The 144,179-nt window shown below is 44.1% G+C and overlaps 4 protein-coding genes across 6 annotated transcripts in view; 3 read left to right on the top strand and 1 right to left on the bottom strand.

The window, feature by feature from the left end:
- The first annotated feature begins 32,307 nt into the window (after positions 1–32,307).
- LOC130127011 (thyroid hormone receptor alpha) lies at positions 32,308–85,610 on the top strand. Of its 2 annotated transcripts, none has more exons than XM_056296557.1 (8): positions 32,308–32,372; positions 58,011–58,072; positions 65,762–65,862; positions 67,003–67,150; positions 67,735–67,940; positions 78,213–78,359; positions 81,727–81,985; positions 85,360–85,610. In XM_056296557.1, exons 1-8 carry the CDS (start codon positions 32,317–32,319, stop codon positions 85,608–85,610), a joined length of 1,230 nt encoding a protein of 409 aa, XP_056152532.1. In that variant the 5' UTR covers positions 32,308–32,316. The 2 variants fall into 2 exon arrangements, with proteins under 2 accessions (XP_056152532.1, XP_056152531.1); XM_056296556.1 differs by having other exon boundaries at positions 32,317–32,372; positions 65,741–65,862.
- A 19,808-nt stretch (positions 85,611–105,418) lies between these two features.
- Positions 105,419–126,662, top strand: LOC130127008 (ATP-dependent RNA helicase DHX8). 2 transcript variants are annotated; one of them, XM_056296553.1, is made up of 23 exons: positions 105,419–105,550; positions 105,858–105,943; positions 106,066–106,138; positions 106,420–106,511; positions 106,763–106,866; positions 110,275–110,697; positions 112,438–112,582; positions 113,017–113,223; positions 113,327–113,414; positions 113,685–113,782; positions 115,551–115,698; positions 116,324–116,505; positions 116,940–117,134; positions 117,695–117,880; positions 118,064–118,274; positions 118,511–118,692; positions 118,930–119,070; positions 119,309–119,464; positions 120,422–120,559; positions 120,949–121,077; positions 123,170–123,366; positions 124,153–124,332; positions 125,613–126,662. In XM_056296553.1, the coding sequence occupies exons 1-23, from the start codon at positions 105,442–105,444 to the stop codon at positions 125,830–125,832; spliced, it is 3,690 nt and encodes a 1,229-aa protein (XP_056152528.1). In that variant the 5' UTR covers positions 105,419–105,441; the 3' UTR covers positions 125,833–126,662. The 2 variants fall into 2 exon arrangements, with proteins under 2 accessions (XP_056152528.1, XP_056152527.1); XM_056296552.1 differs by having other exon boundaries at positions 106,760–106,866.
- A 466-nt stretch (positions 126,663–127,128) lies between these two features.
- LOC130127009 (ATP-dependent RNA helicase DHX8-like) lies at positions 127,129–140,263 on the top strand. Its single transcript, XM_056296554.1, has 23 exons — positions 127,129–127,248; positions 127,446–127,531; positions 127,645–127,711; positions 127,828–127,919; positions 128,529–128,635; positions 129,937–130,266; positions 130,793–130,937; positions 132,012–132,203; positions 132,340–132,427; positions 132,527–132,624; positions 132,948–133,095; positions 133,828–134,009; positions 134,288–134,482; positions 135,148–135,333; positions 135,470–135,680; positions 135,899–136,080; positions 136,471–136,611; positions 137,130–137,285; positions 137,558–137,695; positions 138,152–138,280; positions 138,625–138,821; positions 139,176–139,355; positions 139,658–140,263. The coding sequence occupies exons 1-23, from the start codon at positions 127,146–127,148 to the stop codon at positions 139,875–139,877; spliced, it is 3,573 nt and encodes a 1,190-aa protein (XP_056152529.1). The 5' UTR covers positions 127,129–127,145; the 3' UTR covers positions 139,878–140,263.
- A 383-nt stretch (positions 140,264–140,646) lies between these two features.
- The window catches only part of etv4 (ETS variant transcription factor 4), a 40,449-nt gene continuing 36,916 nt past the window's right edge, over positions 140,647–144,179 (bottom strand). Inside the window, exons 11-12 of the mRNA XM_056296555.1 lie at positions 141,767–141,868; positions 140,647–141,141 (exon numbers count right to left, since the gene is read on the bottom strand). Coding sequence (XP_056152530.1) covers positions 140,914–141,141; positions 141,767–141,868 — 330 coding nt within the window. The 3' untranslated portion in view covers positions 140,647–140,913. The remainder of the gene's footprint in view (positions 141,142–141,766; positions 141,869–144,179) is intronic.

Raw genomic sequence — 144,179 nt, 5'->3', positions numbered from 1 at the left:
TCGCTGCTCCAGGCTACCACATGCCTCCTCCGATACATGTGGAGTCACCAGCCGCTTCTTTTCATCTGACAGTGAGGAATTTCATCAGGGTGACATAGCGTGTTGGAGGATCATGCTATTCCCCCCAGTTCCCCTCCCCCGTAACAGGCGCCCCGACCGACCAGAGGAGGCGCTAGTGCAGCAACCAGGACACATACCCACATCCAGCTTCCCACCCACAGACACGGCCAATTGTGTGTGTAGGGACGCCCAACCTTGCCGGAGGTAACGGGGATTCAAACTGGCGATCCCCATGTTGGTAGGCAACGGTATAGACGGCTACACTGCCTGGACACCCTTGTGGTGGTTTTAATGTCCTTCCTGTAAAACGGTAACAACACCACCTTCCCGCTCCTCAAGATGAGATTTATGAGTGTATGTTGTTACTGAGTGAACGAGCGATGAACAAAACCAGTTTCGGATGACATTGCTCTGTGATAGGTTGTGAGGACTGTGGGAGGAGGCGGACGTTAGTCTGATTGACATGTCGTCTCTTGTGTTGACGGTGTCCGTTGGGAATACGGTCAGGAATGGGAAGAGGTCGAACAGCAGTGTGATCATACCACAAGCGGGAACTGGTGTGAGCAAAGGTTGCGACAGTCATTGTTGTGGTTAAAGAGGAAGAAGATGGTTCAGGAAGGAACGTGTGAGATGTAAATAGTCAGTCACGTGTGGAGGACAGAACGGCGTGCTGCAAATTAGAAGCAAGCATGCTGTTCCGTCTGCAGGTATGAAGGCAGAAATGTGAAAACTTAGTCCAGAGACATTTTGGCTAATGCTCCATTTTAAGATGTGATTTATACGCAGAGATTTACAACAAGCTCAACCATGCACAGCCTGGCCAGAGTTTTTTTGGGGGGGGGGGATGATCCCAAAACACAACACTCAAAAAAAAAAAAAATCAGATCACTGGTACAAGATTGAATAGTCAGTTAAGTCACTTTGTTCTTGTTCTAGGCTGAAGTGAAGCAACCCCAGGTCGAGACTGGGCCTGGGTGAAATGTTGTATACTATATAATAATAGTATATGTGAAGATGGAAACATTTAACTTAACAGGAAAATTGTTGAAAGAACACCCATATGCTAATCTGATTAGTTTTTCATAATCTTAGGATGGACACAAACACACACATACATACTTGCATGCTAACTCAAGGATTCTCACTCACACACGCACAGAATACTTAGCTGTCCCAGTTGCATTATTTTGGGCAGGTCAATGATTGTGTTAGCATAGCCAATAGAGCCAGTCTTTACTCTGCAAGCCCGCCACTCTGCCGCCTCTAAAGGGCCCGTTCACTCTCAGTTAGAGGATGCGCTGTTTACAACAGAGCTATGCATCCACGCACACATACACACATATAGTATGTATATATATCTACACAAACACATACACACATAAACCACACAACAACAAAAAAACACCCTGCCATATTTTTCATAGGCCTATTTTATACAGCCTGCCATTGCACCCAGTCATTACACAGATTACAAACCACTGCAGTGGCAACAAATAGCAAAGGTGCCCGTGATGGGCCGCTGACAGCTGATTCCACCGAATGCCCCCCCCCGACCCCCCGAGGACATGCTGCAGCTCGACTTCTTAATCCGCTGCCAGATTTAGGACATTTGCTTTCATTCTGGGGCCCTAATGCTAAAAAAAAACTATACTAGTGGTATCTGTCCCATGGCGAGGGAATCAGCAGAAACTTTCCTGTGGCTACCTGGCTAATTTAAGAACCAATTAAGCACCGGCTTTGTCATTGTGGGAAAAATAATCAAGATAAATGCTACCAATTTGAAATGGTCCCGCAAAAAAAGAACTGAAAATACATGTTGGGATCGCCATTACCATGTTTAAATTGCACATGACAAATTTGTCCGTATCTAATTCTAGCCATGAGCAGAATTAGAACAAATACTGGACTGTTGAATAGATTGATTTATAGATATTTAGATAAAGAAAAACTATAGCTAGAAAGATACATAAATACATACATATGTACATACACATATGTACACATCTAGATAGGTAGCTAGTAGTATAGTTAAATTGTATATTTTGTTACTTTTTTAGATACAGATTTAGATAAAGGCACATAAAACTGAATGATAGATAATTTTGCTAATTCACATCAGCCCCTTTTGTATGTCTCTGGCCAGGAGCCATATATTCATGAAGGACATCTGTATAACAAATACATCACCTCAAGTGCTGTATAAAGCAAAGAACAAGACTCAGAGTTAGGCCTCATGTCGCCTCAATGATAGATCGTCAGCACACGCACACACATATACACACACACACAACTGGCCTGGCTCCTGGAGCGAGTATAAGGCATGTGGTTTGTCTCAGTCCAGATCTTATGGGAGTACTCCCTACCTCCCTTCCATCTTTTGCCCCCCTCACATTAGTTGTAATGACAAAGTCCACTCTTTTAGCCAAAGAGCTGGAGGCATATCTCTAGTTACTAGAGATAGAGAGAGAGATTTTTTTTTTTACAAAAATAAATAACACAACAACACAAAACTAGAAAAGTGCACTCAGTAGAGTGCAGAGCCCCACTGGGCATAGCTCCCCTTCTCTGGTGTTCAGACTTGGGCGAAAAACCACCTGAGGAGTTGGCGCTCAATTGCAGTATGAAATAGGTTTTTCAAAGGTTTTGAATCACCGCAACCAAGGGAGGTTCTTCTTCATAACTGTGCAAAAATATTATAAGGCTGACAGGCCCAGCGGTATGGGAGATTAGCAGCGGACAGATACACGCACACACACGGACAGAAAAAATGGTGTTTTTCATGCCATTATAAGACTTTTGCACCCAAGTCGATTGAATGGGAAATATGGGGGGGAAAGTTGTTAATATGCAGCACTCAAGTTAAAAAATACACCTAATAAAAATGTCTTGCCTGTCAGTCTGTGGATGCACAGCCTCCGAGGCGGACCCTCGCATGAATGCGACCAAGTCTGATATGAACTTAAACTTTCCAAAAAGAAAAGGTTTGCTATACAACCATTTTGGTCTAAGCCAAACCCTGTCTTTATTTTCATAATATAATAAAGCTGGGTAAATTGGCGCTCATGCATGCGCAACTCACATCTATGATTGACTCAGATTGGGCAGAGACAAGAATATGGAACACTTCCTGTTTTGACTGCAACCTAACGGAAGTTGTTCTTTTATACCTTTCACTTTTGTTTTGGATTATCAAAATTCTTTTAATAAATTTTGATCATGTCGCTGCCTGATCTCAGTCAACCGTAGATGTGAGTCACGCATGCGCAAGCGTAAATGGTTTACCCTGCTTTATTTATGAAATAAAGACAGGTTATTGTTTTTGGTTCATCCAGTGTTCCTCCAGCTCTGCTGTGCTGAGATCAGCAGTGAATGATTTGCTGACTTATGGAATGCGCTCAACTTCTCGTTTACTTCCAAGACTCATACTCTGAGTCTCACATCTACAGTTGACTCAGATAGGGCAGTGACAGAGAGCAGCGTAGGCTGAGTGAGCTAGAGAGTGAATGAAGAGAGCGAGCGGCAGTAGTGGGAACAAACATTTTTCCAAGGTTTTGAATCACCGCAACCACAAGAGGTTCTTGATCATACAGGCATAACTGTGCACAAGCATTTTTTGGGCTGATAGGTCCAGTAGTATGTGTGATTAGCTGCAGACAGATACATACACACACACGCACGCACGCACGCACGCACGCAAACCTTAACAATATATTGACTGAGGCGACAAGGTCTCAGGCAGACCTGACTGCCCATGGAGGCCAGGCTGTTTTCATTCTGTCCTCAAGGAGAAATGGAAACAGCATCTCACGTCTTACTCCCCCGTGACATATTTAAAAATGACTGAACAAATAAACAAAATATACCCCGTTTTCTTAACGTCACCAGTTCTCAAAAAAACCTTAGTAATGTGGTGCGAAAAGTCATTGTGTTATTCATTCATTTATTATTTATTCATTCCTTCATTCATTCGTTTGTTGTTGTTTTTTTTTTACCTCTTTTTCTCCCCAATTGTACCTGGCCAATTTACCCCACTCTTCTGAGCCGTCCTGGTCGCTGCTCCAACCCCTCTGTTGGGGAGGGCTGCAGAGCAGACTACCACATGCCTCCTCCAATACATGTGGAGTCGCCAACCGCTTCTTTTCACCTGACAGTAAGGAGTTTCGCCAGGGGACGTAGCACGTGGGAGGATTACACCCCCCCCCAGTTCCCCCTCCCCCCAACCGACCAGAGGAGGTCTTGTCAATCCGCATACTGATTTGGGAAAATTTTACGTTGGATGCCCTTCCTGACACAACCACTAGTCCTGTGGACGGGGGCACAGGTAAAGAGCTGGATGCCATCCCAGTATTCATGGACTTGCGCCCATGCCTGTCGCTGCATGAATAGCTCCAAATACCAGTCGATTTTGGCGCAAAACCTTCAGGCATCTGCTAGAAAGCTGAAGGTGAAGAGGAATTTCACCTTTTGGCATGACAACAACACAAAGCATACATCCAAATCAACAAAAGAATGGCTTCACCAGAGGAATCAGGAACACTTGATTTGTCTTTTCATTTCATGTACTTCCATACATGAAATGAAATGAAATATTGTTCCCCCCAGCCCACAGCAGTGCAACACAAAGACAAAAACACATATCCCAAAACTACAAGAACTTCAAGAACACACATACTTACTAACACATATATCTAAACTAATACATATATCCAAACTAAAGAAAATTTTAAAAAAAAATCACTGTCCAAGGGAAAGCATGCCAGCTAAGATGACTGTCAGAACTGCCGATCTGCATGGACTAGCAGTTAGCTTAGCCTGTCAGACCACCATCAGTGTTTCCTCTTCAGGCGCAGCTCAAGGCAGGGGCTGTGGTCCCTGGGCCCACTGGACTCAGCAGACCAGGGTCCCCCGGCCGATGCAATGCCAGCTCTCCCAGCCAGACACCCTCGACACACCTCCCCGCACTCCACACGACAACACCAAAGACACCACAGTCAACGCCAGGCAAGGCCACTGCCAGACCACCCTCGGTGTCATCGGAACCACTGGTCCGCATGGGCTAGCAGTCAGCCCAGCCCAGCCCACTTCCTCATCCTGCCAGCCCACCCTTGGTGTTACCTCCTCGGTCGCAGCTCCAGGCAGGGCCGTGGTCCCTGGGCCCACAAGACGCAGCAGACCAAGCTCTCCCAGCCGATCCGGCGCCAACTCTCTCAGCCATCAAACGAAGACAAAGCTCAAACGCAGACATGGACAAAGATACTGTGTGGCCGGTGCTGGGTGCGGCTGCCGAAAACTTAAATCGCACCGTCACCTTCCCACACTGGTACTGGGTGAGGCCGCTGCAAACGTGAATCTCGCCACCATCTTCCCACACCAGAAGCGGAATAAGATCAATATTTTGGAATGAACCATCCTGAGCCCGGACCTGAATCTGATAGGGAGTCTGTGGGGTGACCTGAGGAAGGCTGTGCACAGGAGATGCCTTCACAATTTGAGTGGGAAAATATTGCCAAGTTGATTAACTCTTACCCCAAACACTGAGTGCTGTAGTAAAATCAAAAGGTGCTTCAACAAAGTATTAGTTTAGGGGTGTGCGCACTTATGCAATCAGGTTATTGTAAGTATTTAGTTTCCCCTTTAAAGTTTGTGATTTTTTTTCACTTGAATTTCATAGTTTGCAATTAAAAAAAAAGGTGGAAAAAGTTATAACATGCTTTATCATGGTTTCATTTCTGACATCACAAAAACCTGCCATTTTAATAGGGGTGTATAGACTTTTTTTTAAACAATGTAGCTAGCTAACAATGTTTGAAATACCTCTCTGAGCTATGATATGAACAGTCTGAAATTAGCCGTCATAAAAATTAATATTATTAAACACTGAAATACTTATCCTCGAGGAACAGTAAGTGAGAGGGAATGTTTGACAGACCTCTTCCCTTGTGTCTGGTGAACAGACCACAGACATAACGACAGATTTAACCAATTTTTGATATTTCAATCGTAAGAACGCACACACCAGATAATTCAGTCAAGACGCAGGACCACACACTTGGCGTTTACACTAAACGACTTCAGAGTGGCGATTCCAGGACTTGGGATCTCACAGAAACTCACGTGATCAAACTGAATCACAGTGTTCGTTGGCCCTCTCCCGTCATAAGAAGACGGCGACATTGGCTGCAGTTTATTTTTTAAACGTATACATTTCAATTACCTTCACTATTGAAAAGAATTTGTGGTACATTTCCCCTCTAATTTAGGTTCAAGGTTAAGGTTCAATGTTATCTTTATTGTCCCACTAGGGGGAATTTGTTATGCAGCCAGGGTTAACAGTGACATAATACAAAGGGACAACAACAACATCAATAATAAATCACACAACTAGTGCAGGGAAATGGAAATTCATACCAAGTACAAATTGTGCACAAAGAGTGCAAATATACAAGTGTATAACTGCGCTAGGGTAGTGCAAGGAATGCAGCCAGAGTGCTAATATCCATTAAGCATATAAATAGCACTTGGGGGGAAAGAGACAGGGAGTCTTTTAGTCCTCCAAATAGGTGCCCTAAAACGATGGCCTAGGGGCAATAGTTCAGACTTCCTGTGGGGTGGATGGTCCTGGCAGTCCAATATAGCATTGGTCCTCCTAAGGACCTGCCTGTTATAGATGTCTAAAAGCTTGGCCTGACTCCTCCATGAGATTTTATCAGTTGAGACACTCTATACAGCTCCTTTTTTTCTGTTCCTGCAGTCTAAGAAAGCCTTTATGTTAAAAGCTCCCTCTGATTGGAATAATTTACCTGTTAATATTCGATCCATATCATCTTTCCACTTGTTTCATGCATTCTGTTCTACACAAGTACGCCACTCCCGATTGGTGACACTTCCCGGCCAGCTCGCTGTCATTGGCGATTGTGTATTTCTGCTAAATATTCCATCGCTGTTCCTTTCACACCTCAGGATTTCAAGTCGCAAATATCAAACATGTTTGATATTTAGATTTTGAAATCGTGGAGACTCCTATACAGTCGGTAACGTTAAGATTATGTCTGCGAACCCCTCACACTGCAGAATCATTTGGGCAGATAATCGGTTCAGACCAGCCTCGAATCGGGAACAGTTGTCGGACCCAAATCTTCCCAATTATCCGCTAGTGTGGGGCCAGCATTACTCATCCCATTTTCAATGGCAAATTCAAAATTCGGGGCAGGCATCCCTCAGTGTTTTGCTTAAGAGTTGAATTAAAATGGCAACGCTTTAACAAGATTACAAAGGGTGAATTCATTTGAGATTTAACTGATGCCTTGGCAATTATTTACAGGGATATGTAAAGATTACCATTTAGGAATCTGTAGGAACCGTGTGTGTGTGTGTGTGTGTCTTTTTGCATGTGGTGTGCGTGTGTATGTGCACACACGTGAGCGTGTGTGTATCTATGTAAGGAACAGTCATGAAAGAAAACAAAGAGAGTGCATGGAAAAATTGAAATGATCGAATTACTGTTTCATTTTATACCTCAGGGCAGTTTGCCATAAAAACTCCTGTCTCCAAGTCTGCAGCCCTGACAGCCCTGGCCCTTCTCATATTCTTCCAATTTCTCCTACTCACTCTCTCTCGCTCGCTCTCTCTCTCTTTCTCACTCACTCACTCTCTCTTTCTCTCACCTCCTCCTCCCACTCATTGTGTCTTTTTCCTCTCCCACTCTCTCTTTCTCCACTTTTACCTCCTGCTTTCTGTTTTTCATCACCATCTCACCTTTATGTGTCTGTTTGACGAAGTCTGTCTTTTTTTATCCACCCTGACAAGGCTTGGAGTGAATCCCTAAAGGGTGTGGGAGTGTGCATGTGTGCACATTTGTGCGTTTGTTGCCACGTGTAAGCATGGTTAAAAGTTGAGTTAACGTATGTAAGCACATACAAAGTCTCTGTGTTTGCATGTGTAACTGTACACATACAGGCATCTGTGTCCCGTGTGTGCTGCATTTGACCGAGGAGTTTAGTCCTAATCGGATCCAGGACCACACAAGCACTAGGGGAGCCAGTGGGAAATGGGGGCCCCTGGCCCTCGGTACACTCACCAGACTCTATGCCAAGAAAATCACTTTCTAACCAGTGTTTCTGTACAACAGGCCCCACCAGGTCCACTACTACCACCGCCTCCACACCTCCCCCCCCCCTTCCACAGGGTTCGCTCCATCCGGTGGGGAATTGGCTGGGGTTTTGTGAGGTGGTGGTGGTGAGGGGGTGGGTGGGTGGGGGGTTGGTTATGGGTCTGGGGCCCCTGTGGGCCTACCTCAGGCCTTACAGGCTTCATTAGAACACCCCTGGGTGGGAGGTCACGTGAAGGGAGGCGTTTGAGAAGGGGAGCGTGTGTGGCGCATGTGAGTATCCATGTCTGCAAGTTGTGTGCATATGCTTGCGTGTTTGTGTGCATGCATGTGTGTGTAGGTGGGTGGGTGGGTAGGGGGGAGGCCTCTGTACAGTATACCTTTTATTGCTCATTACAGAGGTGGCTGAGATGAGGAGATGAATGGAACGGCTGAAGGGCTGAAGAGATGTGGAAGGGGTTTTGTTGTGTGTGTGTGTGTGTGTGTGTGCGCGCGCATGTGTGTTTGTGCGTGTGTGTGTTTGTGTGTGTGAGCAATTTGTGCACGTTTGTGAATGTGCAGACTTGTATCTATAGACTTTTCCCTTCATAAAAGTGATAAACTTAAGTGTATTTATGAGCAACAAGAAAGAGATGTATGTACCAGGCTGTGTGTGTGTGTGTGTGTGTGTGTGTGTTTGACATTTTGTGTATATGCAATATATTTTGTGAAATCAACAGACGACAATGAGATGAAACTGAGGTAAACCACAGACACACAAGTTGTCTAGCTCACCTCTTAGCAGAATAAAAAAAGGTCTGTGATTATTCTGAACTCATTAAAGTTCAGAATAATCACAGGCCTCTGGAATGACCCTGGACAGTTTGCTCACAGAACCAACAGTTCTGTGAAGGATACATCAATGTGGGCCTGCATTTCATCTTACAGCGCCTCACCAGCACAGGGAATATACCAGAATAATATTCGTACACTGAAACTGATTGTTCAACGCCATCTTACCCCATAGCGCCTGCAGGCCAAGCTGTCCTCTGCTGTCTGTGTCTGACCCTGTCTGTCAGTGGATCTCCAGCTTCCTGACAAGACAGGAGATAACATGTAACGCTGGATGAGCACATATCAAATGCACCAGCCTCGGCAGTGGCTTGCACAAGAGCACATGCTCGCTCCCGTGTTCTAATGGCTGTACACAAGAGACTGCTCCATCGAGGACACCCGTGTTGAGACCACACAACACTGATTGGCCTCATACATGACAGCATCAGACTACGTCACATCATCCAGTCAGATCACTGGCTTCAACCTGCCTTCCCTCCAAGATGTCTCTGACTCCAGCTTTGATGGTTTGCCCCCCCTTTTTTGGGGGGATTTTTTTTCTCCCTAGTTGTATTCGGCCAATTACCCCACTCTTCCGAGCCATCCCGGTCACTGCTCTACCCCCTCTGCCAATCCGGGGAGGGCTGCAGACTACACCATGCCTCCTCCGACACATGTGGAGTCACCAGCCGTTGCTTTTTACCTGACAGTGAGGAATTTCGCCAGGGGGACGTAGCATGTGGGAGGATCACGCTATTCCACCCAGTTCCCCCTCCCCCCCAAACAGGCACCCCGACCAGCCAGAGGAGACTCTATTGCAGCAACCAGGACACATACCCATATCCGGCTTCCCATCCGCAGACACGGCCAATTGTGTCTGTAGGGACACCCGCCCAAGCCGGAGGTAACAAGGGGATTTGAACCAGTGATCCCCATGTTGGTAGTTAACGGAATAGACCACCACGCTACCTGGACGCCCCGTTGATTTGCCCTTTTAACATTACGAGTTCTCCCCTCAGGGGAGAGAGACCGCATTAATGTACCGGCAATTAAATCAGCTAAATAATGATTCTTATGTTGATGTATTTATGAGCCAAATGAACAACCAATCCCAAATTTCAAGGCAGAAATCATCCAGACAAAGCTTATGAATAATACGATTTTCAGCTGGTTTGTATATGTGGAAACCCTTCTGTTTCCATATTTTCATTGTTTTTACTGGCTAAAACTGACATTTCTGGCTAATGCAAACTTTCACTCTCTCACACACACGCATGCACACACACTTATTCATACTCGGTTCAGCAGGGAAACCAGACTTTCTATGGGCGTTGTGTCAGCTGTTCCCTCCCTGGAGCCTGGTCTGGCCAGCCTTCATACATAAACCCTCTAAATCTGCTGAGGTGTCACTATTTTGCTTGATAAATTTGCACATATTTATTTATATCGCTTTATTTACGCCGGTGTTTACATGCCTGGCCCACATCTGGTTTGTTTTATCTGGTCTGTCCTGGTTCCAGGACTCCAGCCCTATTTGTAAACCTTGCATTGCAACGATACATTCACACACACGCAAACAATGCAACACATTGCTACAAAACACCATAGTACAAATCCACACAGCAGCAATAGTAGTTTAACGTCCAGTGCAGCAGAGCTGTGCGTGTGTGTGTGTGTGTGTGTGTGTGTGTGTGTGTGTGTGTGTGTGTGTGTGTGTGTGTTTATATATATGTTTGCACGTGTGTACATATTCATAGGAATGCCTGATTTTTGTATTTTCTAATTTACGGCACAATTTCAATACTTGTATCAGTTATGGTTTATTGGCCTGCATAACTTTTTAGCTTCGGTTGTACAGATTTCTGGGACGTGAGACATTAGCGGATATGCTTTTTCATATGAAATGAAATGACATCACAGGAAGCAAAAATACCAACGCAGGCACTTGCAGACAGTTTTTGTTGCAGAGGTCAAAGGGTTAACTCTCTGAATAATGTGTGTCTGTGCATTAGCATGTGCATAAATACATACTGATGGATGATAATGCTGATTATTGTACATTTTTGAGGCGTGCTTGCTGAACAGATTCTCTCGCTCCCTTTCCCTGAACAAGTATTGGCAGCATGTGCCTTAGGCTGTTTGAATTGCAGGAACCACCTCCACCTGTGTGGGAGGAGGAGAGAGATGGCTGGAAGTAAAGAGGGAGGATGCAGAGTGGATAGAGAGATTGCCCAGATTGTTGGCACAGCTGGCCAAGGTTATCTACATCGGCAAAAGCCTTTGTGTGTGTGTGTGTGTGTGTGTGTGTGTGTGTGTGTGTGTGTGTGGGTAGGTGGGTGCGTGCGTGCGTGCGTGCGTGCGTGTGCGTGTACACGTGCTGCAAGATAGTCTCTTGCCAGGACCACACCTCTAGCCTAGTGTCCTTGTATTGCCAGCCCAGTCAGCCTAATAAAGTAAATAACTCCACACACAAACACACACATGCATACAACACACACACACGCTTACAATGGAATTCCCCCCGTGGCTGCTCCAGCTATTAGTATATCCTGTGCAAAATGACACAGATAGGAAAGCACACTCCTACTCACTCTCTCTCGCTCTTTTTCTCTGTTTATCAATTTCTTACACACACACACCCACCACACACACCCACACACACACACAGTTGAATTCCTTTCAAATTTCTTTGTAAACTTGGCTTAACTGTGCTGCCCCAAAACTATGTACCTGCTGTGTGTCTGCCAGCGCACACTCGGAACAAAATCTCCACAAAGGGACTTACACCCACAGCAGGTTTTATAGGCTATTTATCCCGGGAGCTGTAATATTATGTAGGTGTTACTCAAAACAGTCTGTTTCTGCTCACTTCATTTTTTTAAATGCTATGTTTTAATTTTGTGAGACATTTAAATTTACTGCCGATACACGGCAGGTGGGTCGGTCGGCGGTCCCACCGCGTCAGTATTCGGCGGCAGTGCCAACATGTGGACGTGTAGTGGCCGACTGTGACATTCCTGAATGGAGCAGTGAATTTGCAACGTAGCTTCCCTTGAAGGGAAGTGTAACCTGTATGTAACTAGCCGGGTGATGTGTTTACTTCGCCAGCATGGCAGCAGTATGGCTGCTATATAAGCGGGAGGTCCGCTAACGCGTGCCTCGTCAGCTTATGCTAGTGGGAAACTTGAGCTTCAGTCGAGGCCGGCGTGTCAACAAAGATGAGATGCCGAGCTTGGAATATCAGATTTCAAGAAATAAAAAATAAAATGCAGCCAAAATATAGCTTGCTGGGGCCAAACTGCGGTCTTCCCACCCCGCACCCCCCGCCGCCGCCACCCCACACCTGTCGCTGAAGAAAACCGCCAACCCGTGTGAAACAATGTGCGGCATGACCGTGTCAGCGCACACATTGTATGTGCTGTGTGTGTGTGTGTGTGTGTGTGTGTGTGTGTGCGCGTGTGCGTGCATGTGTGTGCGTGCGTGCGTGCACCAACTTTCAGGAGCCCGTGAGAGCTGTGAGAACGATGGGTTAGGGGAGGAGGTTATTAGCATGGGCTAGAAAATACGTCTTGTTCCATCAAGTTGTGAAAGCTTCACAAAAAGCCTGTAGCGAGTTTGATCCCCCCCAAATATCTCCTTTTCTCTTTCCTCTTTTGGGAATAGATGGGGGGGATAAAAGGTAAAAGAGAGTGAGGGGTGCAGCAAAAGATGGCAAGAGTGAAAAAAATAATAAGCAAGCTGGATTTGTTTTTCAAACACAGTCACATTCTTGGCAGCTCCTTGACTCGGCCTTGCCAAAAGAGGATGGAATTAGGTGGGAGAGAGAGAGAGAGAACAAGAGCAACCCCCTCCCCCCCTCCTCCTTTTGCTCTTGTTCAAGTGAGTTAGAAGAAAATATCTTTTCACTTGCTGCTTAATGCGTTATAGTTGATGTTTTAACGGCATGTACATATACTATCAAGTTCAAATTCTGTTTCATTTATAAAGCCCATTTCATACCGAAGGCATCTCAATGCACTTTTACAAAATGCAGAAGAAGAAAAAAAAATAAGAATCTAGCTGATACAAATGTAACACTCAAACAGAAATAGATCAAAGAGAAAAATTGATACAATTTTGTAAGAGCTGTTAAAAAAAAGATTTGTTCAGTGTACATTTGAAAGCGTGAAACCTTGGGAAAGACCTCAGATCAGCAGGCGGGCTGCTCCATAACTTGGCAGCATCATGGCTGAAGGCCATCTCTATGGATTTAGATTTTGTTGCAGGGATCAGTGGCGTACTCAGGCTGTTTTGAGGGGCAGGGGTGAAAAAAAAAGATAAAAGGCACCAGCTGAATGTGGTGGGGCATCAGTGCACAGAAAGTCGTGATGCACTTATGGTCCACTGGAAGGGCACCCATTAATGCAATGGATCATGTTTTTTAGACACCCTAGACGGCACTTTACCATGTTCCTTCTCACTGGAAGCACATCCTAGAGGGCATTTGATCACTTTTTGTACACTGGAAGCACACCCTAGAGGGCGTTTGATCACTTCTTGTCCACTGGAAGGACACCCTAGAGGGCACATTATCATGTTTTGTGCACTGCAAGGGCACCCTAGAGGGCACTTGATCACATTTTGCCCACTGGAATGGCACCTTAGAGGGCACTTTATCACATTTTGTCCACTGGAAGGACACCCTTGAGGACACTTTATCATATTTTGTCCACTGGAAGGGCACCCTTGAGGACACTTTATCATATTTTGTCCACTGGAAGGGCACCCTAGAGGGCACTTGATCACATTTTTTCTACTGAAACGACACCCTAGAGGGCACTATGTCATGTTTTTTGCCACTGGAAAAGCATCCTAGCAAGCACGTGATCGCGTTATTTACACTGGAGGGACACCCTAGATGGCGCTATATCACATTGTCTTGAATAATGGGCCACCCTAAAGGACACTTTATCATGCTTTATCTACCATAGGGGCATCCAAGAGGGCACTGTGGCGATGTTTTTTTTCAAACATGGGAGCACTATACGTAGAATCTTGAAATCTATACTGAAACTAATTGATAACCAGTGGAGATGTTTAAGCACTGCAGTGATGTGATCACATTTTCTTTTTTCGAGTGAGCCATGTTAGGAATCAGGAACACGTTGTCATTTCACTTCATGTACTTGTGCACACGAAATGAAATGCCATTTCCCCCAGCCCATGGCAGTGCAACACAAACAAAAACACATTCAAGAACTACAAGAACACATGTATTCAAACTAACACATATATCCAAACTAAACCAAAAAAAAAAAGTGGCCTGGGAACACCTTGGGATCCCCCAGGAGGAGCTGGAGGGTGTTGCTGGGGAGAGGGACATCTGGAGTGCCCTACTTAGCTTGCTGCCACCGCAACCCTACCCCGGAGAAGCGACTGAAGATGAATGAATGAATATCCGAGGGAACAAACACCAGCCAGGATGACCGTCGGAACCGCCAGTCTGCATGGGCTAGCAGTTAGCCTAGCCTGCCCCAATTACGCGTTCTGTCAGACCGCCCTCCGTGTTTTCTCCTCGGGCGCAGCTCCAGGCAGGGGTGGTGGTCCCGTTAGCAACTGGACAAAGCAGACCAAGCCCTCTCAGCCGATCCAGCGTCAGCTCTCCCAGCCAGACAACCTTGACACACCTCTCCGCACTCCACATAACGACATGAAAAACACCACAGGAAACGCCAGGTGAAGCCGCCGCCAGACCGCCCTCGGTGTTATCGGAATTGCCGATCTGCATGGGCTAGCAGTTAGCTTAGTCTGCCTCGCTTCGGCGTCGTGTCAGACCACCTTCGGTGTTACCTCCTCGGGTGCAGCTCCAGGCAAGGCTGCAGTCCCTGGGCCCACAGCGCAGCAGAGCAAGCTCTCGCAGCCGATCCAGCGCCAGCTCTCCCAGCCCACAAACCAAGACAAAAACTTAGACACAGATGTGGACAAAGACACTGCATTGACGGTACTGGGTGAGGCCACCGCAAATATGAATTCGCACCGCCATCTTCCCACACTGGTACTGGGTGAGGCCGCTGCAAACATGAATTCGTGCCGCCATCTTCCCACACCGGAAGCGGTTATTATATTAGATTATAAGTGATTATACGTTTTAATTGTCTGATGGACTCTTTCGAAAGGACAGAGGTAATAATCCAGTAATCCAGTCTACTTGAAATGAAGGTGTCCCAAAGAAACTGAGTCTAACTGGGAGGGAAAACATCTAACTTTAGAGAGGACTTGAATTTCTTATCTGACCCGGAAACAGCAATATTCCGCCAAATGTGTAAAATTCAGCAAATTCTTCACATGTAGCGATATTAAAAAACTCAGTAGAAATTGGTGGTGGTGGATTTAAAGGATATACCGGTTGTTAAAAAACAGTTTGTGCCTTGTTTTCATCCTCAAACTTTTTTCCACCCCAGTCTGTTTTATCTCGTTGTTGCATCTGTGTAGCTTGTCTTGTAAATGTCAGTAAGGCCGTTGATCTTAGTTTGTACTACTTGTCAGTCCACATGCTTGCCTTGTTATCTGACCCTATGTAAATAAGCCTATATGTCGGTCTGTTGACCCTACGCTGAGACAATTCGCCACGTTCCCTTCTGCCTTGTAAGTCCATCTGCATAGCCTATATTTACCCCGATCAGCGTTCACAGTGACAACAGCCCTGTTTGCCACTCTGCATGCCATTACATATTTCGGCTTGATTAAGTCACCAAAACACAAAAGCAATATTTGATAAAATAAAGTCATTTTTCCCTTTATCGCTTTGTGCCATTCTCTCTCCCTCTCTCACGGGTCATCTGCCTTTGGGACATGTTGTATCTTGGGTATTACTGAGACAATATTGGCACTCTGCTCTGCAGGGGGAGTGAAAATTAAAGAGCTGTCGTAGAGCGACCGGTTTCCCAGGGGCTCGCACTCTGCGGGCCAATCATCAACATTTTTCCAAAGCGAGACACACACACACACACACACACACACACACACACACACACACACACACACACACACACAGTCGAAAAGAGGGGGCTGATAACGAGTCGAGAGCGTCGGCAAAAGAGAAAGGTGAAGACAGCTGGGCAAGTGGTGATGGACAGAGATATTGCAGAGAGAAGAAAGGAAAGGCTGCAGAAAAGAGGTGTTGAAAGAAGGAGCAATAGCATGGGTGAAAGAACAAAAGGGAACAAGGAGATATAAATTAATGAGAAGAGTGGAGAGAGGGAGATAAATTAGGTGAGAGATCATGGAGAAAGTGAGAGATGGGATTTAAATAGATAGATTGGGAGTGGCAGACTGGGAGAAAGATATGATAAAACATATATATATATGTTAACAAACATATAAACCAAAAAATATATAAAAACACACAAAAAACATATACATGCAAACATACATATACATAAATATGCATACATACATACATACATACATACATAATATATATATATAAACAAAAACATAAAAGTATAAACAAAAATATATAAAATATATACATATAAATGTAAAAAATACATACATAAAATAAAACATATATTAAGCGTGTGTGTGTGTGTGTGTGTGTGTGTGTATATATATATATATATATATATATATATACACTACCGTTCAAAAGTTTGGGATCACCCAAGCAATTTTGTGTTTTCCTTGAAAAGTCACATTTATTCACCACCATATGTTGTGAAATGAATAGAAAATAGAGTCAAGACATTGACAAGGTTAGAAATAATGATTTGTATTTGAAATAAGATTTTTTTTACATCAAACTTTGCTTTCGTCAAAGAATCCTCCATTTGCAGCAATTACAGCATTGCAGACCTTTGGCATTCTAGCTGTTAATTTGTTGAGGTAATCTGGAGAAATTGCACCCCACGCTTCCAGAAGCAGCTCCCACAAGTTGGATTGGTTGGATGGGCACTTCTTTGAGCAGATTGCGTTTCTGGAGCATCACATTTGTGGGGTCAATTAAACGCTCAAAATGGCCAGAAAAAGAGAACTTTCATCTGAAACTCGACAGTCTATTCTTGTTCTTAGAAATGAAGGCTATTCCATGCGAGAAATTGCTAAGAAATTGAAGATTTCCTACACCGGTGTGTACTACTCCCTTCAGAGGACAGCACAAACAGGCTCTAACCAGAGTAGAAAAAGAAGTGGGAGGCCGCGTTGCACAACTGAGCAAGAAGATAAGTACATTAGAGTCTCTAGTTTGAGAAACAGACGCCTCACAGGTCCCCAACTGGCATCTTCATTAAATAGTACCTGTTAGAGCCTGTTTGTGCTGTACAAACACACCAGGGAGCATACTGTAATCGGCAGCGTTTACCCTCTGAAGTCAGGGTTGTCCGTTCCCATCTCAGAGAGAGAAGACATAACATATCTGAACATCTGAACAGAAGCACACGCTGCACTAGTTCTTCTTAGAACAAATGCACTGGTGCCTGTACCCCATATGCTGCACCATGCTACTGAGATTACACACACACACACACACACACACACACACACACACACACACAGACACACATACTATTGAGTTTTCATGCTGTGACCTATTAGCATCTGTTAATAATCCCTAGGCAGTAATTAGCCTAGTCAGAGAGAGACGACATGCAACATGAAACATGATAACTATGTAACTTAGGCTATGCTACTCTCGGGGACACCCCATCTCTTCACACACACACACACACACACACACACACACACACACACACACACACACACACACACACCATTAGACCGCACTTCACTGACAACTGGGCTCCGTTCAGCTCCATTACCTAACCCCTAATTGCTGAGGCCGCTCTTGGGAGCTGGGAGGACCGACCCTAAAATCTGTTACCATGGAGTGAATTTTATTTCTCTTATTACTTGTGTGTGTGTGTGTGTGTGTGTGTGTGTGTGTGTGTGTGTGTGTGTGTGTGTGTGTGTGTGTGTGTGTGTGTGTGTGTGTGTGATGGAGTAGCCGTTCTCTCTCTGGTACTGCAGTGTATGACCTCAGGAACAATTTACGGATAGAGTTGGCATTGCCAGGATGAAATGGATTTTTGGACCCTGACGGGTGTGCCAGATGGCTGATATACTCATTCATTCACACACACACACACACACACACACACACACAACCAGACAGTCAGTTAGCCCTCATCTCTGCTCTCAGCCGACAGAAGTCATGCCCAGCAGTAGTAGACCACACTTACAAACTCTCCGAGTCTCCAGACTCGGTTAACCCCGCAGGCTTGCTCTATTAATTTGCACTGAGGGTGCAGCGGAGGAACAGATTGGTGTTTTCAGTGGACAAAAATCAGTCCTAAAGAAACACCGACTGATCACAGTCTAAAACTCGACAGCATGGGAACGCAAGAGGAGCAATCAGATCCCCAGATTTTGTGTCACCGCCAAGTTTTGTTAATAATTCAGCTTATTTCTCCCAATCAGCTCAAAACCCAAACGTCCACGATCTCAACTGTCGCTTCCCACCCCACGAGTCTTGCTCCGTCTGCCCTGTAGAAAAGAACCCATCCACCTTTGTTCTCCTCTAGCTCTCTCCCCTCCTAAAAACAAAACAAAACAAAACAAAACAAGAGAAGTTAGTTGTTTTGGCCTCAGACAGAATAGTGATAAACCATGTTTAATTTATCCTCTGCTCCTCCTAGCGCCAGCACTAGTTATTCTTTTTCATGCATTTTAAAATCCGTGTTTCAGAGCGTGCGATTAGAAGCCCAGTTCACACAAGCCCAATTAAAATGTGAAGACTGGTCGAAAAGGAGGAGAACCGAGGCACATGTGGCTGAACCGTGCTGTTGCCTGCATTTCTGTGTGCGTTTGTGTGTGTGTGTGTTTGCATGTTTGACAGCCTGCTAGTTGATTTGTTTTGTGTGTATTTGTGTGTGTTATTTGTACGTGTAGGTAGGTAAGGGATACTTCTATTTTCCCTGGCAGGTAAGCTGAAAACATATTCTTGGATGGCCACCGTTCTTCTTCAGCAAGTTGAGACTGAGTAGAAGAAACCCCCTCCTGCTTAATGAGCAGAATTGAGTCCAGCGGACACAGTAACTCAGAGATATGCACAACATCTGCACGTGTGAGTGCCTTGTACAAAACACACACAACCAAACAGACACACACACACACACACGGTTTTATGTACACATCACAGCTGCATCAGCTTTACCTCCATGTTCATGCTCTCATAAGAAGATAACGTTACTGTTTTATTTTGCTTTGTCTCATGTTTGGTTGCTCTCGGATATCAAACTTGCAAAATCTTTGACTAAATCTTAAGCTTTCCGTGAGGGGCATAGCTTATGTTAGCAAAGTAAAGGCCAGAGTTTCTTTTTTTCTCCCAATTGTACTTGGCCAATGACCCCACTCTTCGGAGCCGTCCTGCTCCACCCCCTCTGCCGATCTAAGGAGGGCTGCAGACTACCACATGCCTCCTCCGATACATGTGGAGTCACCAGCCGCTTCTTTTCACCCGACAGTGAGGAGTTTCGCCAGGGGGATGTAGCGCATGGGAGGATTATGCTATTCCCCCCAGTCCCCCCCCCGAACAGGCGCCCCGACCGACCAGGGGAGGCGCTAGTGCAGCGACCAGGACGCATGCCCACATCCGGCTTCCCACCCGCAGACACGACCAGTTGTGTCTGTAGGGACGCCCGACCAAGCCAGAGGTAATGTGGGGATTTGAACCGGCGATCCCCATTTTGATAGCTAACAGAACAGACCATCACGCCACCCAGACACCTCAGAGGCCAGATTTTCTGCCGCTTTTTTCCAACAGTTGATTGCTTATGGCAGTAGTGTTTCTCTGGCTCTATTGGGTTTGGGCGTAAATGTGAAGAAGTGCACAGAGCCGAGAGAGACCAGTCAAGAGTTCCGTATGGACGGGACTGGAGAGGGATAGATGACACCGTAACTCTTAACGCCACGTTTAACTGAATGAGATGGAGGGGATTCATCCATGTATTTGATCACACTTCTGAATGGATTTCTGTTTCTTCTTCTACAAAAGGTCTTTATACTCTGCTGTCCTCCTTGTTTTCTCATGCTGGACAACCAGTTGTTTGTTCTGAGGGCAGTTACAGTATCGTTGAGGCTAGTGCCACTTGCAGCGGTCGATGTGATAGAGTGGCCTTTGTTAAAGGCCACTCTATTTGTGATAGGTCTCTGGGGTCTTATGTCATTACTGACCTATTCAGTATCATTGCACAGTTGTCCCTCTGCCGTTAGAGTGGCGGCTGTTATGTTTTGTTTTGTTCATTTATTGTTCCAATGGAGTGTCATTGTTGTTTATTGGAGGCAATATACATGTGCATTTGCCTTTTTGTGTGTGTCGTGTGTGTGTGTGTGTGTGTGTGTGTGTGTGTGTGTGTGTGTGCATGTTTCTATGTGTGCTCTTGAGAGAGTGCCAGTTAATGTGTGCTGCGCAGCGTGTGAAGATGGATAACTTTGAAGTTAATTGAAATAAAACCAGGGCGTCCGGATGGCGCAGCGGTCTATTCTCATGCCTGCCAACACAGGGATCGCTGGTTTGAATCCATGTGTTACCTCCAGCTTGGTCGGGCATCCCTACAGACACAATTGGCTGTGTCTGCGGGTGGGTCGCTGCACTAGTGCCTCCTTAGGTTGGTCGGGGCACCTGTTTGGGGGGAGGGGGAACTAGGGGGGGGATAGCGTGGTCCTCCCACAAGCTACATCCCCCGGGTGAAACTCTTCACTGTCAGGTGAAAAGATGCGGCTGGCAACTCCACGTGTATCAAAGGAGGCATGTGGTAGTCTGCAGCCTTCCCCAGATCGGCAGAGAGGGTGGAGCAGTGACCAGGACGGCTCGGAAGAGTGGGGTAATTGGCTGGATACAGTTGGGGGGGGGGGAGAATTCCCCCCCCCCAAAAAAAAAAAATATGTGTGTGTGTGTATGTATGTATGTATGTATATGTGTGTGTGTGTGTGTGTGTGTGTGTGTATATATGTATGTATGTATATATATATACACTCACCGGCCACTTTATTAGGCACACCTGTCCAACTGCTCGTTAATGCAAATTTCTAATCAGCCAATCACATGGCAGCAACTCAATGCATTTAGGCATGTAGACATGGTCAAGACGATCTGCTGCAGTTCAAACCGAGCATCAGAATGGGGAAGAAAGGTGATTTAAGTGACTTTGAACGTGGTAAGGTTGTTGGTGCCAGACGGGCTGGTCTGAGTATTTCAGAAACTGCTGATCTACTGGGATTTTCACGCACAACCATCTCTAGGGTTTACAGAGAATGGTCCGAAAAAGAGAAAATATCCAGTGAGCGGCAGTTCTGTGGGCGAAAATGCCTTGTTGATGCCAGAGGTCAGAGGAGAATGGCCAGATTGGTTCGAGCTGATAGAAAGGCAACAGTAACTCAAATAACCACTCATTACAACCGAGGTATGCAGAAGAGCATCTCTGAACGCACAACATGTCGAACCTTGAGGCAGATGGGCTACAGCAGCAGAAGACCACACCAGGTGCCACTCCTGTCAGCTAAGAACAGGAAACTGAGGCTACAATTCGCACAGGCTCACCAAAATTGGACAATAGAAGATTGGAAAAACGTTGCCTGGTCTGATGAGTCTCGATTTCTGCTGCGACATTCGGATGGTAGGGTCAGAATTTGGCGTCAACAACATGAAAGTATGGATCCATCCTGCCTTGTATCAACGGTTGAGGCTGGTGGTGGTGGTGTAATGGTGTGTTGGGAATATTTTCTTGGCACACTTTGGGCCCCTTAGTACCAATTGAGCATCGTGTCAACGCCACAGCCTACCTGAGTATTGTTGCTGACCATGTCCATCCCTTTATGACCACAGTGTTCCCATCTTCTGATGGCTACTTCCATCAGGATAACGCGCCATGTCATAAAGCTCGAATCATCTCAGACTGGTTTCTTGAACATGACAATGAGTTCACTGTACTCAAATGGCCTCCACAGTCACCAGATCTCAATCCAATAGAGCACCTTTGGGATGTGGTGGACCGGGAGATTCGCATCATGGATGTGCAGCCGACAAATCTGCAGCAACTGCGTGATGCTATCATGTCAATATGGACCAAACTCTCTTGAGGAATGTTTCCAGTACCTTGTTGAATCTATGCCACGAAGGATTAAGGCAGTTCTGAAGGCAAAAGGGGGTCCAACCCGGTACTAGCAAGGTGTGCCTAATAAAGTGGCCAGTGAGTGTATATGTATGTATATATGCTGAATCTTTATACTTTGTAATTTCTGTTCATCATTATGGCCTCAAAGCCTTTTACATAATTTATTTTTTAGATTGTAGAACATAGTAAGAAAGCAGACGCCGTCATGTCACCCAATATTACTATTGACTCAAATTAGCATTTGTGTTCAGTTTGAAAATGAGTCGGAGTTGTGTTGTCCCAGTGACATGCTTTGCTTAGTTAATTCCTGTAATGCATATATGAAAGCTTTAAATTAAGTTTTCAATCACTCAAAAGACGCTATACTAAGAACCCTGGCTATTATAGATGCCATCTCACGCAGGTCAAACAGATTTTCCTTTGCATTGGTTTGAGGGTTATCCTGACCTTTTTGATCCAAGACTTTGCTCTCGAGGGGACGCCATCTAGAGGATGCTGTCTTGACCGTTTCCTCTTTGCATGAATGGCTCGCGTCCTGTTTTGTGAGTTAGGAAATGGCATTTGGACGCTATAATGGGCGGAGAGCTTCTTTAAGGGGCAAGAGGAGGATTCTTTGAATGCGGCTGAAAATCTGTCTATTAGTAGCAATAGCAGTAATAATATCAGCCATGTCTAAGAACCATTCTCATGCTGCGAATCCCACTGTTTAGGATTAGGAAGGCATTGAACCCGGGGATTAACGGAGGGAGACATAAAGCCGTGTGTGGACAAGCGAGGGCATAGACGTGGGCTAATGGATCAAGACCTAGCTTTTTACACATGCTCGCACAAACATATGCACAGGCACACACACACACTGTCAAAGTCAGCGGCGCATTTTAAAGCTACTTAACCCCCGTAAGAGGTTACATTCTCTAAGCAGTTTCCAGGAACTATCCTGTTGTAACAGCGAGAGGTGAAGGTGAGGAACACGGCCCTTCAACTCCCGACGTTACCTCGGTCGCCGTTAAGTCGCTCTGCGAGGCTTAGGGAGGTCTCCATGCGAATCCCTTGGCTGCTGTGCTCTTGATGAAAAGTTTGGTGGTCATGTGACCAGGGGTCACCCAGTGTTAGCCCCCACGTGACGTTGACTCACATAGGAGTTGACAGAATACAGCGTAGACACAACATATGGTGGACATTCAGAGAAGCTAGTATACAGCCCTTGACACTCTTGTGACCGGGTTGTCTATCTTGGGTTTTATGTGGACAAAGTTGCAGAACTTGTGTGAGCTACAAGAGCCCACTGACATTGATTAGTGATGTGAGGGGGTTGGATTTTTATTGGAGCAATGTCCACTTGACCTATTTTAAGAGCAAGTTAAAACATTCACCAATCTCGGTATTGCACACACAAAACATGTTATCCAATTCAGCAAAATTAGGGGGGGAAAGCCAACACTACTAGAACATAATAAAATAATTTCATCAATATCCAACGTTTGGAAAAATTATGTAGCTAAAAAACAAGACAACTGGTATGCCGCCCATATGGTAGAGACCTATCATGGATGAGTAGGAGTGAAATGAATAAAAGATGTATAAATATGATATGATCAAAGAAAAAAATAATTAAGAATCCAATAAATACTTCAAATAAGTCGGAAAACTCAATCAATGTAATAATTCCATGGAAAGATCTATTTCATATTATCTATAATTCAACCTTAGGTGTATCCATATGTATAATACAAGTACAGTATATCAATTATATACATTTTTTATACATTATACACCCCCCCTTTTCTCCCCAATTGTATCCGGCCAATTACCCTGCTCTTCTGAGCCACCCCAATCGTTGCTCCACCGACGTTGCTGAGCCGGGGAGGGCTGCAGACTACCACATGCTTCCTTCGATACATGTGGAGACACCAGCTGCTTTTCACCTGACAGTGAGGAGTTTCGCCAGGGTAACGTAGTGCATGGGAGGATCATGCTATTCCTCCCAGTTCCCCCTCCCCAGATGCCCCAACTGACCAGAGGAGGCGCTAGTGCAGTGACCAGGACACATACCCACATCCGGCTTCCCACCTGCAGACACGGCCATTTGTGTCTGTAGGGACGCCCGACCAAGCCAAGCCGGAGGTAACATGGGGATTCGAACCGTACCATGGGGATTTGAACCGGCGATCTCCGTGTCGGTAGGTAACCGAATAGACCGCTGCACCACCTGGACGCCCCCATTATATACATTTTTACCCACCAAAAATATGCTATCTGTCTGGGGCCTAGAATAAACTTGCTTGTGTAGGCCTTGCAATAATGACGAGCAATCGATCTTGCAGCTGATATGGTCTTGTCCTGTTGTTGCTTTATTTCTGGACCAAGTCCAAAAGTGGATACTGAACTATAATAAAAAAATATACTATCAATTTACAAGCTGTAATTTTAGAAGACTTAAGTAGTAGCAAATCAGATATCAGTAATATTGTAATCCTGTTTGCAAAGCATTCATAATAAAGTGACAAACGTGTGCTCAGCTTACTAGATCAGATTTCAAAACTTCCAACTTCAGATCTTAAAACACACTGGATGATAGAAAGATAAACTGTGTAAAAGAATACCACAAACCTTCAAATCCCCAAAGGGGTGGGAGCAACTAAGCCTTTGGGAAGGATGGGAATAAACAAAACAAAAAAAAAGAGGCTGGTGTTCTCCTTTCCTGTCCTCTGCATGCGTAGTGCTGCAGACGATAAGGTCATGGAGGACCGGGGGCTGTTAGGAAGTGTAGGTGTTTTGTGCTGCTCGATTGTGTATGCACATGTGCAGATGCAATCTCAGGTATCTCATCATAATCATTATTCTGCTCTCTGCTGTGGAGGGTTGTGGGGTGGGTGGACCGCAGGTGAGCCTATGTGGTCTGTTTTACCCCTCTCCCCCGGTGTTGGTTCTATGACCGGTGGACCTGTCTTGACCCAGTTAGGACCTCATTACCCTGATGATGACTTATTTTATCTAATTATGTATGGCAGTAGGATGCCACTACCTGGGTTCCCCGGCACATAGACACGGACACAGATCGTAAATGACAGCTCAACAGTCCATTTATCAAAGCAACGTTTAAAACACCAAAATTAAAACCATATGAAAAAAACTAGAAACAAACGTTCATTAAAAGTCGTTTCAATAGAGAGAGAGAGAGAGAGAGAGAGAGAGAGAGAGAGAGAGAGAGAGAGAGAGAGAGAGCCCAATTCCCAAACCCCAAACGAAGATGCGTTTGGGGTTTGTGCACAATCCCACTCTGACACATTATATAATTGTATTTTTATTACAACCATTATAACTATTGATATTATTATTCTCATTTGTTTACTTGTTTTGTCCCACTCACCTACCTCTGTACATATTCTGATTTAATGCAACTGTGTGTGTGTGTGTGTGTGTGTGTGTGTGTGTGTGTGTGTGTGTGTGTGTGTGTGTGTTATGTATTATCTATTATTTGTGTGGGTGTGGTGTGTGCATGTAATGTGTATGTGTATATGTTATAGTATTTTTGGAGACCTTTTGAAATTATTTTGGTTGGTTTCATGGTTTACCTTTTTTATTGACTTGTGCCAATCATCACTCGTTCCACTGACTCCCTGCACTCTTTGTGAGAACTGTGTGGACTCAACCCTACAGCTGACTGAGCTAACAGAGCTAACGGCTAACTTGCTTGTTTTATCTCACTTTATCTAACGTTTTTACAGACTTCTTATCTGCCTGTCAGTGGTGATACATGTAAATTGTAAACATGGCTACACGCAGCTACAACAGAACATTCAATGTGTGGAAAACCAAGAAAAATGATCTTGGGATTTTCTACCATTGCGACTGCTCAAGCAAAGCATATTTCATCTTTGGGTGCATCCGGTTGTATGGACCAAAGCACTTCTCTACCACCCACTGTGTCTTCTGTGGTCCATGACTTCAATGTCAAGCTGCCGTGGTCTGGCTCCATAACCTCCAGGGGAGACAGTCTTCCATCCCATGGGCCCCTGGTTCTGTCAGACCACCAATAGCCTACCCTTGCCCAGACTTGCTCTTCTCCGCACCCATGGGAGGGTGCTGGATCTCATTGAAGAACAAACACTGGCAGAGTAAACACTCTCCCCACTCACCATCGCACTGCACTCAGCTAGCTGGCCCACTGCTCCGTAGGAGTTTGGCAAATCAGCCTCACCGATTCGGCTGGACAATCAGGTTGATGCTGGAGGAACCGGAGAGACCGGCTTCAGTGCACCAGGATAGGGGTGTTGCTGTGCCCACTGATTGTTTGTCCCCACTGGTTCCGATTGACAGGTGTCCTGGAGTTGGAGTGCAGAGCGGTCCAGCAGTGCTCTCCCAGGATGATTGCTCTACTCCATGCATGCGGCGTTCGTTGCCATATGCTCTGCTTCCAAGGAGGGTTGAGCAGGCTACAGCTGGAATCATCTCTCCCTTCCACACTGAAACTCCAGGCTCGGAATCCCCTGTGCCAACGATGTTGATCATTGGTGGTTCCATCATCCGGGATGTCTGTGCAAAATTAGCAGAAACGTTTTGCTTCCCTGGAGCTACTGTGAACGATTTGGCTGAAAAAAAATCCTTAGCCTTTTGGAAAACCATCCCACAGCAACAAAATGTATGATTCTTGTCGGTACAAATGACATCAGCCGCCAGCAGTCTAAACTGCTGAAATATGATTTTACTTCTTTTTAACTTGCTGAAAGGCCACCATGGGAAAAGTTTCCTTATCTCCGGTCAAATTCCTACCCTGGGTCGTGGGATTGGCCAGTTCTTTAGACTTCTTAGTTTGCACACATTGCTCCACTCACACTGTTCCACACACAGACTCTTACATAGAAAATGTTAATTTCTTTTGGGAACATTCCTAGTATTTTAGTAAAGATGGACTACACCCGAACCGCCTGTGTTCACGGATGTTAACTGCAAACATTCCCCACAGTGTCTCAGCTTCTCCATGTGAATGACTGATCATTGAAAACACCTGTGTCACTCTGGACACGGATGTGGTCACTTCCCCTCTGCCCACAGCTTCCTCCAGTTCCGACACCTCCTACAGGTCTGGATTGTGTCCCTCAGCAGTTTCAGCTGAAAGACAGTGTTGCCTCAATAGATATTAGTTGTTCATCTCCCAAGATTTTTATTATTATTATTTATCATTATTATTAATTATTTATTTGCTGTTGTGTTTTTTTTATTACTTTTATCATTTTAAGCCTGGTGATGTATATGCTAGTATAAATGTAATTGCCACGAGACCAAATGCACGCCTTCCTCATTTGAAAAACAGATCCAATGGTACTGTTGAGTACATCTTCTATACATCATCACAACTCCCTGAAATTGCTGATAAAAACGTAGTCCATATGTCATTAAAATTAAATATGGCTGTTTTGATAAGCGGTTTGGATAATGGATGGATGGATGGCATTATCCAGCAAGTCATTTTTGACCTTGTTGCTGACAATGAACTAGACTCTATTTCTCACTGAAACTTGGATGGGTGTGGATGCACCGGCAACACTTAAAGAAGCATGTTCTGCAAATTATGTTTTTCTCCCATTTCCATTGAGAAGGTAGGAAAGGTGCGGGAGCAGCTGCAATACTCACTGAACTCTAAAGGGTAAAGGCGTTGGAGCATTTTCTTCTTTTGAGTATAATGTGGTAACCTTGAATTGTCAGCCACCATTGTTAACAGTAACAAGCCAAAAGCATCTTTACTTTTTTGGTTGAGTTCTCATAATTTCTCACATGCATTCATGCCAAATATGATAGTTCAGTTCTAATTGGTTATTTGAATATACATGTTGATAATAAGAGAAATAATAAAAAAACAGCATGTTAATGAGCCAACTCATAACCTAGGTCACACTTTGGACCTGGTAATTTCATATGGGCCGAACATAAATGTTTCTTCTGTTGTTGACTTGGCTCTCTCACACCAACACTGTGTTTGTTTAATGTTTTTACTGTACACTGCCAACTTCTATAGAGCAAGTGGTTAAATAATGCTGTCTTACTCCTGAAGTGACCTCAAACTTCTTAGTACATATTCCCAGAAACCAGATTACATCTACTCCCTCCTCAATTGACAGTCTCCTTAATGCATTTAACAATAAGTAGGCTACAGCCCTTGATGCTGTTGCACCACTTAAAATTAGAAAAATGATTAAAAGGAGGACCATGCCATGAAAGAATTATGAAACTACTAAATTAAAGAGGGGTTGTTGGATCACAGAACACAAATGGTGCAAAACTAAAGTTACATGTGCATAAAGAGATTTTATCAGAAAATGTAAAAATTATAATAAAGACATTCAGGCTGCTAGGCAATTTCATTTTTTTAACCTGATAAAATCTAACACAAGCAACCCTAGAGTGCTTTTTAACACCATTGATCACCTCATTATTCCTGTTACAGACCACAGCAAATACCTTATTGCTTCTAAATGTGATGAGCTTGCGGACTAGAGGACACCCAATATCAGATCTAGTATCTATCAGCTATACAATGCCAAAACAGCTGAAGAAACATCCAGCATACAGTGTGAAGCCCAGCTGGACAAGTCCTACCATGGTTGACACTGAAATGCTAAGGGAAGTGGTAACAACTCTGAAGTCCTCCACATGCACCCTTGACCCAATCCCAACCTCATTTTTTTTAAATGTTTTTAATTCACTATCTGAGGAGGTCCTTACAATTTTTATTCACTCGATGCAATGAAGTGTATTCCCCACAGCATTCAAGACTGCACTTGTACAGCCTCTTTTAAAAAACAGTGGCCTTGATCCCTCAATACCCAGCAACGACAGACCAATCTCCAATCTAACATTTTTAAGTAAAATTTTAGAAAATCCAGTGTGCATTCAGTTAAGTAATTTTATTAACTCAAACAATAAACTGGGAATGTTTCAACCTGATTTTCAGTTTAGTCATAGCACTGAGACAGCCCTAGTAAAAGTAGTCAATGACATAAGGCTAAATGTAGTTGGTAATAAACCTTCAGTGTTGGTGCTAGTTGATCTGCTGCTTTTGATACAGTTGATCACAAAATTCTTTTAAATAGACTCGGGGATTACATTGGACTATCCGGTACTGTTTTTATTTGGTTTTCCTATTATATTTCTGGTGGAGAGTTTGTTGTTGCAATTGATGATAATATCGCCAAAATCTCAAAAATAGTCTATGGCGTTCACCAAGGATCGATTTTAGGGCCACTTCTTTTTAATCTATATATATGTATGTTACCCCTCGGTGATGCCATCAGGAGACATCACATCTCTTTCCATAGTTATACCGATGACACACAACCTTATGTGGCCATGTCTCCTGATGACACAGGACCAGTTGATTCCCTTTTTAAATGTATTTTATATTTTAATGTCTGGATGTCACAAAACTTTCTACAGCTCAACCAGGATAAAAAAAAAATCTGAAACTGGTTGCATAATTAAATTTCGACTCTTCCCAAGTCAACAAGCAGGAACCCTTGGTGTGGTCTTTGACTCAGACCTGTACTTCAAGGCTCATGTGGAGTCTGTCACCACATCTGCTTGTTATCACCTCAAAAATATTACTTGAGTGTGATCATTTCTCTCCCTGAATGACACAGAGAGGCTAATACACGCTGTAATATCAAGCAGGCTGGGCTATTGTAATGCTCTCCTATCTGGTCTGCTCAAAAAAAGTCAGCTACAGCTGATTCAGAACTCTGCGGCTCCAGTGCTGACAAGGACCAGAAGGAGAGAACACATTACACCCGTCTTAAAGTCCTACATTGGTTGCCTGTCAGTTTCCGTGATTTTAAAATTATTTCACTTGTTTTTAAAGAACTTCATGGTCTTGCACCAGCAGATATGTCTCACATGCTTACAATGTATGAACGAATAGATCCCCTCAAGTCCTCTGTCACAAGTCTGTTAGTTGCTCCAAATTGCAGGACTAAAACCTTTGGAGGCAGCTTTTAGCTTTTATGCTCCAAGCCGCTTGAGCGGTCAGCCTGAGGATCTGAGAGCAGCTGGAAGCGTTGAGCTTTCTAAAAGTAAACTTAAAACCTACCTCTTCAGCATGGCTTTTGATTAAAAACTATATTTAGACATTACTTATTATATCTTATTCACTTATTTTATTGTATTTATGTTGTGAAATTGTATTCTGTTTTATCCATCCATCCATCCATCCATCCATTATCCAAACCGCTTATCCCAATTAGGGTCGCGAGATGCTGGAGCCTATCCCAGCAGTCATTGGGCAGCAGGCGGGGAGACACCCTGACAGGATATTCGCATGTATTTTTATCCCTCTATCAATTTTATTTGTCTTTGTTTTATCTCTTTAAACTATTTCATTTGATAATAATAAATAATAATAAATCAAACTTATATAGCGCTTTTCTAACACTCAAAGTCGCTTTACAATAAACAGCGGTGAAACAAGACAACAGATAAACATAACAGACATACAGGGGTGGATGGGAAGGCGGGGCTATGAGAGGGAGAAGCGGCAGCCACACAGGACGCCAGCAGTACTCTCCAACTTAAACAGATACAAAAGGGCAAGAAAAACAACAGCACTGTGGGCGTTGATTTTCTCTAGGGATTTACTCCCGTAGCCTATTCCTCTCCCGAGGTATCCACAAGGCAGTGGCACTATTTAACCCATAGCTGGGGGATATGGGTTTAGTTTTTTCTAGCCTTTATTTAACTATTGTCATTATTCTCAAAAAATTCTGTCTTATTATCTGCTTGTCAGTCGTCTGTGGAGCACTTTAAACTGTATTGACCTGTATGAAAGGTGCTATACAAATAGTTTGATTTGATTTGATTTGATTGGGGGAAATTAGATTGGTTCTTTTGGTTAGGACACGTCAATCCCATGGTGTGTCTAGATTGTTGGCCGGGGGGGTTTGGCCATATATTGTGACCCCCCCCCCAGTATGTATATACTATATATGTTGTATGTGTTATTTGTTTCAATAAATACCATTTATTTTGGGAAAAAAATCCTTAAGCAATCAAAGATTAAAATTGATTGGGTTTTTTTTTTCTCTTAACACTGAATTTATGAGCACATCTGTGGCAGATGTGCTCACAAGACGCCTCAGAATCCTCAGTATAGCAAATGTCAGCTCAGGTGAAGCTATGTTTGACCCATTTTTACATTTACATTTACTCGCTTAGCAAATCTTTTATCCAAAACAACTTAAAAGAGAGTCAGCAATTGGCAGACAAATCAGAATGTGACTAACTCATCATACAGCGCTATACGGTACCATAACCAAGTGTGCATGTCAAGTCGAGTGCAGTCAGTGTAGGTGCCCCTGAGAGCATCAAGAGGTGGAGAATAAGAGGATCAAACTACAAAGTAGATTTACATTGCCATAAATCAGAGAACAGGCAAATTATGCAGTCAAGTGCAAGTGGGAAAGGGTTCAATAGTAGACACCAATGGTAATGGCATGTTAAGTAAGTACGGTCGCAGTAGTAACAGCCGGTGCCAGTTCATATTCATAGTGAAGAGTCACCAGAGACCACTTTAAGGATTAAGGTAGGCCTTGAAGAGGGAAGTGTTAAAGCCTATCTTGAAGGAAGGAAGCAAGTCAGTTGCTCTGATTGAGCCTGGGAATTTGTTCCACCATTGTGGGGCCAGGTGCTCTAGATCTGGTCATTTTAGCTGAGGGGATAGATAGCAGTCTACAAGAGACAGAATGAAGAAGTCGAGCAGGAGTGTACAAGTTAATATGACTTTGCAGGCAAATCAGTGCAATTCCTTGAGCTTCCCGGGATGTCAACAACAACCTGTGAAAAGAATCAGATGCAAAGAATCAAATACTACAGAGTGTATGGTTTACAGTCAAATTTGTTTTTGCTCCTTTTCCAGATTGGATCATGCTCCCCCTCCACATTCCTGAGATCTAGTTCCAGCTCCAGCTCCAGCCCCTGACCAGCTCAAATTTTCCAATCCCGTCACAAGCCCCCAGCTTAGTCCTTATCTGCCTCCGAACTCACAGGGGGTGACTCCCTCTGGAGACCCCCAGACTCCCAGCACGGGACCCTGTCATGTCTCACTGACTGACCCCCCTGATCAGCGAATGACAAGTGTGCATCTGAGGGTGGGGCCCGCCTCAGTCTCGCATGATTGGCTGCTGGATGGAATTAAGGTGAATGGAACACATGCCCAAGGAGCAGGACCCTAACCTATCAGAGGGAGAAGAGAAACGGTGAGTTCCTTCATTAAATCCCACACGCTATTACTGGGCAGTATGGAAATTATTATTACTATTATTATTAGAATAATCATAGGGAATTATGATAAATTATACATGATATCAATATGTATCCTGATATCTGCTGACATATGCAAAAGTGCTATGTTTAAGAATCCAACTGAGATTCATCACATTGAGTTGTTTGGTAATGTAAAGTATAACTTCATCAAAACTAGTTTTCCAAAAATACTCCCTTACCTGTTTCAGACCTTTTTGTGAGAAATTCTAGGTAATAAAATTCTTGTTATCATTAATTATCTCGTTATCATTAATTAGTAGTAGATTAATTGAAACAGCAAATTTGTGGCTCGTGATATAACGGCATCCAAATTTAATGCAGATACAATGCTGTTGAAAGAAGATAATGCGATTGAATTATTACCTAATCCTACCACACCTACTTTCATCAGTCTCAGTTGCTTATGTTCATCTAGTGGAGCGTGACTGAACACACTGTTTATTTATGCCAATTCACACATGGGAAATGCAAGGTACAACTGCAGTTGTCTGTTCTTGACTGCTGAATTGCTCCACTGGAGAAATGTGTGTGTGTGTGTGTGTGTGTGTGTGTGTGTGTGTGTGTGTGTGTGTGTGTGTGTGTGTGTGTGTGTGTGTGTGTGTGTGTGTGAGGCTTGCTCAAAAGAACAGTTGAAAATTGAATGTTTCACCAGTTGGTCACGAGTCTACTCCTCTAACCCTTTTAGGCAACCATTATTTATGCCAAGACAAGTATTAATCATAGAGGTTATGCTGACTTATTTGGGGGGGGGGTGCAGAAGAAGCTTCAATGGGCATGCATTTTTTCCCCAGTTTGATCACTTTATCTTTTTAACTTAAGTCTTTTATGTGGTGTTTTCTCCCTCTTGTTTGTCCTGTTGCCTTTTCATGCCAAGCTGTTGATTCTAGGCCAAGCAAATCCTCCTTGTTGCCCTTAAAAACCGTTTTCCGCCTTTTGCGAGGCTGTCATTATAAATAGCTCATTGTAAGTAGCAGATGTATTCTTTTTTGAAGTGCCTTGGCTTGGTTAGTGTTAGCTAAGGCGAGGGATGGGTACCGAAACCCGGTATCAAATGGCCACCGGTGCTAAATTACTAAAGACCGTAGTATTGATAAGCTGTGGCGTTAATGGTTCCGCTATCGGTCTACTACTACTACTTTCGGCTGCTCCCGTTAGGGGTCGCCACAGCGGATCATCCGTTTCCATTTCTTCCTGTCTTCTGCGTCTTCCTCTGTCACACCAGCCACCTGCATGTCTTCCCTCACCACATCCATAAACCTCCTCTTTGGCCTTCCTCTTCTCCTCTTCCCTGGCAGCTCCATATTCAGCATCCTTCTCCCAATATACTCAGCATCTCTCCTCCACACATGTCCAAGCCATCTCAATCTTGCCTCTCTTGCTTTGTCTCCAAACCGTCCAACCTGAGCGGTCCCTCTAATATAATCGTTCCTAATCCTGTCCTTCTTCGTTACTCCCAGTGAAAATCTTAGCATCTTCAACTCTGCCACCTCCAGCTCCGCCTCCTGTCTTTTCGTCAGTGCCAATGTCTCCAAACCATATAACATAGCTGGTCTCACAACCATCTTGTAAACTTTCCCTTTAACTCTTGCTGGTACCCTTCTGTCGCAAATCACTCCTGACACTCTTCTCCACCCACTCCAACCTGCCTGCACTCTCTTTTTCACCTCTCTACTGCACTCCCCGTTACTTTGGAAAATGGTTCCGCTATCGGTATTGGAGAAATTAAGAAAATTAAATTTCTATTTATATAGGCTACATAAACATTATCTTCAACCTTTTATGTCACCAACTCAGTTTCTAATTTGCAGTAAAATTATTTGTCTATGATGCATTTTCGCGATTCCCAATCCAGAAGAGAGATCTCTCTCTCGGAGCCCGTCATATGTGCGAACCGAGGGACGGGGCCGGCTCTTGTCCTCTCTCTCAGACACGCGCGCGCACACACACACACACACACAGAGCCTGCTCTTAGTGACAATGGTGGAGAATACTAAACGGTCAAAAGTCTGGCGATACTTCACTAGAGTGGATGCTGACAATGCTCATTGCCACAAGTGCAGCAAGTCTCACACACACATAAAACACATACACACACCATCCTCCTTTCTCTCTGAAACTCTCTTCTTTCTGCCTTTCTTTCTGCACAGTATAGTTGTTTTTATTGGGAGGGGGGTTAAATACACAGACCAGTAGGTCTATAATGTCATCCCACCCACCCTCATCCTCTATACATAGACAAACAAACATGCCACCCACACATACACACATGCACCTTTGTATGGTTTTGTTTTTGTTTTGTTTTTTTTGTGTGTGTGTCAGTGATCCTAAGAAGCGGACCGCCCAGCCCCACCCGAGCACATATCAACACAGTTCTGTTTAAGCCCCCTCTAATTAAGGTAAACATAACTTTATTGAAATGGCGCCCCTCTCATGGTACTGCCACAGTAGGTGGACCTCCCAATAGAAGACTAGAGAGGCAACCAGGAAAAGAGCAGTTGTATCCATCGGCCTGTGGTGACCCTTGAAACAGGAGGCACACAGACATTGATCGCGAAAGAATATGTTTAAAGGATTAACTAAATTATACATTATATAAAGTATACATTATACAAAACACTGCATAATAATTTTTGGGAGAAATCTACTCTTGCAGGATATCCCTCAAGATCTGTAAAATAAAAACGCTCCAACCGATAAGTTTGAGAATTTTGACAGATGAAATGTTAAGGTGCCTGTTGTGGTCCTAAAAGTAGCAGCATATAGCTAGATAGATGGACAGATTGACAGGTAGATAGATAGATAAATACATAGATAATCCCCCAGACTACAGGTAGCTATTTTTTTTTACTCATCTGGCTGGTCCTGCGACCTAGATTCCAAAGCGACTTATACAATGTAATTTTGTCGGACAAATACGCTACATTTCAACTAAGGCCACTAGATGGCACTGTTTAACCTTGTGACTCAATTAAAAATACTGTACCCACCATATAAATGCGACTTATACACCAAAGTAACAGATAATATGTTTTGTTTTTTTGTGTTTTTCTCCTCAACGCATTTTTTGCTGAGTGCGACTTATGCTCGGGTGTGACTTGTAGTCCGGGAAATATGATAGATAGATAGATAGATAGATAGATAGATAGATAGATAGATAGATAGATAGATAGATAGATAGATAGATAGATAGATAGATAGATAGATAGATACTTTCCTGGTCTATAAGTCGCTATTTTTTTGTACTCATCTGGCTGGTCCTGCGACTTATATTCCAAAGCAATTTATACAATGCGACTTTGAGTGTTAGAAAAGCGCTATATAAGATTGATTTATTATTATTAATGTAATGTTGTTGGACGAATATACTGCAATTTAACTAAGGCCACTAAATGGCACTGTTTAATCTTGTGACTCAATTGAAAGTGCGGTAGCGCCATATAAATGCGACTTATACGCGGAAGCGACTTTTTTTTTTTCTTCCCTCGCAACAGTGTGTTTTTTGCTGAGTGCGACTTATAGTCCAGGAAATATGGATGGATGGATGGATGGATGGATAGATAGATAGATAGATAGATAGATAGATAGATAGATAGATAGATAGATAGATAGATAGATAGATAGATAGATAGATAGATAGATGGATATGAAGTTAACTGTGTTATGGGGAATGGGACTCTATCTCTGTAGATGTGAGGATCTGCAGTGTAACTTACTTCCATACACACACTTAACCACTATTGACAATGAAAGCATTACATAGCACATGATTTCTGCAAATAGCTCAAGCAGTACAAGCACAAAGTATTCATTATTGTACACACACACACACACACACACACACACACACACACACACACACACACACACACACACACACACACAGAGTCATCGTGATAGTGCTGTTGTCTCCGTAATCCTCATACACGTCTGGCGTGTACTTGGAGGAACTCTGCTCAGTCAGCTGTCTGTCCGTTGTGCATCTTTCTTCATAAAATACAATAAAGGAAGCTCAAGCCCCGGCTTTGAAGTAGGGATTGTGTGAATCTAAGACAGTTAGTCCCGTTATGTGTGCTGTTTTGTTTAACTAAATCAGCTAATAAACTCCAAACATCCCTTAATTCGCCCAAACAACTGCCTGGTTAGACAGCTGCTTGTTAATCGAATTCATTGATTTAATTGAACTAATCACATGGTGTCTTTCCCCGATGCTACCAATTTTGTAAACACAAACACATATTGTAGAGAATAACCAATGTGTTAAGGAAGCTTGTATTAGTGTGTAATGTTGACAGTTTGTTTAGAAAGTGAAGCGAAATAAGGGTAAAACCCTCCAAAAGTTTGATTACTCAAGTATAGATGTGACCCAAAAATGTGTCTGCAGCATTATGAGTTTAAGGTGGAAACCACGCAGCTCTGGCATTTTTCCCTCTCGTCACAGCACTTCTTTAGTTGAAGTGTAACGCCATTAAAAAAGGTTTCCCCGCACAAACAGCTTATTCATGCCTCATTTAGGTATTCTTAAGTGTGTGCTCATGCTCTGATGTCTTCAGTAAGAATGTGTGTGTGTCCGTGCGTGTGCGCGCGCGTGTGTGTGTGTGTGTGTGTGTGTGTGTGTGAGACCATGATCCACTGGCCCCATGGAAAGGGTTGCTGGAATGCAGCATCAAATTCCCCTTCTATCTGCCCCACGCGCTTTATTATCAGCGGTGTAAACAGGACTGAGCCATTTGAGCCTGGTTAGATGCCTCGGCTAACATGTACACCTGTCAGTGGATTAACAACTCTGGAACCTGAGGCACGGACCCAAAGAATGGGTCTAGATGTGTGAGTGGATGCATGGGCGTGTGCGGTTCACTTTACATGGCTTTGTGTGACCGACTACTGCTCTAGGGTGTATTGGTATGTATTCCTGTCTTGATATCTCTCTCTCTCTCTCTCTCTCTCTCTCCCTCTCTCTATTTGTCTCTCTCTCTCTCTCTCTCTCCCGCTCTCTATTTGTCTCTCTCTCTCTCCCTCTCTCTATTTGTCTCTCTCTCTCTCTCTCTCTCTCCCCCAATGTGTGTGTGTGTGTGTGTGTGTGTGCGCGCGCGTGCGTCTTGTGAAGGCGACTACTGCCATGCATTTAGCTGTACTGGTAGTGCACATGTGCATGTGATGCACACATGTAGCCACGTGTGTTTTTTATGTCGAGTGCCGGCTAAATTAAGCCCCTGTGCACTTCAGGGATAATTAAAGGTGTGAGAAATTAAATCCTCCTGACTCCGATTGGCCTGGTTAGTAATCACGATGGTTGCGATTGGTCGCTTTGACAGGAAAGTGGATTTAATTAACCCCCCTCAGCCTGTTTTTTTTCCTCTTTGAACTGATACCACAGTTATTTGTTTGCAGGCGGTGAAGAGAACCCAGTGAGAAGATCATTTTCATCCTTTTTAATCAATGTGCCACATTTCCTTATCTCATCAGCGTCTCATCATTCCTCGACACCAGCTATTACGTTCGGCACATAGACTTGGTAGACGATCGAGCCTGGATTTACTTAAAGGGCGGATACCATGTTTTCCCAATGTTCATTCAAAACTCTTGTCTCCATCAAGAAAATATTTGCACGAGTGTGTTACTTGTAACCATGATGATGACGGCGATGATGTTGAGGATAGCTTTCTGTTGTATGTTGCTTAGCTCAGACCCTGCATCAACACCTCACACCGATTGTGTGCCTATTGCGTCGGCCAGCCTTGTGTTTTCATGTATTCTCGTCTCCACTTGAGGCAACAACAAAAAAAGAAAAAAGCAGAAAGCTAAACTTGAAGTCCTGCTACAGCACACCAAGATGAGCAGGAGTGCACGCTTAACACTAGAACGACCAAGATGGTCATTATGACCGTTCTGGATTTTCAAAGTTTAATAACTTTGTGAAAGAAAGAAAAAAAAGATACAGACCCGCCGCTCCCTGACTGGTCCTAAAATTGCATATATTTGCATTAAATTTAGTTTTAGATGCATTGCATAAAAAAAAGTTACCCAAAACGACCATGAGCGGTCAAAATGTCCGCTTGTAATTTGCGTGTGATCGTGCGCGTCATGTCACTATTTATGACGTGTGTTTGTTGCATCATTTCCTTCACAGAGTTCATTGTTCTGTCCTAGAAACACACTAGCGTTCTCCAGTGCAGAGAAAGAGTCTAAATTTCCACACATCCATTATCCAAACCTCTTATCCTGCTCTCAGGGTCGCGGAGATGCTGGCCATCACAGGGCCAAAAATAGTGAATATAAAATAGTGTTATAGTTGTTAAAATATTCATTTTGGTGTCAGTCGTTTCCTAAATCCAACATGATGCATACTTCTGAGCTCCAAGGACACTGGGATGTAGGATCATTTAACATCATTCTCGTTAGTCTTCTGTTTCTCTTGAGCCCTGTGTGGTGCTTGTTTTGTATCTTTTGCCTATCAAACGTCATCAGTGTTATCTGTTGTACACTGTACATATGTCATGTTATTTGTTTATTGAGAGCTTTTAAAGGATGGATAGGTCCCTCTGGGTATTCTTTTTTGGGGGGGGGGTTATGTTTGCATCACCCCTCCATTTGCATCACTACGGCTGATGTAAGGCTTTTTGCGCTGTATTGCATTCACAATAGTAAATGTTTGCATCACGGCGGCGGGTGGTTTGATAAATGCAGGGCAGTCCCGCTCTCTGTGTTTCTGAAGGGCTATCGGAAAGGCTCGACTTTCCTCCTATGCCGACGGCTGAGAGATTCCAGTCAAACAGGCCAGAGAGGTGGTTCATTTATTCATGCAGAGGTTTGCCAAGATCTCTCCCGGCAACAATCCTGTTGATATCTGTAACTGCGAACTTAATTACCGCAAACGGTTTTTGATCGTTAAATTCCTTATCAAATCACATGCACTCGTTGATAAGGCGGAGAAAATGGGCATGGTGAATCTCGTATTCAGTGAGAGAAACCGAGCCGTAGTGTGCAGCTTCCCTCGTGCTCCACCCCCCCCCCCCCCCCATCATTTCATTGTGAGAAGAGGTATGCTGTGCTCATTTCAATCCCACATTCAACACATAGATAAGCCGCTTTGCCCGGCTGTAACAGGTGAGATCGATGGCAGCATCGCTTCCTGCTGTCATGGAGAGATATATTTCTTAAGCCCGACTCTCGGACCGACTCGGCAAGAGAGACGGTTCGCTGTCACGCCATTGGCGGCACGCGGGCCCGCACGATAATGCAGCCTTGCGATAACGCGTAGGAACCGATGTGTCGTGTAATAAAGTGCAACTTGTCAACACGCCCTGTTCCATGAGAAAATCAAATCCACGGGCCTAGCACAGATCCATGTCCTCAAACACACAATGGCCCTGTTGCCTTTCTACCCAAGACATAAACATCCTTCCCGGCCTCCCCTGTATTTTCTTTACTGCTGATTTTCTCTTACTCGCCGGCAGTCTCGGTGTCTCCATTTTAATCAGATTCTCTGTCCTCCTGAGCTTTGCTATGTGGACAGCATGACTGAGGTCTCTGTGGGGGTAAACAACGTTTGGGCCCATATTGCTTTTCCTTGCCCTTTTTACTTGAGGATATCCTGTCAGGGGGCCAGGCTATAGGCGTTAGCTCTATAACCTCCTGCTGGGATTTTTTGCACACTCTGTGGTCAGATATACATTGTTTACTGGAAGGGAAGAGTCAGGTAAATTGTGACTGTTTGTCTACTAGTACTGTGAATGTGATTTGATTGGCTTTAAATGATTGAAAAGCTGATGAACACACTGCAACATAGAGGATATTAGTATATGTTGTGTGTGTGTGTGTGTGTGTGTGTGTGTGTGTGTGTGTGTGTGTGTGTGTGTGTGTGTGTGTGTGTGTGTGTGTGTAATCGCTCTCATTTCTTTACTCCCTTATTTCAAGGTGTTTGATCGGGTCCGTTGTACTGAAAACAACTTGCTGCAGGCCAGTAAGAACGGTGCTCTTATTTGTTGGTATCAGGGAACAATATGAAGGCTGCTGTTGTTTGCAGGTGCTAACTGTTTCTCTGTGTCAAGGAGTGGCCTCTTGTGGCTGATTTGTGTGATTTGAATGCTGAAAATGCTGCATCTGTTCACAGCCAAGGGTATTATTGCATGTGCACGCGCATGTGTGTGTGTGTGCTTTTTTTGTTTGTGGATTTTACACCTGTTTGTGTATTCATTACGCTGCACTTGTGCTGATCAATACCGTCCACCGAAGCCCTGTATACTTCCCTAGTGCCCTCGTTTTGGCACATGATAAGTCCCCCGATCAGACTCAGCAACATTCTCAACAGCCCCGAGGTTTTTCAGACGAGCCCTTGCGTCAAAATTATGACATTGCTTGGTGAAATGGAAGCAGCAGCTGGTTCCTGCATAGGAAAACAGGCACCTTTAAGCAGCCCTGCTCCAATGCTGCCTACAGGCAGGACTTTTCCATCCATTATCCAAACCGCTTATCCTGCGCAGGGTCGTGGGGATGCTGGAGCCTACCCCAGCAGTCATTGGGCGGCAGGCGGGGAAACACCTCGGACAGTTCGCCAGTCCATCTCAGGGCCGACACATTCACACCTCAGGGACAATTTAGTATGGCGGATTCACCTGACCTACATGTCTTTGGACTGTGGGAGGAAACCGGAGCACCCGGAGGAACCCCACACAGACACGGGGAGAACATGCAAAGTCAACACAGAGGACAACCTGGGACGACCCCCAAGGTTGGACTACCCCCAAGGTTGGACTACCCAGGGGCTCGAACCCAGGACCTTCCTGCTGTGAGGCGACTGCGCTAACCACTGCAACACCATGCCGCCCTAATATTTCAACATAATTTTTAAAACTATTCGATTATCATTATCGTTCAATTATCATTTCTACCAACTATTTAGCCGATGCATTGATAAGCACACCCTGAATCCGGGGAAGGGGCGACTTAGTGTGATCGACTGGTGTCCTGTGTGCAAGGAATGATGAGCTTCACATGAAGTTGAGGAGGTTGATGGTGTCACTGGCAGTGATCTTTTATTCTTTGTTACAGCATGTTTTTATCTCATTGTTCTTTTATGCTCTCATGGCTTTGCATCCCAGTGGACCAGGGTGAGTGTAGTGCAGATGTCTCAGCCGTGACCTGAATTTATTTTTTCTCCTTTGAATATCAATCAATTTTTCCCACGTTTTTTTTTTCGTCTCCCTAGCGACCTATGAACACCTCAGTAGCACGTTTGAAACCCTGATGCAATGGAAGGCTTTCACCACAACATGAAATCTTTGCTGTGTGGGAAAAAAAAAAAGTGACTACTCTCACAAAATGATTGACGGCACAAAATCAGAGCAGATGACTTTTCAAAAGGAAAAAGGATAGCCTAAGTTCTCAGTGAACAAAACCACACCAGCCTGAATCACATGCATTTTTTGACCTTGATCTCTTAGATGATATCAAATGATGTTGTGGTTCTGTGAACATACAGTCCATTATACACTGAACCAAAATATAAACGCAACTTTTGTTTTTGCTCCAATTTTTCATGAGTTGAGATCCAAGACTTTTTCTGTGTACACAAAAGGCCTATTTCTCTCAAATTTTGTTCACAAATTTGTTTAAATCTGTGTCAGTGAGCACTTCTCCTTTGCCGAGATAATCCATCCACCTGACAGGTGTGGCATATCAAGATGCTGATTAGACCGCATGATTATTGCACAGGTGTACCTTAGGCTGGTCACAATAAAAGGCCACTCTAAAATGTGCAGTTTTATCACACAGCACAATGCCACAGATGTCGCAAGTTCTGAGGGAGCGTGCAATTGGCATGCTGACTGCAGGAATGTCCACCAGAGCTGTTGCCCGTGAATTGAATGTTCATTTCTCTCCCATAAGCCGTCTCCAAAGTCGTTTCCGAGAATTTGGCAGTACATCCAACTGGCCTCACAACCGCAGACCACGTGTAACCATGCCAGCCCAGGACCTCCACATCCATCATCTTCACCTGCAAGATCGTCTGAGACCAGCCACCCGGACAGCTGATGCAACAGTTGGTTCGCATAACCAAAGAATTTCTGCACAGACTGTCAGAAACCGTCTCAGGGAAGCTCATCTGCATGCTCGTCATCCTCACCGGGGTCTTGATCTGACTGCAGTTCGCCGTCGTAACCGACTTGAGTGGGCAAATGCTCACCTTCGATGATGTTTGGCACTCTGGAGAAGTGTTCTCTTCATGGATGAATCCCAGTTTTCACAGTACCAAGCAGATGGCAGACAGTGTGTATGGCATCATGTGGGTGAGCAGTTTGCTGATGTCAACATTGTGAATAGAGTGGCCCATGGTGGCGGTGGGGTTATGGTATGGGCAGGCATATGCTATGGACAGTGAACACAGGTGCATTTTATTGATGGCATTTTGAATGCACAGAGATTCCGTGATGAGATCCCGAGGCCCATTGTTGTGCCATTCATCCACCACCATCACCTCATGTTGCAGTATGATAATGCATGGCCCCATATTGCAAGGATCTGTACACAATTCCTGGAAGCTGAAAACATCCCAGTTCTTGCGTGGCCTGCATATTCACCGGACATGTCACCCGTTGAGCATGTTTGTGATGCTCTGGATCGGCGTATACAACAGCGTGTTCCAGTTCCTGCCAATATCCAGCAACTTCGCATAGCCACGGAAGAGGAGTGGACCAACATTCCACAGGCCACAATCAACAACCTCATCAGCTCTATATGAAGGACATGTGTTGCACTGCGTGAGGCAAATGGTGGTCACACCAGATACTGACTGGTTTTCTGACCCCCTGCATATCTGTGAAATCCATAGTTCAGTACCAAATAAATGTCTCTTTTCCAGATAAAACTGCACATTTAGAGTGGCCTTATATTGTGAGCAGCCTAAGGCACACCTGTGCAATAATCATGCGGTCTAATCAGCATCTTGATATGCCACACCTGCCAGGTGGATGGATTATCTCGGCAAAGAAGTGCTCACTAACACAGCTTTAAACAAATTTGTGAACAAAATTTGAGAGAAATAGGCCTTTTGTGTACACAGAAAAAGTCTTACATCTTTGATTTCAGCTCATGAAAAATTGGAGCAAAAACAAAAGTTTTGCATTTATATTTTAGTTCAGATGTCAGCGTAAATAGTTTTATACATGGTGGGAAATAAATAAATAGTGTAACTAAAGTTAATTGTTTATGGAAATCCATGTTTGTAGAAAATTGCTTTTTAGGAGGTTTTCTGCGGAGTTTTTCCTTATCTGAACCAGGAGTCTTAGGATAGGGGGTGCTGTAACTTGCCATTTATTCTGCTTGATCTGTTGGATAATGTAAAGTGATTGTAAAGCCCTCTGAAATGAAACTGTGATATAGGGTTATACAAGTAAATTTGACTTTGAATTATACTTTTGGAGCTCGTTGAATGGCAGACGAGAAAAACTTCTCTGATTATCATAAAATTGAACAGCTGAATACAAGACAAGTTCTTCCAGTGAACAAACCCTTACGAATGGATTCCATTTTCCTGAGACACTCTCATTGCCGTGCTATCAGGCTGTCGATGACCCTACTAAATGGCCAGACCTCTATGGTTGGAGATATATCAGAATGTATTGGTGAAGCCATGCATTTATACAAATAGAAAATTAAAGACTTACAGTTGGTATGGATGCCTAAAATTATGGCATGATTTCATTGAAAGTTTATGTTTTGGGAAGAAAAGTACAGCTAAGCCATTACGAAGGCCATAAGAACATGATGTACAAGACAAGAACAATTGCATTATGCTTCATCTGAAGGCCTAAATGTTAAAGATTGTTTAACACTAATAGGCTCCGCTAAGATTTTTTTTTTTCAAATAGGAAGTGGTAAAAATTAAGCTAATTGCATTTCATTTTATGTTCTGGAGCCTCATTAGCGCAACACAAGAGGTTTCCCTTCAATCTTGTTCATTTCTACGGTTTGTTTTGCAACCACTTCAGTGTTATGAGGCACTTGTGACGTGATCTAAAAATAAGTCTTTACCACTGAGGCCCCTGAGAGTCACATTCAAGAGCACCAAAAACCAGCACACCAAGTGCAAGCCGGAACCATTGTTCACTACAACCTCCTGAGCCCTCTTGTTTGAAATTCCATTTTGCAAATAATGATGCTGCAGCAACAGGTACACCTGCTGCTGAAATTACTACAGTATTCCTTACTGGGTTGCATTTCACCAACACAAGGCCTAGTGATTCAGTCTAAAATGTTTTGTAGATATGTATATTGAAAGTCCACTTTAAATAAGATGGACCTAGAGGCTGCATGTGGAGGTTTGGCCTATAGTGTTAGATGATAGTAATAATAATACACTTTATTTATAGAGTGCTTTTAAGAGTACTCAAAGACACTTTACATAAGTTAAAATGAACATAAAAGTAACACACAAAAAACATTAAACACACAACATAAATCACACATTAAAAGCAATTCTGAAAAGGTGAGTTTTGATTAATGATTTGAGCATGGACAGATTGGTGCAGTCTCTGATGTGTTTGGGGAGGAAGTTCCAGAGGGAGGGAGCAGCTATGTAGAAGGCTCTGTCGCCACAGGTCTGGTGCTTGGTCCTGTGTGGTGGAGACAGGAGGTTAGCATTGGAGGAGCGGAGGCTGTGGGGAGGAGTATGGTAGTAGAGCAGGTCAGTGATGTAAGAGGCTTGGTTATGGAGGGCTTTGGAGTAAGGAGAAGGACTTTGAATTAGATCTGTTGCGAGACAGGGAGCCATGGAGGTTCTGGAGGACAGGTGTGATGTGGTCACAGGAGCAGGTAAGCAGCAGAGTTCTGGATGTACTGGAGTTTGTTTAGGACTTTGGATGATGAGCTGTAGAGAATGCTGTTGAAGTAGTCAGTTTTGGATGTGATGAAGACATGGATCAAAGTTTCGGCAGCAGAGAAGGAGATTGATAGGTGGAGACAAGGTATGTTTTTCTTTAGGTAAAAGGCAATTCTGGGGGCGTCCAGGTCACGGAGCAGTCTGTTCTGTTGTTTGCCAACACGGGCATCGGTGGTTCGAATCCCTGTGTTACCTCCAGCTTGGTCAGGCATCCCTACAGACACAATTGGCTGTGTCTGCGGCTGGCAAGCCGGATGTGGGTATGTGTCCTGTACTAGTGCCTCCTCTGGTCAGCTGGGGTGCCTGTTCAGGGGAACTGGAGGAATAGAGTGATCCTCCCATGTACTACTTCCCCGAGGTGAAACTCCTCACTGTCAGGTGAAAAGAAGCGGCTGGCGACTCCACATGTATTAGAGGAAGCATGTGCTAGTCTGCAGCCCTCCCCAGATTGGTAGATGGGGTGGAGCAGCAACCGAGATGGCTTGGAAGAGTGGGGTAATTGTCCAGGTACGATTGGGAAGAAAAAGGGGGGAAAATCCACAAAAAAAGCAGTTCTGGTGATTTGATTCATGTGGTGTTCAAAGGGGAGTTTGCCGTCGAAAATGATTCTGAGGTTGCAGATGTGTGGGGAGGGAGACAGAGTGGAGTTATCAATGGTGTGGCAGAAATTGTGGGTGGTTTTGGTAAGTGATTTGCGACTGATGAAGATCACGTCAAATTTATCACAATTTAGTTTGAAGAAGTTGACTTGCATCCATGATTTAATGTCAGTGAGGCAGTTGGTCAGAGTGGAGTGTGTTGCAGTGGTGATGGATTTAGTGGAGATGTAGAGCTGGATGTCATCGGCATAGCAGTGGAAATGGAGACCATGACAACATATGATGTTACCAAAGGGGGAGCAAGTAAAGGATGAACAGGAGAGGACCAAGCACCAAACCCTGGGGGGCGCCTCGGGACAGAGGCACAGTGAAGAGAGTGCAGTTGTTGATGCTGATGAACTCTTGTTTGTTTGTGAGATAATAATTTAGCCGGGAGAAGGCAGTACCAGTGATGTTGAGGGAGGGTTCAAGGCAGGGGGTAAGGATGGTGTGGCTTATGGTGTTAAAAGCTATAATCAGGTCAAGGAGGATGGGAATGCGAGCTGGCCAGAGTCTGAGACAGGATGAGGTTGTTGGTGACTTTAAAGAGGGCTGTTTCTGTGCTGTGCTGTGAGCAGAAATCAGATTGAAATGGTTTGAACATGTCGTTTGTTGAAGATGAGGTGAGTTTTGAGTTGGGTGGTGACAAACCATTCCAGTATTTTTGACAGAAAGGGGAGAGGGCAGATGGGCTGGAAGTTGCTCATGATATCAGGGTTGAGTCCAGGAGGATGGCGGTGACAGTAGCCATCTTAAGTGTATGAGGGTCTGAACCAGAGCTGAAGGAGGAGTTAATGATTTCTTTGATGAGTGAGGAGATAGCTGGGAGACAGCCCTTAACAAGATTGGATGTGATGGGATCCAGAAAACAAGTGGAACTTCTCAATCCAACCATAAGGTTGAACAGCTCCATTTGGACACACAGGGGAGGACTTTGACAGGGGCTGAATGATAAGGGGGGAGGGGGCAGGTGCGGAGATGGAGAAGGCAGGGGAGGTGGCCAGGTTGCTGTAGATGGTGTCAATTTTAGTTTGGAAAAATGAAAGGAAAGAATTGCACTTGTTAACTGTGAAGAAATTGAAGCTACTGTCACTGGGTTTGAGATATTTGTTTACTGTGGAAAAGAGAGCCTTGGGGTTGGTGGAGCCAGAGTGTATGTGGTGTGAGTAGTACGTGGACTGGGCTGTAATGAGAACGTCTTTGTATTAATGATGAAGGTACTCTGTGTAGACTTGGAGATGCCTTGTTAAACCAGTTTTCTTGCAGTCTTTTGAGCTAGCGCCTACAGGATTTCATTTGATGCCGTTCAGGAGTATACCAGGGAGCTGAGCATGTGAATGAGACTATTTTGGTTTTGATGGGGGCCAGTTGATGAAGACAGGAGGAGAGTGTGTCATTATAATAATTGATAATTGATAAGATCGGAGGGATTATCAGACAGTGGGGGAGGGGAGGCAGACTGGCAAAAAAGGCAGAAAGAGCAGAGGGGGAGAAATTTCCGAAGGATATTATCAATTTCAAAGTCACAAGACATACTCATTCATAATACACTATACTTGTTATTAGTTGTAAGTAGGTCATTGTACCCTCTGGTCTATTTTGCTAAGGGGAGCGGACCAGCTTTTATCCAGAGGCATGCTATTCCCTCCCAGTTTAGCCTATAATTTAGACAATAGTTGCAGTGTTCCCCATTAATTACCTAGACTAATTTGTCCCGCCACAGCTTCATAATGAATCGAAAATATTTTTACACTTTTCATAATATAAAAGATCTCTGTCATTTTGTTTTGCACCGTTGCTTCAGCAAAGCGTCTCTCACTCCCTGTCAGTCAGCCCCATTCCTAGCTTCATCCAAGACACCAAGGCATTTTGAGGACACAATATCGTTTGAGGTAAGAAGCATTAACTAAACTTACAGTATCTACTTCAGTTATCCACTAGTCCAAACGCAACTTTATCATCACCAATTTATGACAGTAAACAGATAACGTTACTGCAGAAAGTATCATTGATAATCAACGTTGCTATAACGTTAGCTAAGTTAGGTAACGTTAACGTTAGCTAACGAAATTAGTTGTCTTTCCCCTCATTTATGTCGACTGACATATTTGTCTGCTTGTCGGGAAAAATTATAACTTGAATAGCATTATATCTAGCTTGCTAACATTAGCTAATTATATAACTAATGTTAGCTAGCTAGCGTTAATGCTATTTAATGCTATATAACATGTAATGTTATTACCAGCAGCTCTTACCGTGTGTAATTTAAATAATGTAAATTAACATTGCTTTGAAACAAGAACCAAGCCAAAATAATGACCCTGATAGCCAGTGTGTGCGATGAATTGGGACAGATCTACCCAATACTCAGCCATTTGACAGCAATTGCACTTGTCATTCTGGTTTCAAGCGTCAACTATGAGAGAGAGACTTCTCCACAATGAACAGGGTAAGAGCAGAGAGTGTAGCAGTATGACTGAAGTTGCCAAGATGTGTGCCAAATATTTAACCCATTGCACTTACATGATAAACTGCATAATCTTCTGAACTAAAAGAAGAGTACAAACCGTGCTCCAAATGTACCTTTTATTTTCATTTATTTGGCTAATTGTAGTTACCTTCATTTTCAGGTCAAATCAGACCTTCGTAACAGGCTGCGAGGAGAGCACCTGGCTGGCTGCCTTAGGGTCTCCATCAGTGGCTCAAGCTCAGAGTAATTCAACAGCAAAAGGGCATTAGAACTGTTTTTCCTCAAAGCCCAGGATAATTAAATGTCCTAATTCAGGGGGCAAAGTTCACCAATAGAGGTGAAGAGAGACTTGATCAATACCATGTCCTTTACCTAATAGATAATAATTCTGTATTAAAGGCCTCCACGTATGAAATATGGACTTTTCAAGCCAATAAACGATGTCCTTGGATCCCCCATCAATTTCTAGTTTTGTGCAGCCCCAAAAAATATTTTCGGTTTAAATAGGTCTATTTTTAGCTAAAAGTTCATTTATTTCCTGCTTCAAAGTTGAACAGGGAAATGACAATGTGACGTCCTCATCCAGTATTTTTTTTTTCTGAAAAATAAACCATTTCAACACAGGTAACCACTTTTGCTTCATTTCTTTGTGGCTCAAATGTATGCTCTAGTCATTCTAGTGTTTTGACCATTTTTGAACTGTTAAACTCCGTCTCATTTACCATGCTTTGTGGCTGTGACTTTCTTGCCGTTTCATCACAATTCAAATCTATACAACCAATTGTGTTTATGATTAAATTGTTTACTAGACAATAAAATTGTCCACAAGAGCACACAATTGTTTACAAGAGCACAACGTTCTCCATAGATCTAGCCTCTTAATTTTGGTCTCAAAGTGCACCAGATTGATCCATTTAACTTAAAAATGTACAACATTTTCTTCTGGGGGAACAAGCCCCCGGACCCCTCCAGAGCAGTGGTTCTCAAAGTGGGGTCTCCGACCCTCAGGGGACCCATAGCCACGGGGTCTGTAAAGTAATTTGTTATAAATTGTAAAATTGTGCTGTATCATTAAAAAGTGAATATCTAGAGATGGGGACCGTTTGCGTGGATAATACAATTATATTTTGTCCATTACTCCCACCCAGTGGGAGTAAGTGGTGTTATTATGATTCAAATTGACATGTGTTTCTGTTTATCACTGTGAAACAGGTCTGAAGTATTTAGGTTGAAAAGTTTTAGAATGCAAATGGTTTCAATTGGCATCTAAGAGTACAAATGGTAGTAAATGTATGCTTTGTCATTGTTGCTATTATGACAGGGTCATTGGAAAATGTCTCCTCTGTAAGGGGGGTCCCTGGCATGAGAGATTTTTTTTCTTTCCCAACCAACTTTGGGAACGCATGCCTTTGATTGGTTAAGGTCCGGGAACGCCTGCATCCGATTGGTTAAGGTTAGGCTTAGTGTGGGGTTAGGGTTAGCAAATCAGAACTTTCGTCACCCAGAAGTTTGAAAACCCCTGCCCTAGAGGGTCCGAGATCCACCCACCACAGTCTCGTAAAATCCTATGGGAAACACTGAGTTGGGCGTGTGGGGAACAAAGCGGCCATTAGCATTGGGGATGTATGGAATGGAAGGCCTACAGTGTGCATGGCAAACAATAGGCTACTCACTCTAAACATAGAAGTGGGGCCTCAGTCAATGGCTGCCAGGGATATAATTCACTGGACTTGGACTGTTTTAACTGTTTGTATTGTTTTTTTTGTCCTTAGAACGTGTACTTCAAAGCAGACACTTGTCGTTTGTTTTTGTTTTTTTAATTTTTGGCATAATGGTGTTAAATTGATGGGAATTGTCTGTGAGGCCACTTTGTTTTGTTTCCTTGATGTTGACTCTCGTTTTTCCTTGCGGTGGTGGCTCCGCTGCCTTCACTTCACTACTGTGCATCCAAAGCTGTGCTCCCTGCAATCAATAACACTCATGCAGTCTCACCGCTATTAAAATCCTATACCTTGTTAGAAATAGCACAGAGTCTCATATGAGCGCTCTGTAACCTTGTAGCCTGGCAAATATCTGTGAGTCGCCATGTCAACCACACATGTCAGTTGCACTCAAAAGCCTATCTCAAAATCACAGGTGGGGAGGCCAGCTGTCAGCCAATCAGGACAGGCAGGGCGGGACTAGCAGTAGAATGTCAAAGCCCCACAGTTTGGAGCGAGAGGTAGAGAGGGAGAAATGGGTGTGTATATGTGTTGGTCCCAAGCCAAAGAGCTAAACATAGCACAGCTGGTGGAGGTATCAGTGTGTAGTTGACTCAAAGACAGAAAGAGGCAGAGATCGGGCGGATGTAGCAGCCAAACAGTCAGCAAGTACTACAAGTACAACAGCTGCTACTACTAAACCATGCATATTCTGCACCCCCACTGCGTCATCAGGTCAGCACTGTCATTTTTGTCATAAATTTTTGGACTGAGGTTTTTGGTGTCAATGGTACTTGTGATGTGTGTTTATTGCATGGAGTTGTACATACTGCACTAGTAACTTGTGCAATGACAATATTATACAAACAACTGCTAGGTCATTGAAATAAAATTGTTGCCCATTTGGTGGGTCGACTTTAGTGCTACTGTCATGTTTGAATTTGTGTGCATGTGTGTGTGCATGTTTGCGTGTGTGTTTGTGTTTACATCACATGATGGATAACTGTCTTGGTTTGATCTCACAAAGGGAGTTTGCATAGCACGCAGAACATGTACAAAGGTGTCTGTGAATGTTCTCATTCATCCATGTCACGGTTATCCAAAGGAATTGAATCGAGTGCAACTGGACTTGATATACAAAGATGTGTTGCAATATATTTTTGGTCTCCAGTTTTCCAGGCTTAAAAAGAGAGAGCTTTATACCGTGCTTGCACTGCTTGCAGTGGCATACCTCGATCTGCAAAAATATTACTTCCTATCATATCATATTCAGCTATGCATGTGGCTCAGTGGCTCAGTGCTTGCACCGCTGCCTCACAGCAAGAAGGTCCTGAGTTCAATTCCGGCCTGGGGCAGAGTTTGCACTTGGGGAGTTGCATGTCGGTAATGCAGACCTGTCGGCATGCAGTGGCTGTGTGTACTCTGCATGTTCTCCCTGTGCTCACATGGGTTTTCTCCAACATCAGAAAGAACCCCAATAGAAACATGCAGAATGTTCTCCTGCCCTGTCCCTGACTATGACATGGAAATCCACCTGGAATTGGTCCCCTGGCGCAGGAGGAAAGAGCTGCTCACTGCTTCTGGCTGCCCCTGGAGGAAGGACAGCAGGATGGGAAAATGCAGAAAGAAAATTTCTTCAGCCACCACTCCCTGCATGTGTGTGCATGTGTGTGTGTGTGTGTGTGTGTGTGTGTGTGTGTGTGTGTTTGTGTGTGCATGTGTGTGTGCGCGCGTGCGCATGTATGTCAGCTGTAAGACAAATAAAGTCTCTCTTCTCCTCTATGCACGGTGTGTTCATCTGTGAACAAAGTACATACTTGTTTTTGTGCCAAGTGGCGGCATATTCCCTTGACCTTGTTGTGAATTTTAAACCCTTGCCTCCAGTGCTCTTACATGGGATTCCAAATAAAAGGGAGTATTTTGTTTTTCTGCATCAGACAGAGTGCTGCTCTAAATCGTTATAAGTGGATTTTTTTTTTATGGCACATTAAAAAAAAACTACAGAAAATTTAATGCATAATATCAGCCTTATCTCAATACTATGACTGGGCTAGCTCTACCTTAAAGGTCCTCTTTACGATATCAGCACCAGCATCTCCGATAAAACCAAAACAACCCCCCCGCTCCCTTTGCGTTCCTCCCCCCTCCCCCTCCATTTGTGTTCTTGACAGTTATTTCGTTTGGGTTCAGTTGGAATATTTATTTTTACAGTGTACTGTTATTTTATTAACGTTGATGAACATATTCAGCTTGGTAAGGAGCTGTTTCTTCGGTCTGCCAAGTGACCTGAATCCATGTAACGTCATTATTAGCTTGCTAGCTAACCTGCTAACGCTAGCTACCTCACATGCACTAACATGCACGTGGGATGCACTAACATGCATGCGCGGTCAGACCGGCTCCTAAAACAAAGAACAGAGAAGCTCAGATTACAACACACACAGAGGGAGCGTGACTTCATTCTCTGCTCAGGATGCCATTACTCCACCATCTCTTTACATAGCATATAGTTGTTTGCTGCTATATTAATGTTTGAAATCTCGTAAATAGCGCCTTAAAGTGTTTTTTTTTCCTGTGGTTGCTTTGTTATGGCTTTCTCTTGTTACGTTTTGTGTTTTGTAGCTGTCTCTTGACCCTGCAAATGCTCAGGTAGTGTAACCTCTCCAACAGAGCATGAGATAATACATCTTCTCTCAGAGTGGAAGAAAACAAGGGTCTCCTCTCCTCGGCTTGTTCTCTGTTTCTGTCACTCTCTCTCACTTCACCTCGGAGAGGGCAAAGAACAAGTGTCCCCACTTCTGAGCACTCCGCCAAAGGGTATTAGGCTCTTAATCTGAGTCCTTTTGGCTGTGAGAACGCTAGCTTTTTTATTAATGCTATTTTTGGATTGATTGGGCCGTAGAAGAGGGTTAAATTGGTAGTCGAGTTTGAGTCATGGGGACTTGGCTCACTGGCCATCAAAATGTGTGCAATGAGATGGGAACTGAACAATCTAATGAGGGAAAACAAAACTGTCCAGCAGGGAAACTGGTATACCTGGCTGTCATCTTAGGATGTATTCACACTTTGCCTGAATACTTATGTCCAGACCCAGGAACATTCATATTAACCATTTGTGTTTTGATAGGTTTTTTTTTTTGCTCCAAATATCAAGTAGTCATTCTGTCTCACTTCCTGACCGCAACATGCCCCTCCACGCCATTCGAGACACAACATAACGTGACATTTTCAGTCAATCACGTTAGGTAACATCCAGCATTTGGAGCTGATCGCTTTCACAACGGGCACAGACTGTCAAGGCGGGCGCTGGAGTTTGCTTGAAGCAAACCCTAGACCACTATTTTGAGGTGGACCTGAGACCATTTTTCTGGACCACACCCAGGTTTGGAAACAATTTTCACACCTGACCAAACGTACAAAACTATTGGGGGAAATGGATTTGGGTCCAGAAAAAAAAACTCTGATGGGGGGCATCTGGGTGGCGTAGCAGTCTATTCCGTTGCCTACCAACACGGGGCTCGCTGGTTCGAATCCCTGTGTTACCTCTGGCTCGGTCGGGCATCCCTACAGACACAATTGGCTGTGTCTGCGGGTGGGAAGCCGGATGTGGGTACGCGTCATGGCCGCTGCACCAGCACCTCCTCTGGTCAGTCGGAGTGCCTTTTCGGGAGGCGGAACTGGGGGGGAATAGCGTGATCCTCCCACGCGCTACATTCCACTGGTGAAACTCCTTACTCTCAGGTGAAAATAAGCGACTGGCGACTCCACATGTATCGGAGGAGGCATGTGGTAGTCTGCATTCCTTCCCGGATCGGCAGAGGGGGTGGTACAGCAACCGGGATGGCTCAGAAGAGTGGGGTAATTGGCCGGATACAATTGGGGAGAAAAAAGGGGGAAAATTACAAAAAGAAAAAAAAATCTCTGATGGACCGAAGTGGGAAAATACCCTCAGCCTGCTTTGGGGCTGAAGCATATTGCAAGTGATTTGAGATGGCGTAGAGAGATCACAGGACACATAGGGGGAGAGGGAGCAATCAAGGAACAAAGGAGAGAGAGGGATAAAAAGGAGAGAGAGGATAAAAAGTGCATGTTGTGTTGTGTACTATCCGCCCTTGTTTCCATCCGCAGTGTCACCGTGCTGCCACGCAAGTAGTTGAATTGTCACTCAACTGACAGTTTGATTGCTGTTGCCGCCGGCAACATTATGCGACAGCTTTGATGAGAATGCCTGCCTAAAAAGGGAAAGGCATTTGGCTGGCAGTCAACAACAGTCACACCTTGTCATGCCACAGTGACAGCTTCTGTTTTCCTGCTCTGTGCTCTGACGCTCAAAACAGAGTCATTTTCATAGAGTATGTCAGCATTTCCAGGTGTACTTGGTATTGCTGTACCTATCACATTGTGCAAGGCACACAGTGCATTGTACTCAAGTTGTTATCCTCAGGAAGCATCACTTGGTAACATCATAGATGAGCGTAATTGCTCTTTTTCTTACCTTTGGAGAATCGTGTTACGGGAGCTTTTCAAATCTGCACTGTTCACACTGTTGAGCCTAAATTAGATTAATTTATAAGTGTGGGCCCTGGTTTTGAGCTCACTGAGATCAGTTGTTCAGGCATTTTGGTGGTTTGAGTTCATGGGACCATCTTGGTTTCTCAGATCTATTCCTCGTATTTATTCCTACTTCTTAGGAAGAGAAGGAACAGTTTATCCTTGATTTTGGGCCTTTTTTTTTTAATTCCCATGAGATTAATTTGGAGCATCTAACCGGATCCTACCACTGCAACGACTGAGATCTATCAAGATATGACTTGGTCAGTTAGTTAAAATCCTAATTCTTGGCATTATTAAGCCTACTGAGGCATTCTGTAAAAGGCAATGAAGACTATGATTAAAAACAAGCTGGTATTGTAATTGAAACCCTTTGCCAGCGACAAGGGTTGTTTGCTAGCAATAGACATCCATGCTTTTATGTGGAGTGAACCTTTGGGGTATTTAGAAACGTTGATAAGAGATAATAACCTGCCTCTCTTATTTGCAATGGTGATGGACAGGTTGATGGACGAGATTAGGCAGGAGTCTCTGTGGACTATGATGTTTGCGGATGACATTGTGATCTGAAGCGAGAGTAGGGAGCAGATTGAGGAGAGCCTGGAGAGGTGGAGGTATGCACTGGACAGAAAAGGAATGACAGTCAGAAGGAGCCAGACAGAATACCTTTGCGTGAATGAGAGGGAGGACAGTGGAATGCTGAGGATGCAAGGAGTAGAGGTGACGAAGGCATATGAGTTTAAATACTTGGGGTCAACTGTCTAAAGTAATGGGGAGTGCTAAAGAGAGGTGAAGAAGAGAGTGCAGGCAGGGTGGAGTGGGTGGAGAAGAGTGTCAGGAGTGATTTGCGACAAAAGGGTACCAGCAAGAGTTAAAGGGAAGGTTTACAAGATGGCAGTGAGACCAGCTATGCTGTATGGTTTTGAGACAGTGGCACTGACGAAGACAGGAGGCAGAGCTGGAGGTGGCAGAGTTGTTGATGTTACATTGGGAGTGATGCTGAACAACAGGATTAGGAACGAGTATATTAGAGGGACAGCTCAGGTTGGACGGTTTGGAGACAAAGCAAGAGAGGCAAGATTGAGATGGCTTGGACGTGTGTGGAGGAGAGATGCTGGGTATATTGGGAGAAGGATGCTGAATATGGAGCTGCCAGGGAAGAGGAAAACAGGAAGGCCAAAGAGGAGGTTTATGAATGTGGTGAGGGAGGACATGCAGGTAGGTGGCTGGCGTGACAGAGGAAGATGCAGAGGACAGGAAGAGATGGAAATGAATGATCTGCTGTGGCGACCCCTAACGGGAGCAGCCAAAAATAGTAGTAGTAGAAACATTAATAAGAGAAGGTATGTGTGTCATTTTCCATTTAAGCCTTATTCATTAGGAGAATCAAAGTTTAGCTGTCTGTGATGATATGAAAAGGTGGTAGTTAAGGTGTCCAGTGTCCTTGATTAAAGACACCTCAGCAACAGGTAAGAGGGTAGTTCACGTTACCCCTAACCAGGTCTTACCTGAGATTCAAACAGGCGTTCCTCTAGTCACAAGCCCTCTTGACTTGAAGATATTAAATTTAGATTAGGTATAAATGTAGTTTTTACCTACTCTAGCCAAAGAATATACTCTCACTTGGTCACTGAGAAAACGTAAACCTAATATTACGTCTCAGCCGTGCTTTCTTTATGGAGCTATGATGGAGTCCAGCTCCCTCTCCTTGCTGGGGCTCTCAGGAGTGTCTAGGAGCAGGGAGCAGGGCCCCGGGGAATCTACTCACATCTCACAGCAAGAGGAGGGAGCAATTTGCTCTCCTCGCTCATCATCTCTGCCCTCGCTATATCAGTCTCTGTACTTTCTCTGTTCTCTTTACTCTCTCTCTTTCCCTGCTCTCTCTGTCTGTCTATGTATCTATTGGTGCAGAAAAGCTCCCTTTTTCTCCATTTTCAACTCTGTCTCTCTGTCTCTCTCTCTCTCGCTTGCTCTCTCTCTCGTCTTCACTGCTCTCTCTCATCTTCACCGAAGTACAGATGCTCTACACCTTTTATTGTGTGTGTGTGTGTGTGTGTGTGTGTGTGTGTGTGTGTGTGTGTGTGTGTGTGTGTGTGTGTGTGTGTGTGTGTGTGTGTGTGTGTGTGTGAGTGAGTGAGTGAGTGAGTGAGTGAGTGAGTGAGTGAGTGAGTGAGTAGTTGTGCCTCAGATTCAGGTTAGGCAAAAAAGGGATTTGAATTGTGCTTTTGCACAACTTGTCTGCAGGTTTATCCCACCCCTTGCAAACTGCCCCTGAATAAAGCACTGCCTCACTTGTGTTGTTATGGATAGTTCTTTTTCTCTTCTGTCAGAAACTGAAGTGGCAGCTCAATGACGATTCCGAGACACTTAGGGCTCGACGAGGAGTGAGGCATGTTTTTTTTACGGCTGTGGGTTGGGGTAGTTATGTGTTGGCATGTGACTATAGATGGGTCCATGGAGATATATCAACACTCCAGAAATGGCAATATTCCTGGACTGAACTGTGTCAAATGATATTTGCAGTAATTTCTTTGCATTTGTTTCCTTATGGTCAGGCCACATGGCTAGGATGTGCCACGTAGAACTTTACAGGTGCCGGCTTGTCAGATCAGTGTATTAAATCTGTGACAGCTGATTGACAGCTTACCTGTGATCTTAACCATCCTGATGTTATAAAGCTCAACTATCTGGTACCCCAAACATGTAAAAATATCACAATTTATTTATAGCTACTGCATCACCAAGGTCTGATAAAATGTCCTTTTTCAGGGCGTCCAGGTAGTGTAGCGGTCTATTCCGTTGCCTGCCAATACGGGGATTGCCAGTTCGAGTCCCCGTGTTGTGTCTGGCTTGGTGGGGCATCCCTACAGACACAGTTGGCCGTGTCTGCGGGTGGGAAGCCAGATGTGGGTATGTGTCCTAGTTGCTGCACTAGCGCCTCCTGTGGTCGGCCAGGGCGCCTGTTCGGGGGGGGAGGACTGGGGGCGGAATAGCGTGATCCTCCCACGTGCTACGTCCCCCTGGTGAAACTCCTCACTGTCAGGTAAAAAAAGCGGCTGGCGATTCCACATATATCGGAGGAGGCATGTGGTAGTCTGCAGCCCTCCCCGGATCAGCAGAAGGGGTGGGGCAGCGACCGGGACGGCTCAGAAGAGTGGGGTAATTGGCCAGACAAAATTGGGGAGAAAACAGGGGGATTTTTTTTCAATCGTTTTTCTTTTTTTCCTGTCTTACATTTAGACTTACTGATGTCATTATTTCTCCCACTCTCTTGCTCTCTCTGTCTATCTGTCTCTCTCTCCCTCTCCGTGTCTCTTTTACTCTCTGTCTCTCAGGTGGCTCGATGGCCCAAAGAGGAAGAGAAAGAACAGCCAATGTTCGGTGAAGAGTATGACTGGTAAGTACCCACAGTGTGTGTATTGGTTTGAAGTGGCTTGTCTCAACACAAGCAAGCAAATTGGTACTTGCAGTGCCCCACACCTCCAGCCCCTGCCTTCGCACGCACACACACACACACACACACACACACACACACAACCCTCAGAAAAGTAAGTCACTCCACACCCAGACAACGGCTTGTCTTGAAAAAGTTGGTATCTGCTCCTCGTTTGATCGCAAGACTCGACGCCGTTTTCAAGAAAAAGCGTCCACTGTAGCTTTCCGCGCTCACAGCAGTGGGCTGAGTGCAGCACAAAACCCGGCAGCTCGTGGTTCGCCACCTTCTTGTTTACATCGCACTTAATTCATCACCTAAAAAAAGAAAACAGAAACTTGGATGTGTTTTAAGGGAAAGGTTTCTGCTTTGCTCGCTTGTTCCTCCGATAGACCAGTCGGTCTGACTGGCAGTCCCAAGTCCCACGAGTAGAAAGAAGTGAACAAAGAAGGAAACGGTGAGACATAATAGGGACAACAACAACAAAAAAAGACTCTGAAAGATGCTTGGCATGCCATTTGCTCAGTAGCTAAAAAAAGGCCAATGCTTAGAAAGACGATAAATCAGGAAACCCCAAATATCCCCGAAGCCATCCTGCCTGCCTGTTTGACAGTCTGTCTGCCTGCCACCTCGTGTACCGTATTCTACCTACCGTGATCCAACTGAAAAGGGAAAGTATGACAATATGTTGACTGACCACTCAGGAAGCTCCAATATATCCACAATCCTAGTGGAAGCATCCTGCCTGCCAGCGCTTGTACTATTGCTTACTACTACTACCACGGTCCATTTAAATTGGGAAAGTATGACCTTCTACCAGTCTGAGGGGCTGAGTGTAGTTGTCTGAGGTGGAATTACATCAGCCTTGTTGATGTCATCGCATGCTCCTGGGACACTGGACCCTGAACCAGTCTGGATTTTATAGATGCTGCTGCTTTGTCTGTTTGCAGTCTTGCTGAAGACGGCACACGAATCCCATTCTGACACACACCTCATTGGGTTTTTTTGTTTTTTGCTTGTACTAGCTATGTTACGCATAAAACTGTTTCACATAATGCCTGATGTTTGACAAGTAATTTTGCTTTTTTTTCTTTCTGCAAAACATTTACATTTTTCAAATTTTGAAGAATATGCATTTCGTGAGTTGACTGGATTGATCCCAGTTCTGCCATATGCAGTTTTACCTGGTTGTGTAGCTGGTTGATTGCATGAGGAGGAGTAAAAAGTCAAAGCAGAGGCATAGGGAGACTCTCTTTTGCAGCTGTTGTTGCAGGGCCTGTTTCTTCTTTTGTGCCTTTTGTAGCTTTGCCTCTACATGCTCGAACATTTTCCAAAGAACAATTAGCGTGCTTGGTCTATTCTGTTGCATACCAACACGGGGCTCGCCAGTTCGAATCCCTGTGTTACCTCTGGCTTGGTCGGGCGTCCCTACAGACACAATTGGCTGTGTCTGCAGGTGGGAAGCTGGATGTGGGTATGTGGCCTGGTCGCTACACTAGCGCCTCCTTTGGTCAGTCAGGGCACCTGTTCGGGGGGGAGGTGGAACTGGAGGGAATACCATGATCCTCCCACGTGCTACGTCCCCCTGGCGAAACTCCTCACTGTCAGGTGAAAAGAAGCGGCTGGTGACTCCACGTGTATCAGAGGAGGCATGTGGTAGTCTGCAGCCCTCCCTGGATTGGCAGAGGGGGTAGAGCAGCGACCGGGACAGCTCGAAAGAGTGGGGTAATTGGCCGGATACAATTGGGGGGAAAAAGGGGGAAAATAAAAATTGGCTTGCTACTACAGTCCACCAAATGCACATGGATGCGACATACAAATACTCTGGTCATTTCATGGCGCAGAACAAACAGCCAAGTGAATCATTAAGCCTACATAATATTGCCCTATTAAAATAATTCGCATGACAGGCATCACTTCTCAAATCTTATGCAGAATAAGAAAATCGCTCTTCTACTCACCCACGCATGCATACAAACAGACACGTACCCACATACACATGTGCAAATCCACTTTTGTTTTTCTGTGCGAGGACTCACATTAACTACATCCATTCTCCAGCCCCTAACCTTACCATCAGAACTACACGTGTAACCTTAACCCTGACCCTGACCCTAACCTAATGCTGATTTTACCCTTAACTCTAAACACAGGTTCTAACTCTAACGTAGCGTCTTGACACACACACACCCACACACCCCTCCCCTTCCCGGTGGTAGATATGTAGCACTATTGCATGGGCAGTCAAGTGGCGGAGCCAGAACGCTGCAGTAATATTGATTTTGGGGCTCAGCTTCCAAACACACACAGCCTCCGCAGACTGGCATGACATCATGCTGGTACTGCCTGTCTTATCACCCCGATGAGATGAAGTCTTTCCCATATCATCCTCTTTCGTTGTTTTATCACCCCCCCAACACACACACACACACACACACACACACACACACGCAATAAAACACACAGTATATGTTTACATATAGATAAAACACATGTAGGCAGCTCCGGGATCAGCCATAAATGGAAAACATCTTTACGAATCCAAGGAACTGCCAATGGTCATGTCTATGTATATACACGTGTTTCAGACATGGGTGTGTTTGCACATGCGCTTGTGAATCTTCATGTGATGTGCAGTGTACCATCCTCCTCCTCTTTCTCCTCCTCCCTCTCCTAGTTTCCTTGCTATATATCATATTAAATGGCTGGCAGGGAGCTATTTCCTGTGTCTCTGTGTTCACTCCCTCAGTCTCGCTGCTTTTTTCCAGCTCTGTGGAAAAAGAACAAACTGTCCACTGAGTTGGAGGGAAGGGAAGAAGCAAACCGCAGTGAGAGAGGGAGATTTCCAGTTGTCATTAAATGTGTTGGCAGTGTAACACGTAATATTTATGCCAGTGGAGCAAATTGAATTCACTAACTGAATTGAACTGAACAGATTGGAACATAATTGAACTGGGTGGGTGGTGGTGGTGGTAGTTCTGTTATTTAAAGAGTTTCTTCCGAGGTGATCTTAATAGAGTAAAAAAACAAAACAAAACCAAACAATATAGGCAGAAATGACACATCGTAAATTACCAGCTTTTCACTTCCTTGCACCCTATTTGTGGTATGCATTTCTCTTAAAACCGTCACTCAGCCAAACACAAGATGACATTTTTATGCTTAATGATGGTTGAGGTAAAAGAACAGAATTTTTTAGCTTTTGCAGAGGTTGTCATCCAAATCTAACACAAGAAATAGATTTTTTTTTTGAAGCCTGCTGATTCTGTGTTGCTTGTGAGAGGATTTACGTCAGTTTATTTACATACATTTGAGAAGTTTACCCATTTTTATTTTATTTATTTATTTTTTTACCTCAGCTCAAACAGTGTTGAATTATTTGAAGGGGAAAAGCAGAGGTCATAATACAGTGTTTCTCAACCCAGTCCTCAAGGAACCCCTATCCTGCATATTTTCTTTGCAACCCTGAATAGGTACCTGTTTGTAGTTATTCAACCAATCAGCAATGAATTTTGTCAGATGTTGCACACCTTGCATAATTAAGTGCTGCGAGATGATTGGTCGACTAAGTACAAGCAGGGCTACCTATGCAGGTTTACAATGAAAATCTGCAGGATAGGGGTTCCTTGAGGACTGGGTTGAGAAACACTGTCATAATATGTCTCTCTTAAGATCAAATCGCTTGTCTGAGAGCTCATATAGCAACAGAATGACTTGTCTTCCTGCAGCCGAGATGGGTCAGTTAATGATGGCATTGCAACAAATCTTCCTACCAACTTAAAAAGTACAGGGCAGGTCTTTTCCAGTCAAGTGATCGATTTTGCAGGCACAAAGAAACACGGGACATGCTTGTGTATGTTAAACATCTTATTTACCACAAATAAACAAAACAGATAGAACTGACCACAAGACACACAAGGAAAAGGGGAACTAGCTGCATTACAAGAGGATTATGGATGGTGAATCAGTGGCTATTAATGGGGATTATGGGGACTAGGAAAATAATTAAATGAGTGGCAGACAAAGATGGACACCTGAGAAACGGCAAGTCAGATCTATGGCGGAGTATTCTCAAAGCGGTCACTTAGAAATAAATGAGCCAATTGAAGCAGTATACTTTAACGGCATCTGGACTGCGAGCAAATTAATGGGGGGCTGTGGAAATACTAGTGAGGTCTGGTGTCTTACTGACGGCTTGAGGAAGATGAAGAAGAGGAGTGGTGTGGTTCACTGGAACCAGTCTGGATGGGTACAGGAGTGGAGTCAAGTGAATTCGTGGGCTGATTGCTGGACTCTCAGACTCGATCTCATTTCTCAGGTATCAGATTTTATAGGGACTCAAGTTGCCCCGCCCTCGATAGGTGTTCCAGCCAATCGTGTGGATTGCAGCGTACAGGGGGCTTGGTCCCATTCCAAGGCAGGTGGAAGTTAAGAAAAAAGAAAGCCACTTCATTTTTGTCATTGTACAGGTTATGATGAATTTGTTCTCTGCAACTAACTCATCCTATTGTATAGGACAGGCTGGCTAACCATGTGCCATGGAGAGCCATGTGTATGCAGGTTTTCATTCCAGCTGGACTCCACACCAGGTGATTTCACTGATTAGCAACCTTCAACCAAAGAGGAAGAAGAATGTATCAGTGAAATCACCTGGTGTGGTGTCGTGTTGGAATGAAAGCCTGCATAAACATGGCTGTCCATGGCACATGGAGAGTCATGTTTATGTTAGCCACTGCTGGTATAGGAGCAGTGGGCAGCTCCAGATCCGGGGGCCAATTCTGGTTCTTCTTTTCATTGCCTTGCTCAGGGGCACAGGCAGGAGTATTAACCCTAACATGCATGTCTTTTTTTGACGGTGGGAAGAAACCCACACAGACACAGGGAGAACATGCAAACTCCACACAGAAAGGACCTGGGACGGCCTGGGGTTCGAACCCAGGACCCTCTTGCTGTGAGGCAACAGTGCTAACCACTGGGCCACGGTGTTGTCCTTAAGATAGATAAAATACTGTCTCAGCGTTAAACACGATACTTTTGTAGACTTTATAGTGTAAGTTATTGCACATTTTTGATGATTGAGTTGCATAGCGAATGTCAAGGCGAACAGAGTGATACCAAACATGGTGCTGATAGGGCAACCAGATGGCGTGGCGGGCTTTTCCGTTACCTACCAACACGGGGTTCGGCGGTTCGAATCCCCGTGTTACCTCCGGCTTGGTCAGGCATCCCTAGAGACACAATTGACCATGTCTGCGGATGGGAGGCCGGATGTGGGTATGTGTCCTGGTCGCTGTATTAGCACCTCCTCTGGTCGGTCGGGGCTCCTCTTCGGTGGGGGGACTGGGGAGAATAGTGTGATCCTCTGACGCTCTACCTCCCCCTGGCAAAACTCCTCACTGTCAGGTGAAAAGCGGCTGGCGAGTCCACATGTATCGGAGGAGGCATTTGGTAGTCTGCAGCCCTCCCCCGATCGGCAGGTGGCGCAGTGACCAGGATGGCTTGGAAGAGTGGGGTAATTGGCCGGATACAACTGAGGATAAAAAGGGGGGAAAATCAAAAAGTGGGGGGGGGGGATTTTGACCAAGGTGCCTCAATGTCTTTGTGAGGGGGTTGTGGTGACCACTTGCAGCAGCGGTCCACCAGGCGGCTAGAATTGTCTTGACCATTTGTTTGTCTCCTGCTCGAAGAGAGGTTGCCACTGTTCTCCTACATTCTTTGCACCAGGGGTGAATTTTACGGTGTATTAGAGTGCTTGCTGTCTCCCTTGTGACTAGGCTGCTCCACAGGGGGTTTGCTTACTGTGGCAGTCATGAGCATGGTAAAAAATTCTGTTCGGTGGTTCAAAGAGGGGCTTTTCTCCATACAACCTTCGGCAAAAAACGATAATGAGGATTTAAGGAAATGCTGAAAGAATAACAGTGACAGAAATTGATCAGAAGCCTGTTGAATTCCCCCAGGCGCTGCACAGCGGCTACCCGCTGCCCCTAGCTAGCACAGCTAGGATGGGTTACATGCAGAGAAACGATTTCCCCACGGGGATTCATGAAGTAGTAAAAAATGAATAAATAAAATTAATAATAAGAATCCCGTTGAATGGAGTTGCACACAAATATTACTTATTAACTTAAATTTTGACAGTAACCGTGTGCAGAAGAGATTGTATTGGCAAAGGTGTAAGACTTCATGCTCAATTCTGATTTTTTTTTTTTTGCTCAGATTTGCAGTTTTTCTAGACGTTGAATCAGTTGCTCTGCCATCTTTCCACTGACTTCTGTCATTGCTGTCTCCTTGACAAGCCACTTGAACTTGATTATGTCCGACAAAAAGTGATGATGGTGGTGACGTGTCACTGAGAATGACTTAAACTCCACATCCAGATATCGTTCTGATTTGGATTGCATGGCCACATATCAAACCTTTTTTTTTTTTTTTTGGATTTCACCCCCTTTTTCTCCCCAATTGCACTCTTCCAATTACACCACTCTTTCGAGCCATCCCAGTTGCTGTTCCACCCTCTCTGCCGATCCAGGGAGGGCTGCAGACTACCACATGCCTCCTCCGATACATGTGGAGTCACCAGCTGCTTCTTTTCCCCTCACAGTGAGGAGTTTCACCAGGGGGACATGGCGCGTGGGAGGAACACGCTATTCCCCCCAGTCCCCGCTCTCCCCTGAACAGGTGCCCCAACCGACCAGAGGAGGCGCTAGTGCTGCAACCAGGACACACCCACATCCGGCTTCCCACCAGCAGGCACGGCCAATTGTGTCTGTAGGGACGCCCGACCAAGCCGGAGGTAACACGGGGATTCAAACCGCCAATCCCCGTGTTCTTAGGCAATGGAATAGACCGCCATGCTACCCGGACGCCCCCTTGGACAACCTTTTCAAAGTGGCCCAGATGAGAATTTGAAAAGAAGTGTTTCTCTCTCTGCTGCTCTTTACTTTTCTCACTCTTTCGGGGTGAATGTTTGAGCTGGTTTCTCTGGCATTTTTTTCCCCACATGGTTGTAAAAATCTATGTATCACAATCAAGGGAACAAAAACAGAATTGAGCTGGGTTCTATGTGTCACTGAAATGACAAATATAGGACTTTCAAGGAATTGTGACTATCCCTCTATCTCTCATTACAACTGTCCTGGTTCAGATGACATCCCTAATGGTGCCTCGCCTGGTCTCTTTAGTTTCTAAGCACACACGCATGTGAGAATTGCAACAGACATGCAGACCCATACTTACATATGGGAATACATACACTGACAGACAAACAAATAAAGGCAGTACCTTTTATTAGAGCTAATCCAAGTAGCTGCAGCCTTTAAGAACAGGCCATTCTGACTCCCATGTGATGAGACCCTCGGGGCTGAAAGCACATCACAAGGTTATCTTTTCACTGGTTTGTGTGGGTATGCATCTGTTTTGTTATTTATCTGTGACGGTCCTCTGGTGACACATCCATTCATCTGTTGTGCTGTGAAGCATAGCAAATGCATAGGGGACTGTATGTGTTTCTGTCAGAGAGAGAGAGAGGGAGAGTGAGTTGGAAAGGATGGGATAATGCAGTATTTTCATCTGTTGTTTCTCTTTGTCTCTCTCTCACACTCCCTCTCTCTCTCTCTCTCTCTCTCTCTCTCTCTCTCTCGCTCTCTCTCTCAGGGTACATACCCAGCTACCTGGAGAAGGATGAGCCATGTGTGGTGTGTGGGGACAAGGCCACAGGCTACCACTACCGCTGCATCACCTGCGAGGGGTGCAAGGTGAGAACACACATACACCACACACACACACACACACACACACACACACACACACACTGTTAATCAAACCACTGTAGGCACAACGGGTACGTTAGCCTTACATTGTCTACCAGAGCGTCTGAAAGGATGACTCTGTGGTGAGAAATGGCTGGCATGGTTACACACACACATGCATTCTCTCTCTCTCGCTCTCTCTCTCTCTCTCTCTCTCTCTCTCTCTCTCTCTCTCTCTCTCTCTCTCTCTCTCTCTCTCTCTCTCCTCGCTCTCTCTCGCTCTCTTTCTCTCACTCACACACATAATCACATGCATTGTCTTTCTCACACGTACACACACACACACACACACACACACATTGTCTCTCACACACACACATAATCACATGTATTGTCTCACACACGTACACACACACACATGCATTCTGTCTCTCTCTCACACACACAGCTACACATCACTCACACCTCTATACACACATGCAGCATGACTGCGACATGTGTTCTAATGCCAGTCCACTATGTCAGGTTTGTATCATGTACTTTATCATCTGTCTGCCTCTGTCAGACCCCGACATACTCCCTCTGCTTCCAATTCTCACATCTGACTTCTCTACTTCTCCACCCATCTGTCTATCTGTCTCTCTTAATCTCTCTAGCCTTTTGCTGGCTGTCCTGTCTGTCCTGTGTGCTGGGGGTTTTTTTTGTGAGAGGTCAGCCCTCACCTTGCACATCTTTGCAATGAATGGTTGTGCCTTCGTAATGAAGGCACAACCAAAATACATGCATGTGGACACAAGGAAAGGACATACGAGTGATTTACAAATGGCTTCTGTCATCAGACAGAGGAATCACCAGTGCGGGTATAAAACGCCTCTCTGTTTGTCTGTCACACAGCTCTCGTCAGACCATGAAAGGCACCAATGAAATGTGGTAGAGTGTGTTTCCCTCAGGTTCATCTCTCTCTCTCTTTCTCTCTCTCTCTCTCTCTCTCTCTCTCTCTCTCTCTCTCTCTCTCTCTCTCTCTCTCTCTCTCTCTCTCTCTCTCTCTCTCTCTCTATCTGTCTGGCTGTCTCCTTGATATTTTCTCCTTGTTGATTCTATCTATATCTATCTATCCTCCCTTTGTTTCTCTTTCTTTCTTTACAGGGATTCTTCCGTCGAACCATTCAGAAGAACCTCCACCCCTCCTACTCCTGTAAGTATGACGGCTGCTGCATTATTGACAAGATCACCCGCAACCAGTGTCAGCTCTGTCGCTTCAAGAAGTGCATCGCCGTGGGCATGGCCATGGACCGTGAGTGTGTCTCTCTCTCACACACACACACACACACACACACACACACACACACACACACACACACACACACACACACACAGGCAAACCTGTGTAAGCTGTAAAACACGTGCCAAGAGCAAAAATGTCAAACCCTATCTCAAATACAGATGTAGATATAGAAATCCCACTTGATCACATCCTTAATTTCCTTGTTTCTATGAGTTCTTACACTTATGGACCACATTGGAGAAAAGTCTGTTTATCATTAATTCCAAATGCACATACACCCTGGGTAATTGTGTTTCTGCAAATCACCAGACTAAACTCAAAACACTGTTGAGCCCTTGCTTCATGGGCCAGGAGGAATTCTTTAGAGAAGTGGTCATGATGTGGCGGTACTGCTGGAACGATGCCAGTTGTGGAAACATGTACAAAGACCAGCGATTTGGAGGAAATGCAGACCAATTATGCTACATTCTCCTTCCCTCTCCCTCTCTCTCTCTCTCTCCTCTTTTTTCCCCCTTTCTAATTATCTTCATCTCTTTCCTTTTCCTTTCCAATCACCTTTACCCCCCCCCCCCCACACACACACACACGCACAGTGGTTTTGGATGACTCAAAGCGGGTGGCCAAGCGGCGGCTGATCGAGGAGAACCGCGAGCGGCGGAAGAAGGAGGAGATGGTGAAGACACTGCAGAATAGGCCCGAGCCCAGCAGCGCCGAGTGGGAGCTGATCCGTCTGGTGACAGAGGCTCACCGGCACACCAATGCCCAGGGCTCCCACTGGAAACAGAAACGCAAGTTCTTGGTGAGCGATAACACAGGGAGGGGGAATTGGGGAGTGGGGTTGTGGTATACAAGCTTACCTGTGTTCTCCACCTCTGTGAAGTTCAAGAATTTGAATATAGGGGCGTCCGCTTAGCGTAGCCGTCTATTCCGTTGCCTACCAACACAGGGATCGCCAGTTTGAATTCCCGTGTTACCTCTGGCTTGGTCGGGCTTCCCTACAGACACAATTGGCCGTGTCTGCAGGTGGGAAGCTGGATGTGGGTATGTGTCCTGGTTGCTGCACTAGCACCTCTTCTGGTTGGTCAGGGCGCCTGTTTGGGGGGAGGGGGAACTGGGGGGAATAGCGTGATAGTCCCACGCACTACGTCCCCCTGGCGAAACTCCTCACTGTCAGGTGAAAAGAAACGGCTGGTGACTCCACGTGTATCGGAGGAGGCATGCGGTAGTCTGCAGCCCTCCCCAGATCGGCAGAGGGGATGGGGCTGCGACCGGGATGGCTCGGAAGAGTGGGGTAATTGACCAAGTACAATTGGGGAGGAAAAAAAAATCCAAAAGAAAAAAAAAAGAATTTGAATATATAATTCAATGATTTTTTTGTTTGTTTGTTTTTGGGGGTTTTTTGACACAAGATAGTGTGACCTGGTATTGATGCCTATGCTTTGGCATTAGCCTGGTCCGTGAGCCCCGTGACTGGAGATCTGGCCACTTGTCACAGCTTACAGGCAGCTTTTCAGAGAAAAATGAATGGCAGCCATCAATAACATTTTAAACAACAACATAACACAAAAAAAAAAGGTTTTAACCACCCACAACAAAATACAACATCTATCATGTAATATTGTGTTCATTCTTTCCACGGACCGAGATTATAGACCAACCTTGGCACTATTTTGTTTGTCGAAGGCCACCTGTGGATCCCTACTGTAGCTCATACCGGCGTTCTTCAACAAACAAAATAGCTCGGTGATATAACTCAAGTCTGTGAGGAGAAAAAGCATCACAGATGCTTGAAAGACATATTCTGTTAAAGCCTTTTATTGTGTCTCATGTTGTTGCTTGATTAGCTGACACTGCTCGCTGCCATCCAACGTCCCCCGACAAGCTGCTGACTTGCTGCGAGAAGTGGCCAGATTTCCAGACATGGGACTCGCTGACCAAGCTAATGTCCGTGCATCGATATACCTATTTGAAGTCATGTTGTGTCAAAAAATCCAATATATCCCCTTAGGGAAAAGTAATGTCTATATGCATAGGTGACATTAGTTTAAATGTGAACTCTCATATGTACACGCATAACCTATATGCACACACTGATTCCTGGTGAGAGGGGCCACTGGCAGTTTAGCATAGTCAGGAATCAGGAACATTTCTTTGTCATTTCATTCCATGCACTTGTGCACATGAAATGAAACAAAATATAATTTCCCCCCAGCCCACAGCAGTGCAACACAAAGACAAAAACACATCCAGACTACAAGAACACATATATCCAAACTACAAAAAAAAAAAAAAACTACAAAAAACACACACATCTAACATATATAAAAAAAAAGTCACTGTCCAGGAGAGCAAACAGCAGGATGACTGACAGAGTGCCGGTCTGCATCGGCTAGCAGTTAGCTTAGCCTGCCCCGCTTCCGCGTCCTGTCAGACCGCCCTCGGTGTTTCTCCTCGGGCGCAGCTCCAGGCAGGGCCGTGGTCCCTGGGCCCAACGGATGCAGCAGACCAGGCTCCCCCAGCCGATCCAACGCCAGCTCTCCCTGCCAGACACCTTCGACACACCTCCCCGCGCTCCACACGACGATACCAAAGACACAGTCAATGCTAGGCGAGGTCGCCGCTAGACCACCCTCGGTGTTATCGGACTGCTGGTCTACGTGGGCTAGCAGTTAGCTTAGCCTCTCAAATTTTCATTCAACCATGCAGAATGAATAACATATTGTAAGAACACATTCATAATAGTGGTTGCTTTATAGGGAGTCATTGCCGGGGAGGGAGCATAATGTTTGGGGGCTGCATCATAAAGCGCCCCCCCCTTTGATTCTATCTGAATGACAGGAAATTGGGACTCGCTCCACTCACATGACTGTCTCTCTATCAATATGGTTCTTTATTCCAGGGCTTTGTCTCTCCAGCTCGTTAGCTTGCTCTGTGCTTGTGTCGCTTCGCTGTTTTCTCCCTCTCTCTTTCTCCTTCTGTCTCTGAGCTTATATGCTGTCCCCCCCCCCCCTCATATTCCAGGGCTTTATTAGACTTGATCCCTCTGGCTCCAAAGTGGCCCTACTACCCTCACCAGCTTTCCTTCACTCCTCTACTCCCTATTTTCTCTTGAAGCTTTTTCTCTGTTTTGGTTTCATCGCCTCCTCCCATCTCGCTCTCTGTCTCTGTCTCTGTCTCTTTGTTTTTTCCTCACCGTGTCCGTCAATGTGTCACTTTCTCCCCTCATTATTCTGCCATGTGTGTTTTCTGTGAGCTCCCTCCTCATCCTACTGCGGGCCAATCCCCAGCCATGTGCGCTCAGCTCCCAGCTGGCATTGATGGCAGTCAGTCTGTCGGTCTTATTCTCTTCCGGTACTTTCTTTTTCCTCCTCATGCTCAGGTTTAGCCTGGATAGCTTTGACGTTGGGCCCACGTCTGGTGTGAGCCGTCACACACACAACAGCACACACACACACACACACACACACACACACACACACACACACACACACACACACACACACACACACACACACACACACACACACATATAGACTTTTACCGGATGTTGGCAAAGGATTAGCTAAGCCGTTTGCACTGTGTTAGTTGAATACTCATTCACTCAAATTAGGGGGGATTTATTTAAATTTCTGGCCCCGGAACAGGTGATCCAGCTGAGTGAGAGATATGAAGAGATAAGGGGGTTTAGTCTAGAGGGGGCTGAAGGCACCCACAGTGCATGGCAGGTGTTGTGGGGGGGGGGGGTTGCTAGGCAACTGGAAGGAAGTAGTTGGGTGTGATGGAAAAATTGGCCATATGGGAATTGGGTGGAGAGGAGTGAAGCTTCAAGCAAGAGTCATGAGGATCTCTTGAAAGTGAGAGATGAAGCAGACGGCTCTTTTGTGCACATGCATGCATCCACATGCATGCTGATGTAGACAAACATCCATCCATCCATTTGTTATGTACACATTGGTTCTTTGCTTGTGCTTATCATGTTCACCCACCCACTTTGCATGAAGTCAAGTGAAATTAATGATTGTTACGGGTGTCCGGGTAGCATAGCGGTCTATTCCATTGCATACCAACACAGGGATTGCCGGTTCGAATCCTCGTGTTACCTCCAGCTTGGTTGGGCATCCCTACAGACACAATTGGCCGTGTCTGCGGGCGGGAAGCCTGATGCGGGTATGTGCCATGGTCACTGCACTAGCACCTCATCTGGTCGGTCGGGGCGCCTGCTCAGGGGGGAGGGGGAACTGGGGGGAATAGCGTGATCCTCCCACGCGCTACGCCCCCCTGGTGAAACTCCTCACTGTCAGGTGAAAAGAAGTGGCTGGCGACCCCACATGTATCAGAGGAAGCATGTGGCAGTCTGCAGCCCTCCCCAGCTCAGCAGAGGCGTGCAGCAGCAACCAGGTCAGCTCGGAAGCGTGGGGTAATTGACCAAGTACAGTTGAGGAGAAAGGGGGGGGGGGGTAATGATTGTCTAGAAGGTACCTTTGTTTTATTTGTCGCCCAAGAATTGGTCCATAAATACTTTTATTAACCTTGCAAATTCGTCGATAGCCATACCAGACCATAGACTGTGCATTGGGGAGTAGCTGCAGTTGAAAACAAGGTGTGGCAACTTTAACACATTGCCCAGTAGAAAATATTTCTCAGCACCGAGCTAAGTGCCCTGTTTGTTTTTGGTGTAAGTGTTCTTGAAATTAACTCAAATGCTCTCTCGCTCCGTCTCTCTCCCCCTCCATCTCAGAGGGCATGTTGGTCTTGTCCATATGTGTTTGCTTGTACATAGCTATCCTCACCCACTCTCCCTATGTAGCCATGTGGGGCTGTACGATATGAATGTGAGTACAGTGCTGGGCTTCAGATCATGTTGGTATTGGCGGGCCATGCTCAGCCATGCACTGCCAGAGCTGAGTGGACACAAATATGTTTTTAGATGGGTTTAGTGCACTCAGTCTGAAAGCAATTTCTGAAGCTAGATAGACAAGGCATAGGGAGAGACGGACACATCTGAACTGCTATACTTTTCTTTCTGTTCTTCCTACGTTGTCCAGTTCACTCTCTCCCTCCTTCCTGTTCGTCCTTTTCCACTGGAGTCTATCCAGAAGATGGGGAATCCAGCATGGCAGACTGTCGATTCATAATTTCCAGATTGCACTGATAAATATTCTATACTCCCCTATAGGCACACACAGTTGATGTGCTCTACCTTCTTTTTTTGGGGGGGGGGGGCTTTTCCCCCCAATTGTATCTGGCCGATTACCCCACTCTTCTGAGCCATCCCAGTTGCTGCTCCACCCCCTCTGCCGATCCGTGGAGGGCTGCAGACTACCACATGCCAGCTGCTTCTTTTCACCTGATAGTGAGGAGTTTCACCAGGGGGACGTAGCGTGTGGGAGGATCACACTGTTCCCCCCCAGTTCTCAGGCGCCCCGACCAACCAGAGGAGGCGCTAGTGCAACGACTGGGACTCATACACACATCTGTCTTTCCACCTGCAGACATGGCCAATTGTGTCTGTAGAGACAACTGACCAAGCCAGAGGTAACACAAGGATTCGAACCGGCGATCCCCGTGTTCATAGGCAACGGAATAGACCACCACGCCACCCAGACACCCCTGATGTGCTCTATCTATCTATCTATCTTTCAGTCTATCTCTCACTCTCTTGCTTTTTCTTACACTCTTTCTGGCTTTCTCTTTATCAAAATTACATATACAGTAGTATATCATTTTTACTGTGTTGCATGCTCCCCGGTGCACAAACACAAAAATCGAAACATTTTTGATTTCTAACCTATCCTAAGCAGACGGGCCTCTCTGTTCCTAGTCAAGACAGAAACATGGAGTCTTTTTTTTTTTTTACTAAAGCCTGTTCACCCGCAGAGCCACAGTCAATTTGCTTGTTTAAACCCTGAATGTATCCTAACCATTATGAGCAGTATCAAAGACCTGACACCCCAAACCCACTGGACCGAATCAAAGCTGCAACTTTTACCAGCCAGTACACAGCGAGTTTCTCTTTGAGCAGTGCCAGAAGCAGCCAGGAAACCATGTGTATCCAGCCTCTAAGTATAGCTGCATAAAGAACAGTCGGGCTTAGCCCGAGAGGGACGAAAACAAAACCAGAAGTTCATCCCGATGTCAGCCATGTTAACATCTGCATATTTGTCCGTTTCCCCGTCAACGGGATCCTAAATGTGTAAGAAGGAAAAAGCTTTGTCATTTTTACAGCAGTTGGTTATACTCTGCTGGTACCTATGGGTCCTATGTGGGCCTGCAGGACTACGGACCAAAGCTCTTCAGTTCACACAGTCGACCTCGCTGATCAGCGATATCCCAGCTGATCTGTGATATCTCATCAAATCTTAGCGCGATATAGGCCTCGACACTGGGCCCCGTTCAGATGATGTGTGACCACATATGACCTTTAGCATCACAATATATGAAACGCAGAACCCCTCAAGGGAAAGTGAAATTAAAGAGCTTGGATAACTGAGAGTCTGGGCTGTAATCATAAGCCCTCAGTGTAATCAAATGAAACTGGACCTACTTGTTTATGTGTGTACTTTATGTATGCCCGTGTCTGTCCCTCTGTCTGTACATATCCATGTATGTATATGTTTACGTCTTTTAGCCTGTATGTACATATGTCTGTCTGGGTTTGTGTGTGTGTGTGTGTGTGTGTGTCTGTGTCTGTGTCTGTGTGTCTGTGTCTGTGTGTCTTTGTCTTTGGCTTGTGAACATGCTCGGTCTGAGTTATGGTTACACAGTGTTCTCTCACCGCCCTGTGGTAAGGGATCTGGAAACAGCTTTTACGAGGGTGCAGAGCAGCAACCATTTCATGCAGCTGTGTGTGTGTGTGTGTGTGTGTGTGTGTGTGTGTGTGTGTGTGTGTGTGTGTCTTTATTTAACTCCATATGTTATGTGTATATGGGGCGCCAGTGGCTCAGGAGGTAGAGCAGGTCGTCTGGTAACTGGAGGGTTGCTGGTTCGATCCTCGGCATCTTCTCACAAAAAAAAAAAAAAAGAAAAATGTTGAGGCGTCCTTGACCAAGACATCTAACCCCTAACTGCTGCCGATGAGCTGCCGTCAGTGTGTGAATGTGTGTGCTCGCGGGTGAATGTGAGGTATTCATTGATTGTAAAGCACTTTGACTGGCTGTTTCAGCTAGAAAAGCACTGTATAAATGCAATCCATTTACCATTACCATTTACTATGTGTGTGTGTGTGTGTGTGTGTGTGTGTGTGTGTGTATACACGCTTTGCATCATACCTTGTGCAGAAAATGTGCAAAGACAGCACACCGCCAGTGGAAATTTCCACTCGTCTGCTACACATGTTTACATGCGACTTGACAAAATCAGCTACACACAGAACTCTGAAACACTGTGATTCAACACATGGCGGGTGTTTGGAGACACTCGGTGATACCAGGCAAAATATTTTTAGTCTGCAATACATCAGCTGCTATAGTTGTTTGCCCTTCTTCTTTTTTCTTTTTTTTCAAACAAAAAAATTGAGCTGACTTCATCCCGCTACACTTGAGATAGCCCCTCCATGATGAATTTCATAATAGATTTTATAGCTATTCCAGTGATTCTTTGGTAAGTGGGATTGTAGATGCTTGTGGACATTAATGGGATAGGGGGAAGAGGAATGTTTTGAATGGCGCAAGTCTAAGAACGAATCGAGGGTATGTATATGGGTCAATTTCGGGGTAAGGCGAAGCTCTTGTAGCGTTCATGGACCTGCCTTATGCCCGTGATTAGTTAATTATCTTTGGGGTCATGCTCTCTTACCGTTGAGGTGGAGACCACAAGTCTGGAGTTTGGACCATTTCAGTGTAGCAGAAGCTCATTTGTAATGTGGAAGCTTCAGTCAACACAGGTCAGCACAGTTCAGTAAAATGAATGATGGGAGATGCAAAATTTTACCATTTTAAGAAGTCTTCCATGAAAGGATGACTAAGCATAAGATGTGTAGCTATTGTTTTCCGCTGATGCAAATGGATTGGGACAAACTCTTAGCTTGTACTTTAGACTAACAGTACCCCAAGAAGCTATGGAGGACATCTCCTGACTTCTCTGTTCCATTGGATGAAGCAGATAAAACTTGAACTGCAGGCGTCCTGGTAACATAGTGGTCTATTTCATTGCCTACCAGCACGGGGATCGCCGGTTCGAATCCCCGTGTTACCTCCGGCTTGGTCGGGCGTCCCTACAGACACAATTGGCCGTGTCTGCAGGTGGGAAGCCGGATGTGGGTATGTGTCCTGATTGCTGCACCAGCGCCTCCTCTGATCGGTCGGGGCACCTGTTCAGGGGGGAGGGGGAACTGGGGGGGGAATAGCGTGATCTTCCCACGTGCTACGTCCCCCTGGCGAAACGCCTCACTGTCAGGTGAAAAGAAGCAGCTGGTGACTCCAAATGTATTGGAGGAGGCATGTGGTAGTCTGCAGCCCTCCCTGGATCGGCAGAGGGGGCGGAGCAGCAACCAGGATGGCTCGGAAGAGTGGGGTAATGGTCAGATACAATTGGGAGAAATGGGGGGTCCCCCCCCCCAAAAAAAACTTGAACTGCTGCACACCCATGGAGAAAATGAAGCGCTGCAGCAGCTGGGGGGGGGGGGCGACGGTAGAGATAAAAACGTTAATTAAAAAAGGATAAAGATACTTGTGACAAACAAACAAGGCAATGTAAAACAATGCAGCCAGTAGTAACACGGATGTCGACCATTACAGCCTGCAGACTTTCATATTGAATCATATTGAATTCATTATCAAAGCCCCAAGAATATATTGGAAACATGTCGGCCAGAAAATGTTAAATAAAGTGTATGAATGAAGAAGATAATATGAACTGTACGAGAAAAACAATGTTGAAATTACACTGTATAATTGAGTGAAAAACAGTTGCAGATTTGAAGACGCTGTTAACGCATGTGACGTATAATTAAGTACGTGTAACAGGAACAACGGTTGCAGCTCACAAGGCAAACCCATTCAGATACCAATAGCAAAACTTAAATAAAGCCCGCTCCACTCCCGTGAAGCAAACCCCGACAAATCCACTTTAGAAACAGTCAGCGAGGAGGCTGAAGATGTCTCAGATGAGTCGTATCCCATGAGTGAAGAAGCAGAAATTGATGAGAACTGCAGAAAAATCACATTAGTCCACAACAGAGCATGCACCAAATAAATACAGACCATTTCACATGCACACGTGCACACACACACACACACGTTTCCTATTTTATGTATTTACTTTGAAACCGTCATTTCCAGCCAACTAATCATAGACCCCTCCATTTTACAGGCTTACACATTCGTTTTACACCAATTGGGGAAAATGAGTTTCCACTCGGTTTTGCCACCTATACTGTGGGAAGACCAAGAGGATGTGCCGTAAGCCTGCCTTGAGCCGTCTTCATCTTCTATTATCTTGAGTTTAAACTGATTTGAAGTTTTATGTTCTATATGAGTTAAAAGAGTGTGTTCTTTCCCATCGTCTACATCTTGAACCTCTCACAGGCGTGACACACAGCTGAACTCGTGCTGGGTTTGTCTTGTGGTTTGTTTCTAAGCTACTCCACTTGAGAATGTGGCACGCATACAGCAGTGCCGAACCTCAGCTGCTCTTTCTCTCCAAGAGCCATTTTCCTAACCTGGAACGGAAAAATACTGCTGGCCTCTTACAACGAGTCCGACGCTTATTTTGTAGCCCCTTGTGACTAGAGATGTAGTCAATCAAAGCCATTATTACCATTATTCCAATTTTCCATAATTGCCAGCTCTCGGCATGGCACAGAACTGCGTTGAGCTTGCACTGATTCAATCCGCCTCCCGCTGGTTTATAACTACATGACGAGTCCACCCGTAAAGGCCGATCATTCCACTGCTCCCTTCCTCATTTACCGTTGCAGCGCAAGCTGGATAAAATTGCTGCGATCAGTGCTGTGACATACAATTTATTCACTGGACCACGAAAAGATATTATTCTCATTGTTGGCCTTGATTCGCGTAACACACCATCGGTCGGCATGCCATGCCTGCCTGTGACCGCGCTCCCCCGCTGCGGCCCCCCCTAAAGTGGACGCGAGCTGTCCGTGTGCAAGTCGGCGGTTCCTTCATGAAGCATAGCTCAGCGGTTTCAGCCGCCATAATCTGATAAATTAGTTTAAAGGTGTCTGTCGAGTTGTCCGAGGACATTGTTGAATAGAGTAATTCGGTCGTAAAATGAGCTAATGAGCAAGCTAATGAGCGATACTTGCTACTCATCTTTCTAACTCGTGTTGTTCCTTTCTACGGGGGCTGTCATCAACTCGGGTCTCTTCACACCCTGTGTTCTGTTATACTCTGTTCCTCTCTGCTCTTTCATGGATATACTCACCTTCCTACCATACCCTACTTTTCTTCTCGTCTGTTATCTTTTCTCGTCTATTCTCTCTTCTAAACCGATCTTGTTCTCGACTGAGCCCCCCCCCCCTCTACTCAACATTACATTGCTCAGGGGCGTCCGGGTAGCATAGCGGTCTATTCCGTTGCCTACCAACATGGGGATCACCAGTTCGAATCCCCGCGTTACCTATGGCTTGGTCGGGCATCCCTAGACACAATTGGCCGTGTCTGTGGGTGGGAAGCTGGATGTGGGTATGCGTCCTGGTCGCTGCACTAGTGCCTCCTCTGGTCGGTCGAGGTGCCTGTTCGGGGGGGAGGGGTAACTGGGGGGAATAGCTACGTGCCCCCCGGTGAAACTCCTCACTGTCAGGTGAAAAGAAGCGGCTGGCGACTCCACGTGTATCGGAGGAGGTATGTGGTAGTCTGCAGCCCTCCCCGGATTGGCAGAGAGGGTGAAGCAGTGACCAGCGCAGCTCGGAAGAGTGGGGTAGTTGGCCGGGTACAACTGGGGAGAAAAGGGAGGGAAAAAATCAGTAACAAAAAAGCATTACATTGTTCAGTGCTGCTCATATACTCTTGCTGAGTCTTTTCCTGTTCTGCTCTCCACTACCTTTCTGCTGTGTTCAGCTTGACCCCCCGCCCCCCGAATGTATCTAAACCATGTGTATTTTCTTGTTTAGCCGGAGGACATCGGCCAGTCCCCGGTCGCCCCCACATCGGATGGAGACAAGGTGGATCTGGAGGCCTTCAGCGAGTTCACAAAGATCATCACCCCCGCCATCACCCGCGTGGTCGACTTTGCCAAAAAACTGCCCATGTTCTCGGAGGTGAGTGCTTTCCTTGCTTGTTGGTTAGTTGTCTCTTTTTTTTAGGAGCGAAAGGAGGTTGTTGGAGTTTTAACAGAGGACTCTATAGCAAACCAGCAATGAAATATGAGCTCTGTCTGCTGCTGCATGTGTATATATGTGCGCTAGTGTACATTTTAGCATCCCTTGTAATTTAGAATTTTTAAACTTTTTTTGGTGGATAATTCTGTCTTACATCAGATATCTTTCACAGCGGGGGGGGGGGGGGGCACATGTTTTCCAGAAAAGGGCAGAGATCTCCTTGACTTTTTCCTTGACCTTATTCTTTCACCTCTAGTCTCAACCAAACCAAAACACAGGTCAGCTGTCTCTGTAACGTTTGTCAGTCCTGGTTCATCCGAACCCAGATCAGCCCAGGATCATCTTTTTTTGGTACGATAATCACAGAGGCGCACTGTGAAATCCTGGGGCTGGTTTATGTGTTTCTGTTTTCAGTATTCTGCATCTGTTTGCTTTGTCATAATTAGCTACCGGCAATCATATTTCTTGTCTGCACTGCTGGTAATGACCCTGTTTGATGGGCTAATTATCAGGCTGTTGAATTATTGTCTACTGCGACGGCTGCAGTTAAATGTGTGTGTGTGTGTGTGTGTGTGTGTGTGTGTGTGTGTGTGTGTGTGTGTGTGTGTGTGTGTGTGTGTGTGTGTGTGTGTGTGTGAGACTGAGAGAGAGATGCACACTTTCTGTCGCTGTGCTGCAGAGACAGAAGGATTCTGGTAATTATCCGGTTCTTCCTACATTCTTTTTAAGGGAAGGGACGTTTAGGTTGTGAAATCAAAAGACTTTAGGAGGATTTTTCCCGTCCGTAAAAGAGATGGTGTCCGTTTGGAACGAATTGTTCGTGTAATCAGACATCCCAGTGGTTTTGAGGGATGTCAAACTCCAAGGAATCAGAAAAGGATCAGAGGAGGTTATTGAGTTAGCGTGCGACGGTCGATTACATCAGCGATCATGATGTGAAGCTGACAATCGGTCATCTTTAATCACGTTACATTTTCCTTCGGTTACGTCTCATTTCGGACGTGACCTTTGTCGAGACAGAGAGCGGAATAACTGAGATGAGACAACGGTAACCTGAGGTTAGAGGAAACTGTCCTGTGACTGGGCGCTCATCCCCTTTCTCCAACCAATGTGGTTGGAGAAAGGGGATGAGTCTCTCTCAGCAGATAGCATCGCGTTGCCCTTGAGTGTCCAGACAGTCAGCCCACAGCTGCTCCGCTGAAGCTCTGCAGTGGCCGACACGCCGGACGGTTTGTGCTGAGAAGCTCCCGGTGGCCGCCGGTAGAAGAGCTGTGGTTGCCACTGAGCAGTTTAGTGATATGAATGTCAAGCTGTACTGTACCAGAATTTGTGTCCCTGTAGTGGTGAATTAAAGATAAACCCGCGCGGGGACAAAGGGCACAATCCTGTAGAAACACAAAATGACTCCCATTTTTTATTTTCACAAATTGATTTTGTTGAGCAGTGCCGTAACTGCAGTCCAGCCGTTGCAAGAATGCCCTCAAGGTGCAAATCTAGAGAAACCAAATGGTTATGGAAAATTAAAATGCTTTCCCAGTGAATGGCAGTTAAATAAATAACATGCTTTACATACGCTGAGGTGCCAGTCACTTCGCAGCGCCGGGTCTGTAAATTTAAACAACCGGCTGTCAACCCAACTAGTTTAATATCCATGTAAATCAGGGCATACTAGTCGGGCTCTATCTAAGTTCATTGAAGAAAACAACCCCCTCCCCACTTCCAGCTCATCTCACAGTTTCACTCCCGCGGCGTTCTCGATGTTGATGTCGTACATACACATCTGCAATCCCCCACACACACCTGTGTCATACTTTTCCAATTATCATTTCTCATTCCACGTTCGCATTCCTCTCTTTTAAAGCCATCCAATTCTCCCCTCCATATCTCCTACCTCAGTCCCCTCCTTTTTTCCATCTCTGTCCCTGTCTCCTTCTCCTGCATGTTAAAGATCCTATAGTATTTGCATGTTCAGGATCAGAATGTTTGATTTAGGGGCATCCGGGTAGCATGGCGGTCCATTGCCTACCAACCAGGGATCGCCGGTTCGAGTCCCCGTGTTGCCTCCGGCTTGGTCAGGCGTCCCTACAGACACCATAGGCCATGTCTGCGGCTGGGAAGCCGGATGTGGGTATTTGTCGTGGTCGCTGCACTAGCGCCACCTCTGGTCGGTCGGGGCGCCTGTTCGGGGGGGAGGGGGAACTGGGGGGAATAGCGTGATCCTCTCACACGCTATGTCTCCCTGGCAAAACGTCTCACTGTCAGGTGAAGAGAAGCAGCTGGCGACTCCACATGTATCGGAGGAGGCATGTGGTAGTCTGCAGCCCTCCCCAGATCGGCAGAGGGGGTGGAGCAGCGACCGGGACGGCTCGCAAGAGTGGGATGATAGGCCGGATACAACTGGGGGGGGGGGGGGGGGGCAAAATCAAAAAAAAGAAAAAAGCATTCAATGTGTAAGAGGTGACAAGTTTATTCACAAGTCTAGGGGTGCGTTTAATATCGCTGCTGAGTTAATGTATTAAATTTATAGGGGACAGGAAAACACTGTCCCCTCAATGTTTCCCATCAAACCCACGGATTATATCCGTTACAATGTTATTAATTTGTAGAGGCTGGATGGTTGATTTAGATTCAGATTCTTTAATGACCACATAGCCAGGCTGGTGGAATTTCTGTGCCGCATGTAAAGCTAATTTACTGGGCAAAATTTACAGTAGACAGGCAGAGGCGTTGGTCTGTGACATACAGCCATCTGTTCCAGCCCGTCTCAAGAAAGCTAATTAATCACTTTGGTAGTTATGTCTTATTTCATTAAAGCAATCCATTTGCCAGTGTGTGTTGAATTTCTAGAAATGGTCTTGGGCAGCACGGTGGCCCAGTGGTTAGCGCTGCCGCCTCACAGCAAGAAGGTTCCTGGGTTCGAACGTCGGGGTTGTCCAACCTTGGGTGTCATCCCAGGTCATTGTCTGTGTGGAGTTTGCATGTTCTCCCCCGTGTCTGTGTGGGTTTTCTCCGGGTGCTCCGGTCTCCCCCACCATCAAAACGACATGCATGTTAGGGTTAATACTCCTGTCTGTGCCCCTGACCGAGGCATGGCAAGACGAACTGCAGTTGGTCCCCAGGTGCTGCACGGCGGCTGCCCGCTGCTCCTAGCTGCACAGCTATGATGGGTTAAATGCAGAGCATAATTGCCCTATGGGGGATCAATAGAGTATATCAAAATCAAAATCAAAAAAACAATAACTTGCTGAGTGAAAGACTTTTAACGTGACTTGTGTTGAAACTTTTTTCCCCCTTATTTTCTTCCCAGCTGCCTTGTGAAGATCAGATCATCCTGCTGAAGGGCTGCTGCATGGAGATCATGTCGCTGCGTGCCGCCGTGCGCTACGACCCCGAGAGTGAGACGCTCACACTGAGCGGGGAGATGGCAGTGAAGCGAGAGCAGTTGAAGAACGGCGGGCTGGGCGTGGTCTCGGACGCCATCTTTGATCTGGGCAAGAGCCTGGCGCAGTTCAACCTGGACGACACGGAGGTGGCGCTGCTGCAGGCCGTGCTGCTGATGAGCTCAGGTGTGTTGGTGATATTATAAGCTGTGGCAAATTTAGCAGCTCGGTCCCCCGTGTTCATATGTGAGACTATTGCAGGAGGATTCCTTAGCAGTCAGTGGTCTTATTTTTCACACCTACTGTCTGGGGGCTGTGATATGGTTTGAAGGCAGTGGCACTGACGAAAAGACAGGAGGCAGAGCTGGAGGTGGCAGAGTTGAAGATGCTAAGATTTTCACTGGGAGTGACGAAGAAGGACAGGATTAGGATTGAGAATATCAGAGGGCCAGCTCAGGTTGGACGGTTTGGAGACAAAGCAAGACAGGCAAGATTGAGATGGCTTGGACATGTGCGGAGGAGAGATGCTGGGTATATTGGGAGAAGGATGCTGAATATGGAGCTGCCAGGGAAGAGGAAAAGAGGAAGGTCAAAAGGGAGGTTTATGGATGTGGTGAGGGAGGACATGCAGGTGGCTGGTGTGACAGAGGAAGATGCAGAAGACAGGATGAAATGGAAACGGATGATCCGCTGTGGCGACCCCTAACGGGAGCAGCCGAAAGTCGTAGTAGTAGTAGTAGACTGTCTGGGGTCTGTGGCGTTGACCCTTGCACATTTAACTGTGCTTCTCTAGGAATGTTGAGCAGATTTTAATTAAATAAGGATAAAACCATCTGCAGAAAGCCTAATGGAAATGGTTTGTTTTGCATCCGTAGAGACATTTGTTTGGTAGCAATGTTCCTAGTTATATTACCTATGACTTGATATATTATGTAGCATTTATGGCAGACTGTGGGCCTGAAGTCTCAGGAATGAGCTGTGTGGTTCATGGTGTATAATGAGTATATGAGGTTTTCAAAGGTCACATTACATATTCAGGGCCACAGGGAGGAAATCCACGGCTCTCGGCACAAGTGTGGTTTAAAAGCCAATACTCCATTGGTCTACTCATTGCACACAATACAAACTGAGTTGTTTTGGGTTAGGCTTTCACCAGGGATATTTTAAGTAGACTCAAATGTCAGATTATATATTTAGGATTTCAGAGTGAATATGAGTCCTGTGCAATAATTCATCCCTCCAGCTTTCCTGGCTGTTTTCTTTTTTCAGTACTTTTGTCTCATTTGATGGAAAAAGACTTGACTCTGTTCCTGACTCACAGTCTGGGGTGCATTTGTCTTGTTTTTCACGACTCGGTGTAGCGTTGAGCGGATAAATGGATGTGGCTTTGAGATGGCAAAAACTAAGTCATTTTTCACTCTTCTTTTAGTATTATTGCATACTGGCTCAGAAGGCACTGTAGGGAACAAGCAATATCCATTATTGATCACCACATTCCATAAGGGGAAGAAGCACTATGCAGGTGTTTAAGATGGCGCCATAGGCTATTTTTCTTCTGTGTCTCTGTCGCGTACACTTTTTCATGAATCTCAGGGTGGGTCAAAACCTGATGTTGCACTACGTTACACATGATCAGGTGTACAGTAAGCCCATCCCAACTCGCAGTATGCCAGTTTCAGCTGGCTATGGTCTCTAGCTGTTTAAAGCACATTCAATACAAAAATATAAAATTACCAGGACACCATAAAGCATGACGAGGAAAGAGTCAGATGTGGTCAAATTGGATTGGAGATACACTCGAAGGCTACAAGTTACGTTGCATCTTCCCTGCTTTTACTCAAACCCACAGTGGCGCATAACACTGAGAATAAAATAATTTAAATGGATGATGCAGGGGATCAGACCCACATCCTGTAGCCAGTCTTAATTGAGCTATTTCAATGTTGCTGCAGGACAGGATATGAAATAATAAATGTCCACCACATTTTTCCTATCAAAAGAGCTTCTGTGCCCTGTTAGCTTCCGGTTAACCTGGACCTGGTTTATGTAGCTGTTCTCACTGGTTGTTCTTCCAAATCCACAAAGCATGGCTATCCCAGCGATTGAGCTAAGCAGTAATTCAGGCCTATTGAGACGATTTTATATCAATCTGGATTAAGATAATACTATGATGTAGTCTCGGATATGCATGGTGTCCTTTGCAGGCCTGAGTATTAGATTTTATTGTGTAGCATTAAGAACTTTGTTTTTAGGTTGTTGTTATAATTTAATACTGTTGTTTTTATGATTTAAGCCTATAGGGTTTTTCTATTGGCACTTTTAGCTGCGCTGAGTCAAACCATGCCGCGTTGATTTGCGTTTCCATTACCAGTTTGAACACACCGAGTTGCGCCCGAGATGGACCATCTCCAGTCGGGTCAAAGCGTGCCAGACTCGCCTCCAAGCAGGTTGTGGTGACAGCACATGTGCTTTGTCAGATGGGCTTCGCCTCGTCTAGATCTATTTTGTCATCCCGTCTCCATTTTTCAAGCAATAAGCGGTAGATGTCAAGCAAAACCATAACTACTGCCTGAAAATCCATGATGATGAGTAGCTGGCGACCAACAATCGTTGCACAGTTCAATAGTAAAACAGCGCCAACGAGGACGCTGCTTTTAAACGTCATCGACTCAAGACAAGCACATCATCAGTTAAAGACACACCCTTAGTCCAGGTAGCACAGTGGTCTATTGTGTTGCCTACCAACATGGGGATCGCCTGTTTGAATCCCTGTGTTATCTCCGGTTTGGTCGGGCGTCCCTACAGACACAATTGGCCGTGTCTGTGGATGGGAAGCCGGATGTGGGTGTGTGTCTTGGTCGCTGTGCGCCTCCTCTGGTCGGTCGGGGCACCTGTTTGGGGGGAAGGGAGAACTGGGTGGAATGATGTGATCCTCCCACGCCCTACGTCCCCCTGGCGAAACTCCTCACTGTCAGGTGAAAAGCGGCTGGCGACTCCACATGTATCGGAGGAAGCGTGTGGTAGTCTGCAAGCCCTCCCCGGATCAGAGGGGGTGGAGCAGCGACCGGGACGACTTGGAAAATAGGGTAATTGGCCAAGTACAATTAGGGAGAAAAAGGGGGAAAAACCAAAAATTTAAAAAGACACACCTTCAAGCTGGTAGCCCTGTTGTAACAGAAATGCAAATCCCAGACGCACTGGGCTGATGCCCCAAGTCAAGCCGAGTCAACCCAAGCCACCACGTGTAGTATGGAAAATTGGCTCAGGGCTCTATCGCCGCAAATCCCCCTGCTTGAAAGACATGTATTGCAAAACCACACTATCTGTAATGCTGTAGATTCTCTGTTAAATGTCATAGGGTTGTCTTTAAGGTTGTTTTACCTTCTTTCAAGCCAACTCTCTCGTTCTTTCTCTTTCTCTTGCTCTCACTTACACCACACCCTACCCCACCATCTTTCTCCCACCCTTCCCATTGACCACCATTCATCCCATCTCCCCCTTCTGTTTTTCCCCACTGTCTCTCCCCCCCCCACCCCCTTCGCTCCTTTCTGTTACCGCAGACCGCTCAGGCCTGACGTGCGTGGACAAGATCGAGAAGTGCCAGGAGACGTACCTGCTGGCGTTCGAGCACTACATCAACTATCGCAAGCACAACATTAGCCACTTCTGGCCCAAGCTTCTGATGAAGGTGACGGACCTGCGCATGATCGGGGCGTGCCACGCTAGTCGCTTCCTCCACATGAAGGTGGAGTGTCCCAACGAACTCTTCCCCCCACTCTTCCTGGAGGTCTTCGAGGACCAGGAAGTGTGAAACGCTGCCGCCCCCCTCCCCCCAACCATGCCGAAAAAGAGGACGCTGGAAGGGGGGAGTGAGGGTGATGAAGTGGGAAGAAGTGATGAGGGGCATCGTTGTCTTGATGGTGAGAGGGGGTGGGGGTCTCCTTGGCGAGATTCGGAACCAACATTTACACGGCTTAAAACCTGGAAATGACAGTGACAATTAAAACAGCAACACACCAGCAAACAGGGGAATCGAGCAAACAAAGGATTTTGTTTGTTTTTGAACACCCCCGCCCCCAACTCCTTCTTCTCCTGACCCGCTTTTTAAAATCCGTGTGGGGGCCCTTCTGTCTGACCATGATGTGTTATCTAGTGAGAGTTGGAGCCTATTGCCAAGACACATTCACACAGACACACACACACACACACTCACATAGGCATGAAAAAGAAACGCAAAACCACACACACGCACAGCCACAACCACCTCAGCTCCTCAGAGCAACAACATGCCTGGGCCTCTGTGGATAGGGGGCCTTTTTTTCTCTGGTTCTCTTTGTAGCACCATCGTCTGACCTGACAGTGGTCACTGCTCACAGCTTTACACCTGTTTATAAGCCCCTGTTAGCAGGCCTGGGGGCCAGTCAGCACCTCGCAGTGTTAACCTCTGAATTAGTGTTAGACAGCGATTCGAGAAGACAGCCAGACCACGGAAGATGCTCACAGACGTGGAGGTGAGTGCACACGATAGGCGTTGCTGCACGTTTTGTTTTTTTTTAAGTTTGAGCAGATGCTTAAAGCATTACTCTGGTGTCTCAGAACCACAGTAAAGCCATGCTGCCAGACCTAACAATAATCAATCTCCTCAACTCAAACTGAGCCGTTATAACTGTTTTGGAGCCTTTTTGTTTCTTTTTAGATCCTAGTCAAAACCCGGTGCTATATTTTTATGGCTACTCAAGTTACATGAAACTGTGTTGTCTAGCTATTAAAAAAAAATCAACATAAAAAAAAAACAAAAAAAAAAAACCTGCAAGACGATGGCTCCATATTTACCTTCTACCTATCTGTCATTGGACCGGGCTCCTGTGACACACACACACACACCTAGACATACATACACTAGGCAGACTTGCCTTGTCATTGCTTCTGTTGCCGGTGCCAGCGGCAGACGCTCTCATGAATGACAATTGAGCCCTTCTCTCTTTCTCCAAGGAGAGTCGCTGCAGTGAAGAAAAGAATGGGTTGGGAGGGGGGGGGGTGGCTAATAAGAAAGGGTTGAGGAGAGGAGGGGAGGAGCAGAAAGACGGAAAAGAGTGGAGAGCGGGCAAGGAAATAAGATTTAATAGCTTGACAGTAGATTCAGAAAGAGGAGCCAGGAGTAAATCTGCACTGACTCCCACACACCCAGCCTCCAAGGAGGGTTTGAATAGCAGCAACCATGACCAAGGCAGGGAAGCTCGTTTTACACACACACACACACACACACACACACACACACACACACACACACACACACACACACACACACATTCTTTCTCGCTCTCTCTCTCTCCTTTCTCTTTTCCTTCTTTCCTACGCACATTCTCTGCCTCCCTGTAACACACCCTTTCTGGGACTAACACACCTGCAAATTCTCTCTCTCCGACAGACACACAAACACACACACTTACACACATAATCACCTCAAAGTAACTTGAATGCCTCATTTTACTGTATGCACTGTGCTGCAGTGTTGATTTATATAGCCCTAACCTGCAGGGTTCGTTTTATAAGTTCTCTCAGCTCAGTGTGGCCCCGCCAGGCTTCCATACACATTTGCCTTTTTACCTTGGGCATCACTGAGAGCAGGCAAAGGCCAAGAAGGCTGCCATTTACCTCAAAGTGGGCACACCCCCCAGGCTGGGACAGCAACACTGCCCTGTAGTGTCAGGCTCTACCTCACCTCTCTGGACACAGGGCAGCTGCCCACAGCCTACACACACACACACACACACACACACAAGGTGGCATGTTTAGATAACACTCAAATGTGCATAAATTTGCATGGAGGCATATTTGTGAAACGATACGAACATTCACACACAAAACACACACATACCCTCAGAGCTATAGCTTGAATGATATGAAACACAACTGAAGACAGGAGGGCCAGCCATTCCCCTGGGTGTCAAGGTTGTCCTCCCAGGGATGGCACCCATCACATTCGGGGTCTCTCTATTTTTTGTTTTTGTTTTTTGTTTTTTGTTTTTTTGTTTTTGTTATCTGGGACCAAGTGTCATCCCCTGGGATTTGGAGGCCCCTGTTTTTTCTGTCAAAACAGAAACGAACTCACACGAAGAACGAAGTACAGTGTGCATGTACAGCCCAGCTGCCGCCCAACTAGACAAGTAGATTGAACAGACAACATGGAATGATGACGAGGCTAAATGCGCCCACGCCCATTGAATTGGCATGCATAGACAGGGCAACTTCCTTGTGTACCTTGGTTTCCTCCCACAGTACGCCCAAGATGGCTGCCACTGAATGGTGATAATGTTGTCATGGAAGGGAATTTGTTCATACATCAATAGTGCATTCGATGCAACAAAAAAAGAAAGGTAGAATTTAACACATCTGAAATCATGCCTCTTCAATGGTAAACTCATTAGCTCTGTAAGTCTCATGCACTTTACCATTGCTAATTTCTGTGACAACAGTATTACATATTTCATGGCAAATATCTTAAGTGTGCCAGCCAAACAACCATTAAGGAGTTTATATTTGAATGTGAAAGCCCACTTAATTTTTTCCAGTTTTGCGGCCAAACCTACTCCTTGGGTTTAGCACTCTTACAGGAAGAAAATGTAAAAATAGACTACTATGTATTCAATGCCAAGCAGTAGTAGCATTTCTGTGGGATGGGTGTTTGACGCCCCTCAGAAGTACCTGCATGGAGGAGCACACCAAGTGGCAGGGGATCATGGGTATTCATTACAAATGGCCAAGCCTCACTGCATCAACCTTGCTGAGTGATGCTGGGAGAGTGGAACTGGAACATGACCATTATCAGACCTCTGAGAGCTCCAGTGGAGCAACACCAATGGAGACCTGCACCTCAATTGACCTGCCTGCTTCTATGGAGAACCCCCCCCCTCCCCAAATACCCTACCACTCCCGCCTACCCACCACACACCCTGCCCCCTGCCCTGACAATGCCCTTTCTGGAGCCTAGCTCTGAATGAATGAACTGCACCCCTCCACCACTGTCATGACAGCCCCCGCCAGCCAGGCTGGTGGGAGCTTTTGCACTACTGCAGCAGTCCCCAGCGCCCTGTCCCTTCACTTCTTACTTGTCTGAGTTGTACCACATTCTCCCAGTTTACTTGTATGTAAAGCTTGCCCAGCCCTCCCCGCTGGGGGTTTCTGACCCACTCTGTCAAACAGAGGCTTGCCGCCACAGTGGGCCTGGTTCCAAACCTGTCACGTTGTCAGTATTAGACAAACAGCGACGTGCGTGCCCCCCACGCCATCAACTCCAGGTGTGGAAAGAGGCCTTTTAACATAGGAGAGGAAGTGTTGCAAGTGGGGGCAGGGAAGGGCTCTGTTTGGTACCAACTTGCTCCCCCTACAGTAGTGTCACGTTTCAATTTCAAACACTTGGACATTTCAAACACTTGGCCCTTCTCCAAACACGACCCCCTCCCTCCCACCCGCTCCTTTTCCCCAAGGGAAACCTATCCAACCTCCCAACGCTGGATGGAAGCAGCCCCCCCACCCCCATCCCCCACCCCAAAATCAACCCTCGAATCATTGACACCAAACAGAATCCGGGCCTCTCCCTTGTGAGACAAGGCTGGCCATAGCTGCCCTTTAGAGCAGCGCCACCAAATGAATGTGAACAGCAGAGCAGCAGCAGCAGCAAAAGACGGAGCGACTGAGAGAGAGCGAATGAAAGCACGCTAGAGAGCGAGAGAAAAAAGCAAGAGAACGCGGGAAAGAAAGAAGGATGACATCATCGACATAGGTCAGAGGACGGGGGGGTGGAGCGGGGGCAGTGACATGGGTCATTTTTCCATATGCTGCTTGCGGACACTTGGAGGAGGGGGATATGGCGATGGATGAAATCGGGAGTGATCGAGAGACCCCGCACGAGTGCCCAACATCAACCCACCCCACCCCCCCCCCCCCCCCCCGGCCAAGTCACGCTGAGACCACAGCCAGTAACCTCTCCCTCCAGCTCCCTCGCAGTGAAAGGGGAACCTCCAACTTGGATGCGGTGATGATCAGCGACAGAGAAGAGCCTGCATTCCACTGATGTGAGTCGGAAATTCCTACCATCCATCTGAGAAAAACAACCAATGAAAAAGACAAAAGAAGAAGAAGAAGAAGAAAAAAAAAGATCGAGTGATTGATTTCCTTCGTTCTCGTGAGCTGACTGGGGTATGTGTGTGTGTGACATTAGGGGTTAAAATGCTGCTTTACTTTCTGAGTCTGATTTAGATTAAGAAAAAAAAAGATATATGAGATGGTTATAAAACCATAAAACAACATGAAAAGATATGACTTTGAAAAAAAAAGACTCCTGAACAAAAGCGCTTGGAGACTGTTTTTTTGTTTTTTTGTTTTTGTTTTTGTTTTTCATTTTATCAAAAAAAAAACAATTTTTTTGTTTTTGATGCTTAAAATGCTCTGTGTAAAAGACAAAAAAAGAACAGCCGTAGTCACTTTTTGACTGTGCGTGCAGTGTAACATAAATTTCACTTCTTTTTCACGTCTATAGTTTGTGTTGATACGTAAGCCAACTGAGCTGTTGTCTGTGTATCTGTCCGATTGTCCGTCCCCTTCTATCAAGAGGAATTTACAACCGACAAAACAGGAATATTTTCATTTTTATATATTTTGTTTTGGGTTTTTTTTTTTTTAATGAAATATGACTTTGGGAAAGAAAAAAAAACAAACAGGAAAAATAATGCAACAGAAACTGAAAATACAAAAAGAAAAAAAAAATCTTTTCATACCTCACACAACACAAAACTCAAAGGAACTTGGGAGGAGTTGTGTTTTGCAGGCACATGTGAAAGTGCAGAAATGTACTTGTTGCTTGTTGTGCTTGTTGCATGTACGCATCAGTAGAAGTTACAAAAGGACTTTTCCCTCAAACTTCGGTGCTCTCGAGCTCGTCGGTGGGGCTCTGGGGTGGTTGGGAGTGCGGGACGAACATCGGGTGGAAAGGGGTGCTTCAGTAGGAGACGCGCGGGGCGGTTGGCTCGTCTTTACGGCACAATCCGTGAGGGGGAAACAGTGGCGTTAAATGTGAATGGCCTAAAGTTTGAGGGATTTCGGCTTTTGTAATGGCTGAGTGTTTTATGGTATTGAATGTAGCTGACAGGACGGGGCTGGACCTGAGCCCGGCACCCACAACCTCACTTCCACACACCAGCAGAATGGACAGTGGTGTCACATGGACATTACAAACAACCAACAAACTGAGAATATATTCCCCATCTGCAAGGTGCAGTACTATGTTCTGTATTTTTTTTTTGTACTTTTTCTGTTTGTTTTTAGTTAATTTTTTGGCCATAACCAAGGATGTAAATACAAAAGATGACAGATAAAGTCAGTATATGTAAAAAAAGAAAAGAAAAAAAAACACATGCAACACTCACAAATGACCAGATGTTGAGGCAAGGGTGCGGAAATGACCTTGTCCGCTCGATCTCACCATCTTGTAAAGTAAGAAGAAAAAGAAAAAAAATGCAAAGTAATGTGTAATGCTTCATACATCTGTATGTGTGCTTGTGTGCACTCTCACATGCGCATGCTGATCCATATTCAGAAGTGCCCCATGACATTAATCATGCAACCCTGTGCCTCCTCTTGTTTGCAAAGAGATCCCCCCCCCCCCAATATCCTTGCCACAACATATGACACACTACACAGGAATGCCTACAGTGTGTGTGTTCACCAGTGGATCCAGCTATTCTAGACTCTTGATGTATGTGGGTTGCTAGCAGCCACCGTGGCCAAAGGTCGGGAAAGCATTGGGGTACTCCACGTTTAAAGAGCATGTGTGTGCAGGGGTGGGGGTGTCAATAGACTACACGGAGCATATTATCTTTATTTGGCCTGAACCTTAGCTAACCTGACTGCTACACACCTGCATCATAGTCTGAACAGTCCAAAATGGTATCCCTATCTGTCACCCGAACCCACCCACCCCCTCCATAGCAGTCTTACCGCAGTCGAGTCCAACACGTTGACCACATTGGTGTTTTTTGTTGCTATAGTTGTGCGCCCGTGCACCCGCCCCCTGCAGCCCCCGATGCCAAATGTAGAGTTTGTGAAGACATGCAAGTAGCAAAAAAAAGTCTATGCAATTTCCCTCCAGCTCCTTGTGAGAAAGCAAGCTCACTGCAACAACGAGCCGCAGACTTGCTATTGATGTTAATATCAATTCGGCTGACCAAGAAGCCAAGATCTTTGCTACTTTATGTGGGCAGGGATTATGACTGCTCGAGGGGGTCGCCCCCCACCACCCACCCGGCTCGCTGGCCGGCACTCGAGTTTGGTAAGGCCCGCTTCATTTAGGTCCAGGTCTTAGAGAACTAGTCGGAGGGGCGGGGGTCGATGTTGAGGATGAGATACTGCGAGATGTGCTGTTTTTTTGTAAACTGCTCCTAAAAGTGGTGGGCATGCGTGTGCGTGTGTGTGTGTGTGTGTGCGTGTGCGCGTGTGTGTGTGTGTGTGTGTGTGTGTGTGTGTGTGTGTGTGTGTGTGTGTGTGTGTGTGTGTGTGTGTGTGTGTGATTACATGTGTCGCTAAGTTTGGGTATGACTTGTGACTACTTGGTCCAATGCTCTCATTGTTTGGTGGGTCTGTGCTGGCAAAGACCACGTGGCCTCAAATTTCAAGGCTCGGAGGAAAACCACCGATTGTGTCGCTCCTTCGGGGTTATGAGATTTAAGCTTTAAGTATTTACTTCAACGGCCAAATGAATGTAGTGTCTAACAGTGTGGTGGGTTACCCTGCCATGGGGCCTTTCACCCAGAGGTCTACAGACAGGGAAGCCCCACAGACATGACCTGACATGGAGCAAATATATCAGGGGACCAACCTGTCAACATCCTATGACACCCTCCTGAATTTAACATACTTCACCCAATGGCCATTTTTTTTCTCTTTTTTAAAACATTTTTTTTCTTATTTGATAGCACTTAACTGAGATGCACTTTGAGATGCCCCAACTCAGCATATGTGGAAGAATCGTTGTTGGGACTGATTGTGACATTATTGGGAGAAAAAAGAAAATTAATTGCACCCAACAACAGCCGAACGAACGGCTTTTGCACCATTTAAATGTTACCTTTTTTTTTATTTGTTTACCCAGCGAAATACATTTCGCAGTGGCCCTTGAAGCAAAGGCGATATAAGACAAAAACAAAAACATTTTAAGGTTTAAAAGGATTTTTTTTTTTTTACAAAGTGCAATGTGTATCTGAGTGACACTTTTGTGGTTTAACTGGTCTCGTCAGACCTTTTTCAACACGTTTCTGGAAGGGATAATGATTCCCATGTTTATTTTCCCTTTTTTTTAAAATAAAAAACAAAACACACCCACCAACGAGAGCATCAGCTAGCACACAGACCCACTCCGCAAGCGAGCGCACAAACACACACACACACACACACACACACACACACACACACACACACACACACACACACACACACACACACACACACTGAGCGCTTTTTCTGACCAGGAAAAGAAAGTTATTGAAGGATTCTCTCAGGTAAAAGAGCATTTTCTAATAAATGATGATGAACCTTAGATGAACCACCGTCGTTAGCTCATCTTTATTTGTCTTCTGAATTTGCATTTAGCAATATACCTTCGAACACTCTGTGGTCCTCTGATTTCATTTAGCATGTCTGTCCTCGCTACTCCAAATGGCAGAGTGAAAAGAGGGTGTGTTTTGCAGGAGGCATCCAGGTTCCAACAAAACCGGAACGCCTTTGTCCACTGCAGCGGATCCCCGCCCTAGCTGCTTTCTGTAGCCCAAATGGAAAGAAAAAAATTTTTTTTGCCATGCACCGACGGTGAAAGACTGTCATTGAGTGCTGAGCGTCTGCTTACGGGCTTTGTTCGGATGTGAGTGTTTTTGAGATTGTGTCAGTGTGGTTTTGGCACCGCGAACTGTGAAAACACAAACAAGAGAGCCCTTTTCTTAATGTGGGCCAGCTTTTTCACCATCTGTCGACTCCCACTTCAAGTCCTGCTTCACCGTGCAACCCTAAAGCGTTCACTTTTTTTGGTTTTTTTTTCTCCTCCACCTTTTCCACTTAAAACATACGTGCAAAAAAAAAAGTGTACAAAAGCAGTTCAGTCCTCGCAGTGTGAGAATTCCCCCTCTCTGACATTGTGGTCCGTGCGTTTTCTCCCTTTACAAAGTGCCAGCAGCAATTACCACTTCACCCTCACTCGGTTATCTAATAGCATACATGCATGGCTCCCCTCCAAGCCATCCCCGTTCCCCCAGGCGGAGGAACAATTATTTGTTCCCCCTGTCCTCGCAGGCCTGTGTGTTGTTATGCTCAAGTCTACATGTGTGAGTCACTGAAAGCTTGACGTGGCTGAAACTAAAGGCTATGCATGTATATAAATGTGCGTGCATGTGGATGTTCGGGTCCAGATCTCTGTGAGAGATCAGCGTCCCGTGTGTGTGTGTGTGTGTGTGATGTGTGATGTGTGTATGTACGGGTGCTTTTTCATGCTGATTTCTGATTAACCTGCTTTGCCCCCCCCCCCGCCTGCCCGCCCGCCCGCCAACCAACCTTTGCTGAGGCACCTTTTGAGGCCGCACCATGAGGCAAAATTCTGAAACCGCCTTTGTCACAGACTTGTATTATTTCCACCGAAGAATGTAACTAATATCGTGTTCGGTAAGCCAGGAATGGAGAGAATATCAGGAAGCCTTCGTTTAGGGGAGAGTGGTGGAGAGGATTTTTTTTTTTTTTTTTAAGAAACGAGACTAGATTACAAACGCAAGCATAAATTTCCTGCAGAAAAGAGGTCCAGCTGGTCCGGTTAGTGCGAGAGGGCACTTAGGTGGGGAAATCGAAGAGCTGGGTCAGCTTTAGGCCTCCGCCGGCTGAACCAATCCAGGTTCCCGGCTTGTGATGATCCGCAGTCGTTCTGAACGTCATTATTAGTTGTGTTGCTTTGCGGGAAAGCGTCTCCCTTTCCCATTTCTGCCGATTGTCTCGCATCTCCACACGTGTCCGCTCGGCTCCTCGGAATGAGCTGTTGGAAGCTAGATGGTATGATTGATATAGAGGATACTTGAGACTTTTATGACCAGTCAAACGGGGATTAAAAGTGCCAAATTATCATGACGAGGCCTCCTATTATAAATGTGTCATAGAGAAGGGGGAGAGTGGCGAGAAAGCTGGTTCATCTCACATGGTTTTGTTGGCGTAGCGTATGCGAACTCTGTGACTGTTGAACAGCTCCTACCCACTCGGGACTTTGAATGGCTTGATGCCGGCTTCTCGCTCCCATGACACATGAAGCTCTGCTAATCGGTCCAGGTTGGCCCGGCCACTATAGACCACATCTCAGGTTGGATAGCTGAGATTTTGCAGTGGTGTAAAAGGGGTGTAAATGTTGTATTTTTCCTGGTTTTGAGACCGTTAATGAGACCAAATTCGCCATCGAGAGAGTTAATAGCACTTATAGGGCTTTTTTGGCTTGGGTTTTTCTCTTCTTCTTTTTTTTTTTTTGGTGGCTGACTAGAGTAGTGAGTCAATTAGCATTAAGGCCGCTTGCACTACCTGCTTGTGTACAAAGTCGAATGAGATTTATAATGAAGGGAGTATTTTTGTAAAAGGGGTGGGAAATGACATGCCTCGACAGCAAAGAATGTAAACAAACGAGCTCATCTCTGAGGAAAATGAATCAGTCTGAGATGTGGGGTTAGATTTTTGATGATTAGATGACGACTTAATGTGAGTGGAATAGCGTTAGTCTAGGTTTTAGGGAGGTCTGTGGTTGCAACTAGATATGCAATGTTCGTCGAGTTGAAATCAGCTTTCAAGTTGGTTCAGAGCAGCTCAGGTTTGAAAGGCTGGCCTCAAAAGGTGCTTTCCCAGCTTTCTTCTCCCCCGCGGCATCAATCCCAACATGTCTCGTGTATTTTTCATGGGCTTCTGCTCTGTCAAGTACCCTCAAAGCACATCTCTGCTTCAGCTCCCTCAGCACATGTGTATACAGTGAAGCCCCCTCCAGCGTATGCACGATCAGGGGGAAATACTCTCAGCTCTGCTAGCTTGGGAAAAAAAATCCTTGCAAAAAAATGGTATTATTCAGGACTTTCCGTTCTGCAACAGGTCCATGTCAATCTTATACGGCACCGTCTCAAATCACCACCTCTGATCTCTCAAAAGGCCGTATGTCCGCCGGGAGCCTCTCCTATTGCACCGCCTTTCTCGTATTGTTTACAATTGAAAGGGCACACTGTTGCATGCTTCAAATAAGTTGTCGGTAGTCACATAGCAACATGCGGGAGTCAGACCAGGGTTTCTGAAAACCATTAGCACCACTAGTTAAATCCGAGGTTCCCGGTGGGTATCGGGCCCTAAACCTGGTATGCCGAAGTAGGTACTGGCAGGAGGTTTCATGTCAAACTCTCTTGCTATGTCTGTGGTTCTCGGGTGGGACTGGATATTTCTTAAGGAGGGGCCGGGGGTTACATTGTACAGATATCCGTGAGCTATATGTGTCTGTGTGTTCATCTTTTTACAGTCCAATGTCCTGTTACACAAAGATAGGCCCCATGTGCCAATCTTCCTCAGATATGTCTGGAGGGTGCAATTCAAAACGACACCCTTTTCAAACCTGGCATATATATATATATATATATATATATATATATATATATATATATATATATCTTAAAAGAAATACTCAATGGTAGGGAAAGTGCTCAACAAATAAGGAACAAAATAATCCAGCGAGTCAAGTAAATTCTTTATGAGACAGTACAAGCCTGTTTCTTGCCATGCTGGTGATTGCTTATGGCATGAAGCGGGCTTGTACTGTCTCATAAAGAATTTACTTGACTCGCTGGATTTTATATATATATATATATATATTTCACTAAGCTTGACCAACAGAAGCATGCTGAGGGGAGATTTCAAATCTATGGGGGCTGAGTTTCTGTTGTCAGTATGTGTTAATGTTGTTTCTATGGGAGTTTCTACTGTCTCTTTTTCTTGGATTTGCTCAAGGACACTGTTCAACTGGTCCCTTTGCCAACTGCTCAACACACGTTTGATTAAGGAAATCTGTAACAGACGTCAAACCAGCAGTGCATTTAGAAAACTTACATAAGATAGAGTAAACATGCAAGCAAGTTATAAATCATCGTTATTACAGCTATTACGGCACCTACTCAGACTTTTGGATTTCTGCTTTTTCTATTACGCCAAGAGTTCCTTGCTTCACTGTGATTGGTGAGGCTGCTGGGAAATCACGACGGTTGCAGGTGTTTCTCAAACACCCAGGGGTCGTGACCTCTCAGGTCAGGGTCATGGTTCAGAGGTTGGCCAGTGCACAAGACAGGAAGTTTAGCGCTCGTGACTTTGATTAAAAGCATGCGACCATCGTGTTGTCAAGGCTCCGTCAGCTGTTTATCCTCTGTGACATCTTGGAGAATTGGGAACAGCAGGGTTTTCCGAAACTGGAGCGAGCCATTTTAAACTGTGACATTATGGAGGGATGTTTCTGCAGAGAACAACCATCTAAGGGGGCAAAGACTCCAGTGGAGCCTCATGCTTTGAGGGGGGGGGGTCTACATTTATTGGGGGGGGGGTTGCAGCGTACAAGAGATGCTAGTTTGTAGGTACGGCTAAAGTGGAAAAGGCAGTATGGAGACCAATATGTTGCCAGTCACTGTACTCAGAGTAGGGGACCTCTCTTTCTGTCTTCTTCTTTTCAGACCCAAGTCAAATGAAATTTTCAAGTACTTTTCTTTAGTTTTGCTTTTAGGTCACTAAAAGTTGCAAAATGTTGCAAAAAGGTCCCTGGAAGGTCATCAGAAGTTAGCTAAGTCTTCCTTTCAGGCACTGACAAATTGGCTGATACTATCTGAATTGTGTTCAAAGCAAGAAATCCCACCTTTATGGTGACCCCCGAGCAGGCTAATCAAATACTGGTGTTTGGAAGTCCCTTCTGACCCTGGTCTCGACCTTAAAGCCCTCCGTCTCTCACCTCCTGTATCGAACTCTCAGATGAAGTCGCTGTCACGGACATGTCAAGCAAAGGAACAATATTCAGGACTCATTCCCACAAAAGCGCAAAGGCAAACAAAGAAGCGAGGATGCGGAGTCAGTCGCTCTGGGCTAAATATATACTCACAGTCTCTCTCTCTCTCTCTCTCTCTCTCTCTCTCTCTCTCTCTCTCTCTCGCTCGCTCGCTCTCGCTCTCAAACACTCACAGGAAACCTCCGATTATCTACTGTGATTTCCTCTCACACCACCCACGCCACTGACACCTCCATCACACCCAACCCGATTCCTGCCCCCTTCCTCCTGCCCTCTCCCACCCACTCCTAGCCCCTCCCCCACCCCAGCCCCGCCCTCTGCAGAGCCCCATTTTCCCAACACCCTCTCTCCCTCCCCACCCACCCTGCCCGTCAAGAGGAGTCCCGGTGGGTGGTGTGATGTCAGGTTTTTGTGGTGGGCTGCTTATGACAGGTCCAGACAATCAGCGTGTTTGTAAATGTCAATGTGTGATTTTCAAATCTTTGTTTATGGTCAGGATTTTAAAGGAAGATATTTTTATGGTAATTGTCGCTGGTCTATTTTACTATATATTTATGTAATAAATATGTGACTAAATTTACATCTCACTGGCTCTGTGGTCTAATTTTTGCCTTTTTTGCCACCGACTGTTTTGCTACATTTTCATTAATTTGGGTAATAAATTACATCCAATATTACCACCTGCCTTGTCTCTGTGTCATATGCAAATGATGTATTCTTGTGAGAATTTTTTTTTCTTTTTGTGTCCAACAAGTTGATTTTGGAATACAAATAAATATGATGCCCTAGCTTTTGTACAGTTGCATCTGAAACGGTATCATGATTGTCTGTCAGCAAACCAGACTAGTAAAATGGAAGGTTATATGTGGAAGAGCACACTCAATAGGCTGATCCTGACATACATCTTCCCTTATGTATGCTGGCAATGATGCATCTGAACACGGTGCACGGGTCAAATTCCCCAGCAGAGGAAACAAATTAATGCAATGGTATAGACATTTGACTCTTGAGCTATCGTTTGCCAACAAATCGAAGAAAAGTAGGCTATGACTTTCAATACCAATATCACTTCAAAATACCCCCCACATAATGTAATTGAACACCAATTTAAGATAACAGTGTACCTTAAAGCCACTGTTATGTACCGTAACAATCAAGATGAATACTCATAGACTGAAGGCAGCTGTGTCATTAAAGTTAGTGTACCTTCAACACAAACAGCTTCACATTCCCTTCCTTGATCCTACATGAAATGCTGGCCTCGCAAATCATGCAAAATGTATATGGGTGTGTATGGGGGGGGGGGCTTGGCCCTCCTTCCAGAATAAGCTTGCAGTTTGCTGCCACAGGCAGCAGAGGAATGGGGAAGTCACTGGGCTGAAATAACGGCTAAATGAGGAATAAACAGGGTCTGTCTGGTCACATAATTGTTCGTGTGGAAGACGAGGGCAGCCGGCACTGCCTTGCTTCATCAGTACATGTCGCATCGCGTCCCGTCCGATGTCTTGACGGACCAAATCAGATGTCTCAAAAGAGCTCGGGGGTTTTCCTAGCGGGAGACAGCCAAATTGCAATGTTGTGACTCCTGATGCTGCAACCATCAACCATGAACACAGGGGGTGGGGGTAATTACATGTGTACAGTTGGATTACATATGTACAGTTACAGTTGGGGGGGGGGTGATGTAATTACAGGCCATAGCCCACTATATTTAACACCCTAGCCCTTGCCGGTAATGATATAGTGTTTTATTGTTGACAGGTGAATGTGAACATATGCAAAGGCTTTGGCAATGGAAAGTGGCATATGTCTGCTAGTTCAGTAGGCACAGTCACGTCAACCCGAGCAAGAGCCGAGGAACGCGTCCTTGGAAAGTCCTGGTAAATGATTCCTTATAACGAGTGAGAGCCCTGCAGCTAACGCTCAAGAGACAGCGGAAGGGTACAAGCGATGACCCTCAGGCTGACAACACGTCAGCTGAATACTTCCAACGGATGGCCTCCAGGTGCTGCTGTGCTATGTCAAAAATCCAGATTCAAAGTGTTTTTTTGGTTTTCTTGTTTATTTTTTCTTTTTACGAAAGAGGAGTTGAGAGCATGCAGCGTGTCCTCAGCCCGGCTGGTTACAGGGTTTGCTTGGGTTAAAGACGTCCAGTGTGACAGTGTGTCACCACCTGGTGGCAGAAACATCTAGAACGTCAGCCAGCTGTCCTCTGTCAGGAGTTCCCCACCTCTCTAATAGAGTGGCCGGGCACTGCGGCCGCAATTACCGACTGCCTGAAAATGTCACACGAGGCCTTAAGTAATCACAAGGAGGTAGCAAAGCAGAAAAAGCGGCTTGCCGGAGAGGAAACGCTATGTCAGATGCGTCAGAGATGAAGGGCTCATAATTAAGCTTGTATAATTAGATAGAAAATGAAGATCCAGTCATATTCTTGGATGGCATGCTCATCTCAAGTCGCCCGTAGGTGCAACATAGCCGCTGCTTTGCGCCGGTGATTCTCAAACTTGGGTCAAGAGGCTGCATGTGGTGCGGCTCCCTTGGATGTGGAGCGTAATTTACTGGTGTGAAAGTTGATCAAAATTAATCCAGCAAATCATTATGTCAAAAAGTGACACCTTTGGGGCTTCCGGGTAGCATGGTGGTCTGTTCTGTTGCCTACCAACACGGGACGCTGGTTCGAATCCCCGTGTTGCCTCCGGTTTGGTTGGCCGTGTCTGCAGGTGGGGAAGCCGGATGTGGGTGTGTCCCGGTCGCTGCACTAGCGCCTCCTGTGGTAGTCTGCAGCCCTCCCCGGATCAGCAGAGGGGGTGGAGCAGCAACCGGGACGGCTCAGAAGAGTGGGATAATTGGCCGGATACAATTGGGGAGAAAAAGGGGGGAAATTTTAAAAAAAGAAAAAGAAAAAGTGACACCTTTGCTTAGCAAATGACTGACTGCTAAAAATCAAAAAAGAAAAGAAAATGTTGATGCTTTTTAAATGAACTTAAATCCATGACAGAATAAATAACACAATTAGAGGCATTATCTTCTATATTTTAGAAATACTTAATGATGTACTTTTCATTTTCAGTTCTTGTTTTTTTTCTTTCTTTCTTGAGGAAGATAAAGCTCTTTTCAATTAGTCTTCTCACAGCAGTGTAACATTTTCCGGGATTTGATTTAAATGGGTTTTATTCATCTTAGAGTTAAGCCGGTGCTTGAATGCACTGAGCCCACTGGTTTTTCCCTCAAATGAAATTGCAACTTTTGTTTTGCTGCGACAGATTGCAGGGATGCCATCGCTGCATATTGCTTATAAACCAGAATAATGTGAAGGAATGTCTTTGCTGTATATTGCCTATAAACTGGAACAATTCTTCCACTTCACAAGATACTGTACGCTACATCCTATAGGCTTAGTTGGATGTACACATTGTCCCAAATAAAAGAGAAGCGAGAACATCGCAGAGCAGCTTCTGCACGAGTGTGAGGGGATGGTCTGCAGCGTGAGGGGATGGTCTGCAGCAGTCAAACTGCTGTGATTCATGCTAAACTGTGTAATGAATAGTTGTCCCATTTTAGTTTTTATTTTTTTCAAAATTAGAGTCCCTCTGAGCCCTCTGCAGAAGTATAAGGTGTGGAAGTGGGCCTATTAGAGTGCAGCAGGGGATGTGAATGACTCACACGTTTTAATGGCTGCTCTTCCTCATAGTCTCTTTTTTTTGCCATTGCAGGGTGGATCTTTTTCACATGAAGACCATCATGTGGGAGGAGGCTGTTGTGGGGGCTGTGATCTCACAAAGGCAGCTTTACCGCCAACCAATCCGTCTCTTGCTCTTCGGACCCCAGCACTGCCCCCTCAGTTCCCCCTCCTCCTCCTTCTCTCTCCTGCCCTCTCTTCTTCTCTCTCCTTCTCTCTCTATCCGTGTGTGTATGTGTGTGCGTGCGAGTGCGAGTGCGTGCATACACGCTGCACAGTCTGCATGCTCCATACAATCATAGCAGGAATTTTCTACTCGGCAGCAGGCGAACACTGTAGCCAGCTGTGCTGTCAATTCAAGTATATGCTCAAATGGCCAACACCGTTTGCAGACACTCTTTATTTCAGCCAGCTTTTGTCTGGCCCCCCTCTCATTTACATGAAAATTCATGAGGAGTGCACACGCTTAACTTTGTCGATGGCCCCTCCATGTAAGTTAGTATCAAAGCTCTTCTTGATCCCTATCTAAACTCCTTGTTATTGCCATACCAAACAGAGTTGTAAATCACAAAAAGAAAAAACCATCCTCAGAGAATAAACAGTATGCATCCAAAGACACTTAAACACAGGAGGAGTGTTTTCTTGGAGGGTGAAACAGAATATGAAGCTAACCAAGGGGATCTGAGGGAGAGAGGAATGCTTTCTACCGTAACAACATACTCTCTCTCTCTCTCTCTCGCTCTCTCTCTCTCTCTCGCTCTCTCGCTCACACACACACACACACACACACACACACACACACACACACACACACACACACACACACACTCACACACACACGCAAAAACCCACAGCTATATAGACTGCTGGCAAACAAACTGAGATGGATGGAGTCCAGCAGTATCTTTTCCATTCTTATCGTCTCTCCTTAGTTCGTCCTACACAGGGATGGCTCCTTCTCCTTCTCCTTCTCCTTCTCCTTCTCCTTCTCCGTATCCTTATAATCCCTGCTGTACTTATTCTCAGCCTCTCCCCGTCTCGGGAGTTGTCAGCTTTGAACATGCTGCCTGTGTGTTTTGCATGCATTAAAAGCTGTCTGTTATGCAAGAGTTGCCCACCCCTCTCACATCATATGCCCCTGGTTCCTCTCATGCAAGGTCAGGTGAGGACGGGGGGGGGGCTACTTAGCCCTGTATGCCCCCACCTCCTCCAACCAATCTCTTTTTGAAACGCATACATGGACTAAGTAACCTCGTCTGTACTGGGGGGGGGGGGGTGACGAGGGGAATGCGGCTTGATTATGATAAACATTTGTGCGAAGCTACAGTGTGGAGGCAAAGCATGTAGAATTAAAGAGGATGGAGAAAGAAAATAAGTGCACGAGTGGATGTTGACGGTAACATTGTGTCTCCTCTGAAGTTACTTGCCTTGATTTTGAGAGACAGGCTAACGCAGCAAAGCACAAGTTTTACATGCCTTTTGGATGTTAAGTGCCTGCCTAAACCTTTGGTCTTTTTTATATATATATAAGTACCCGAGTACACCAGAGTTATGCCATGAATTATTATGGGCTAGGAAAGCTGCAAGAAGAATATTTTCCACTCCTCCCCCCATCAAACTCTTCAAGAGCATATGTGAACATACCCGAAAATCAGATGGTCAAATAAATTCCAGATTGTATCTCTTTCGCTGAAAGGGGGATTGCGGTACTTGGAAAAGCTGTATCCGCTTGGAGAGGATCATACGCATATTGTTAGGAAAGTGAGAGACCTCAAAGGCGTAATTCTTTTCAGAGAGAATACATTAGATAGGCTGGCGAACCCAACCTAACCAGAAATAAACACACAAGATGGATCCTATAAAGAACCATAATACATCAATAACAGTGAGGATGTGCGAGACGCCGTGCAAGAGACGACAAAAGATTCCCAGATGTCTGTGATTCGGCACGAGTCGGTTGTGTGCATACGCACTAAACAAGCCATATACTAATATAAATTTATGGACAACTTCCTTTTAAAGTGCTGTAAAACAACAGAGAGTGTGAGCATGAGAAGTGTGTGAGTAGTGATGAAGGATTCCCAGACTTCAGTGATCTAACGCGAGTCTGTGTAATGTCTAGTGTGTATGTGTGTTTAAGGATGATGATAGGAATTAAATATGGTAGGTTGAGTAAAATGGGCTTTGAGTCAGGGGGCCTTGACATGGGGATCCAGTGAGACTAAACAGGATGCCTGGGTAGAGAGCAGCAGGGAAACAGAGAACACACTAATGGGAGAAAGTGTGTGTGTGTGTGTGTGTGTGTGTGTGTGTGTGTGTGTGTGTGTGTGTGTGTGTGTGTGTGTGTGTGTGTGTGTGTGTGTGTGTGTGTGTGTGTGTGTGTGTGTGTGTGTGTGTATTGCCATGGTTGCCAAGTGAGTGACCATGTGCCGGGACCAGCGTCGAAGGGTTACCCCAGGCTCATGGAAGAAGGATGTCCCCTCTGTGTGGCTTGTTACATAATTTCCACATTTAGCCCTAGGCATTGTATATTATACACTACGTATATACCACGTTGATATTATATACAAGCTGTCAGTTCAGTCATTGATTCATAGGTCAACACTAATTCCTCACAAATACACTTAACTCTCAATGATTTGTGTGTCAGAAGTGCATTAGTGAGAGTAGAGGGCCATGAATCAACGTTGCATGTTGTGACACCTTGTGTATTTGGCAAGATAAGACAAGGGCCTACACCATAGTGTCCGCCTAAGCCAAGCGCTTAGGAATGCATGTAGGGATTCATTAAGGCATTAGTACACTTATATAAAGAGTCTAAAGTCATATAAGGAGACACTGTGAGTGACCTGCACACATCTGAAGCTGTAATCTAGTTGTTGGTCAACAGATCGAGTAGGGCTCTCAGTACTCATAGCAGCTATTTGATATAGTCCATTGAGCTTACATTGGAACAAAACGGAGTAAATGAAACACTCAACAGTTTCAGAACAAGCTTACATCAAATTTCACATCTGAAACAGGCCAGGCCATGGTCAAGCCCTACACCCCCCGCCCGCTCTGCTGCCTCAGGACGCCTGGTTGCCCCGTGGCTCAGAGGCCCCTGCTGCCGATCGACCCGGGCACGGCTCTGTCCTGTCCTGGCCCCGCAGTGGTGGAATCAACTCCCCACTGATGTCAGGACATCGGAGTCGCTGCCCATCTTTCAGCGCAGGTTGAAAACTCACCGCTTCAAGAACTACTACCCTGTTACTTGTTCTTAGCACTTATTGTATTCACTCTTTAAAGAAAATCGCATTCTTGCACTTTTACTTTAGCACTGGTTTTTGCTCTTAGATGCTTGTTTAGATGCACTTATAACCTCTGATGACTAGTAGTTCTCCTGATTTCCTAAGTTAAATGATGCACTTATTGTAAGTCGCTTTGAATAAAAGCGTCGGCTAAATGACTGTAACGTAATGTAATGTAATGAAACACCACAAGTTACGATAAATTCTTCATTCCATCATTTCTGTTTATTTGATCGTTTATTTTGTCACGTTAATCTTTATTTGGTCTCACGTTTTAGAAAAGCTTTTTTTAGGTTAGGCGTTTGAAAATGAAATAACATATTGTAACGTGCTACAATATGGACACCTTTGGAGTATGTAACCGCGTGACCGAATTTCCAAAAACAATCGTGATGGACGTGTCTTTGTGCACGCTCAATTAAAACCGTGATGAACATTTTCTAACCTGATGTCGCCGAAGAGTTTAGCGACATCACGTGGCGGGGCCGACAACTCTCGAGCGCGTACATCAAAACGCGAAAGCGGAAGTTGTTTCTATCCAACATGTCTGCCGCCTACCCTTGCTGAACGAAAACAATTGTAGAGAATGGCAGACGGTGGAGTCGACGAGCTTAAACAGCTTGAATACCTGTCGTTGGTGTCCAAGGTCTGCACTGAACTCGACAACCATTTGGGAATAAGTGACAAGGATCTGGGTATGTTGCCGGTGACATTCGTTAGAGTTGTGATGTTGTAGCACACAGCGCCCAGCTAAGCTAGCTAACGTTAGCCGTTGTTACCGAGTGGCAAGTTTCAGCGGGTCATTTAACTTCTGGTGTGTACAGCCTAAAATGTAAATGTCCTTTGACGCGCCTCGTATTATTCATAGATAAAATCTTTATTCAAGGCAATGGAGATGTTAAAGTGCCTCCGTTTTATGTAACGTAGGTGATGGGTATTAGTTTTTGTTGTTTTGTAACGCTATGTCTGTTTATCTCACTTTCTCGTAATTTAACCTTACAGCCGAATTTGTCATCAGCCTTGCTGAAAAACAGCCAACCTTTGATGGTTTCAAGTCACTTCTGCTCAAAAATGGAGCGGAGTTCTCAGTAAGTTACACGTTAACGTGTTTGGGCATACACGTGTCTCATTTGCTGGCCAATTGACAAAGGTTGATGGATGTTAAGCTAGCAAAGAATCGTTTTTAGTATTCTGTTGTACTACGTTGCAGGATTCTCTTGTCAGCAATTTGCTCAGGCTTATCCAAACCATGCGACCCCCATCCAAAGCATCTTCAAGCAAAGGTTAGTTTACAATATTATGTTTTGTCTCGTTGCATTCTCACTTTTCAGCCTTCTCTTATAATGTAAATGGTAAGATCGAGGGCTATAGGAAAAACGCTTGTTTGGGGTCAAGAGCACCCCCACCCAAAAAAAAAGTGGCGACATAACATTACAGTAATAGGTGATCAGTGATCACATCCCTTATACAGCATTATTGGAACTCCTGTTCCGTGCGTGTTTCTTACACACACTTGTCTCTTATATGTATCTATTATACACAATTAATCATGTCATCTCAACAGACTCTGAGCCCTTGGTTAAGCAAAAGACGGAAAAGGAGAAATTGAAGGAGATGTTCCCTGCACTATGTAGACCAAACGATCCAGTCCCAAAGGTAGATGACTCCAATTTCTATTCTAATGGAACCAAATGTTGTTCAAATACCACTGCTTGGAGCCCCGTTGCTGTGTGCTTCTCATTAAAACAGCCAGATTAATGAAATATGCTTATAGCTGTTGCAACAAACCTATAGTTACTATGTCAAACTTTATGAAGTATATTATGTAATTTAATGATAATAATGTATCACTAAGTAAAAATGTAAACTAACAAGAGCACATACAATATTGTGCTTTACCCCAGAAGATGCTTGATGAGGATGATGTGAAAGTAGCAGCAGATGCCATGAAGGAATTGGAAATGTTTATGCCCAGCGTCAGTAGAGTGGACACAAAAAGCAGCAAGACCAGGTACGATGACTTGAAATTCAAGATGTTTTTTTTTCTTTCCCAGAGGACTCTAATGTATGTCAAATCAGTGCCTACAGTAATGGCACAGGCAAAATGAGCTGGTCGCTGATGGGTTCAATTCTCTGTGCTGCCATAACAGTCAGAATGTGCTTTAGCAGGATACTTGACATTTGACCCCTACCTCCTCTAGGGACACTGTACTAGCTGGCTTAACCTGTACCCCAGTCAGTAGCTGTAAAGTCAGTTTCCTCCCCAGGAGATTAATAAATCATAATCAGAATACTTTTTTCATCCCCGAGGGAAATTGAGTAAGGATGTTAAATTAAAATCAAACTTGTTAAATCTTCCTCGGGTATATCAAAGCTGCAGTCTATAACATTTCTCTACTGTTAAATTGCTATTTTATCCATCTGGAGTCTGGACCAAGGAGTCAGGTTGCATAATACTAAAAGTCATCTTGACCGTGGTTGGACACGGTCTCCAGTAGAGTTGGGACCTATCTGGTCCAATATCAGTATCGGGTGCCGCTACTGATGTAATTCACTCATTGAATATCGGATTGACGTTACTGATCATGGCCGATCCAGATTCCATAGTCTGATGTTTTTATGAATTATAAATATGTAACTAATAATGCAATGTTAAACCAATAGCCAAAATGGTATGTGTAAGTTCAGGTAATATGAAGTGTTTGGAGTGTGAGGACGTGGGACACAAGCTCTTCACTTGCCTGCATAGAGAGCAGGAAGCAGAGGATGCAGAAGCCGCCGACCAGACACCTGAAGTGGGGGGTGTAGTGAGGAGGGGGGGGTAATGAGGTTGATGGCCGCAGGGAACCAAGTGAAACCTCACAAACTGTAAACCTGTAGTCTCCTAAACTCCATAGTAATTCAGAGAAAGATAAAATGGCCGTAGATGATGTAGTAACTGTATCAGGGGGACTTAGTGTGCTTGGAGTTAGTGGCGCTGCTGTGTGCGTAACCACCCCGACAGCTGCTGCAGCCGAGCCCGGGCAGGAGGCAGCGGCAGACCCGCCTGTTACTGAGAGCCCAGAAAAGGAGGCTGACGATGAAATAGAGTACAATTCTGACTCAGATGGCACGGTAACAGATTCCCAGTGACCAATGAGTGAACTGTACACTTTAGAGGAAATTAGATGAAAATTTTGGCAAGTCTTTCAAAGAAATTGATTATTTTCCGGACACACCTAAATTTCTCAAAACTGTCACAGCACTGCAAAAACTTGCAGAGTTTGATTTATTAGATAAAAAAGTGTTATTTATGAAAGCCTTAAAAAAAGCACCTGTTAACAAGAAAGGGAAGGACGCTAAAAGACAACAAAAAAAAACCTTACAAATAATTGTAATGAATCACAGGGTGTTATTTTCTCTCTATCTGTCCCATTTGTTTCTTTTTCTGATTTTCATCTTTCTTGTCCCTATGCAGACTTTAAGTTTTGGGTCTTTAAACATTAATGTAGGGAAATATGAGAGCGGTACTCAGAAGCAGATATAATTTGGCTTCAGGAAACACATAGACACGGGTGGGGATTGGAACTGCACTACAGATTTCACACTGGACAGAACAAGTGAAAAACCACATTTATAATCTTCTCTCACTTTATCCAGGTTATTGTCACAATTTGATTTAATTGATGCTTGGAAAAAAAAAATCAAACACCAGATAGTAGTACACATGGGTAAAGTTTCAGGGAACAGGGTCAGTGCTGCCAGGCTAGACGGTGTATATCACCAGACACCTTAACACCAGGTTAGTCAGGAACAACATATTTCTAGTTGGTTTTACAGATCACCACTTAGTCCATGTTTTATGTCTTTCACCAACAAAAAATAAAAATCTCTGGCATTTTAACATGAAACAGGATAGATCTTTTTTTGTGGAAAAAAAAAGTAAAATATTATTTTGGGTAATTTGAAGAGGAAAAAAAATTAGTTTGACTTTTTAAGTCAATTAACACATTAAAGGAGTTGCCATAGCGATTTGCACTCCTACACCTGTTTGTATGTGAAGCCTACTGTGACAACCACGGGGGAACTTAGCACCCGACCCAGCAACGAAACAGAGACCGTCGGCAGGTTGAGCCCGCTGTGGGTATTTATTCACAAAACACACGAGAGAAACGTTCAACAAGAGTACTGCTCCTCGTCTGAGCCGGCTGACTCCCGTCTTCGTTGGCTCCTACGCTATCTCTGGCTCCCTTTTATCCTGGGGCTCCTCATCAGCCTCCGATTGGGGCCAGGTGTGTCGCTCAGTCGCCCTCTCATTGAGGCCAGGTGCGTTTCTGGGCTGTGCTGGGTCGCTGGCCATGGAGCTGAAGCCGGGCTGACCCCGGGGTTGTCACACTACATAAACAACAGTTCAAATAAATTGCTTTGGAATAAATTCAAATTTAATGCATTTTTATATATTTTTTGCTCTTTTAATAAGAAGTGCAGTGGGGTTTACTACAGCCTCATGTAACCTTACACATAATATCAACAACAATATCAACAACAATAATAGTGATAAAGAGCTCTGGTATCGCTATGGGCAGATATCCAAATTCAGGTATCGGAATTGAATCGGAACTAAAAAAAAAGTGGATCGGTGCATCTCTAGTCTCCAGTCTCCGTATACTACTGTTGAAACTTTTCAACTGAGTAGGACAAACATTGGGGCAGCGGCAAACACATACATGTTGGAAACCTCTCCAGCAGGAAAAATGATTGAAATGTGATGCTGATGTGGTAATGCGTTTGGCAGACAGACAATTTATATAACTGTAGAACAATTTGACGATGTAGTTTGATGAAGTTTAGACTGCCTGCGTTAACTTTGGTCTGAGGATCGCATTTTTACAAGGGTGCTGACTATTTATTGGTGAGCTGGTGGTACGCAGTACACGAGCCACAACGACTGCTACATCTTGTTTTGTAGTCCAACAGGTCTATTTCTCTCTAGCTCCTACATCCAACTATGTGTTGGAACAGTGTTCGACTGTAATATTGAGTGATTGTCCAACAGAATTACCACATTGTTGTCGTATTTCTAGTGGATAAAATAATTCAAAATGCTACAAATATGTCAGAGGTTTGCTATGCGCCCATGTGTCATTTGCTTTTCTAAACAAGATTGTACATTTTCAGTTTAGTATCGTAACATGAGGCTTGTGATGCTGGAGTAGTGGGCAACAGTGCAGCATTTTTTTTATGTGAGTAACTACCAGCATACTTGTAGTTTATCATATCCTTATGTTCATCTCTCAATCTATGTTGAATGAACTATGATGCAGTGCAGATTTCAAGGAATTATGACAGTGATGTGTAATCCAGACTTGATGTTTGTTGCAATATGCCTTGTGGTGAAAGGTTTCGTGTCATTTAATACATTGTTTGGTTTATGTCCCAGATCAGACAGAAAAAGGCGACACAGCAGAAGTCGTAGCAGAAGCAGAGACCGCGACAAAGATCGGGACCGTGACAGGGACAGGGACAGGGACAGGAGGAGACGGTACCGTTCTCGATCCCGTTCCAGATCCAGGTCTCGTTCCAGGGACCGCGACCGTCACAGAGACAGAGACAGAGATAGAGACCGTGACCGAGATCGTGATCGTGATCGTGCCAAAAGAAGAGACAGGTCATCCCGCTGGACTGAGCGCTCACCTAGTCCCCGCAGAGAAAAAGATAAAGACCTTGACAGAGACTCTGATCGCTGGAAAGACAAACATGTGGACCGGCCTCCACCAGAGGAGCCATCTGTGGGAGATATCTACAATGGCAAAGTAACCAGCATCATGCAGTTTGGTTGCTTTGTACAGCTGGAGGGACTGAGGTCAGTAGTGAACAACAGTCATGCTATAAATTAGGGGTCGAACGGTTCACAAAATTCACACTTTGGTTCATATCAGTTTTGGGGTCACGTTTTTCGGTTCGGTACATTTTTGGTGCAGTGGGGGGGTGGGCATTGCCAATTTCAGCATGCTTTTCATTTATTTGGTAAAAAAAACTTAACAACTGTTTGCCTTAACAAAATTCTGGCTAAGAACATAAGGAACATAAACACTTCTTCATTGTCAAATCTTAATTAAAAGAAAAAGGTTTTCTAATTGATGCAAACAAAAAATTTAACTTTGTTATTTTTATATAAAAATTGCCACATTATAGACTAAGGTCGTTAATGTTAAGTGCAGCATAGAGCTACATAGGCTTTGTTGGACAACTCTTTGACAATTCCTCATCGTGTCTGTTCATAAAGTTTGGGAATTACTGTGTTGCTTAAGTGTCAGCGTGAGGGGATATTGTAGCGTGGCTCAAGTACTTTAATCATATGCTGAAGTCGCGCATCCTCCATGACTGCATAGGGCTGCATATCTTTTGCTATTGCTTTAGTTGTGGATTTTGCACTGTCTGAATCTGCAGGGAGAGGCTGTTTAAATGCTGCGGGGCGAAGTAGTTGCTCTTTCCTACCCGACTCTCTCCTGCTTGCGCTGTCAACGGACACACTGGGGTGATGGCTTCATAAGTGGTTCATCACATTGGAAGTATTGGCGCTAGCATAAGCCACATGTGTTGCACAGTGCTTGCACATAGTCACCGCTTTATTCACCTTTTTTTTTTCCATCATTGTTATAAGTAACACTAAATCTGTAATGTTCCCATCCAGCACACTGAAACAATGCTGGCGTATCCTCTAATTGTACTTTGTCTTGTCCACTTGCCATTTGCAAGAGTGACTGACCGCAGCGCTCAGCACTTCATCCATGCCAACTGAGACGTTTAAACCGTGTTATTGGCACAAGGCTTTTTTCCCCCCCAGTAACATTGTTTGAAGTTTTTTTTGCATGTGCCTTTTTGATTGAAATCTGTGAAGCTGTTCCCCATTTCTGGTGTGACAATAAATCCCGGTAGAAATGGTAGCCTAACTCTATATAAAAAAGCACACAGTAGGCTTCATAGCCTATTTCAGATGAACCAAACAGTACTTACATGCCCCAAACTGACTAGCAAACCGAACGTTTCGGATTTTTTACTTGAGCCGTTCCATCCCTACTATAAATGCATCTTAACTATAGTTTAAGACAGGTTTGCAACCTAGGTGTGTATTTGCATATAAGTTTTATATTTTACCTATATATGATCAGCTGTATATTTGTGTGTAATGTGGTTACTTGAAATTTTTGTGTATATTTTTATTCTTTAGAGTTTATTTAAACATGTTAATCAATCTGTGTCCTGTGTCAGATTGCTAATCCTGACCACCTTTACAGTTTTAACCCGCCTTGCATTTTGAGGGGAATGATGATGAGCACAGAAAGCAGGAAAAGGCAGGACAGCTATTATCTATCAAAACTGAGCCAACATTGTGTGTCCAAACAATGTTAAATCTTGAGAATAGAAAACAAATCCCTTTATCATTTTGGAATAAAGGCAGAAATAGCAGTGGGAAGTTTCCAGTCAGAAGCGTCCGTTTTTCAAAGTTGAGTGTGACTTCCATTAACCCAGTCTTGTATACCCATCGTCCTTGGTACTCATCTACCAGGAAACTCAAGCAAATTTTTCTCTGTTTTCAAAGGAAACGATGGGAGGGTCTGGTCCACATCTCAGAGCTGCGTAGAGAAGGTCGTGTGGCCAATGTGGCTGATGTGGTCAGCAAGGGCCAAAGAGTGAAGATCAAGGTCTTGTCATTTACTGGCTCAAAAACCAGCCTCAGCATGAAGGTGAGACAACAGATATCTTCAGAATTGGGGGTCCAAGACTGATTTTTTTCAACCAAGTTTAGCTCCAACTAAGGTCATTTGAAGAAGAGTGTCAGCTGAATGTCTAACTTTAAAATCTAAATGAGCAGATTTATCTAGTGTCAAAAGATTAGTGCTCCCCGGATTCAAGTAATCTTTGTGTGTGTGTGTGTGTGTGTGCGCGCGCGCGCATGCGCACGTGCTTTAAAGCTGATATTTCCATTGTAACTGTGGCTAACAATTAGTTAGACATTAGCAAGTAATTAAGCCTCTTTACTCGGCATGTCAGCCACTTGTGGGATTCGGAGGTAATGCTCAGTGACCTATCGTAGAACTTCCTTTAAGAGTAGACTGATATTGTCCAATCTCAGAAAATATCCTGGCCTAATTTACTTTCCTTTTTTCCCCTGTCTCAGGACGTGGACCAGGAGACAGGAGAGGACCTGAACCCCAACCGTAGGCGGAACGCTGGCCCGGATGGGGGGGAGGAGACCTCCATGAGAAACCCTGACCGTCCCACCAACCTAAACTTGGGCCATGCCCCTGAGCTGGAGCAGGACGACACCCTGGAGCGCAAGAGGCTCACCAAGATATCGGACCCAGAAAAGTGGGAGATTAAACAGGTAGGCTGTATCTTTTTTTTCTAACTGATTTACAGGATTTAAATGGGAGAAGAATTCCCTTTGAGGATCACCAGAGTGATTTTTGTCTTTTATCTACTCTCAGATGATTGCTGCTAATGTCCTGTCTAAAGAGGAGTTCCCTGATTTTGATGATGAGACAGGAATCCTTCCAAAGGTTGATGATGAAGAGGGTGAGCTTGCACTATTTAATATGCTCACTTCATTAAACACCCAATTTGCTTTCAGCATTTCCCCCCCCATAGGATATACTGGTCAGGAGTTGTCTTCCTTCTCAGTATGGATACCAACACCACTAGGACAAACTCAAAGCTCAAACCTTTTTCAAAAGACAAAGAAAAAGAGTGTTAATTTTGAATACGGAAAACAAAATAATGGTGTTGTATATCAAAATGAAAAGTAAATTTAAATGGTTGCTCGCTGGTCTCCTTTTCGCTGTTTAGATGAGGACTTGGAGATTGAGCTGGTAGAAGAGGAACCCCCATTCTTGAGAGGACATACAAAACAAAGCATGGACATGAGCCCTGTCAAGATTGTTAAGGTACAATATGTCTTAACTACTTTGTATGGAAATTTGTGTGTGTGTGTTAGGGGGGGTGCACAACAAGTAATACATATTGCAATGGTCTAAAAGCATGGGAGAAGAAAGGTGTTTCTAACGAAGACCTCATTTTGTAGGGGGGGAGTCAATTTGAATTATTCAATATGTCGTTTAGAATTTTGGAAAAAAATGGTGTTTGGAGAATTAGAGTAGACTCAATATTGGAAGAGAATTATCCTTACGAGCATGAACTACAGATTTTTTTTTTCTTCATTTAGTTGACCCTAAACCTTTACTTGTTATCCACATACACTCAATGGCCAATTACTCCACTCTTCCGAGCCATCCTGGTCGCTGCTCCACACCTTCTGCTGAGCGGAAGAGGGCTGCAGACTACCACATGCCTCCTCCGATACATTTGGAGTCACCAGCCGCTTCTTTTCACCTGACAGTGAGGAGTTTCACCAGGGGGCTGTAGTGCGTGGGAGGATCACGCTATTCCCCCCAGTTCCCCCTCCCCCTGAACAGGAGCCCCGACCGACCAGAGGAGGCGCTAGTGCAGCAACCAGGACACATACCCACATCCGGCTTCCCACCCGCAGACACGGCCAATTGTGTCTGTAGGGACGCCCGACCAAGCCAGAGGTAACACGGGGATTCGAACCAGTGATCCCCGTGTTGGTGGGCAACAGAATAGACTGCCACGCTACCTGGACGCCCCATAGGTGTAACCCTAAGTCACTGTCATGGTCCTAGAATCATAATGAGATAGTGTAAACTTTGTGACATGGCGAAATATCCAGCTGGAAATATCCGTTTGAAAAAGGCCTCACTGTGGCCATGAAGGGGTGCACCTGGTCAGCAAGAAAGCTTAGATATTGCGGCAATTAGATTATGCTGAACTGTTAATAAGGTGTTGGTTTCTATTGTGTGTCAAGAAAACACTCTTCGAACATGTACTTTTGACACCAGGTATGATGGATCCACAGATCCATGTTGTTTGCGCCAAATTCTGACCCTGACATCAGTTTGTCACAACAGAAAGAGATTAGGCAGTGTTTTTCCACTCACCATTGTTGGTTTTGATGATCATTTACCAACTGTAGCCATGATTTCTTATTCTTAGCTGACAGGGAGTGGAACCTGGAATGGTCTTCTGCATCTGTAGCCCATCTGTTTCAAGGTTCAATGAGTTGTATTCAGAGATGCTCTACTACACATCACTGTTGTACTAAGCTGTTGTTGCTGTAGTTGTGGCTTTCCTTTTAGCTTAAACAAGTCTTGCATTCTTGTCTAACCTCTCATTAAAAAGCCATTTTCACTCACTACATATTTCTGTTTATCATACCATTCTTGGTAAACTAGACAATATAGTGCAGGAAAATAACACTTAGGCAGCTGTTTTGAGACACTGGAACCATCACGTCTGGCACCATCAGTTATACCCATTCTAAGTTGCTTAAATCACGTCTTTCCGATTGTAATATTTAGTCAAACCAACTGAACATCTCGACCCTGTCTAATAAAAGTGGGTGCTTCAAATTGGACACCCTTATTGCATGTTTTAAATGTTGAATCGCAGCCTTATGATTTGCTGTCCAAAGGAGCAGGCTATTTGCATTAATGGACAGGTCTATGTAATAAAGTGGCCACTGAGTGTATATTTTATTATACACAGCCTATAGGTCGGCTGAAGCTAATAAAAGTAAACGTGCCAAATTGGAAACCCTAATACAGCATGTTGTCTCTTCCCTCCTATATTCATTAGAACCCAGATGGCTCGTTGTCCCAGGCAGCCATGATGCAGAGTGCTTTGGCTAAGGAGAGGCGAGAGCTTAAGCAGGCTGCGCGTGAGGCAGAGATGGACTCCATCCCCATGGGGCTCAACAAGCACTGGGTCGATCCACTGCCAGACGGTAAGGCCTTCCGAAAAATACAATGGGACAATAGATGTGTACTTTTATCATATGAGCAACAGCTGTTGATCCTGAAGTACAATTACTGTAATTGATGTGCGGCCATGAAAACATGTGCCAGCTGGAAAGTACTACCCAAGATTGTGGGTGATTTATGTCTCTGTTCAAATTATGTCTGTCTTTTCTGGTTTTGTTTCTGCTGTTAATTAGTTTTGAGTTTTATAGACATTTTGGACCCCAATCTTTGCCTTAGTTCTGTCTTTTCCAGATCACAGCCCAGTCTGAGTCAGACTTCCTCCATAGTGGCAGGCAGCGGCCCTAAGGGTTGCCAGTGCTGGAGATGGTTATCTGGTTTCCTGCAGTTCCCTTGCAGGCCAGATAGAGTGGTCTGCCCTTCACACTGTATGCCTCAATCCTGTCCTTGGCCTGGGGTGGTCTGGGCAGTTTGTAGGGAAGAATGCCGTTATGCTATTCTGCTGGAAACCTAACGGAATTGGCTTTGTGTCATACCTGGATCGGATGAGGAATTTGGGCTGGGGTGGAGTAGAGTGAAGGGTTGTTGAAAAGGAAAAAAAAAACAAAAAACAGTTTCTGCCTTTATCTAATTTTCATTCTGTCTTTATAGCTGAAGGAAGGCAGATAGCAGCCAACATGAGAGGCATTGGCATGATGCCCAACGACATCCCAGAGTGGAAGAAGCATGCCTTTGGGGGCAACAAGGCTTCCTACGGAAAGAAGACTCAGCTCTCTATCCTAGAGCAGAGAGAAAGCTTGCCTATTTACAAGCTCAAGGAGCAGCTCATTCAGGTCAGTAAGTCAGCCCAGAAAACAGCGTGATGAGGTACTTTCATATTGATGAGTTTTCATTGGGTGTTTTAGTTGACAGCTTGCATCTAGTTGAGCTCAAAGGTTTGGAAATATCATCATACTTTCAGCAATATCCTTTGATGTAGTGTTATTTATATAAAAGATGGAACTAAAATGAGAAGTGTTATTTCACAAATGCATATCCCCACACTGTCCATCAAGTTGCTCACAAACTAAGCAATGCTGTTACCTGTGGTGGTATTCCTTGCTGTTCCACCATCTTTGGCGTTTGTTCTTTGATTGTAGTGTGTTTGTGATTCTGCTTTTCTCTCTCTCAAGCAAAGACAAAAGGCATTAGAGGTATAGATGGACTGTTCTCCTGGTCACACAGTGTCAGGGTTTTTCACAATTGCATTCTTGTTCTTTTGGCACAGGCAGTTCATGACAACCAGATCCTGATTGTAATTGGAGAGACTGGTTCTGGAAAGACCACCCAGATCACTCAGTACCTGGCAGAAGCAGGCTACACCACCCGTGGGAAGATAGGCTGCACTCAGCCTCGTCGTGTGGCCGCCATGTCTGTGGCTAAGAGAGTCTCTGAAGAATATGGTTGCTGTCTGGGTCAGGAGGTGAGTGAACTCCTCTGATAATAATCGTTATATTTTGTAATTATATTACTGTATAAGTGGAATTGAGGTTCTCGCTCTCATTGAGCAATTTGCACTTAAAATGTTGAGATTATTGTTTGCATTTCTCATCATCATGTCATCGGTATATTACCCATAGGTAAGGGATCAAGAAAATTAGATGATGCTGAGATTGCTGAGAAGGAATGTGAAGGAAGCTACATTTTATAGAGTAAGGGAATATATAAACAAAGGTCAGGGTAAAAGGCAGTTCCTCATAAACAGATTATCACTGAGTATTGGAATTCAGATTGTTTTTTGAATTTCCATTGTTTGTATTGAATTTGTGATCATTCTGCTCTACATGTGGATGATGACAGTTCACATTACTGTACACCACAACTGTATGTTTTTCACATTATTACTGAAGTGAGATTCCATTTTCCTTCTTTATTCTGCCTCTTTCTCTGTGTACCCGGTGACTCCTTTTCGAAACAGCCAACTATCTTCTGTCTTCTGTCCTCCTCAGAAGATTGATTTGTGTCTTTGTATTTCTTTTCCAGGTGGGCTACACCATTCGTTTTGAGGACTGTACAAGCCCTGAAACCGTGATCAAGTACATGACAGATGGTATGCTGCTGAGAGAGTGTCTGATTGACTCTGAACTCGGCCAGTATGCCATTATCATGCTTGACGAAGCCCACGAGAGGACAATCCACACAGATGTTCTCTTTGGCCTGCTCAAGAAGGTAAGTTGTGGAATGCAAATCCCTTATATCAAAGTTGGTGGATTAAAGCAGTGCAATTTCAGAAAGTGCACTTCACAATGAGAGACAAAATTTTTTTGAGAAATTACCTCATATACTGTTTAACGACTGTAAACTGTATTATTTCAAATGGGTCCCCAAACAACCACTGGCTCTTTTTCACAGACGGTACAAAAACGAACAGACATGAAGCTGATTGTAACCTCAGCCACACTGGATGCTGTTAAGTTCTCTCAGTACTTCTACGAAGCCCCCATCTTCACCATCCCAGGAAGAACATACCCAGTTGAGGTCCTGTACACCAAAGAACCTGAGACAGATTACCTTGATGCTAGTCTTATCACAGTCATGCAGATCCACCTGACGGAGCCTCCAGGTATGTTTCAAATCCCAGATAAGGGAGGCAAACCAATATTCTTTTATAAAAAAAAAAGAAAAAAAGAAATATACATATATATATATATATATAAAAAGTATCTCCGGAGACATTTGTGGGGTCTTTCCAGTTTCACACTTTTTTTAAACCATTTTAATCCTGCCTCATGATTAAACTAAAGTCTGCAATTTTGTAAAGTAGTATCCTGATTGTATGTCATCTCGCCCTTTGTCCAGGTGATATCCTTGTGTTTCTAACTGGTCAGGAGGAGATTGACACAGCCTGTGAGATCCTGTATGAACGGATGAAGTCTTTGGGACCTGATGTTCCTGAGCTGATCATTCTGCCCGTCTACTCTGCACTGCCCAGCGAGATGCAAACCAGGATCTTTGACCCTGCACCCCCAGGCAGCAGAAAGGTGACTGACTATAACACATCTGCTTTATGCATTTTTGGCTTCCCCAAGAAGCTCTTCCAAGTTTGCCTAGGCTCGACTGTCTCATAAATACAGGGGATTTTTGCTTTGTATGAAGCGTAGATCAACTAGTGTATTTATTCATCTTTTAATGGTTATTTTGTGCTGTTAAATCAATGACTCTTTCAGCAGAATTTTCATGTGTAAAAAAACCAACATTGATTGGCATTTTTTCATTAGGTGGTTATTGCCACCAACATTGCAGAAACCTCTCTTACAATTGATGGAATCTACTATGTGGTGGACCCTGGCTTTGTGAAGCAGAAAGTTTACAACTCCAAAACTGGCATTGATCAGCTCGTAGTGACTCCTATCTCACAGGTTTGTCTCTTTTATGTGCCGTCTTTTAACAGAATCTTTTACTCAAAGGCTTGAATTAGATGTTTTTTTGCCAATATCCTTCTGTAGCACATAAGAAGTTTCTAAACTTGAAGCTACCAAACTTAACATGAAGCTTATTGATCTGTGGGAACAAAGATAAAATATTCTTGCTTGTACCCAAGATTAAATTGATTGGATAATTTGAAATTCTTGCACATTTTGTGTTTCTCTTTCTCAGGCTCAAGCAAAGCAGAGGGCGGGCAGAGCTGGCAGAACAGGCCCAGGGAAGTGTTACAGGCTCTACACTGAGAGAGCCTACAGAGACGAAATGCTGACGACCAATGTACCTGAAATCCAGAGAACTAATCTGGCCAGCACTGTGTTGTCTCTTAAGGTAAACAGTCACTCAATTTGTTTGGCTCACTGTTGATATTATCTATGCTTTTATCTATACACAGAGTTGATTCCAATGATCACCACTTATGCTATTATGAGTACCTACTCTGAAACCAAGCTTAGATTGTGGCTTAAAGGAGGGTGGGTAAGAATAGGTGAGTCAAGTTAATCAAGTGGGCACATGACAGAGGTATTGTCGAACTGCTCTTCCAGGAGGTTCAACAGGGGCATTTAACCGCTGAGAACCCCATTCCTCTGTCCCAGCTCAACATTGCTTAAATGCGTGCAAAACCTGAATAACTCTGGTGTTGCACCCACACATGGGCTTATACCTATTCCACATCTCAGTGATATCTTACCTTAACATCTCTTGAATCAACCAGGATAAGGTCAAATTGGACAGCCATCCAGAAAATGAATTCAAAACTTGTAATTTTGTTATTGATAACACAAACATACAAACCCCAATTCCAATGAAGTTGGGACGTTGTGTAAAACGTGAATAAAAACAGAATACAATGGTTTGCAAATCCTTTTCCACCTATATTCAATTGATTACACTACAAAGACAAGATATTTAATGTTCAAACTGATAAACTTTATTGTTGTTTTGCAAATATTCACTCATTTTGAATTTGATGCCTGCAATTTGCAATTTGCAAATCATTGTATTCTGTTTTTATTTACGTTTTACACAACGTCTCAACTTCATTGGAATTGGGGTTTGTAAATGAATAAATGAATGGATGAATGTAACTCACTAAAACATCAGAAGTTTGACAGTTTGGCTGAATTACACAGAAGTATCATTACGAGCAATGATTTTCAATTGATATTCAGCTTTGCAATCTTAGGTGTTCATTTATGTGTTACCTGAAGCTAAAATGAAGGCTTGGACAGTTTAGTTTTGGATCAAATTAACAATCTATTCTTTAAATTTTGTTTCTTTCCCCAGGCAATGGGCATCAATGACCTGCTTTCATTTGACTTTATGGATGCCCCCCCCATGGAAACTCTGATCACAGCCATGGAGCAGCTCTATACTTTGGGAGCTCTGGATGATGAAGGCCTGCTAACACGGCTGGGTAGAAGGGTGAGGAACTGAGAAACATGCACATTAGTCAATTATGCTGACAAAAAACTATATATACCGATATTAAAACAGAAGAGAATAGGATGGTTTGGATACTCAAGGAATATGAGTAGAACAGAGACAAAGTGGGCAGTTTTACATAAAGTAAAAGAGCTGAATGGGATGGATGTGTGTGAACAACTGAAATCATGGAAAATTCATACATCTGGATACTCAATTTTGTCAGTTTATCTTAAAATTAATTTATTGTGTCAGGAATGACCAACATTTTTGTTTGCTATGTCTTCGTCTCCACGTTATGTTTCACTTGGTGTCCCTGTGTTTTTCTGTCTGATCACTTCTGCTTTTCTCATTTCTTTTCCTTTCTCTTTCTCATCTCTACCTGGTAGATGGCTGAGTTCCCTCTGGAGCCGATGCTGTGCAAGATGTTAATCATGTCCGTCCATTTGGGCTGCAGTGAAGAGATGCTCACCATTGTCTCCATGCTGTCTGTGCAAAATGTCTTTTACAGACCTAAGGTATTCTTACCATCGAGTTCTGTTTATGTGATGTTATTATCACAGTGTTTTCTCAAGCAGGCATTTGCCAAGATCCTGGTGAGCTGCATTTCAAGACATTTTCACTCTGCAAGTTTTGTCAAAGAAAAATTATGAGCCTTGGAAGTTTTTATTTATGTTGGTAGTTAAGGAGTACATGTCTTTGCTTCTTAGCTTCAGTGAACTATTAGAGTTATATACACCAATCAGCCAAAACCACCAGCCTAATATTGTGTAGGTCCCCCTCTTGCTGCCAAAACAGCTCTGACCTGTTGAGGTATGGACTCCACAAGACCTCTGAAGGTGTCCTCTGGTATCTGGCACCAAGACGTTAGCAGCAGATCCTTTAAGTCCTGTAAGTTGCGAGGTGGGGCCTCCGTGGATTGGACTTGTTTTTCCAGCACATCCCACAGATGCTCAATTGGATTGAGATCTGGGGAATTTGGAGGCCAAGGCAACTCCTTGAACGCTTTGTCATGTTCCTCAAACCTTTCCTGAACAGTTCTTTGCAGTATGGCAGGGCACATTATCCTGCTGAAAGAGGCCACTGCCATCAGCGAATACCGTTGCCATGAAGGGGTCTACCTGGTCTGCAACGATGTTTAAGTAGGTGGTACGTGTCAAAGTAACATACACATGAATGTCAGGACCCAGGGTTTCCCAGCAGAACATTGCCCAGAGCATCATGCTCCCTCCACTGGCTTGACTTCTTCCCATAGTGCATCCTGGTGCCATCTCTTATCCAGGAAAATGATGCACATGCACTCGGCTGTCCACATGATATAAAATAAAATGTGATTCAACAGACCAGGCCACCTTCTTCCACTGCTCCATGGTCCAGTTCTGACACTCACGTACACATTGTAGGCGCTTTCGACGGTGGACAGGGGTCATCATGGGCACTCTGATCCGTCTGTGGCTGTGCAACCCCATATGCAACAAGCTGCGATGCACTGTCTGTTCTGACACTTGTATCATAGCCATCATTAACTTTTTCAGCCGTTTGAGCTACAGTAGCTCTTCTGTGGGATCAGACTAGACGGGCTAGCCTTCTCTCCCCACATGTATCAATGAGCCTTGGCTGCCCCTGACCCTGTTGCTGGTTTACCGGTTGTCCTTCCTTGGGCCACTTTTGGTAGATACTGACCATTGCATACCGGAAACACCCCGTAAGACCTGCCATTTAGGAGATGGATGGATGGATGGATTGCATTTATATAGCGCTTTTCTAGCTACAGCAGCCACTCAAAGCACTTAGATAAAATGATAAGTCATAATAAAAATGAAAAATGAAATAAAAAATAAAATAAAGTGTGTATGCCAGCCTATATGGTATGAGATATGAGACAAGTGAGATGCTCTGACCCAGTCATCCAGCCACCACAATTTGGCCCTTGTCAAAGTCACTCAGATCCTTGTGCTTGCCCTTTTTTCCTGCATCCAACACATCAACTTTAAGAACAGACTGTTCACTTGCTGCCTATTATATCCCACCTCTTGACAGGTGCCATTGTAATGAGATAATCAATGTTATTCACTTGCCTGTCAGTGGTTTTAATGTTTTTGCTGATTGGTGTATAGAGTTTCCTCTCCAAATGCTTTTAAAGACACTTTGAAAAAACTCGTTACTTGAAACTTATTTCATATCTCTGAGACCCAGAGGACCTAATCACCCAGTCTTTCTCCATATCATTTTCTTGACTGAGAATATATTTTAACTGCTATTCTTGGAATTAGGCGTTGCTTCTTTCAAACTGTAAAACCTCTTAAAGAATATCTCAAAATCTTTTAAATGGTCAGTTTTTTTGTCACAAACCTCATCTTCAACACCATTTTTTCTCATCTACTTGATCAATAATTATGATTAAATCAATGGCCAACTGACCCAAGTATGAATATTAATATGAATTTCAATAGATTAATGTGGCTTCCCCTATTCTCATGTAGTCCTTGCTCATGTCCTCAGTGTCCTTAAGTCAGATTTTTTTTTAATAATGTTTAAATTGTGTGCTGATGATCATTAAAAGCCTCTTATTTTAATAGAAACATGTTTTTATGACTCTTTGTGGTAAAGGACAAGCAGGCTTTGGCCGACCAGAAGAAGGCAAAGTTCCACCAGCCTGAGGGAGACCATCTGACTTTGCTGGCTGTCTACAACTCCTGGAAGAACAACAAGTTCTCCAACCCCTGGTGCTATGAGAACTTCATCCAGGCCCGCTCCTTGCGCAGAGCCCAGGACATCCGCAAGCAGATGTTGGGCATCATGGACAGGTACAGCAGCCATCAAAGTTAGCTAGAAAATCATAGTCTGTGTGAAGTCTTCTGTATTGTGTTGTCCTTGGACTGTCAGTATTTGCTGTGTTACTCCATTGGTCATTTATTTGCACCATTTGGTTAGATTTAACTCTTTTCAAAATAACACTAACTCATCTACAATAAGATTTCATATTGAAGTACTTTTCTTTGATCATAGAGAAACGCACATAGATACAGGTGTTACCAATTTTCAAGAAATGAAACAGAGAAAAAGGAAAAAACACATATACAAAAACCTTAAAACAATATTCCCGCAAAGCCATAAAAAGATAAACCCAGCAGACATATTAAGCCAAATAAAATGCAATAGAGAAAGTTAAATAAAGAACACAATAATGCAGGGACAGCATATTACTGGTGTCTCATCCATGATGCTGTTCCCTCACTCTCCCTGCCTCTACTCAAGTTACCACTCGGGTTCAAATGAAATAAGTAGTAATTAAGTAGTAAGTCTACTTGTTACAATACTACAGTTATGTTAATCTACATTTAAGAAAGGCATTGGATGAAGGGATGCGGGCTTTCTGCCGAAGAAAGGCGTAGTGGGCGGCCTGTCACAACTTAAAAGTAAATTAAATGTGAATCCATTCATTATGGCTAACACAAAAGAGATAGACAGAATAAAGAAGTTCTTACATTTGAAGGTGGCAGGGCAGGCTTGGTGAAATGCATCGAAAGCGGGTAACTATATGTGGAAGTGGTTGGTTCCTACATGCATCCAATGTGCTGTCTTCTCCTCAGACATAAACTGGATGTGGTATCTTGTGGAAAAGCCACAGTGAGGGTTCAGAAAGCCATATGCAGTGGATTCTTCAGAAATGCTGCCAAAAAGGACCCCCAAGAAGGCTACCGGACTCTTATTGACCAGCAAGTGGTGTACATCCACCCCTCCAGTGCCCTGTTCAACCGCCAGCCTGAGTGGTATGTTGGCATCTCATTGGCAATTAAATCATGACAGTGTTCCTATGATACTCCTATAGGGGTTATGTTGTATCTGAGGTTTGGCTGTCAACTTAAATTCAGATATTGAAATTAGAGTTAAATTTCTGTACCAATATGAACGAAGGAATTCAGTTTTTCATGCCACACTTTTAACATTCAGGGAATCCTGAAAGTGTGGCAAGAGTTACAAAAAATCAATAAACCAATTCAAGAAGTGGAAATCAAGTTAGAAACATAATTGTAGTGTTTTGTGAAGTGGAGGGCAACAACAATGAGCCAGATCGTCCAGAGAGGGAGAACCCCAAATAATATTTGGAGTGAGGTTTATTATTAAGTCTTTTTTTAGTTCCCAGTTCTCTGATATTGTAGCACAGCATTTATGTTCATGTTTTGCTCCTGTGTTTTCCCCCCGACACCCACATCTCCAAACAAATTGGAAAACTTGTTAGACAACCAATTGCTGGTCACTGATGAATAGGCCTATATTTAGCCTTAGAATATGAGACATTTTTGACACAGAAATGCAAATATACAAACTCTGCAACATTTCTGTTCTAAATATCAAACCGAATTTTTTGTTTTATTAAAGTGAACGTTGAGGGTATTCAATCATAGAGATTGAACTCCTTTGTTTTATATAGAGGTGTGTGTGTGTGTGTGTGTGTGTGTGTGTGTGTGTGTGTGTGTGTGTGTGTGTAAATGGCTATAATAGTCTTAAAGAAACTAAATTTGGCTGTGACAATTGTATGTTGTCTTTCAAATTAAAATAAATGACACAAAACTCTTAAGACCAGACAGACTAACCTGAGCACTGCCTGGATTAACTACAAGGAGGAAGGATATGGAAATGGTGACAGGCATGGGCGCAAGTCCATAAATACTGGGATGGCATCCAGTGCTTTACCTATGCCTCCATCCATAGGGTTAGTGGTTGTTTCAGGAAGGGCCTCCAATGTAAAATTTTGCCAAATCAGTATGCGGATGGAGAAGACCATACTGGATCGATCGAAGCGCCATGCCGGATTGATCGGTCAAGGCCAAGGTTTACAATGGCCGCCATTGTGATGGAAACTGTGAAGTCTGCTGCAGTGACCACCCCTGAGAAACAGGGAATAAGCCAAAAGAAGAAGAAAGGAAAATATGGAAACAAACAAAAATGTAATGTGTGTTGTAATGCTAGTGAAAGAAACAAACAAGTCCAACTACTGTGCATAATGTTAAAGACTCCCTCTAATTTTCTCCATCTTTCTTTTCTTCAGGGTGGTGTACCATGAGTTGGTGCTGACCACTAAAGAGTATATGCGTGAGGTGACCACCATTGACCCTCGCTGGCTGGTGGAGTTTGCACCAGCCTTTTTCAAAGTATCTGACCCCACACGCCTCAGCAAGCAGAAGAAGCAACAACGCCTTGAGCCTCTCTATAACCGCTATGAAGAGCCCAATGCATGGAGAATCTCCCGCGCCTTTAGAAGGCGTTAAAAGTTTAAATGTGGAAGTACAAAAGACGGATGCTTTGATGGTGGCAAGGGCTGCAGGGGTGTAGCCCTTGACTGGTTACTGTTTGAAATATACTCAATGGACAGTATAGCTGTGACACCAGACCTTTCAAGATGAAATCTGTACTATCACAATCTTAAACTCTTTCTTTGCTCCTGCAGTAAAAACTGTACACATTGTACATTTTGTATTTGTCCCGCAGTCTCCACCTACCATTTTATTGTTTTAAATATAATTGTGTCCTTGACCTTGGAGAAGTTTTCCCTCACACGTCTTAGTTTTGCTCAGTTGCCTACAGAGGTATAAAAGTTAATGTAGAACTGGGTAATTAACATTATGTAGTACTGACAGCTATTGCCAATTCTAAGGCAAACCTTGTAGTCTACAATGAAATACATTTCATTCAGGCAGGTACAAGATTTTTTTATTATTATTATTATTTTTAAAGAACCCGTTGTACATGTATTGGCATAGAATTGAACAAGGGATGAAAGATGCAACATAATTCCTTTAAGACAACCATTTGAGATAAAACTTTTGTAAAGAGATCAAGGCAAACAAAAGGGGCCATTTATTTTGACTTTAAACTCTGGTAACAGGCATACCCTATTAATAACATACTTTATAATGGGCCTTTATGCAATTTATTTGCATAGGACCATAAAAATTGAGACAATGCATCTTTTATATATTTTTTACTACATTTGGGATGACATTCATTAGTATTGTCCTTGTGGAGCTTTCTGGTGTTTGTTTAACTGTATTTCGAAGTGAAATCCTGAAAGTATGTCCTAATTAAATACTAAATTACCTCGTGTGCCTGCGCTTTGATTTTATTTTTTAGCTTTGAAGCATAATAGCATAAGCATAAGTCTAGATTTTATGTACTGATGAAAAATACTTAGCCTTGGTGTGCTTAAGATCATAAGAACAGGACATGTGAGATGTCTTTATCCCAAAGTCAACACAATTACCAACTGTAAAACTAGTTCAAAAATTATTCTTACACTGATGGAACACAAAACTCAAAAGTATCAAGTGCAAAAAGCCCATGGTGTTTGTAATTCAGCTGTTAATCTGCAGTTTTAGTGTAAAGCGATTTGAGTGGCAGTTGCAGCAAGAAACGCGCTATATATCAAATGCAACTTGATTGATATCCTGCCCAAACTCTCTGGAGAGGTCCATTTTCATGTTGCCTATGTTGGCAAAGCCTCCAGGGGGCAGCAACACTGAATCATGCCGACGCCGGAGTCGGAGAAGAAGCAACTTCCTGGTCCTGTCAGCAGTAAACAAGGATGGCTGCTGCAGACGAAATTAAACACCTCGAATATTTGTCTTTAGTGTCAAAGGTGTGCACCGAATTAGAGAATCATCTGGGAATAAGCGAAAAAGATCTTGGTGCGTTACACGGACGTGTTGAACGTTATTTTATTTTATTTTATCATGTCCGCTAACTCCAACTGCTCGCCTCATAAACATAGCAACCACAGTTTGATTAGCATTTTCCGTACGATCTCTACTAGCATCAATGTATTTGGGTTAAGGTCTGAGCATGCTAGCAGATGTAACTAAAACGCAGCATTCCTGTTTTGCAGCCGAGTTCATCATCAGTCTTGCAGAAAAACACCATACATTTGAAGAATTCAAAGCTATTCTGTTGAAAAATGGAGCAGATTTCACAGTAAGTGTGTAAACAAACCAAGCTTTTTGCAAAAATCAGTCGTAACCACAGTGGCAGTAATACATTTGATTTGCTTTGTATCAAAGTGTACTCAGCTCACGCTTCCTTTACAGGATACATTTATTGGCAATTTGCTCAGACTTATACAAACCATGCGACCATCACCATCTACAAGTAAAGGTATATTAATTCGTTATATCCAATTAAATATTCGAACATCTGTTGTATTCTATTAATCTGAGTCAAGGTTTTTGTTTGTTTGTTTTTGGTTTTTGTTTTTTTTTGCTGTATGACAGCACATCAGCCAGTGGTTAAGCCAAAGAGTGAGAAGGACAAACTGAAAGAGGCATACCCTGCCTTATGTAGGCCAGATGATCCAGCCTGGAAGGTAAGCTAAAGGAGATTAATGGTAAGGCATAAGTTAATGTTACATTTTATTCTATTCTGTTTTTTTTTTCAAAGTTAGTTTAATGTATATCATAAGTTATGTTGATGCAAAGTTTCACCCTTCTCCAAATCTACTTCTGCTAGGCTACGTCTGTCTGGAGTTGAAGAGTGGGTAAAAAGATGATTGGGGAATATGAATAAAGCAGTTTATTAGAACAAATTTCAGAGCTGCTGTTGGGTTGTTATTTTTCTTGTTTTCTACTGCTGACCTCGTTATGGCTGCACGATTGAAAACATCAGTCCGTTCTGTTCTGATTGTTTGCACTTTCGTTTATTGCCGTTTTACCTCATATGTCAGAATGTAATGGAAAAAATGTAGGTTGCCTGCATCACTTTGCCAATGCTAGTATGTATACTAATTCTTGTCCACTTAATTATACTTGATCTGTTGAAATGTTACTGATTTTGTTGCGTAATGGAGATGTTTTGAAGAGTATGCAGTGCAGTAAATTAGGGGAATATATGGCACTACTTATGGTAACAGGGTAGTTACTCACTCTATTTCTGTTGACTCAGACATGTTTTGAATGACTTTTTGCGTCTTCATCAGGTTCCACCATGCAATCCTGATAAAGAGGATGAGAAGGTGGCAGCAGCTGCCATGAGAGAGTTGGAGATGCTAATGCCTAGTGCCAGTGGTACAAGCTCTGATGACAGGTGACAAAATTTAATCCCTAATTCCCATATCCTACATTTAAGAGACATACTTTTGAGAAAAAAAAAATGGTAAGCATCAAGTAAAAATGCACAACGTAAAAAATGAGCATTTGGTTTTTTTAAAGATCTCAGATATGTTATTTGTATGGTACCATACAAAGCAGAATGATATAACAAAGAAAGAAAAAAATCACTGAATAAAATCATTCACATCACAAGTGTGATGCATAAAAAAACTAAAGTAAGTAAAATGGGAAGAAAGGTGGTGAGAAACAATAGAACAGAAAAGGGTACAGTGATGTTTATAAAAAAACTCATAAAAGTTGTTTTTAAGAAGCGATTTAAAAGATGATACTGGATGTGTTAGGCAAGGCAATACAAGTTTATTTATATAGCACATTTCAGCAACAAGGTAATTCAAAGTGCTTTACATAAACCATAAAAGGCATTAAAAGAAGCAACGTAAGGCAATAAAAAGACATTTAAAAAAATGAAAAGAGTAAAAGTTACAGTGCAGTGTAAGATGAAAATCAGAAGCTTCAAGTCTTATTTAATAAAAGTCAGCGGCAAAGAGGAAAGTCTTCAGACTAGATTTAAAAGAACTGACAGTTGTAGCAGACCTGCAGTTTTCCGGGAGTTTGTTCCAGATATGTGGTGCATAATAAATGAAAGCTGCCTCTCCATGTTTAGTTTTGACTTGGGACAGAAAGCAGACCTGTCCCTGGCGATCTGAGCGGTCTGGATGGTTCATAGTGTAGCAGTAGATCAGAAATGTATTTTGTAGTATGAGCTCTTCCGCTAGGGTATTCCAAACACTCAGGGTCCTGATTGCAAAAGCTCTTACCAGCTTTATCTGTAGCTTGGATAGTGGAACAGCAAGAAGTGCCCTGTCTGAAGGTCTGAGGTTCCACTAAGCATCATACGTAATAGATCAGAAATATAGCCGGGGGCCAGCCCATTCTTCGCCTCAAAAGATGTCAATAAAATCTTAAAATTAATCCCAAAACAAACACGTAACCAGTGGAGAGAGCTTAATGTTTTTTGTATAATTTTATATTTTACTGAATGATGAACTTAAGTATTTCCACAAAATGAATATATTGCTTAATAGAAATTAACTATTCAAATATACTGTTTCAAATCAACATTTTCTATGAATGTAGTACATGTGAAAAGTGAGCTGAAAATTTTTGAACCAGATGATAATTACGTACAACTTTTTAAATATAATTTAAGTCTTAAGTTACAGGGAAACACAAAGTGATTAAATTGGACTTAACCTGTTCTTGTCTTCTCCTCAGGTCGGACAAGAGTCGACGAGATGACAGGACTCGAGACAGAGAGCGCGATGGGGGCCGTCGTCGATCTCGTTCCCGCTCCAGATCCAGGGACCGTGACAGAGAGAGCAATCACAAGCGCAGAAGGAAGCGTGCGTCTCGCTGGAGTGACCGCACACCCAGTCCCCGCAGAGACAATAATGAGGACAACAATGGCGACAGGCACTCTGACCGCTGGCCTGACAGACACGTGGATCGACCTCCACCAGATGAGCCAGTCGTGGGTGACATCTACAATGGGAAAATCAGCAGCATCATGCAGTTCGGCTGCTTCGTTCAGCTTGAGGGATTGAGGTCAGTAAACTGCTTGGTGGATACCTGCTAGACATGCAGACAAATATACAAATATGGTTTGCTTTTTTTGTTTGTTTGTTCGGAATACAAAGATTTTTTTGATGTATACCTTTACTGTATCTGAGATCTCTGTTTTTCCACTAATCATATTAATAGCTTTTTCTTTTAATCTTTCTCACATCGTCCTTTTTCACGTCCCTGTGCCAATGGAAGAATTATTTAGAATATTTGATTTTGATGCTTTTGACTTAACCTGTCAGAAAGTGAAGTATTTAAGAGTTTATCCAGCCTCTCCAAGTATTTTCCAAGTGTTTTCTCTTTTTCATTGAACATTTTCTGAATATTTAACATCCCACTGGGGTCTCCCAAGCTAAAGATGTTTGCAGTAACAGTACGATAAGGCACTTAATGGATGAAAGCATCAATCAAGAGGTCTGACTCTGACGTGTTTTATGGTTAGAGATAATTGTTTTTAGAGGTAATCCTATAGATTTATGCTGAGGTAATTGGGATAATGTACTCACAGAAAACGCTGGGAAGGCTTGGTGCACATCTCAGAGCTTCGCAAGGAGGGGCGTATAGCCAATATGTCTGATGTGGTCACCAAAGGCCAAAAGGTGAAAGTCAAGGTGCTGTCATTTACCGGAACCAAGGCTAGCCTCAGCATGAAGGTAAGGACGGCAGCAACATCTTCATCTGCCTTGATATGTGATATTGTGTTAAAAAAAGCTGGTTCTGCTTACAAAGCACAGAATTGAATCCACATCCCATTATTGGAATACTAATAATTTGTTGAGACGCGGTTTTGTCTCCTAAAGCAACCAATGGAGTAAAAATACTCATAGACATGTATGTCCAATAAAGAACACCATTATCAAGGGATGATGGTTATCATCATCCCTTGATATCCACCTCTCTTCAACTCAGAATGGTATTGTGTTGATACTCCTAGCAGAAATGGTTAATCCCCCAGGGGGGGTCAATTGGACCGAGGAATTTGTCTTCTCATCATCGTCATCAGCCGCTTCTCCGGGGAGTCAGGTGACGGGGGCGGCAAACTTAAGTAGGGCACTCCAGACATCGTTCTCCCCAGCAATGCCCTCCAGCTCCTGGGGGATCCAAGGGCATCCCAGGCCAGATTGGACATTTAGTCCCTCCAGCGAGTTCTGGGTCTACGCCAGGGTCTCCTCCCAGTTGGAATTTAATGTGGTTGTGATAAAGCCCGCTGACCAACTTTCTGTGACTGGCACCTCAGTTTGCTCTCTATGAATTATCCAGATGCAGCTGAAATGCTAAACAACTGGTACAACCTCAGGGTTGGGGAAAAAAATTAATATTTTTACATTCTCAGAGGAAGGATATGAAGGCATTTTTAATTGTAGATTCAACAGCTGATTACTATCAGGAAAGACTTATTTGCTCCACTTGGGTTTTTGAAAGCCAATGTTCCTTAGGGAAAATACTGTTTTCTTCAGGGCCCATGTGTTGTTATTGTTCCCTGAACTGCCCACAGAAAATTAATGAGAAAAAAAATTGAGGTATACGCATTAAAAATATCAACAACAGTTTCAGAAGTGGTGGTGTAGTTACCTGTATGAAGATCACGGTGGCTGGAAAATTTTATGGAGTTAGTTTTACTTTTTGCTTGCATCCATTCCAAATCAGTAAATCAATAAAGGCATTTTGGAATGGTCCTCTTGGTTTTTAGTGATAGAAAATGAATGAGCTTCTCTTTCCCTTTTCAGGATGTGGACCAGGAGACAGGGGAAGACTTGAACCCAAACAGGAGGAGGAACCTGGATTTTGGGCTCGGAGACGAAGCCATGAGGAACCCTGACCGCCCCATTGACCCCAGCCTACTGGAGACGGAGGAAAACCCGACGGAACGCAAAAGACTCGCCAAGATAACCGACCTTGAGAAATGGGAAATCAAGCAGGTGCTAATATGTCTGCAGCGTGGCAGAACAGATTCTCTTAGCCATCTCCTGAGGGGAAGACATATTGTCCTCAGGTTGTTTTTTGTAAGACACCCAGATATTAATTAATTATCAAGCAACTTTTCTGTCCACCTAGATGATTGCGGCTAATGTCCTCCCTAAAGAGGAATTTCCCGAGTTTGATGAGGAGACTGGTATCCTGCCAAACATAGATGATGAAGAAGGTAAAACCATGTTTTGGGTTTTTTTTTTCTTTTCGATTTCTTGTTTAAGTCCTTAAATTTTCAAGGGAGTTTAAACTAATTGTACAATACTGTCAACAGATGAGGATATGGAGATTGAAATGGTTGAAGAGGAACCCCCGTTCCTGAGGGGACAGACTAAAATGACCATGAACATGAGTCCAGTCAAAATTGTAAAGGTATATATACCAAAGCACCAGAAAACTGTAGGTGCCCTGTGTGCAAATCTACCTAAATATTAGCAAAAGACCAAAACACCAAACTCATTCATAGTAGACCATTCAGGCAGAAGGAAATGCAAGGCTTTTTTTTATTGAAAAATCTCTTTGTAATCTTCATTTCATAGCAATGTAAATATAGGGATGGATTGATCTGAAAATAGATGAACTTCAAACACACCTTTTGCACCACAATTACTAATGCTTTTTGATGCAACTTTCTCTTTCTTCTTTCAGTACAACCTACATTCATTTCCTTTCCACCCTCACATTTTGTCCAGTAGAATCCAGATGGCTCCCTCTCCCAAGCTGCCATGATGCAGAGCGCCCTTGCTAAAGAGAGGCGGGAGGTGAAGCAGGCGGCTCGTGCAGAAGAGATGGAAGCCATCCCTACGGGCCTCAACAAGCACTGGATAGACCCCATGCCTGATTGTAAGTCCCACTTGTTGATCCTGCTTCTACTGAGGCTACAATATTTCAAAAAGGTCTCTAGCAAAATTTCCAGCATTGTGAGAGGCTTTGGATTAAGATGTGGACATTATAACAGCCTTTGGTCACACACACAGCAAAATGTATGGTGCAATTAGGCAGGCACACAGCATACATAGCATTCTCCAGTGTCATTTGGCTCAACTCCTCCAGACATGTCCACTACTGTTGACCAGGAGCTAATTAAAAGAGAAAAAACAGTGGATGATAGGTCAAGAGCTCATGAAAAGCAAAAAAAAGCTATTTTAGCTGCAATCCATCTTGTGCCAGAACTTCCACTGGTCCCAGTTGCTTGCCCCCTGGATTACCATGCCATGGCTGGAGATGATTATCTGGTTTCAAGATGAATTTAGAGCGACTTGCAGAGGCCTAATGCGCTGTATGTCTGTGTCTTCCATGGCCTGAGGTGGAATCGGAGATTATGGCAGTGAATAAGGTCCTTCCAGCCCTGGACACTGGCTCTGACTCATAGTTTTAAACAAAAGGAGCTTGTTTGCAAGTTAATTATCATGGCAGTTAATCTTGATTAAATGAAGCGATAGTTTGCAGGGTTTGGACAGATCCAGACAGAACCTTGCACTGGTTCTGACTCACTACAGTATGATGAAGATTTGTGAAAAAATTCAAAAGCAAACGTCGCTGGTTTTCTTTTAACATGTTCCTTTCCCCACACAGATGAAGGACGACAAATTGCAGCCAACATGAGAGGCATTGGTGCAATGCCTGTTGACCTTCCAGAGTGGAAAAGATATGCCTTTGGGGGTAATCAGGTGTCCTATGGCAAAAAGACAGAACTTTCCATTCTGGAACAGAGGGAGAGCCTGCCCATCTTCAAACTCAAGGAACAACTTATACAGGTGTGCTCATTCAGGAAGTTGTTTTTATGGCATTCCTGGTTTATTAGACTCAGTGGGTAGTGATATGAGGGATGGGAGAGAGAGAAAGAGAGAGGAAGTGACCTTTGAGCAATGCGTGAAAGGTCATGAGCTGACAACATCTCAAGCACACATGTTACCCAACCCACAAAGCCAACATGTCTCCAAAGCCATATATTTTCATAAATGTTAGAATGTGCTTTTATTACATGTGCTGAAAGCCATCTAGCCCTTATTATTATTATTATTATTTTTTACAGGCTGTCCATGACAACCAAATCCTGATTGTTGTTGGAGAAACTGGTTCTGGGAAGACCACCCAGATCACCCAGTACCTGGCAGAGGCAGGCTATACAGCCCGTGGAAAGATAGGCTGCACTCAGCCCCGTCGTGTGGCCGCCATGTCGGTGGCTAAGAGAGTCTCTGAGGAATACGGTTGCTGTCTGGGTCAGGAGGTGAGTAGACTTCTAAAACACTAGTCTGCGCTATCTTTCACTTCTCTCTGATCTGAGGGCAGTCCATAAAGGCGTTTCATGGTGGACCTGTAGCATCCCCTCTTGAAGTACTGGGATTTACTCTCCATATGCAGAAAAGGTGCAGCTGAAGTCAACTAAAAAAGTAATAATAATAACACAACATAAAGCCAAACCAGAGTCAAGAATTGATAGAAATCCTCTGATTTTCATTGACTTTACATTTATCTGCTGGAAATGCATAATAAAGGAAAGGCCACACTGCTGCAGGAATCTAGCACATTTTTTTTACAAAACACCAGAAGAATTCATTCCATTCAAGTTACCTAATTAATTTTGAACATTGTTCATATTCTAACAAGGCTACACTCTCTTCATTGCTATTTACAAAAGCGCCTCAATCTAGATACCATCAGGGGTGTTTTTCTTGATCCTTATTAAATTCCGGATTGCAAACAGCTAGATTTGTACTAATGCTTCAGGAAACATCTGTGATGTTACATACGTTTAGCCCTTTCAGCATGACGTGCATCCCTTAACTTGCTTATCAAAATAGTTTAATATTGTCCTTTTTCCTCCTTTAACTCAGTTACCACTAGCACAATGATGCCTTACTTGTTTTTATTTTGTCCTTCGTCCAAATTTAGGTGGGCTACACCATTCGTTTTGAGGACTGCACTAGCACAGAGACAGTGATCAAGTACATGACCCACGGTATGCTGCAGAGAGAGTGTCTGCTGGACCCGGACATGAGTCAGTACTCCCTCATCATGCTGGACGAGGCCCATGAAAGGACAATCCACACTGATGTGCTGTTTGGCCTGCTTAAGAAGGTGCTTTAGGATGTCGCTCATTTGTCATCTGCTATATCAAAGATGGGATTCTTCTCTCGATAATCTCTTGATCTCTTCTCTGATGATGACTTTAGACACTTTGGTTTATACTGTAAACACACCCTGTCTCCCTTAGACAATACAGAAACGCAAAGACATGAAGCTGATAGTATCTTCAGCAACACTGGATGCCGTTAAGTTCTCTCAGTACTTCTTTGAGGCTCCAATCTTCACCATTCCAGGAAGAACCTTCCCAGTGGAAGTTCTCTACACTAAAGAACCTGAGACCGACTACCTGGATGCCAGCCTCATCACCGTCATGCAGATCCACCTGACTGAGCCTCCAGGTATGGCTGCTTGGGTTTCCTAGAAATGATCTTGAATTCATGGTCATCGTTGTCTTAATGACCTACAATGAATCAGTTGGATATTTCAGACACTGGCAATGTTTTTTTTAAGAATCCTAGCTCTGTTCTTTGAACGTGTGGATGCTCTGCATTGTTTAATTAATTCTGCCTTCATTGAAAAACATAGTAGACCCTCCTCTTGTTCTCTTTCTATCTAGGTGATGTCCTTGTGTTTCTGACTGGTCAGGAAGAGATTGACACAGCCTGTGAGATCCTGTATGAACGGATGAAGTCTTTGGGACCTGATGTTCCTGAGCTGATCATCCTGCCTGTATATTCTGCTTTGCCCAGTGAGATGCAAACCAGGATCTTTGACCCTGCACCTGCAGGCAGCAGAAAGGTAGAAATAAACACTGAGTGTGACATCAGTAGAGCTGTGTGCCATGGTAAAACGGTCTACTGTTTTTATATATATATATATATATATTTTATGTCATTCTAAAACTATACAATTTTCAAATATACAGTATTTTGTGAATAAGATTTTTTTTTAGTATTAGATTTTTTTCTTCTCATTGTCACATACCATTTTCATTGAAGATATTCGTTTTAAATCATTGACAACTTTCTGAAGCCTTAATTGGTATTTCTTTCAAGAGCAAATATTGAACCAATCATCAATTACAGATTGCTCTGATTTTAAATACCCTATCCTTAAGCTCGAATATTAATATTTTATATGTGATGGAAGGTTAGTCCTCTTACCGCTGTACCGTCTGCTGGGCTCTAGGTCATTATTGCCACAAACATTGCTGAGACATCGCTGACCATCGATGGAATCTACTATGTGGTGGACCCCGGCTTTGTCAAGCAGATTGTGTATAACTCCAAGACTGGCATTGATCAGCTTGTGGTGACTCCTATATCACAGGTTGCGTATTTTATCAGTAATAGTTATTACTTATATTCAGTGTTCATTATTTGATTATTTGTTTTAGTTTTTAATTTTTTTAATTTTTAAAAAAGTAAATTATTTTTTAATTTTTTAATTGTGTATAATTTTAATTTTAGTTTAAAAAATTTTTTTTGATTTAACGTTTTTATTTGAATTTTATTTTTTATTTTTTATGATTGATATTATAGTCTATAATAAAATATTAATTATTATTAATTTATCATTAATTGATTTTAATTTTTGAATTTTAATTTTTTAAATGTTTAAACAATTAAATTGAATAAAAATACATTTAAATTTTTTAAATTTTAATTAACCTTTTAATTATGAACTCAATGATGAATAAACGCAATGCTTCATTTTTTGTTTGTTTTTTTTTTTCAAATGTATATGTTTTGAAATTGCTGAGTAAGTTAAGCTCAGGTGACGTCGTGCTAATTCATCTAGGATACATTGCTTCATTAACATATCCTATGTAAAAATATTTTTTTCAGGCCCAGGCCAAGCAAAGGTCTGGCAGAGCTGGCAGAACAGGCCCAGGGAAGTGTTACAGGCTCTACACTGAGAGAGCCTACAGAGACGAAATGCTCACTTCCAACGTGCCCGAGATCCAGAGAACTAACTTAGCCAGCACTGTGCTGTCTCTCAAGGTATTTACATATTTATCCAACATTTGTAATATATCTGTCTTTCCAGAAACATTGTTAGGTTAAGTCATTCATAGCTGACCTCTGTCTGTCCTGGACAAGATTGGGCAAAACAGATGCAAGGAGAAAGGTTATCACTGATCCCAACGAAAGTCTGTTGTTTTTTTAAAGTTTCATCCAGTGTTTGACACTTAGTTATTAGTTCAGATTTTTTTTGTGGCATTACCCTATAATTTCTTCAATCCCTTGTCTTTTTTTCTCTCTTGGTTCTCAAGGCCATGGGTATTAATGACCTCTTGGCATTCGACTTCATGGATTCTCCTCCCATGGAGACTCTGATCACAGCTATGGAACAGCTCTATACTTTGGGAGCTCTGGATGACGAAGGCCTGCTCACACGACTGGGTAGACGGGTAAGGAGCTGAGAAACGTGCGCAAAGAATCAAATCTGTTCATTTTTATTTTTCTCATTTTTTTCTTTGCTTTTGTATTTTTACCATCTTCTAGATTTTTTTTACATTTAAATTAAATCTAAAAACTCACCAATTTAGTAATTTTTGTGGGTTGAATTGCTTCTTAGAAGTTGTGTTCCTCAGGGCGGCAGTGGCTTAGAGGTAGAGCAGGTCATCTGGTAACTGGAGGTTTGCCGGTTCGATCCTCGGCTCCTCCATGCAAAAAGACACCGAACCCCTAACTGATCATAATGAGCAAATTGGCGCCTTGCGTGGTCGGTGTATGTGTGTGTGGGTGACTGCGAAACAGTCATTGATTGTAAGGTGCTTTGAGTGGTTGTTGCAGCTAGAAAAATGCTATATAAATGCAATCCATTTACATTCCTCTGTCCATGCATGTGTGTCTCTGTGTCCCAGATGGCTGAGTTCCCACTGGAGCCCATGCTGTGTAAGATGTTGATCATGTCCGTCCACCTGAGCTGCAGTGAAGAGATGCTCACCATCGTCTCCATGCTCTCTGTGCAGAACATATTCTACAGACCAAAGGTAGGCAGATGACCACTACAGCTTCCAACCAAAAGCCATATTGTTTCAATAAGCAAAGTAGACTGTAGGCATATTTTATGTAAACAGAGGTGGTTTACACAACTGTTAGCAGTTGTTTCTTGCCTCCAATGGAAACAGTGATTTCTAAAGAAATTATTTAAAAACTTAGTTACTTGCACCTTGAGCACACTACAAAGAAAAAAAGAGAAACATTTGGTGGGAAAATGCTGTAAAAGTCTTTTTCCATGGAGAGGACAAGGTAACAATTAAACACGGCCAACCATTTTTCAGCCTCGAAGTCTTCATAAAAAAAAAATCAACAAATCCTGTCATTCCTTTTGTAGGACAAACAAGCCCAGGCTGACCAGAAAAAGGCAAAGTTCTTCCAGCTGGAGGGAGATCACCTGACCTTGCTGGCCGTCTACAACTCCTGGAAGAACAACAAGTTCTCCAACCCCTGGTGTTTTGAGAATTTTATCCAGGCCCGCTCGCTGAAGAGGGCCCAGGATATCCGCAAGCAGATGCTGAGCATCATGGACAGGTTGCCTTCATATAACACTTTCCTGTCTTTCATCAATACATTTCATATCTTTCAATTTATTATAAGGATAATTATTTTTGTATCAAACATTGTTGTTTTTACCTTGATTGATATTGATGTAAAGGTTTGGTGCAGAAAATAAAAGCCACATTCTACATTGTCTACCATGGAATGAGGGCATCAAGGCTAATTTTAGATCATTTATCATCATCATTTATCATGGACATAATTATGCTGCCATCATGGCAATTAAAAAGAAAATATAGTACTGAAACCTTAGCTGCCAGTATCACTTGTGAGACATGTCCAGAATGTATGATGCATATCTCACATTTGATACATAATCTTTCTCAGACACAAGCTAGATGTGGTGTCTTGTGGAAAAGCTTCTATGCGAGTTCAGAAAGCCATCTGCAGCGGTTTCTTCAGGAATTCGGCCCGAAAGCACCCACAGGACGGCTACCGTACCCTTATCGACCAGCAGGTGGTGTACCTTCACCCTTCCAGCACCCTCTTCAACCGTCAGCCAGAATGGTGAGTCTATGCTAATGGCAGGGATGGATCACCTCATTGGTTTATCCCACACATCCAGAGACACTCTTTAGAATTTTGCACCTGGTAGTCTCGGGGTATTGTACTTACTTGGGTCTGACTTGATGTTAGTATCCTCAACTGTGGCTCATTAAATATCAACCAAGTTGCTTTTTATATTTCTTATACAGTGTTTTGCCTTACCTCAGAGCTGTTCTTGAGCATGTTACCTACATCTACATTTGAATGATTCAGTGCTGTTGATGTGCTGTATGCTCATTTAAACACGCTACATATTTCTTCAGGCTAGTGTACCATGAGTTGGTGCTGACGACTAAGGAGTACATGCGGGAGGTGACAACCATTGACCCTCGCTGGTTGGTAGAGTTTGCGCCAGCCTTTTTCAGAGTCGGCGACCCCACACGCCTTAGCAAACAGAAGAAACAACAGAAACTGGAACCTCTCTACAACCGCTACGAAGAACCCAACGCATGGAGAATCTCCCGTGCCTTCAGGAGGCGTTAAAGACACAGAGAGCACATTCTGCATGGACGCAGCGTTTACTACATATTAAGCCAGCTACTGGCTGATAAACAAAGAGACCCTCGCTTTGTGGTACAACTATTGTTAGATTTCATTAAAGTATTTATTCTACTGTACAAAATTGATCTTGCTAATACTTCCTGATTTGGCTGACTAAACCTGGATACATTATTTTGGGGTCATTTCAGAGGAAAATAAAAATACTGACAGCGACTGATAGGAAACAATTTGTTACACCGTATAGTTTCCGGTTGTATCTGTATTCATATATTTTTTTCCCTTCATTTCATTTTTTTAATTTTTTTTTTTTTACTTGGTTATGATTTTTACTGTAATCTCCCCTTGTCTGAATTCATGGATAAATACCAGATGCTGTTTCATTTACTGCCTTCTGTCTATTGTCTTCTACCTTCCTATCACAGATTTAAAGACATGCTTCTTTTAGATGAAATATTGAAAGACTTGATCTTGGAAATGGTCTAACCGGCAGAAAACAAGTAAAAGCCATATTTCCCTATCGAGACTAAACTATGAAAAGCTACTAATGGGGGATGGGAGGGAAAGGTTAAATCAGTTCAAACTGAGACAGTTCAGACATAGATGATGTATGTGGCCAGGGACTAGGACATTATTCCCTGTTTTTCATATGGGTAGTGAGGAGTCAGTGTCTACGACAACCGCATAACGCTAACGTTTGACAATCAAACCAGGAGGAATAAATAGTTTAGACTTTGAGTAGAGTAGTAATATGGGTCTTTATTAAGCAATTTCTTTAACCACAGTCATATTTATGGATTGAATAGGCCTCAGATGTGAGAGGAATGCAGCTTTTAAAAACTCGGAAAAAAAATCCCTAATGAGATTAATTTAAACAAAAAAAAAAACAAAAAAAAACAACACCATAGCCTTATATACAAGTGGATGGGGTGGGCATGTGCAAGAGGTGCAGGGGGAAGGGGGGGCGTGTATGAGGATGGGTGGGTATGACAGGTGTCTGAAGGAGGGAGGGGAGGGGGCGTTAGTACATGTAGCCTTTGGAGTAGGGCTGTGGGCCCATGGTTTGGGGGGGTTGTTCTGCAGGGTAGGACACTCCCTCATCCAGGTGGGACAGGGGCACTGTGTCCTCCTCGTTGACATAGCGCTCAAATTCGGCCTTTAGGCTGGGCCGCTGATTGTCGGGGAAGGCCAGGGAGATGAGGGCCTCAGGCTCGCACACAAACTTGTAAACGTAGCGCTCCCCCGCCACCTGGAGGGAGAAAGTGGCTCGAGTTAATACAGGTACATTATAAAATCAAGTTTTCTATTTAAACACCACCAAGAGCTTCTCCTTTTACAGGTCTCAGAACAGGTGTCTCCCAGTTCTGATGATTGATTGATTGATCGATCCATCCATCAACCAATCAATTGATGTTTTGATTGTGTTCAATCAACTGATATTTAGATCGAGAACTATCTGTCTGTCTCACTGTCTCTCGCTCTCTCTCTCTCTCGTGCTCCCTATCTATGTCTCTCTCACTAGGTAAGTATGTCCTAATAGTCAATACTTCAATAAGCATCATGCCAACTAATTTCTTCGGACACTGAGAAAAGACTGACAGCTTCTAACATGGTGGAAAGAGGCCGTATAAGGAAAAGAGCGACTAAAGTTAAGACAACAGCAATGGAAGGAAATGCTAGTGCTTGACCTTTGTGTTAAAAAAAAGAAAGAAGTGATAGTCTATACAGAAATCCTAATTGGAAGACCTTAGAATATTGCATGAACACGCGATAAAACTAGACGTCTGATAAACACCAGTGTGGTAAGTTGGGACTTTCAGAAAAGTCTCTTCAAGTTTTCAGAGCTTACAGGATGAGCTTGGTGTGTTTAATACCTTCTGCATGATTCCCTTCTCATAGTAATAGCGCAGAGAGCGGCTGAGCTTGTCGTAGTTCATGGCTGGACGGTTCTTCTGCATGCCCCACAGCCTGGCCACCTGAGGAGAGACAGAATGTGGGAGGAGGGGAAGAATGGAGGTTCAATGGAAAGGGGAGAGGGAGGAGACGAGGTTACGGATCTGGGATGGTTCAGCGCTGTTGCCCGGTCCTTCATGGATGAATAGGTGGTTATTGGCTCGCTTGGAGAGGGCCAAAGAGTGAGGCCTTAATTAAACTGACGTTTCTACGGACTGAGGATCGCCTGAAAATGGGATCTTTCGGTCACGTTTTCCAACTGGTTTGCATATAAATGAACAACTAATGATTCCAAATAAACTTGCAACTCTATTCTCTAACCACCAGGGGTCCCTAGTGACAAGTCAAAGGCCTCTGCTCTCTGGCCCTGTGTTGTCGACATGAAGGGCGAGTCCTCAAAAAAAACACTTCCTTTTTATGTAATCCATTACCACTTGAATACAACCAATCCCATAATGCGCACAGTGAAAGAAGGCTTAGTGGCTAGTTGTCTTAGACAAGCCATGAATTACTATCTTAACCCAAAGTTGAACTCCTAGCTGACAACGGGTAGCTAATTATGATATAAAAGCAGCGTCTCACATCCCAAATAGGGCGGGGGGGGGACTAAATCACATTATTTATGGGCTGTAAATGAACGCTGTGTTGACAAATAACTCAGATACTGAAGCAGGGGGCGGGACTACAACTGAACAATATTGAAGAAAAAAAATCCACATATTATTTTTTGTGATGTGTTAATAGCACCATTAAAGAATAAAAAAAAGGATTTGCGTAGTCTCACCAGATATATGCAGCTTTTTAACTTTCAGAGCCCCATTTGCAAAGACTTTATAATGCAGGGGTGATTTTAGAGTGGAAAACGACGCAGTTCTCGAAGGAGTCATTAAATCATGCCAGATTTGTCAGGTGATTTGTTAGAATATTTTTCTTCAAGAGTGGTCCTAAAAAAAGCAGACCTTGCTGGATTTCATTTTCTATCACGCAGTAAACGTTTTAGCCTAATATGTGTAATGGGTCCAATTTATCATACACTGCATCCTTTACAGTGTGACTTTTGCCCATGTGTATACTGTGTAGACTGTGTATATTGTGTATATTGCTATGTCAGTTCTGAAACGTGTTGTTCAGCCCTGAGTCATGAGGAGACCGTTCGTATCCCAAAGTGGCAGTCCAGCCAGGAGCTCGGTTTGATCTCTGAGTGGGCTCTCAACCCTAATTGCTCTTGTAAAACTGGCCCCATTCATTTTTAATGTACAGTAAAAAGATAATGGAAAAGACAATAACTCTATCTTTGCGAGGCCCTCCCTCCTTAAATGAATGTCGTCTCATTGGACCAATCAGCTTGCAGACTTAAACACGGGGGGGAAAACATCAGCCAAAGAAACGTGAGGCGAGTTTGAACGATTCAAGTGATGGTGTTTTGTCCCTCATTTTGTATCAATCTACTATTTCTTGTATTGAATAATGAATGCGAACTAATGGACGATGGATCAGAGTATGGATCTATGGGGTAAAGTGATCGCAACTCACCTCTAATCACTCTAATCTAGGCTTTGTCTCAAATCCATGTACTAACCTACATTTATTCTGAATGAGATTCCTATGCTGTCCTTATCAGATCTATATTGGAAATGTGACTTTTATCAAATGTTTTTGGAGAACGAACAGCAGAAAAACATGTGTACATATCAATGGGGAGCGTGTCTATGTTCTCCCAGCCCTATGCTCCCTAACTTTAACCCGAACCTAACCCTAACTCTAGCTTTAACTCAAACCTGACCCTAACCTAACCCTAATCCTAACTTTAACCATAACCTAACCCTAACTTTAACCCAAACCTAACCCTAATTTTAACCCTGACCTAACCCTAACTTTAACTTTAACCCAAACCTACCCCTAACCCAAACCTAACCCTAACCCTAGCTTTAACCCAAACCTAACACTAACCCTAACTTTAACCCAAAATTAATGCTAACACTAACCCTAACTTTAACCTAACCCTAACCCTAACCTCAAGTCATGAGGGAACATAGGGCTGACCCCTGTTAATGTTGATGGCTAACAGTCCCTATACCACTGGACTCGATAATACCTCATATTTTATAGGTAAGTGGTCAGGCTAAAATAAGCAGGGTTTTTATTGTTAGGGATGTACTGATATGGATATGGATACTGATACCAGCACCTTTTATTGATAGTGGTGCTTGCCAGTATCACTTAATAGTGCCCTTTTTTTTGTCATGGTGTGCCAAAATGTTTAATACTGCTGGTAATTGTTGGCAATTACCAGCAATATTAAACAATATCATCATATTTGATTAATAGTGTTTT

Source organism: Lampris incognitus, chromosome 17 (assembly GCF_029633865.1).
Source record: "Lampris incognitus isolate fLamInc1 chromosome 17, fLamInc1.hap2, whole genome shotgun sequence".
NCBI lineage: Eukaryota > Metazoa > Chordata > Actinopteri > Lampriformes > Lampridae > Lampris > Lampris incognitus.
Note: the sequence above shows the minus strand (reverse complement) of the source record. Positions and strands in the feature narration are given on the sequence as shown.

Bases quoted from the DNA above. Each gene is read 5' to 3' on its own strand.
- LOC130127011 (XM_056296556.1), top strand. From the start codon at position 32,317: ATGGAACACATGCCCAAGGAGCAGGACCCTAACCTATCAGAGGGAGAA. The intron at 32,373-58,010 runs GTGAGTTCCTTC...TCTGTCTCTCAG, and splicing joins TCAGAGGGAGAAGAGAAACG to GTGGCTCGATGGCCCAAAGA. The intron at 58,073-65,740 runs GTAAGTACCCAC...CTCTCTCTCTCT, and splicing joins TTCGGTGAAGAGTATGACTG to CTCTCTCGCTCTCTCTCTCA.
- LOC130127008 (XM_056296552.1), top strand. From the start codon at position 105,442: ATGGCAGACGGTGGAGTCGACGAGCTTAAACAGCTTGAATACCTGTCG. The intron at 116,506-116,939 runs GTCAGTAAGTCA...CTTTTGGCACAG, and splicing joins TCAAGGAGCAGCTCATTCAG to GCAGTTCATGACAACCAGAT. The intron at 119,465-120,421 runs GTAAACAGTCAC...TTCTTTCCCCAG, and splicing joins GCACTGTGTTGTCTCTTAAG to GCAATGGGCATCAATGACCT.
- LOC130127009 (XM_056296554.1), top strand. From the start codon at position 127,146: ATGGCTGCTGCAGACGAAATTAAACACCTCGAATATTTGTCTTTAGTG. The intron at 132,625-132,947 runs GTATATATACCA...TTTGTCCAGTAG, and splicing joins GTCCAGTCAAAATTGTAAAG to AATCCAGATGGCTCCCTCTC. The intron at 138,822-139,175 runs GTTGCCTTCATA...AATCTTTCTCAG, and splicing joins ATGCTGAGCATCATGGACAG to ACACAAGCTAGATGTGGTGT.